The 144,179-nt window shown below is 33.9% G+C and overlaps 8 protein-coding genes and 1 long non-coding RNA gene across 20 annotated transcripts; 4 read left to right on the top strand and 5 right to left on the bottom strand.

Moving 5' to 3' along the window:
• The first annotated feature begins 27,005 nt into the window (after nt 1–27,005).
• Nucleotides 27,006–64,823, top strand: LOC120085169 (ARM repeat superfamily protein). 2 transcript variants are annotated; one of them, XM_039041056.2, is made up of 39 exons: nt 27,006–27,422; nt 27,701–27,914; nt 28,031–28,126; nt 28,211–28,328; nt 28,466–28,639; nt 30,210–30,380; nt 31,233–31,288; nt 31,426–31,515; nt 31,592–31,740; nt 32,675–32,757; nt 32,847–32,975; nt 33,166–33,240; nt 36,143–36,311; nt 38,172–38,311; nt 38,441–38,530; nt 40,626–40,806; nt 41,006–41,103; nt 41,214–41,366; nt 41,456–41,612; nt 44,463–44,596; nt 45,874–45,955; nt 46,034–46,196; nt 52,658–52,733; nt 52,900–53,073; nt 53,167–53,232; nt 53,364–53,468; nt 55,481–55,570; nt 56,519–56,727; nt 56,860–57,070; nt 57,180–57,362; nt 57,771–57,866; nt 57,956–58,023; nt 58,103–58,445; nt 59,819–60,034; nt 60,446–61,114; nt 61,203–61,612; nt 62,565–62,823; nt 62,987–63,157; nt 64,277–64,823. In XM_039041056.2, exons 1-39 carry the CDS (start codon nt 27,263–27,265, stop codon nt 64,505–64,507), a joined length of 6,459 nt encoding a protein of 2,152 aa, XP_038896984.1. In that variant the 5' UTR covers nt 27,006–27,262; the 3' UTR covers nt 64,508–64,823. The 2 variants fall into 2 exon arrangements, with proteins under 2 accessions (XP_038896984.1, XP_090172477.1); XM_090316351.1 differs by lacking the exons at nt 27,701–27,914; nt 28,031–28,126 and having other exon boundaries at nt 27,070–27,422.
• A 6,033-nt stretch (nt 64,824–70,856) lies between these two features.
• LOC120073246 (putative kinase-like protein TMKL1) lies at nt 70,857–72,910 on the top strand. Of its 2 annotated transcripts, none has more exons than XM_090316338.1 (2): nt 70,857–71,752; nt 71,927–72,910. In XM_090316338.1, exons 1-2 carry the CDS (start codon nt 71,257–71,259, stop codon nt 72,517–72,519), a joined length of 1,089 nt encoding a protein of 362 aa, XP_090172464.1. In that variant the 5' UTR covers nt 70,857–71,256; the 3' UTR covers nt 72,520–72,910. The 2 variants fall into 2 exon arrangements, with proteins under 2 accessions (XP_090172464.1, XP_038881903.1); XM_039025975.2 differs by having other exon boundaries at nt 70,943–71,737.
• Nucleotides 72,911–74,071: 1,161 nt separating this feature from the next.
• On the bottom strand, nt 74,072–77,367 carry LOC120081585 (derlin-1.1-like). The gene is made up of 7 exons (XM_039036645.2): nt 76,988–77,367; nt 76,681–76,816; nt 76,496–76,569; nt 76,280–76,373; nt 75,857–75,985; nt 75,247–75,407; nt 74,072–74,576 (listed from the first exon to the last, which is right to left on the bottom strand). The coding sequence occupies exons 1-7, from the start codon at nt 77,002–77,004 to the stop codon at nt 74,339–74,341; spliced, it is 849 nt and encodes a 282-aa protein (XP_038892573.1). The 5' UTR covers nt 77,005–77,367; the 3' UTR covers nt 74,072–74,338.
• Nucleotides 77,368–78,680: 1,313 nt separating this feature from the next.
• On the top strand, nt 78,681–80,552 carry LOC120078560 (uncharacterized). Its single transcript, XM_090314103.1, has 3 exons — nt 78,681–78,809; nt 78,891–79,822; nt 79,949–80,552. Exons 1-3 carry the CDS (start codon nt 78,681–78,683, stop codon nt 80,550–80,552), a joined length of 1,665 nt encoding a protein of 554 aa, XP_090170229.1.
• Nucleotides 80,553–81,606: 1,054 nt separating this feature from the next.
• On the bottom strand, nt 81,607–83,905 carry LOC120070288 (uncharacterized). The gene is made up of 4 exons (XR_005479845.2): nt 83,231–83,905; nt 82,830–83,146; nt 82,284–82,748; nt 81,607–82,212 (listed from the first exon to the last, which is right to left on the bottom strand). It is a non-coding gene; the product is annotated as an uncharacterized LOC120070288 (long non-coding RNA).
• Nucleotides 83,906–88,231: 4,326 nt separating this feature from the next.
• LOC120087512 (N-terminal nucleophile aminohydrolases (Ntn hydrolases) superfamily protein) lies at nt 88,232–92,512 on the bottom strand. Of its 4 annotated transcripts, none has more exons than XM_039044360.2 (7): nt 92,022–92,512; nt 91,495–91,650; nt 90,668–90,732; nt 90,179–90,582; nt 90,050–90,108; nt 89,188–89,292; nt 88,232–88,915 (listed from the first exon to the last, which is right to left on the bottom strand). In XM_039044360.2, exons 4-7 carry the CDS (start codon nt 90,563–90,565, stop codon nt 88,696–88,698), a joined length of 771 nt encoding a protein of 256 aa, XP_038900288.1. In that variant the 5' UTR covers nt 90,566–90,582; nt 90,668–90,732; nt 91,495–91,650; nt 92,022–92,512; the 3' UTR covers nt 88,232–88,695. The 4 variants fall into 4 exon arrangements, with proteins under 4 accessions (XP_038900288.1, XP_038900285.1, XP_038900286.1 ...); XM_039044357.2 differs by having other exon boundaries at nt 90,179–90,571; nt 91,495–91,666; nt 92,022–92,480; XM_039044358.2 differs by having other exon boundaries at nt 90,179–90,571; nt 92,022–92,282.
• An 18,560-nt stretch (nt 92,513–111,072) lies between these two features.
• LOC120068575 (uncharacterized) lies at nt 111,073–112,341 on the top strand. Its single transcript, XM_090310588.1, has 3 exons — nt 111,073–111,263; nt 111,431–111,668; nt 111,829–112,341. Exons 1-3 carry the CDS (start codon nt 111,073–111,075, stop codon nt 112,339–112,341), a joined length of 942 nt encoding a protein of 313 aa, XP_090166714.1.
• Nucleotides 111,629–118,160, bottom strand: LOC120068547 (small G protein family protein / RhoGAP family protein). 7 transcript variants are annotated; one of them, XR_016527510.1, is made up of 13 exons: nt 118,061–118,160; nt 117,150–117,260; nt 116,797–117,059; nt 116,640–116,702; nt 116,543–116,561; nt 116,313–116,411; nt 116,112–116,189; nt 115,778–116,022; nt 114,398–114,563; nt 113,395–113,655; nt 112,258–112,337; nt 111,963–112,173; nt 111,629–111,872 (listed from the first exon to the last, which is right to left on the bottom strand). XR_016527510.1 is itself a non-coding variant. In XM_039020374.2 (10 exons), exons 2-10 carry the CDS (start codon nt 117,208–117,210, stop codon nt 113,510–113,512), a joined length of 1,140 nt encoding a protein of 379 aa, XP_038876302.1. In that variant the 5' UTR covers nt 117,211–117,260; nt 118,051–118,160; the 3' UTR covers nt 113,144–113,509. The 7 variants fall into 7 exon arrangements, 4 of the variants coding, with proteins under 4 accessions (XP_038876302.1, XP_038876295.1, XP_090166701.1 ...); XR_016527511.1 differs by having other exon boundaries at nt 118,051–118,148; XR_016527506.1 differs by having other exon boundaries at nt 116,543–116,702.
• A 2,052-nt stretch (nt 118,161–120,212) lies between these two features.
• Nucleotides 120,213–129,069, bottom strand: LOC120068538 (Major facilitator superfamily protein). The gene is made up of 3 exons (XM_039020356.2): nt 128,646–129,069; nt 123,679–124,001; nt 120,213–121,466 (listed from the first exon to the last, which is right to left on the bottom strand). Exons 1-3 carry the CDS (start codon nt 128,770–128,772, stop codon nt 120,381–120,383), a joined length of 1,536 nt encoding a protein of 511 aa, XP_038876284.1. The 5' UTR covers nt 128,773–129,069; the 3' UTR covers nt 120,213–120,380.
• Nucleotides 129,070–144,179: the final 15,110 nt, after the last annotated feature.

The following is a 144,179-nucleotide window of genomic DNA, read 5'->3' as shown; positions in this document are numbered from 1 at the left end:
GAAGCCCAAAACGTCATTTCTAATGATAAGGTCGAGGATCCATTGTCTTTTAAGAAAGCAATAGAGGATGTTGAAAAGGATGAATGGATTAAAGCCATGAACCAGGAAATGGAGTCTATGTACTTCAATAATGTCTGGGAGCTTGCTGATCCGCCTGATGAGGTAAGACCGATTGGGTGTAAGTGGATCTATAAGCAAAAGAGAGGTGTAGATGGAAAGGTGCAAATCTTTAAGGCTAGACTTGTGGCAAAGGGTTATACCCAGGTCGAGGGAGTTGACTATGAGGAAACTTTCTCACATGTTGTCATGCTCAAGTCTATCAGGATACTCCTATCCATAGCCACATTTTATGATTATGAAATATGGCAAATGGACGTCAAGACTACCTTTCTTAATAGTAATCTTGAAGAGACCATCTATATGACTCAACTAGAGGAGTTCGTAGTTCTAGATCAAGAGCAAAGAGTTTGCAAGCTTAATAGGTCCATTTGTGGGCTGAAACAAGCGTCTTGATCATGGAACATTAGATTTGATATTATAGTCAAGTCGTTTCGCTTTGATCAGAACGTTGATGAGCCTTGTGTTCATAAGAAGATCATCAACAACTCAGTAGCTTTTCTGGTACTGTATGTAGATGATATCCTACTCATTGGGAATGATGTAGGGTATCTAACTAACAGGCTAGCTGCCTAGTTCCAAATGAAAGATTTGGGTGAGGCATATTATTCGGGATCGTAAGAATAAGAGGTTAGCCTTGTCTTAGACATCGTACATCGATCAAATGTTGATCAAGTATAGAGTGAAGGATTCTAAGAGGGGTTTGTTACCCTTCAGGCATGGAATCGTTTTGTCTAAGGATCAATATCCTAAGACACCTCAAGAGGTTGAGGAGATAAGACAGATTCCCTATGCTTCTGCTGTAAATAGTTTAATGTATGCAATGATGTGTACCAGACCCAATATTTGCTATGTAATAGGGATTGTCAGTCGATATCAGTCTAATCTAGGATTTGATCACTAGACCGCGGTCAAGATGATCCTCAAGTATCTTCAGAGAATAAGGGACTACATGCTCGTGTATAGAGATAAGGATTTAATCCTTATAGGATACATAGACTCTGACTTTTAGACCGATAGAGATTCTCGTAAATCAACGTTGGGGTCAGTGTTCACTCTAAATGGAAGGGATGTAATATGGCGTAACATCAAGCAAGAATGCATCGCAGACTCCACTATGGAAACCGAATACGTAGCCGCTTGTGAAGTAGCTAAAGAGGCTGTTTAGTTGAGGAAATTCCTTTCAGATTTGGAAGTTGTTCCAAATATAGATTTGCCTATCACTCTTTATTGTGATAATAGTGGGGTTGTGGCAAATTTGAAGGAGCCTTGAAGTCATCATCGGGACAAGCATATAGCGTGGAAATACCACTTGATCAGGAAGATTGTGAATCGTAGTGATGTGATAGTCACGAAGATCGCGTTGGAGCACAACGTTGTTGATCCCTTTACAAAGGCTCTCACGACTAATGTATTCGAGGGTCACATGGAGAGTCTGGGTCTACAGGACATGTGACATCTTGTCTAGAACAAGTGGGAGATGATATTGGGGTATGCCCTAGTTTATTGTATATTATACATATATTTTTTTTTGTATTATACATTAGTCTCCCGAGGCATTAGAACAAGTGGAAGATTGTTAGGATTGGTATCCTAATTCTTCCGGAGTCTCGTTGTTTATAATTATACACATTGTTTATGAATAAATTAAGTGTTATTTCATTCTGGCATGTACTCATATCCAATAAACAAAGATCTTTGGTTATTGTATGTAAACTTAAGCATGTATATGAGATATACAATTGGATCATACCTTAAGTGATAACCTAAATAGGTCTGTAGTATAAGTATTAAGGTGGGATACCTGATCCTGGTGACACTACGGATACGGCCCACTTTGTAGGAAGTTTGTAAGTGTTGTAAACTACTACAGATGGTAGATCCTTACCAGTCATGTGGAGACATGGGAGCGAGGATGTCCTATACAAAGAGTTTGTATAAGACCAAACCATGAGATGATTCTTCTCTGTATATAACGTCATTGATACTGGAGACTTACATCTCACCTAAACGACCATAGGTGGCATGACCTCAATCCTGAGTGTTTTGGAAACTCCTGCCTTTGAGGGCGGTCCTTTGATTAGTATGGGTGAAAGTGGCCAGATTGCCAACTCAATATGCCTACCTTTTTGGGGACTTGTCTGATTTGGGAGCTAGGAACTCAGTTACACAAGATGGAATTTACTCCTTTCTAGAAGCAGGGGTAAGTAAATAGATTGCTCCCTTAAGGTCTGATTCTGGGGCTTGAACATAGTGGCCATAGCTTCTCTTTAAAAGAGAGAACTCAGTCATAGTAGGACTATGACTTATGTTCATTAGAGGGATCAGTGGTACTTGAGGAGTTAGATGTAACTATAGGGGCATAATGGTTATTGGCCGAGCTGTGCTTATGAGCGATCTGTGAAGGGTTGTCGCACTGTTGATTGGTTAAGATGGACATATAATATATTTGTGGTAAAGAGAGTTCAACTATTGGTCTTTAATGGAGTGTCTGACAATTAACGGATGGTGGATCTCGTGACTAAAGAGTTTAGTCAATTATTCACGTACCATTGGAGTTTCGAGCTACAGGTTCATAAGGTCCCATTGATAGCTCAATGGATTCAGTTAAGGATAAATTCTTCGTATTGATATGAAATATTCAAATTAACAAGAGGTAATTCGATTATATATGATATGATCGGTATGATGTATGAGATACATCTAGTGGAGGATTAATGTAAATGAGATTTATATTAAGGACCATGGAATAGAAAAAGAGTTATGGTTTGAATGTTTCATGAGATGAAATATTAAAACTATAGGTTATAAATATAGTATGATAAGTTGGTTATCATTTATATTTATAATAATATTAGTTATTGGATAATTATCTCTTTTTCTCTAATAACCAATTGAGTGGGAGGTTATTGGTCATGGTAACCGTGAGATAAAAGGAAAAATGTTTTCCTAAATTTAGTAGTTGTTAATTTGAGAATTTCAATCTCGGAAAGTTCTCACGAAAAAGGTTGTCAAGTAAATTAGATTTACTAAACAACAGCTTGGAGAGACTAGATGATCGTGGAGTGTTCCTACACGATAAAAACTCAGTTGGACGATGAGCTAACCGATTGCATAGCTTTAGCTAGACGATCGCATAGGTTTTGATAAACGATTGGGCATCGACCTATACAATAGGCTTTATCTTCTCCCACTTGCTCAATCATTTACACGATTGTTCTCCTCCAGTCTCATCCTCTAACCAAGTCCACACAGAGCCCACACTCTGGATTCTCACATCGAGAATACCGAGGTAACCTTTTTGGTGGTGCCATACTCAACTCGACATAGTCGACATTCTGTGGAGGCTGCTCGTGGTGTTTGGGATCTTGGAGATCACAATGTTCGAGTTCATTGTGATCGTGCAATGTAGCGGTCGTGTTATTCGAACGTTCGTGTGTTACTGTGTTGTTGTGATCGAGCGTTCATGATTAAGGGATCTTGAAGATGAATCTTTAAAGGTATGTTAATTTCTTCCCTTGATCGTGTAGTAAAACATGCTGTAATTTCTGTTTTGTGCATAGCCTACTTTTTTTGTTTGTGACTAATTATAATGTTCATATATGAATGAAACTTGGAAAGATCCTTCCACTACTCATGGAAATCCTCATGTCCGATTTCTTTCAACTACGTATGTGAAAATATGTAATGTGAACCTCGAATCCTAATTTCTCTACTTGAGTATGTTCCCTACTAAGACTAGTATGATAAGTAGGTTGATGTGGAAACTAGTGTGGAAAAGTTTGGGATGTCACATTAGGAAAAGTTTCTACCAGAACCAAAAAACTCATAATGGGCGAAGAGCATATAGAGGCTTACCCATTTTACGAGAATTGGCAGGTAAATACTGAGTTAAAGGGTTCTTTATCACCCAGAAGAGTTTCTCACACTTACCCGCAACTGTGATGCTTAACCTTTGTAGCAATTGCACTACAAAGTATTTGACAAAAGGTCAATGAAAAGAATCATAAAAAGGAAAATTCCATTGTTCACAACACACCCAAGTAGCAAGATGTCTAGTCAAACTAAAACAACCAATTCCACTTACACATAACTCCATAAAATCGTTTCTACTTCCTTGGAAAATGAACATAAAGTTTAATTTCAATTAATAAACCTTTCTCAGTTTTCACATAAACAACTTTCAACCTCCCAGCCTTTGCAATTCAACTATCGAAAATCTCCAAAAAGAGCCGAATCATTTACATTTAATACCACTTCTAAAACCCAAATAAACAATTTTACTAGATCTATACTTCAATTGTGGGATAATTGGACATACTACAAAAGACTGCACTGAGATTTCCTCGAATGGTAAACCAAGAAGAAGTGGACAATTTTCAATATGGTCCTTAGATGAGATTTGCTCTGGTACTCCACGTCAAATAAAGAAAGATTCACCTAAAAAAAATCACAACAAAGAAAGTGATCCTTATTCAAAGAGGAACATACCAAGTCAAAATTAAAAGAAACACTGTAAAGAACTCCCAGAATGATATCAATTCAGAGAATCAAACTATCATTTTCAATGAACAAAATATTCTCACCTCTTCTTTAAATCTCAATAAGTTGGTGGAGGAAACACCTATTGTTCCTTCGTCTAATAACACAAATAAATCTGAAGCAATCAAAGCAGACCCCTCTAAAAAAGATCAGGAGGTAATGTTGTCAGAAAATGTTTTAACAGAAGATTACCTTTGAAATTCAGGGGTTGTGTCATCCCCTAAAAAGCTTAAAACTTGGAAAAGGAAAGGACATTCAAACAACTACTCAGATTCAACTCTCTCACTAAAAGAGAAGTACTTCTCATAAAACCACTCCTTGAACTTATCCCACGTGGCTTGGCCTCTACCAGCTTCTATCATTCTCTCAGTTGAGCGCCACCAGCGTTTGGCATTGTTAATGAGGACGAAAGCAGCACACTGCAGCTTCTGCTTCTCTAGACACCTCATGTACTGGAAGATCCCTTCAACAGTGGACAACCACAATTCTGCATTTGTGGGGTCTTTTAAGGATCCGTTAAACGTCGGGGGATCGTATTTCTTGAAATCTCGCAGGTATTCAGCTTCCAACAAAGGGCCTGCCACGATCCGACTCGTGGCTCTATCCTGATTCTGAACTGGTGGTAATAGGGCCGACGAGGATGGCGCCTGCTGTGATTGTACGTGATGGGTGATCTGCTCGGCCACCATGCCCCTTAGCTATCCCACCACGGCCTGCGTGACGACGTTCCCAATAGCCGCAGCCATAGTCGTATATTCTACTGGGATTTCTGTGGATGACAGTCCTGGTGGGGGTACAGTCGAAGTTCGAGGCCCGCTTCTTGGTCTAACCCTCTGCCAGGTTGACCAAGAGGGGTCACAAGGTGGCGGGTCCCACACTTCTTGGCTCTGCACCTCGGGTTCTGCAGGTCGAGGTCCCGCTCCCCAACTACTTTCCTGCCTCGACTGCCCCTTCCTCTAGTTCGTGGTGCCATACCTGGTGACCACACGCAATACTTTAATACACACTAGTAGGGTAAACCATCAAACGACAGCACACAAGTAGGATTCCATGTATATATAATTCCCTAAAGGTTTTTTTAAAAAAACATACCTGGCGATGACGAAAGATCCATTTATGGCCATAAGGAACATATTAGACTCACGATGTAAGTCAGTCTACAGAACCTAAAACTTATACTCTGATACCAACTGTAACGACTCTAGTTTCCTACAACATTCTAGGACGCTACTTCATGCATGCATAAACTCCATCGTACAATGTCTTTTAAATCATCAAATTAAAGAGCCAAGATTTTATTTAATAATGCTCAAATGAGAAACGATGGGAAAACATAATTAAATAATAATGAATAAAACTAAAGAAAAATAAAATAAAATAATTTACTAGGCGGGGTACCCCTAACTTCTACTAAAACAACTGTTTGAAATTAAATAATAAAATTGATATATTTTGCATAAAAGTGGAAGACACCTAACTCCTAAACTAGAATTCAGAACATAATACATATGCGGAAGCAGTGAAACGTCCTAATGGTCAGGTCACGGATCTCTCTTGTCATGCGCCACTCTGTCATTAATCTTACTTGAAAAATAGGGAGAGAAAAGGGTGAGTATAAAAATATATTCAGTAAGTGGTCCATTACTAGGCCCACTAAGTGACCTATTGGTCTATCCATTGGACCAAAAATGCACAAAGGCATCATGAACATAGGTATAGGCATAGGCATAAGGGGTGAACCCGAAGGCACGCTTTCATAAGTAGTGACTCAAAGGTCACAGCATAATTACAAGTGGTGATCCCAAAAGGGACACCATACATGAACATAAGGTGTGGCCCGAAGGCTCACACATGCGATGTGCAAGGCCCAATAGTATACTAATAGTCACTAAAATCTCATATGGACATAAGCTTACAAACGTCCAGTACATAATTAAACATAAGCATACAATCAAGGTCATGACTCAACATTAAACTTTAACACCATTCCCCATATTTCCATCAACTGTTTCAATCTACTCATAACTCATACATCAATACTTACCCATAACTCATACTCATAGCTCATACATCAATACTTACCCATAACTCATACTCATAACTCATACATTAGTACTCAACATCAAACCTTAACACATTATATAACTCATACATCAGTACTCAACATCAGGCCTTAACACATTATATTCATGCTTCAACCTTATCACAATATCCTTTAATCCTTACATCCAAATTCATCACAGCAAGAATACTTCAAATTCAACATATCGAATTCAGCATAAAACCCATAGCAGATTTCATCACAGTTTCACATATGAGATAAAAATATTTCACAGCAGACCTAACTACATCCTAGGGAAACCAGTAGTAAACCAGCTACCTCAGGATAACGCACTGTCTCAAAACAAGACCGTACTCCGCTCGAGAACTCCTTCCACCGACACACATTCCTGAAACCAATAATAAATTAGGCCCAAGAATCCCAAAAAATAGTGAGCTGCCAAAAGGGGACCGAAACATACCCCAAACAGTAGGATCAGGCGAAACCAACCGCGAATCGGCAACAACCGACACTGTTCTGGTGTGCAAAACGAACGGGGGGAGCTCTGACGCGTGTTGGGCTTCAACTATCGATGTGCGACGGACGGATAGCGATGCAGAAGAGAAGCTCAACTCGGCTGGGACTCGCGTAGACGAGTAGCACGACGCGGAACGGAAGCCTATGGTACGGCTAGGCCTCACGCGGAACGGGAGCAGACGGTGCGGAAAGGGCTCGCGTGGCTGGGACGGATCGGAAGAGGAGGCAAACGGCTTCGGTTATACACCCTGTCGACGCATGGAGAGAGGCCGACAAATGGCTGGCGCTGTCGACAACGGCGAAGGCGACTGTAACAGGGGGCAGCTGGAGGAAGAAGAAGAAGAAAGAAAAGGGAAAAAGAAAACCCTCTCTTTTTTTTGTCTTTTTGCATGCATCCTCATGCCTTTTTAAAAACCCTACTTCTCTTCCTAAAAATAACCATATTCCCCCCCCCCCCCCCCCTTTTTTTTAACAAAACAACTTTGGGACGTTACATATATAACAAAGGAAAAAAAATTGGGATGGAAGTATTATCTATAAGCTGAATTTTCAAAAACAAAAACTCAAAAACCAAATCGTTATCAAGTGGGGCTTATATTTTTTAGTTTTCAAACTTTGACTTGATTTTTTAAAATATGGATCAAAAGTAAATAACAAGGTGAGAAACTTAGAGGTGGTGGGTGTTTGTAAGCTTGATTTACAAAAACTAAAAATAAAAAACCAAAACCCTGTTAGATAACCATTTTGTTTTTTATTTTTGTTTTTGAAAATTAAGCCTATAAACAATACTATCACCTCCAAAATTCTTCCTTTGATATCTTTCTACCAATGGTTTAAAAACCAAGCCAAATTTTGAAAAGTAAAAACAATAGCTTTCAAAAGTTGTTTTTGTTTTTGGAATTTGGCTAAGAATTCAACCATTATACTAGAGAATGATGCAAATCATGATAAGAAATGTGGATGATATAGGCTTAATTTTAAAAAACGAAAACAAAAAACAAAATAGTTACCAAAGGGGACCTAAATGATTATCAAATAAAGCATAATTTTTTTGATGAAGTATATAAATACTACTTCCACGTATTAGTTTGTTTGTCATGTCATTTATTTTGTATTAATATTTTAAAAGAATTATGCAAAAAATTGAAAATAAATAAAAAAAAAGTCTAAAATTTGTTTTTTATATTTTAATTTCACTAAAAAATCAAGTATACGCTTTTTCTTTTTTGGAAAAAGAAATATAAAAATTATGGTAGAAAAATGGATATGTATTATAACTATTATAATAATAGTAGATGCCCATAAGTGTCAATGTCATGCTTAGTGTCCAATGCCAAGTGTCATTTTTTCATTACTACACGTGTTGGTTATGTGTCATTCAACCACCTATGTATTGAGTCCAAGTGTGACATTTCCTACTAAAATTTCCTACAAATAAGTGGTCATTTATGGATTTTGTAGATACACATACATTGGTTGAAATTCCATGAATTTTAGAGAAAGTAGAGATTTTAGGAAGAATTTTCTATTTTCTATAATTTTCTTTCCAAATTTAGTTATTTAGTTATTTGATTTTATTTATTTATATGTTATTTTAATATTATATTTTCTTGATATCTATGTTCCTGTTGTGCCCGTTTTTCTCTTCAAATTCACAATATATTATCAACACGAGCTTCTGTCGTTTTTCCTGCTAAAGGTATGTCATAAAGGTATGTTAGTTTTTTTCCTCTTCGTTATAATTAATAAATTTAATGTTATTTTGCATATTTAATATCTATTAAATTTCTAATAGAAATACAATATTTTATGATAGTGCTGTCATGACAAGTCTCACAAAATTAGAATTTGTTACCTTTGATATTAATGGCAATAATTATTTGTCATAAGTGCTTGATGCCAAAATTCACCTGGATGTTGTGAATCTTGGAGAGACTATTAAAGAAGAAAATACGACATCTAATCAGGACAAAACAAAAGCTATGATTTTTTTTCGTCATCATCTCCACGAGGGATTGAAAATTAAGTATCTTATAATAAAATATTCATGTATCTTGTGAAATTTTTGAAAGAGAGGTGTGATCACCAAAAATATTCTTCCTAAAGTTCGCCATGAGTGGATGCACTTGAGGCTATAAGATTTCAAATCAGTAAATGATTACAACTTCACATTATTTAAAATCAGTTTGAAATTGTTGTTATGTGGAGAGAAAATTACTGATATTGATATCTTAAAGAAGACATTTTCTACATTTCATATCTTGAATATGCTACTATAGCAACAATATCGAGAAAAGGGTTTTAAACAATATTCTAAACTAATTTCAAGTCTTCTCATGGCTAAACAAAATAACGAGTTATTAATGAAAAATCATGAATCTCGACCAACTGGAACGACACCATTCCCTGAAGTGAATGTTGTGAAATTTTAATAATAATTGTGGTCGAGGTCGTGGTTGTGGTTGAGGTCGTAATCGTGAACATGGAAAAGGAATAAATAATATTATTTTTCGGTGGTCATTCTAATTATTCAAATTTCAAAAGAACCACACAAAACGATGATCACAAAGAAAAACTCCACATGATAAGAGTATAAAAAGTGTTGAAAATAAATGCTTTCGATGCAGAATGAAGGGGCATTGGTTACGTACCTGTCATACGTCAAAACACTTAGTTAATCTCGATCAAGCCTCCCAGAAGGAAAAAGAGAAAATGTGGAAGCAAATTTTGCATACCAGGATAATGACATATTTGATCATCCCATATGACAAATTTGGATGTGGCAGACTTCTTTGAATCTCTTGAAGAGAAAAACAGCAGAATTGATAAAACATCAAGTGTTTCCTTTGACTTTAAAAATATCTAGATTTAGTGTTGTTGTTTTTTCATCTTCGTGTTTTTTTTCTTCTCTAAGTAGATGTTAACATTTGTAATTCCAAATGTTGTTTTTCTTGTTGTAATTTTTTTTTTAATGAAGAAACCTAAATCATTTTCATATGTTGCTTGACTAAAGAATGAGTAAAGAAAATTTATGTCTAGCAGAAAGTGCAACTACACATACAATGCTTACAAGTAGAAAATATCTTTCCAAACTGACAATGCTAAAAGAAAAAGTCGATACGACATTAGGTTCTGCAAACCTGATTGAAGGCTTTGGAAGAGTAAATATTATTTTGCCTAGAGGAACAAAATTTACAATTGACAATGCATTGTTCTCTAGTCAATCAAAGAGAACTCTACTTAGTTTTAAAGTTATACATTGCAATGGTTATCATGTTGAGACTGATAATAAGAATAATGTGAAATATCTATATATCATATCTACTATCTCAAATGAAAAACGTATACTGAAAGAATTGTCTGCTTTATCTCGTGGATTATATTATACTCATATACGAGTAATTGAAACATATGCAACAATGAACCTGAAGTTCATGAATCCAGACATATTTACAATTTGGCATGATCGATTGGGTCATCAAGAATCTATAATGACGAGGATAATTATTGAGAATTCAAATGGACATCCATTAAAGAGCCAGAAGATTCTTTAATCTAATGAATTATCATGTGATGCTCGCTCTCAAAGAAAATTGATAATTAGACCATCACCAACTAAAGTGAGAATTGAATCACCTGCATTTTTAGAATGAATTTGTGATAATATACGTGGACCTATTAACCCACAAAGTAGACTATTTAGATATTTTATAGTATTAATAGATGCATCCAGCAGATGACCACACGTGTGTTTGTCATCAAGTCGAAATCTTGCATTTGCAAGATTACTTGCTCAAATAATTAAGTTAAAAGCACGATTTTAGATTATACAATCAAGACCATTCGTCTTGATAATACTAGTGAATTTACATCCCAAGCTTCTAATAATTATTGTATGTTAATTGGAATAAGTGTTGAATATCCTGTAACCCATGTTCATATACAAAATGGTTTAGCATAATCATTCATAAAACGTTTGCACTTAATTGTTAGACCATTGCTTATGAGAGCTAAGCTTCCTACATCTGTATAGGAATATGCTATTTTTCATACAACATCACTTGTACGTATTAGGCCAGTATTTTATCATAAGTACTCACTATTACAAATAGCTTATGGCCACAAGCTAAATATTTCCCACCTGAGAATTTTTTGATGTGTAGTATATGTTCCAATTGCTCCACCACAACATATAAGATGAGTAATTAAATGAGGTTAGGAATATATATTGGATATGATTCCCTATCAATTATCAAATATCTTGAACCCCTGATAGGCGATGTATTTACTGCACGATTTGCTGATTTTCATTTTACTGATACAAATTTTCCAACATTAGATGGAGAAATTAAGAAGTTGGAAAAAGAAATTACATGGAATGCATCGTTATTGTCTCATTTAAATCTCCATGCAGATCAATGTGAACTTTAAGTTCATAGGATAATTCATTTGCAAAATATAGCAATCAGTTACATATGCATTTACAGATGCAAAGAAAGTAACTAAGTCACATATACCAACTGCAAATGTTCCATCAAAAATTTATATTTCAACACAGCAAGTTGTCATTAATGAGTTTAGAACACGGCATAAGCGTGGTAGACCAGTGAGTTCCAAAGATAAAAGTCCTTGAAAAAGAAATATAATTAATAATCGAGAAGACTTGGTTACAGATGTAAATATCCATGAAGAAATCCTCAACGTGACTAGTGAGGAAAGTGAAATACCTAAATATAATAATGAGATTTCAATAAACTATATCATGACAGGAAAAAGATGGAACAGAACTAATATAGTTATTGACGACATTATTGTGTATAATGTTGCTCTTGATATTATATCTGTAAATGAAGATTTTGAACCAAAATTTGTTGAAAAACGTTGATATAGAAAAAATTGGCTTTAATGGAAAGAAGCAATCAAGGTAGAATTAAACTCACTTTCAAAACGTCATGTTTTTTTACCATAGTCCGAACACCAGAAGGTGTCAACCCTGTGGGATATAAATGAGTATTTATGAGGAAAAGAAATGAAAATAATGAGGTCACAAGATATAAAACAAGACTAGTTGCACAAGGTTTTTCACAAATATCAGGTATTGATTATGAGGAGATGTATTCTCCGGTGGTGGATGCAATACATTGAGATATTTAATTGGTATGACTGTGTATGAAAATCTTGACATACATCTTATGTATGTAGTCACAACATATTTATATGGATTTTTTGATAATGATATTTATATGAGAATCCTATAAGGAAGGTACCTGATGTTAGGGTTGATGCCCTAAAGTCTTGTGTCCTGTAGTTTGTAAACAATTTGTACGAACGCTTGTGTTGTATAATTCACATCTTGATTTTGCTCAGTTGTATGTTTTATTTGCTTTACCACAAACCAATAAACATAAAATCTCTGGTTATCTATATGTAACTTAAGCATGTATGTGGTGACATACAAGTGGATCATGTCTTGAGTGATAACCAAAATGGTCTGTAGTATATGGATATAGGAGGGAAACCTTATCCTGGTAACGCTACGAATGCGGCCCGCTTTGTGGAATGGTTACAAGTGTTGTGACTTGTCACAGATGGTCTGATCCTGATCATTCATGTTGAGGATATGCGAGTGGGGGCACCCTATACAAAGAGTTTGTATAAGACCTGACCATGAAGTGTTAATGTCTCATTATATAACACCATTCATGTAGAGACTTCACTTTACTAGGATGACCATAGGTAACATGACCTCGATCCTGAGTGAGTTAGGAACTCCTGCCATTGAGGGCGGTCCTTTGATTTGTATGGGTGTAAGTGGCTAGGTCGTCGATTCAAACCTACCATTTTGGGGATTCGTCAGATTTGGGAGTTGGGAACTCAGTTACACAAGATAGAATTCGCTCATTCCCCGAAGCAGGGGCAAGTAGATAGATAGCTCTCTTAAGGGCTAATTCTAGAGCTTGAATGATGTGGTGCCACACACCTTCTCTTGGCCCGATAGATGTTTACACATAGTTGGACTATGTGGTATTGTTCATTAGAGGAATCAGTGGTACTTAAGAAGTGAGATGTAACTACAGGGGCAAAATGGTAAATTGGCCCAGGCGTACTTATGAGCATCCGTGAAGGGTCATCGTACACATTATTGGTTATATCCAATGGACACCGAAATATATAAGTGGTAAGAAGAGTTCAGTTGTTGGTCTTTAGTGGAATGTCTGGCAGTTAACGGATGGTGGATCTCGTGGCTAAAGAGTTTAGTGGGCTATTCATGTACCATTGGAGCTTTGAGCCATAAGTCCATAAGGTCCTTTAGGTAGCTTGGTTAAAGTCAAGAATAAGTGTTTGGGTCAGTTTGAAATGTTCAAATTGACAAGAGGGAGTTCGATTATATATGATATAATTGAACTAGTTAATTATATATGATATAATTGGCTAAATGTATGAGATGCATTATTTTTGGAGGAAATTAGATATAAATATGATTTATATCAAGTGGAGGAGAAATTACTATAGTAGATATCTGATATCAAACTATAGGGTAAGAATATAATATGATTATATTCATTTATTATTAAATTGGTTAATTATGAGATAATTGGCTGAAATATTCTCCTCAATCGTGTGTTAGTGGGAGAAACCGTATTTGGTTATGGTAACCGAAGAATAAAATGAAAATTTGTTTCATTTGGCAAAGAGTTCGAAAAAATTCGCAATTAGTGTGAAAAAGTATCGGTCGCCTAGCTGAGAGCCTATACGATAGAGTCTCATCGTTTAAACAATCGCACGTCTTTCTCTAAACGATCACTTAGCTTTCCAAAATGATCGCCTAGTGTTCCGCATTTGCTAAACAATCGTTTACCTATTACTGGACGATTGCTTAGTAAAACCTACATGATCGTGTAGCTCCGTCTAAACGATAAGCATCCGCTATTCGATAGCTTTCTCTCCCGTTTGCTTATCGTCTACACGATCAGCCTTATCTCCTACCTCTACCAAATTCACCAAAGACCACACTTTGGATTTTCACTCCGAGAATACCAAGGGCTCCAACTGGTGGTGTCATCCCCGCTTCTGCTTGCTCGTGCTTGTTTGTATTGTTGTCATTCATGTAGACAACAGTGCTGCCGTAGCCGACTGATTTGCTAGGCGATGGAGTTCGTAGAGGTTCTTCTGCTGCGTTGAGTTCGAGTTTGAAGAGAGTCTTCAACTGGTATGAGAACTCATTCCCTTGTATTTTATTTATCAAAGCATGCCATTAATTAGTGTTGAATTGCATAACTATCTGTTAGAATGTATGTGTTGTATTTCGGTCACAATGAAATCTAAAAGATCCGAACGCACTCATGGATACTCTTCATTAAGAGATCCTTCAATTGGTATCAGAGCCAAGTTCTGATATTCGAATTTCATTATTGCAATGAATTGTATATACATTCTTGGTGGGTGCATATCTGCTCTGTTTAATCATTAAATTGTTGTGGATGTGCAGTTTAATGGAGTTTTCTAGAATGTTAGCCTCATTTTGATTTAATTCTTTTACATTTTTCGATTGATTGTAAAGGCCCCTGCATTTTTTGACATTATTAATTGTTATTAAGTCTGTAATTCAAAGTCAGTTTGAGTCTTGAGTCGCTCGTGAAGAAGATCGAAGCAAGGGTTGCAGTTCTTCAAGGAAGGAGACGATCAAGAGTTGATCGAGTCATGTAGATGATGGGGTAAGCTATCACTGAGTATCGGATCGTGTAGATGATGAGATGCTTGCGTATCGTTTAACGCGCGTGCACACTAGACGATCGTTTAGCTCAGCAAGCTTCATCGCTTAGTAACTGACTAAACGATCGCTTAACAATGCACGGTAAATCATTTACCTTTCGCCGCATTAAGCGATCACCTAGACGATCAGGCTTCGCAGCCTCGTTGTCATCTAAGCGATCGTTTAGCTTTTGTGCTTATCGTCTAGTGCGCGTTGGGCGATCGTCTACCTTCAACGTTTACTAAAAGATGGAGTTCTTCTGTCGATTCAAGACCCGGTTCACCTGTGAACCGGTTTGCTCGATGGAAAATGTAATAGATAGGGTTATTTCATTCCGGATTTTTGTAAAGGCTTATCCCGATCCATTAATCCTTGGTTTATTACATGCGATGTATGTTTTTTATATGTCATATGGTATGCACATATAGTAAATCTCACATTAGGTTATGCATCGGTCATGCATCATCTCTTTGTTGTAAATGTTATAATTTAGAGAAGCATGATTTAATTAGGTAAGAGCATGCTCATGCATCATATAATATAAGAGTTATATTTATGCATGCATAAAAAGCATTGACATGCATCATCTTTATATTATAATTGTTATAGTATAAGAGTGAATGGAAAGCATGTTTTGCTTGGTTATTACGTGTATATAAAAGTTATGTATAGTAATGAGCAGACATTGCATGAAGCATGACACATAGGTTACTTTATAAGTATTATAAACACCTAGTTGTGCGTGATTTTTTTAGTTGTTTCTTTTTAAAAGTTAAAAATAAATTAGAACTAAAAGTAATAAGAAAGGCATGCATGCATACTTGGATTTAATTCATGTTTTAAAATATTTAAAACTTGGATCACATAGACCTAAGATCACAGTTCTAATATGATTAGCAATCTTAAGGCTTTAATCTTTTAATCAGTTTAATAGGATTAAATTGACTAATAAAAGGTTAAAGTGTAACAAATTTATCTATAAGTGACCTTTTGTCTAAGACAGGTTCTGTCTAGACTGGGGTATTTAAGTTGATGGAAACGTAACACCCTTACTTGGGAACTTACCTGGAAAGGTGAATTAGATAGATTTGATGCATGCATGCAAGTTAAGGACAATCCATTAAAGTGTTTAAATGTGACTACTTGAACTTGTTCATAATTCATAGACAAAATTTGTTTATGAGCGGGAATTAAAAAGATGACTTAGACTAAAATCAATAGCTGGATTGTCTAGGTTAATGAACCCCAAGGTAGAACATTCAGTGGGAGGTGTTTGGGGCATAAGATGTTTCACTTAAACCTTTCACGTTTCTCCTAAATAGTCCACACAATGAGATCTACCCTCAGCCTCGAGGCACCTTTGGCATATCCCCCTAATGGGTGGTGTTTAGGTAGGTCAATATCAAGGTGGATGGAGAGAGTTTTCATAGTAAGTGGGAGCGGGAAGTGCGACAACATATCCCTCGGTCTCCCTCGTTGGATTGAATAAAGTTGCTGCGCATCGCCTCGAGGCACCCTGGGAGTGTCCCCCTAAAGGATGGCAGTTTTACGCATTTCTTTATTTGATCTCTTGTAAGGGGATAAGGTAACTTAGTCTCTTGTCCTAATCTGCTTCTTCCCTATGGTGGGCTCATTAGTGTGGGACTCTGGCATCAAAAGCGAGGGGTCACACTTATGCGGAATTGTTAAAGGTTAACAGTTCTAGACCGAAAAATGGTGGTTGTTAGGTTCAGTTCCAAGAGTTGGTTCTGCCTTGAGAATGTCTCATCCCAGCAAAGGGGCATCTGATCACCCCACCGATGACGTTTGTCCTGCTTCACTGGGGCATCATTGCAAAATACAAGTCTTTCACTTAGGGTACTTGAAAATATTTTGCAAAACTAATTGGTTAAACGTAGTTTAGAAAAATCTAATAAAGTTTTGTTCGTATTTTTAGCAACAACGTTTCAAAATGGCCACAACCACGTTAGCTTTGCTTAATGTCAAAAATTAACTAGCGATAATTTTTCGACATGGAAACACATGATCACGAAGATTCTTATCATCGAGGATCTCATGTTCACTCTTATGGAGGTCTGTCCTCCTATTTCAACTCCATATGTCACTCAAAATGTTCGGAAGATATACGAGCGATGGACAGGGGAGAATGAGAAGGTCCGAGCCTACATCTTGGCAAGTTTTTCTGAAGTTTTGGCCAAGAAACATGAACCCATAGTCTTAGCACGTGAGATCATAGAGTCTCTGCAGGGGATGTTTGGATAACCGTCAGAACAGCTTATGCATGAGGCTCTTAAGTATATATTAACTCCAAAATGGAAGAAGACACCTCTATTTGTGAACATGTGCTTAACATGATGGTCCACTTCAATATGGCGGAGTTGAATGGGTCTAAAATCGATGAGGGCAACCAAGTTAGCATAATCCTGCATTCTTTGCCGGAGAGCTTTCTGCACTTTGTTAGTAATTTGATTCTTAAAAAAATGAATTATAACCTTACAACTCTCCTTAACGAGTTGCAAACCTACAAATCTTTACTAAAAAGTAAGGAGAGGAAGAAGGGTGAGGAAAATGTTGTTTCATCCTCTAGGACGTTCCACAGGGGTTCGACCTCAGGAACGAAGTCTGCACCTTCTACTTCTAACTCTGCAAAGGGGAAGAAGAAGAAAGGCGGTAAGGAAAAAGGGAAGGCACCTGCTAACCTGCCGCTTGTCGCCTCAAGAAGGCGTCCATCGGTTGGTATTTCCACTACAACCAAGATGGACACTGGAAGAGGAACTGTCCTCACTGGCTGAAAGAAATGAAGGCCACCAAGGCTAAAGCCAAGGCAGATAAAGGTAAATATGATTTACTTGTATTTGAAACTTGTTTAGTGGAGAATGATCATTCTATTTGGATAATTGATTCAGGCGCCACTAATCACATTTGTTCTTCTTTTCAGGGGATTAAATCCTGGTGATAGCTGGAGGCTGGTGAGATGACGATGTGAGCAGACACTGAGTACGTCGTCTCAACTGTGCCAGTGGGAGGCTTCAATTAGCTTTACAGAATAGGTTTCTAGTTTTGAATGATGTATATATTATTCCCGAACTTAAAAGGAACCTCATTTCTGTAAAGTGTTTGTTACAATGTAAATACACTGCTTCTTTCAATGTGGATAAAGCGTTTATTCATAAAGATGGTGTTACTATTTGTACAGCGTATATGGAAAGTAATTTATATGTGCTAAGGCCGTTAGCCATCAATTCCCTCCATAACATAGAATTGTTTAAAACTGTCGTAACTCAAACAAAACCAAAAGAAAATGCCCATCTTTGGCATCTTCGTTTAGGGCACATCAACCTCAATAGGATTGAGAGGTTGTTGAAGAATGGACTTCTAAATGAGTTAGAAGAAAATTCTTCACCGGTGTGCAAGTCTTGCCTTGAGGGTAAGATGACTAAACGACCTTTTACTAAAAAAGGGTATAGAGTCAAGGAGTCTCTTAAGTTAGTACATTCTGACCTTTGTGGTCCTATGAATGTGCGAGCCGAGGTGGCTATGAGTATTTTATCAGTTTTACTGATGATTACTCTAGGTATGGGTATGTTTATCTTATGCAATGGAAGTCTGAATCATTTGAAAAGTTCAAAGAGTTCAAGGCTAAAGTTGAAAATGCATTGGGTAGATGGATTAAAACACTTTGATCGGATCGAGGTGGAGAGTTGTTGGACTCGGAATTCTAGGACTATTTGCTAGAACATGGAATTGTTTTCCAACTCTCAGTGTCGGGTACACTTCAGCAGAATGGTGTAGCGGAGAGGAAAAATAGGACCTTGTTGGACATGGTTCGATCGATGATGAGTTACGCTTCCTTATCAAACTCATTTTGGGGTTTCACAGTGGAGACTGCGGTATACATACTCAATTGTGTTCCCTCTAAGAGTGTTGCAAGAACACCTCTGGAGTTGTAGAACAGGCGTAAAGCTAGTTTACGTCACTTCCACATTTGGGGTTGCCCTACACATGTGCTTGAGGCTAATCTCAAGAAGTTGGAACCACGGTCGAGGTTATGCCTCTTTGTAGGCTACCCCAAAGGTACACGAAGGGTTTATTTTTATGATCCATCGGAAAATAGGGTGTTTGTTTCAACGAACGCTACTTTACTGGAGAAGGATCATATAAGGGAGCACAGTCCAGAAGTAAAGTCATGTTACGTGAGTTTTCCAATGAAACTATTAAAACTTCAAAAGAGTTGTTGAAGAGCCTGCTACATCAACAAAAGTTGTTGATTGGAGTTCATCTAGTAGGTCAGTTCCACCTCAAGAGTTGAGTAAACCTCGACGTAGTGGGAGGGTTACGAACCCACCCGTTCGCTATATGAGTTTCACGGAAATCTTTGCTATGGTAGAAGATTGCGATGTTGAGGATCCGTTGTCTTATCATAAGGCAATGAAGGATGTTGACCGGGATGAATGGATCAAGGCCATGGATCTCGAGATGGAGTCGATGTACTTCAACTCAATATGGGATCTTGTAGATCAGCCTGATGGGGTAAGACCTATAGGTTGTAAATGGATCAACAAGCGCAAACGGGATGTTAATGGAAAGGTACAGACCTTCAAGGCTCGACTTGTGGCAAAGAGTTATACCCAGGTAGAGGGAGTCGACTATGAGGAGATTTTCTGGCATGTTGCCATGTTAAAGTTGATCTGCATCCTCCTGCCCATTGTAGCTTATTATAATTATGAAATCTGGCAAATGGACGTCAAGACGGCCTTTCTGAATGGCAATCTTAAGGAGATCATTTATATGGTTCAACCCGAGGGATTCATAGCCTAAGGTCAAGAGCAAAAGGTTTGCAAGCTGAATCAGTCCATTTACGGGCTGAAATAGGCGTCTAGACTTGGAACATACGATTTGATACTACGATCAAGTCGTATGGCTTTGACCAAAACGTTGATGAACCTTGTGTCTACAAGAAGATCATCAACACTTCAATAGTCTTCTTAGTGTTGTATGTAGACGATATACTACTCATTGGGAATGATGTAGGTCTACTAACTGCAGTTAAGAACTGGCTAGCAAGCCAATTCCAAATGAAAGATTTGAGAGAGGCTCAGTTTGTTCTAGGTATACAGATCTTTCGGGATCGTAAGAACAAGTGCTAGTACTGTTTCAGGCATCATACATTGACAAGATATTGTTTAAGTACTCGATGTAGGACTCCAAGAAGGATCTACTGCCGTTCAGGCATGGAGTCACTTTGTCTAAGGACATGTGTCCCAAGACACCTCAAGAGGTTGATGAAATGAGATCAGGTCCCATATGCATCGGTCGTTGGTAGTTTGATGTAGGCGATGCTTTATACTCGTCTAGACATCTGCTACGTTGTGGGCATAGTCAGTAGGTATCAGTCTAACCCAGGCTAGGGTCACTGGACCGAAGAACATCCTCAAGTATCTTCGGAGAATTAGGGACTACATGCTCATGTATGGATCTAAGAATTTGATCCTTACTAGATACACGAATTCTAACTTTCAGACTGATAAGGACTCTCGCAAGTCCACATCAGGGTTAGTCTTTACTCTTAACGGAGGAGCTGTAGTGTGGCAAAGCACTAAGTAAAGGTGCATTGCCGACTCCACTATGGAGGCGGAGTACGTAGCGGCTTGCGAAGCTGCTAAAAAGGCTGTCTGGCCCAAGAAGTTCTTGACAGAACTAGAAGTTGTTTCAGATATGTCTCGGCCTATTACCCTATATTGTGGTAATAGTGGGGCAATGGCGAACTCCAAGGAGCCTAGGAGTCATAGGCACGGTAAACACATAGAGCGGAAGTATCATCTGATCTGCGAGATAGTGCATCGAGGGCACATAATTGTCATGAAGATCGCTTCAGAGCACAATGTTGTTGAGCCATTTACGAAGGTTCTCATGGCTACAGTGTTTGAGGGTCACCTTCAGAGTATGGGTCTATAGGATCGCCAGCGACTGGACTAGGGCAAGTGGGAGATTTTCTTGTACTGGGCTTTTATGCCCTAGTTTATTGTTTTGTACTAGTTTCATGTACACCCCACTTTGCTTGAGGACAATTGGGAGATTGTTGGGGTTGATGCCCTAAAGTCTCGTGTTCTGTAGTTTGTACGAACGCTTGTGTTGTATAATATATGATATTTACTTCACATATCGATTTTGCTCAGTTATAAGACGATTTTGTTCAGTTGTATGTCTTATTTACTTTACCACAAACCAATAAACATAAAATCCCTGGTTATTTATATGTAACTTAAGCATGTATATGGTGACATACAAGTGGATCATGTCTTGAGTGATAACCAAAATGGTCTGTAGTATATGGATATAGGAGGTAAACCTTATCCTGGTAACGCTACGGATGCGGCCCGTTTTGTGGAATGGTTACAAGTGTTGTGAATTGTCATAGATGGTCTGATCTTGATCATTCGTGTTGGGGACATGCGAGTAGGGGCTCACTATACAAAGAGTTTGTATAAGACCTGACCACGAAGTGTTAACGTCTCGTTATATAACATCGTTCATGACAGAGATTTCACTTCACTAGGATGACCATAGGTAACATGACCTCAATCCTGAGTGAGTTGGGAACTCCTGCCATTGCGGGCAGTCCTTTGATTTGTATGAGTGCAAGTGGCTAGGTCGCCGATTTAAACCTACCATTTTGGGAAGTCGTCTGATTTGGCAGCTAGGAACTTAGTTACACAAGATGAAATTCGCTCATTCCCTGAAGCAAGGGTAAGTAGATAGATAGCTTTCTTAAGTGCTGATTCTAGGGCTTGAATGATGTGGCGCCACACACCTTCTCTTGGCCTGAGAGGTGTTTACACATAGTTGGACTATGTTTTATTGTTCATTAGAGGAATCTGTGGTACTTAAGAAGTGAGATGTAACTACAGGGGCAAAACGGTAAATTGGCCTAGTCGTACTTACGAGCATCCGTGAAGGGTCGTACTCATGATTGGTTATATCCGATGGACACAGAAATATATATGTAGTAAGAAAAGTTCAGTTGTTCGTCTTTAGTGGAATGCTTGGCAGTTAACGGATGGTGGATCTCGTGGCTAAAGAGTTTAGTGAGCTATTCATGTACCGTTAGAGCTTTGAGCGACAAGTCCATAAGGTCCCCTAGGTAGCTTGGATAAAGTTGATAATCAGTGTTTGGGTTAGTTTGAAATGTTCAAATTGACAATAGGGAGTTCGATTATATATGATTGAATTGGTTAATTATATATGATATAATTGGCTAAATGTATAAGATACATTATTTTTGGAGGAAATTAGATATAAATATGATTTATATCAAGTGAAGGAGAAATTATTATAGTAGATATGTGATATCAAACTATAGGGTAAGAATATAATATGATTATATTCATTTATTATTAAATTGGTTAATTATGAGATAATTGGCCGAAATATTCTCCTCAATCGTGCGTTAGTGGGAAAAGTCGTATTTGGTTATGGTAACTGAAGAATAAAATGAAAATTTATTTCATTTGGCAAAGAGTTCAAAAAAATTCGTAATTAGTGTGAAAAAATATCGGTTGCCTAGCTGAGAGCCTATACGATAGAGTTTCGTTGTCTAAACGATCGCACACCCACGTCTAAACGATCGCACGCCTTTCTCTAAACGATTGCTTAGCTTTCCTAAACGATCGCCTAGTGTGTCGCATTTTCTAAACGATCGTTTACCTATTACTAGACGATCACTTAGTAAAACCTACACGATCGTGTAGCTTTGTCTAAACGATAAGCATCCGCTATTCGATAGTTTTCTCCCACTTGCTTATCGTCTACACGATCAGCCTTACCTCATACCTCTACCAAATTCACCAAAGACCACACTTTGGATTCTCACTGTGAGAATACCAAGGGCTCCAACTGGTGGTGTCGTCCCCGCTTCTGCTTGCTCGTGCTTGTTCGTGTTGCTGCCATTCATGTAGACGATCGTGTTGTCGTAGCCAACTGATTTGCTAGGCGATAGAGTTCGTAAAGGTTCTTCCACTGCGTTAAGTTCGAATTTGAAGAGAGTCTTCAACTGGTATGAGAACTCATTCCCTTATATTTTATTTATCAAAGCATGTCATTAGTTGGTGTTGAATTGCATAACTATCTGTTAGAATGTATGTATTGTATTTCGGTCACAATGAAATCGAAAAGATCCGAACACGCTCATGGATGCTCTTCATTAAGAGATCCTTCATCTGAAACATATATATCATTTTCCCGAGAATTGTATTCAATAGAGTTACAGAGATCACTATATGGATTGAAACAATTAGGACGAATCTGGTAAATGATCCTTGCGAAGGGCCCTTGAGCGGAAGCAAGGGATCATCCTAAAATTTCCATTTTACAAAATATAAATTTTACAAAGAATATACAAAAACATGCATTTAATTCTAAATAATACAACATGTTTAACAGAAAAAGTAGAGAAATAAATTAGAGTTTCAGAAACCCTTACCTTTGAAGACGTTTCTTCTTCTCTGTGAAAAACTTGTACGAAGACCGAATGGCCAAATGGGCACGGCCAATTGATGACCTCGATATTCTCTAGTTAGAATCGAGGAGGTGTGGGTTCTGGTGAATTTGGATTTAGAGGGAAAGGAAATGAATTTAGAGAAGAGATGAGGTGCCAAGGTAGTTTTTCTCTGAGATTTTCTTCTAAGAACACTGATCTCTTTATGTTGCAGAAGGAAGAATAAGAAAAAAAACATCCTCTGTTAACCACCCACATCAAATGTGGGTGGAGAGAAAATTAGGGAAGGAAGTTAATTCCCTCCCAATAAATCAAATATTAAATAACTAATTATATCATATTAAATTTATTAATATATATGTAATTAATTTATTATACATATATGCATAACTATATGTTACATCACATTTAACATATAACCTATAGTTTTTATATTGTATCAAATACAATATAGCTTATAGTTTCAATTTTCTCTCACAAATAACTTTTAATATAAATCACATTTACATTAACTCGTATAATATGAACCCAATTCATATAATTAATATCTGAACTGTATTCAAATATTCATTTCCTTTTAAATAAACTTTATATTATAATGTATCAAATATATTATAACTATTATATCATATATAATTAATTAACTTAATAATATCATATATAATTAATTCCTTCAATTAATTTGAACAATTCAAATTAATACAAAAAAAAAATGATTCTCATTTAGTCATATTGAGCTACCGAGGGGACCTCGTAGACCTGTAGCTTGAAGCTCTAACGGTACGTGAATAATTAATTAAATTATTCTTCATCTGTTAACTATTAGACACTCCACTAAAGACCGACAGCTGCATTCTTCACACTACAGATATATTTCTGTGCCCATTGGACATAACCAATCAATAGTATGATAACCCTTCACAAATTACTCGTAAGTACAACTGGGCCAAAAATACCGTTTTTCCTCTATAGTTACATCTAACTCCTTAAGTACCACTGATCCTTTTAATGAACAAAAATCATAGTCCAACTATGGTCAAACCCCTATTCGGCCACAAGAGGGTGTGACACCACATTGTTCAAGCCCCAAAATCAGCCCTTAAGGGAGCAATTTATCTACTTACCCCGAGATTGGGGAATGAGTAAATTTCTTCTTGTGTAGCTGTGTTCCCAACTCCTCAATCAGATGAATCTCCAAAATGGTAGGCTTGTTGAGTCGGCGATTTGGCCACTCTCGCCCATACAAATCAAAGGATTGCCCTTATAGGCAGGAGTTCACAACTCACTCAGAATTTAGGTCATGTTGCCTATGGTCATCCTGGTGAAATGTAAGTTTCTATTATGACGACGTTATATAACGAGATTAAACATTTCATGGTCTGGTCTTATACAAACTCCTTTGTATAGAATATCCCTGCTCACATGTCTCCACATAAATGATCAAGATTATATCATTTGTAGCACTTTACAACAATTCTAACACCTACAAAACGGACTATACTCATAATGTCACCAGGATAAGATATCCAGTCTCATCTATCTACTACAGACATTCTAGGTTATCACTTAAACATGATCCACCCATATGTCTTTACATACATGCTTAAGTTACAAGATAACCCTGGATGTTAGTTTATTGGTTTGTGGTTAATGCAACTAATTTTGAAATAAAACATCAAATATTTTATTATGTAAATAAAATGTTTGTACAATACAATTACAAACTATAGACTTAGGGCATCAACCCAACATGTGGCCTGAGCGGATATTTGTTGAAATGTGGATATCAAAACAACTCAATATGTCCATGTGTTTTGATAAAGAAATCATAGTTATGATTTGCTATTATAACTGTGTATGTTAATGATTTAAATATAATCAGAACTCCTAAAGAGTTTTCAAAAGCAATAGAATATCTTAATAAAGAATTTGAGATAAAGATATAGGAAAAACAAAATTTTGCCTTGGCTTGCAAATTGGGCATTTAATATATGGGATATTTGTTAATTAGTCAACTTATATAGGAAAAGTTTTGAAAAGATTTTATATGGACAAAACACTTCCATTGAACATTCCAATGGAAGTTCATTAACTAGATTTGAAGAAAGATATATTTCGACCTCGAGATGATAATGAAGAACTTCTAGGTCCTGAAGTACCACATCTTAGTGCAATTGGTGCAATTATATATATTACTAATAATACAATACCAAATATTGCATTTTCACTAAATTTATTAGTAAGATATAGTTCTTCTCCAACTAAAAGACATTTGAACGAAATTAAGCATATACTTCGTTATCTCCGATGAACGATTGATATGGGTTCATTTTATTCAAATAAATCGATTTTTAATCTAGTTGGTTATGCAGATTATGGATATTTATCTGATTCACACAAGATTAAATCTCAAACAAGTTATCTGTTCACATGTGGAAGAACTGCTATATCATGACGATCGGTGAAATAGACTATAACGGCCACTTTCGCAAACCATGCTGAAATTCTTGCAATTCACGAGGTTAGTCGAGAATGTGCATGACTAAGATCAATGACTCAGAATATTTGTGAAACATGTGGTTTGTTTTCTAGTAAAAATCTTCCAACGATATTATACGAAGACAACATAACATGCATATCAATTATCACGAATCAAATGAGAATATATTAAAGGAGATAGAATAAAACATATTTCACCGAAGCTTTTCTACACTCATGATCTTGAAGAAAATGACATCACCTATTGCAACATATTTGTTCGAAAGATAACCTGACAGACTTATTTACAAAAACATTACCTATTGCAACCTTTGAAAAATTGGTGCACAACATTGGAATGCGGTGACTTAGATATCTTGAGTGATGTTTTCATGAGGAGGAACAAATATATTATTTTAAAAGTATAAATTACATGGAATATGAACTAGTTTTCCTTCACCATAATTTTTTCCCATGAGGTTTTTTTCCTAGTAAAGTTTTAACAAGGCATATTTCATATATATAATGGACATCTAGTAGGGAATATTATAAATATAATAATAATAATAATTGATGCCCATGCTGTGCTTAGTGTCAAATGCCATGTGTCATTTTTCATTACCACCTGTGTTGGCTACGTGTCATTCAACTACTTATGCATAATGTTCAAGTGTGTTACTTCCTACGTGCAAAAATTCTCTGTAAATAAGAGGTCATTTATAGATTTTGTAGATACATATACACGGGTTGAAATTTCATGAATTTTGGAGAAAGTGGAGATTTTTGGAGGAATTTTATATTTTCTATAATTTTCTTTATTTATTCAAATTTTAGTTATTTTATTTTATATATTATTTTAATATTATATTTTTTCGATATTCATGCTCCTATTGTGTCTCATTTTTCTCCTCAAATTTACGACAATATGTTATTTTTAAATTACGATTGTGGGATGTGAGATGGAGGTTAAAAAAAAATAAAATTAAATAACACATAAATATAATAAGAAAGAAAATGAAAGAAAACAGAGCTTAAGGGGGAAAAAAAAAGCGACTTTGGTTGAGAGTGACGGTCACATAATTGAATAGAATCGTATTTGTTCTCAGCGTGAAATTGCATAAACCCTAGTGCACAAATTGACCAACTGGCTTGCCTGGGTTTAAGCTTTAAAACCGCCAAAATTCAACCACCGCCGCACCGGCGGGCCTCCGGAAACGGAAAGCTCTCTTCACGACAGCGGATTTGAAACGCTCCTAGACTTTGGAGTTCCTCAGGGCGATCTTTTTCACTTCATTCACCAATGGCTTCATCCATCGCCTCGCAGTTGCAAGCTATCAAATCCTTTGTCCAGGCCGACTCGGAGCCGCTTAAGAGGCCTTTTACTCGACCTTCGATTCTGTTTGACCCCAAAGAAGCTGCCGACATTGATGTGGACACTATATTCAGCATTGCCTTACAAGGTCAGTCCGGAACGGGCTTCCATAACAAGCTTCTCCCATATTACACTCAGATGAATGTGAATTTGTTTGCTCAGATATCTCTCATTGTCTTTGGTTATCCAATTTACTTACTTGAACCTTTTCCCAAGGCTTGAGCTTTTCGAGTGATTTGCTTTCGTAACCACTAGGATTTTATCTTGTAGTGGAGGGTGTCGATATCTCATTCACTTATTTTTGTTTATTGGGCAGTCTCCGATGTCAATGATCTTAGTTAATTTGTTTGATTCTTTGATCTTCAGGGCTGGAGGTTCTTATAAGCTTGGATGAACGTTTCAGAAATTATAAGAATAATTTATTTAGTTATAAGAGTAGAGAGCAGGATAGAGAGTTGATGAGTGAAGAGGAGAATAAACGGATTAATGCGACAATTAGTTCGTTCCTGAGGCTGATTTCAGGGCACTTTCAACAACCTTCGTCGCTTAAGACTTTAGAGTACTTGATTCGCAGATACAAGTATGTACCTTTTCAATTAATCTCTCAAGGGACAAACTTAGTATACCATTTTGACACCTTACCTTTTCCTATCAGTCAATGTCTTCTTACTCTTTACGAGGGAATCACTTTTTCAGGATTCACGTGCATAATGTTGAAGACTTGGTTCTTTGCTCCTTGCCATTCCATGACACTCATGCATTTGTTCGAATTGTGCAGCTGCTTGTTTTGGGGTTTGAATTTCTCTTCTAGTTTGTTTAGCTAGCTACTGTCCACTTCATCAAGTTTTTGATGTTTATCCTATCTGTGTGTTGTAGGAATACTAAATGGAAATTTCTGGAAGGTGTGAAATTGTCGGGTGCCCCACCACCAAGGAAGGTTATAGTGCAACAATGTGTCCGTGATCGTGGCGTTTTGGAAGTTATATGCAATTATGTGAGTTATTATTTGTTTCCCTAAATCCATCTAATATTCTTAGCATTTATTCTACGAGATTTTTTTCCTTCTTGTTCTCTCTTTTTAACTTCACGTTGCAATGTCAGTAATAAATAACTATGCTATTTCTATTCTAGGCTATTCCATCAAAGAACCTCCATGTATCGAGGCCGGTTGTGAATTTCTGCACCGCAGTTGTTATAGAAGTTTTGGGTACTCTTACAAGCATTCAGCCAAATGTGTTAAACATTGTTCTTTTGTTTGTTAAAACTGGACTTCAGCCTGGCACCAAGGGAATTTCAGATCAGAAGGTGAATTAGGAAGCCATACTGTTTTCTATAAGTTATTTATTTACTTTTTCATTTCACTTAAAGGTACGAGAAGTGGAGAACCAGCCTCTAGGAACCACACTTAATGTATTAAAAATTACTCCCCAATATCCTGATTGCCCATGAAAATTGTACCTCTAATAATTAGTTACAAAATATTTATAATTACAAAATTCATTGCTAAGATTAACCCAGTAGAAGCCTAAAATCTTGCTAAGCTATGTCTCTTCCCAATGTTCAATTTTCTCTTAAAGAGAACTGATGTCGGTCTTGCTATTGGGTTTCCAGGTATCTTTACAGAGAATACTTAGAAATTTGAATTAGTAACCCGTTTTTCAATCAAGTTTGAAGGAGTGACAACAAATTAGGGGTTATGAACAATGTTTTAAAAGGCTAAAGACGACCTTGAGGTATTCTTATCGAAGATGCAAGGTGTAAGCCTTGAGGTGATATGCTTCAAATGTAACTAAAAACATTCAACGAATCCTAAATTAGTATGACCAAATATTGCTAAACATAATAGTCATATAAGAGTTTTTTTTTTTTTTTTTTTTTTTTAGAAAAAGAAAATCACCCATGTCGATTGCCACTGAAAACTAGTAATATTGTACATTTAATCATTACATGAGGCATAGAGACTTTAAGCCTTGGAGCGTTTTCACAAGGATGTAAGTCTCTTGTGCTTCAATGGAAGGCGTAAGTCTCAATGCTAAAAATTACAGCCTTGCATCGAGGCAAGCCTCAAGTGTGAGTAGTACATGATTATTGTTTTAAAAAGTCCTCCCAGGATCTGAGTAATACATGATTAATGTTTTAAAGTGTGAGTAGTACATGATTAAGGTTTTGTACAGTTTTAGTTAAAATCAAAGTGTGAGTAGTACATGATTAATGTTTTAAAAAGTCCTCCCAGGATCTAGCTCAGGATTGGCGTAAAGGTGAGCTCACAAATAAGACGCACGCCTTCTGGGCCTTGGGGCTTTTTCAACTCTTTTCTAAAAATGATAGTAATTAGGGTTTTTCCTTCTTTATTAACTAATCATTAACTAAAAAGAAAAGTTTACTAAGCCTAAATGTATTTGATTGCACATCAACTCTTTTATTTTTTTGCACAAAATATAGTCTGCTTCACAAAAAAAAAAACCTGCACTATTTTATTTATAGTCTGCTTCACAAAAAAACCTGCACTTTTTTTTGCACCTTGTGCTTAAGCTCCAGAAGACTATTGTATTTGATTGCACATTGAGATTTAAAAAGCATTGTACATGATGACAATACAAATCTTTTGACCAATATTTATGCGAAAAAGCGAGTAGTATCTCAATTAAAAAAAATCTCTTGTAACTCTTTTGGTTTGGGAACTTAATTATTTATTCTTTGATCCCATGGACTACATTCGAACCCTTTATTTATCATATCGAGTTTTGTTGGCATTTTGTATGATTTTTATAGCGTTCATGGTTGATTGATTGCACTTTTGTCATGTTCTTCCATGTTTTCATTATTAAATTGTTTGTATTTGTATAACTATATTTACCTGTTTGTTCAAATACAGGCTGGTGCTTTGATGATTGTTGGTTTGTTAGCCAACAAAGTCATATTGATACCTAAGCTTGTTAAGAGTTTGATACGATCTGTCTCTGAGATTGCCAAAGAGGATGCGGGGGAGTCAAATGACATGCAATCAGTTCGACTCTCTCTTATGGCTTTAATCACCCTTGTTCAGGTATTATTCTGGTGAAAACCCGATTGAAATTGTCTTATGATTTGCATCGTTCATTCTATGCCGTATTCTATATGGAAGAGACAGCTTTAAGGTTTTTCCTTATCATATCAGGTAAGGCCCAACCTGTATCAGATGTGAGAAAAATTGAATGCATTAGAAAAATGTATATGTGGTGTTTTAATAATTATTTTCTTTATCTTCTTGGTGCTCCCTATCCAAGAAATTTTCTGATTATTCTGTTCAAGATATTTGTCTTAATTGGAATGCTTTCATTCATTCTGTGTAATTATGTCTTCAAGACATATAGTTTTCTATTGTATTCGTTATATTTGTTTTGGGGTGTTATGAGGATGCTATGGATGTGTCAACCTAGTTGAGATAGCCAGGTGCATCTGCTGATTCCTAGTTCTTGATATTTCGTAGTTTCTTGTAATTCGAGCATGAGTCTCTTTTCATTTCATCAATGAAAAGTGTTATTTCCTTTTCAAAAGTGTATATACATACATACATACTGTTTTACAATTTTCAACAGTTGAAGCCTTTTTTTCCCTCTTGTGACCTCCCTATTGCTAGCACTTCCGATTTAATAATCCATTGAGGGTTTTATGCACATTGATTCAACTCGTTTTTGTCCAAAGTTGGTGCCAAACCATCCTATCGTTTGAGAATCATGAGAACTGATGCTAATTTTTCTCTCTCTCCAAGGAATCGCTGAGAGAGCCCAATGAACCAACAAAAAACTAACCCGGACCAGTTGTATCGACTAGAATTGACCAAACACGACTAAGTCTTAATTTGCATATATTTTGACTTCGGTTTGTTCTGATTTTATTCTTTACATATAATTTTCAGTTACAATCAGTTGACATATTTCCAAGAAAGGTATTGGATATCTTGATGGAGATCAGGTAATGTTTACTGCTTACTGAATTTCAATTCCCATTGCTTCTAGTTTCAATTCGTACTTGATCTTTGAATTTTGTTTGTCTCATCAATTTTTACGTGTATTTTACATTGACTTTTTTCTCTTTATTTTATTGTGAAGGGATTTAGCTGGTATTCTGTTGGATCTATCCCGAGAGTTCAACATCGATAAATTCCTTGCCATCTTTTTGGATTCCTTAGTTGAATATAGGTTGGATTGAGATTTTTCATTCGTTAGCATCTGCATATTATGGTTGATTTAACATCTAATTATTTGATGTCTGCAGTTTCTCTAGTGACTTGTGCCAACATGGTTTGATCTCACTGATTGAGACTGTTCCATTGAGGCATTTAATGCATAATATGGTGATCAAGGTTTTAGCGAGCTGCTCTAAAATTTCAGAGAAGAGTGACAATCCCATCTCTTCTAATCCAGGTATATGTTCAAACTAATTATTTGTTGCTCTTCTACTACTTTTTTCTATTTTTTAGTATGCAAGTTCTTGTTATTTGTTGCTTATTTGACCCTACATTGGTTTCTTAATTACGTATCTTTTGGGATAGAGAACAGTTAACAAATTACTTTGGGTTATGGTTGGTTACAGAATCTAGAGAGGAAACAGAAAAAGGAAAAAATAAAAAGAAAATCAAATTTCATTACGAAGAATGAAATGCTACATAGAAAAAAAGCAAGCAAATCCATTTACCCTGGCAAAAAAGAAGCGACCAACAAAGTGCAAGATCAAACTCCAACTATTGGGAATAGAATATTAAAAATGAAATAACAGGATCTACAACCGTGCCCTTGAGTTCTAAAAATGAAATAACAAGAAGAAAGCAAAACGTGAAAAACCACTTTAATATTCTTTCCATTTTATTTAATATTTTCAATAGTTTCAATAGTTGGAGTTTGTTCAATCTTGTAATTTGCTGGTAGCTTCTTTTGCTTGGGTAAATGGTTTTGCCTTTCCTTTTTCTTCTTTGTAATGTTCCATTCTTCATTGTGAAGGTTAGTTTTTCATTTAAAAGGAATTTACCTAATTGATATGGTGGGTTAAGATATTTTTTATGAGGCACCTGCTATCCTGCTTTTGCTAGTTATGATGTTTTCTTTGGTCAATCAAATAATGATTTATTTGTTGTCATAATAAATTTCTGCATAATCATCCTCTGTTAGCTACTAAAGAAAAAATGGAGTAAATAGTTAAGTTTCAGTAGTAGTTCCTACCAAACTCTTTCTTCAGCTAGGTTAACCAGAATCTTGCTTGCTGTTGTCCACTGCAAAACCTCGTTTGGTTAGTAATATTTAATCTTATATTTTGTAATTTGCTTCAACTTGTGCTGCCGCTGAGATTTGAATATCTTTTTAGGTACTTGGGCAAAGAAGCTTTTAATTGTTGTCAATAAAGTTTATCCTTCAGAACTTCGTTCTGCTGTTCAGAAGTTCTTTGAGGTATCTTCTGGAGCATTTATTTTCCATTTTGTAACCATATATTTTCTTTTTTTGTTTAATATGTCTTATTGTTTTGATCTGTTTATCAGGACGCCAAATTACAACATAAGATAGGGCGTTCCCTATATGAGGTTGTGTGTAATACTTTAGATGGGGGTTGTGATATGTCATTGCCTATTTCAGATTCGAAACTTTTGTTTTCTTTGCACCATCCTAAGGTATAATATTATAGCACTCTGTTTCCGTCTTGAAATTGCTTTCATTACAACTTTATGTGCACGTGCTTTGTTGTTCTTTGCAGTTTAAAGGTAACGCGTGCAATATCTGAAAAAAACCACATGAATACTCTACCAAGTACCACCTTATGTAACATATATTTTGTGTTTTGGTGCTGTCTTTGTATCATAGGCCGAGGTTCGTCGTGCTACTCTTTCGAGTTTGAGCAAGGCTGGAAATTTGAAATCTAAAACTGATCATTTAGAGGTAACAAGTTTCTTTTGTTTGTAATTGTGAGCTATAATTCCTCCCTATTAGTAATGGGTGAAAAGTGTGTTGCATGTATAGAATGGTATTGGTATACTTAGTGATTCTTATTGTTATTTGTTATATAATCACTGTTGTTTTCAGGATCTTTTTGATGTTGTGGTCTACAGCATCTACATGTTTGTTGCCGTCATAGTTTTAGTTCGTTCATTTTCAAGAATCAAGATTTTGTCCTGTTTTTTGTTTTTTATATTTTCCCCTTTGTGTATAGAAGCATTCAATAATACCGACAAATTCTTCTAACATTTAGTGGCTTTGGACTTGGTTTTCATTTTTCATTTTTTTTTCATTTTTTTTATAGGAAACAGAGATCATTTATTTATTTATTTTGAAAATTTGTATCTAACAAGGAACAGAGAATAATTTGCCAAGAGAACTACAAAATAATGGAAGATGATGTTTCCCTGCAAGGCCAAAGGGTTATATTTTGCGCTAGACTTGGTAAATTATTAGGGGAATTTGAAAAAGCTTGATTACTTGAAAATAAAACCAATTCTTTTCATCACTATAATATACATTGAGAGAAGTGTTTCTTATTAAAAAATAAAGAAAGCAACTAGAATTGAACTGTATGGTCTGTGTTTGTTGTGTTAATTGGAGATTTAGCAAGGATTATGGCTAGGTATGTAACATTCACAAAAAAACCTATCGTTTTCTTGTTGTCCCGAAATACCACTTGGTTTCTTCCCATTCATTTAGGTCAAAAGCAGGCCCACACTAAATGCATCCGTAAGAGTTTCTTTTTCCTTTTGAACTCAAATTGTTTCTGATCAAAATTAGAACATTTTGAGATTCAACAAGTTAGAACTTAAGTTCTTTACTTCTCCTGTAACTCCTTTGGCTTGGGCTATTGCCTTTCTTTTGTAAATTCCATACATCAATGAAACTTTTTTCTTATAAAAAAAAAGAAAACTGAAAAGTGAAAAAAAAGAAAGTGAAGCTTTTTGCCAGACAAGTTTTGCATTGAAGTGTCAACGTTCAAGATCGTCTCTCGAGATATTTTTCTCTCGTGTTGTACGTCTTGCGGTGCAATGCAGGCAATAGTCCTTGGCCATCTTTCATGGGATTGCCGGTTTGCTTTCTTCCTCTAGAGTCGACTTTTTAGGATTTTTGAGTTTGTTTTTACCTGCCGCAGAGGCGATTGTACTAATGATGGTGGTGAGCACCTAAACCACTCCTCAAAATAAAGGCAGAGTTTTTTGGGAGGTCTATTTTATTTTATTTTATTGCTGTTTTATGGTGTATTTGGCTTGAGGGTAGCAATATCATCTTTAGAGGGACTGGTAGATCTTCAGTGAGCTTTAGCCTTCAGTAGTTCGTCAGATTTAATTCTTTTGTTTGGACATCCGTTTATTGGGTTATTTGTAATGTGTTGGACTCCTTTTTGTGGGCTTGTTTTTTTAATTCCTTTTGTACATTTTTTTTTAACTCAATGAATGCTTTGTTTCCTATAAAAAAAAAAGGTTTATATATATGCGTGTGTGTTTATTTTTGTTTTTGTTTTTGCTTTTTGTTTTTATTATTTTTTTAAAGTTTAGTTAAATTTTTCATGCCTTTTCCCCCTTGACATTAGATTAGGGAAACAAAGGAGTTAGAGATTTTGGAGGTTGCCAGGTTTAATGCATCTTTATGGGTGTCTGATACTTAGATTTTAAGCTGGAGTCCGTTTTTGTAGATCAGAGATTGTTTTTGTAGGTAGGTCTGGACTCTTTGTGTACGCCAAACCTTTTTTTTTCCTTCTCTCACGTTTGTTCTTTTCTTTTGCTCAAGTAAAGCTTGATTTCTTTTGATCATTTTATGGACTTGGTGCTTTCTACTACTTTCTTTTGGTGTAAAGCTAAGATTTTTTTTTTTTTTGTTCACTATAGCCCATCTTTCTTGATTTCTTATGTCAATGAAATTTGTTGCTTCTATATAAAAAAAAAAAATCTTTCTTGATTTCAAATTGGAAATGTCTGTTGTAATTCACCTTTAGATGCTTGGATTTTTCTCCTCTATCAATGAAATTGTTTCTTATTAAAAAAAAAAAAATGAAAAAAAAAGAAAAAAAAAGAAAAAAAAAAAAAGAAAGCCCGATTTCTTATTCTTTCCAAAAGAATCTGTTTCTTTGCAAAAAAATCTCATCAAACAAGGAGCCAAAGTTGACTTGTGAAAAGGATAGGCACAGGTGCACTTCACCCTAGGAGAAAGGACGTGGAACAATGATTAGTTAGTTATGGGGGAGTGCATGTGTGTGACTCGTGAGCCCCATTCTGTAATCTACCTAACAACTAGTGGTCTGTTAAAGGGGAGAGTAAATTTTGCCCAGATAGTGCAATTTGTTAGTAGTGTCTTTGACCTATAATTTATTCTATAGGAAAGAGAAGTACTAGGCAAGCTCCTGTTTTTTGTTCGAGAGGCCATCTGGTCCTAGTAAATTATCAATTGTTATAGCGGAAGGATGAGGTTTGGACGGTTTAAAGGGCTTTTAGGCAGGTTTATCCCCGAATGTAATTTATAGGATAAAAGCTTCTAGATAATGGTTAGTGATCCATATTGTATATGTTTTGGTAGAAAGATGTGCTGTTGCTCATCATCGTTTGTATTTTACTTCAATGTTTCCAATTGAATGTAATTAGGCTTAGATAGTCGGTTGATAACTTGACCTGTTAATGTTAATGTCTATTACTTGCTTTCATTTCTTCACTTCAAAATTAAGATTTGCTAGATGCAGAAAGTTTCTGCTATCAAATAGTAAATGGTAGCTGATCTAAGAGCATTCAATATCTTCAATTTTTTCACTTCAAAATTATCTTGTATTAAAATCGCCAATTTCTCTTTTATCTTCTTATTCTTTGCTCAGAGTTTAGTGACTGTTCAAGATGCCATATTGAAACTACTTTGGGATGATGACCTTACTGTTGTTCAGAAAGCTATCAGTCTTGATGGAATCTCTGACATTTTGAGTTCTTCCGATCTTCTCAAAGCGTTTAAGGATGTGTTTTTTAGATGCATTTGCATTTTGGAATCTGGTATGATTGTTACTTTTTCTGAGAAGTTACTACCATTTCTCTCTGCATCATTGCGATGGAGAATTTCACATTTCTGTTTCTTCAGTCTATTATTAATTATGTTCTTAGATTTTAGATTAGATTACGAGTTCAGTTCTAATCTTTTAGAGTTGTATATAACATATTCAAGAACTTTAAAAATTGTCAAATATTTCCTCAACCTTATATATTGCACCTAATTTGTCATCTAACAGGTTTATGATTTTTTAATGATGAGTCTTATAGATTCCTAAAATTTGAAGAGTGTCGATCTTTGAACTTTCAATTTTTTGTTTTATAGATCATTGATTTTATATGTATATTTATGTCTGTGTGCGTGTGTGTGTGTATATATATATTTTTCCTTTTTCAACAAGAAACTTCTTATTGTTATAATTAAAAGGAATATAAATGTTCAAGGGACACAAACTCCTATAGGGAGTGAAAATAAAGAACAAAGAAAAACAAGAAATTAGAGATGATGGCAAGGAAATAGAGATCAACCATGAAAATATTTAAAGAACACTAGACTGTTCCAAAATCCTCGTTGTCTGAGAACCAAATTAACACAATGAGAGCTTGCAAACCAAGGTTGAAACCAAGCAGGGAGACTCCACAAACCACAAATTAAAGACATCAGTCCTGGCTGACTTCTCGTAAAACCAATATCATCTCATTGGTTTGTAAATTTTGCACTGATGACAGTTCTGGAACCCCAACAGAAGATGACCAATTTATCACGAATGCACATGCCGGCTAATGCCATGTTGTATATGACATCCCAAAACATACTAGTTCCCTTATTTATGTGATACTTTTTTAAAGTTCTAATGACCTACAAGACATTTTCTAATATTTGTAAAATTAATAGTTTAGAGACCAGATGGACATTTTCTTTAAGTTTAGGAACTTATTAGACACAATATTGAAAGTTTTGGTCATTTTTAACACAAATTTATTAAACATAACTTCAGGATCAAACTGTTAGGAACCAAGGTAGTATGGGATGCCTTTGTCCCACATTGGTTAGAATGGGATGACCAATGTGGTACTTAAGTGGCTTGGCTCTCCCATCCTAATAGCTAGCTTTTGGGGTGTGGTTCTCCAAAGTGCTTAAGTACCTAACAATGGTATCAGAGTCGGTTGTCGACGTTCCGGAGTGGAACCGGCGGAGGGTTCTAACCGGGTGTGGCCGAGTGAGGTACCGCTGGAGTAGCCGTCGGGACGTCGGCTTTCCGGGGATGGGGTATTGTAGGAACCAAGGTAGTATGGGATGTCTTTGTCCCACCTTGGTTAGAATGTGATGACCAATGTGATACTTAAGTGGCTTGGCTCTCCCACCCTAATAACTAACTTTTGGGGTGTGGTTCTCTAAGATGCTCAAGTACCTAACACAAACTTTGTAATTTAGCTTGGTTTTATGTTGTACCTTCTTCTTGGAGATCTTAAGTGAAGAATAAATAAAAAAAGAAAGAAAAATGGGGTTGGGCTTGACAACATTTCAGATTCTATGCTTTGTTTCTCAAGGTTCTGATGATGCATTAACAGCCTTCCATTTTATGCTCTAGCTTATAGGTTTTGTATGGTGTTAATATGTGTCATTTCTTGTTCTCCCTCACCTAGTAATCTACGGATGGATGCATGCTTAAGGTATGGTAATTTAATTCAGAATAAGTGTTGAGTAACTTGTCATGAGTTTGTAATAATTTATTTCAAAGGTCAGTAGGTTTTCTCTTTCAGCAACGATGGGTGAGTTTTATAAACCTTGTGACTCTGAATTTGCATTTGAATTTAAATTAAGTTGATTTTCTTATCATTTGGAATCATCTTGTGGCCTTGCAGATTCGTCAGCTAATAGTAATCTTGCTGCTGACATAGCTTTTGAGTGCTTAAAAAGTTTGAAAGAATATTTCTACGATCATGTTGACTATCTCCAGATGTGTTTTTCTCTTACATTTCCTTTACTTCTGGTTGCACCCAAGGTTTGTAATGTTTCTGCCAAGATATTGCTTATTTGAACTACTTTTAGCACATGGTGGGACTGATTTAGGTAACTGGTCAAGTAAACTACTTGGGCTCTTATACTTTTGTGTTTTCTGTGTTAACCACAGACTCAGAGATTGAATTTGAAGGCTTTGGAATTGGCCAAGGATATCAAATGGCCTTTTTACCAGAATCTTGCTGGTGTCGACACAGATGTGGTTAGTAGTGCTTTAGATTGAGCTTTGTTTTTATTTTACAGATTTTACAGATTTTAGAAGAGAATATTCTGGGTTGTTCTTCTGAACTAAGTGTTGCTTGTGGAAATCTTATTCCTGCGTGGTAGGAATTAGATTCTGGAGATTTATTCCATATGTAACCTGGAGTTCCATTATATTGAGTTTATATTTCCTAAAATGTCCGGGCATAGTGAAACTATGGCCTTTCCTTTTTTGCACGTTTGTGTATTCTTTTAGCCCTTTTTTCATCAAAGAAAAAAAAAGAAACTATGGCCTTTCCATCATGAGTTATTAATTTTTTTTCTTCTTCATCTTCTATTCTGAATGAGAAACCATGGTATTTTTCTTAGGTCAAATTGAAATGATTCAAATTTTATGGCACGGTAGGCTTAGAAACCAAATTTATGGTATCATTAATGGCTACTTGGCTTGAAGGCACATGGGTTTTATTTTGTATAGTTGGAGGCTCTTCTTATAATTGAGCTCTTGTTTTGTGGGATGGTTTTTTGTATGTCCGTGTATTCTTTCATTTTAATCTCAATGGAAGTTATTATTACTAAAAAAAAGGCTTGAAGGCATAAATAGCCAAAAGACATAGTGGAGATGATTAGAAGAAATGAAAAGATAGAGAAGATTCAGTAGCATTTTGATCAAGCTCAGGAATGCTTAAATCAGGAACAGATCATTCCTACATTTCTTTTGGTGTTGAAAAATGTCATGTTCAGTATTGACTTTATAATATTAAAATTTTGGAAAAAATACACTTTTGGTCTTTGAGGGATGGTTTAGGTTTCATTTGAGTCCTTGAGTTCCCAAACTCAACAATTTTACCTTTGAGGTTTACTTTTGGTATCACTCTTGGTCCCTCCGTCAAGTTTGTTGTTGGTTCATAACTGAAAAATATATTTTAACATTTTCTTAATTTTGTAATTATTAAACTCATAAAAACAATTTAATAATCTTATTTCAAACTTTTATCCCTCTCTTCTTATTCTTCTTTCTCCCTCCATCTCATGGATGCCACCATCACCAACCGCCAACCGATTCTCCTTCTTCTTCTTCTTTTCTTTCCCTTCCTTTCCTCTTCTTTTCTTTTCTGCCTCCTCCTCTCTTGCTTGTCATTTCACATTAAAGCAAAATGGAAGAGAAGCTCCTCCTCCCCCAATCTCATAGTAGCTTTTATGGCAACAATTTGTGGGAGCATGTTGCTGGACTATTTGGCTTGGACGAAATAGAACAACATTCCAAGTAAAGGAGCTTAACTATCCTAGATTTTAAATTTCGTTGTGACATGGTGCAAATGCTCTCCCGATTTTCATAACTATTTTTTTTTCCCTCCTCTCTAATTGGAGATGTCTTATGAGGGTCTTTCCTTTGCAATTTCATACTATCAATTAAATTGTTTATTATAGTTATAAAAAGGTTGTATCCTTTTTGAGGGAGTAACAAAAAACCTTACTTGTCTTTTGTTGTCGTGTGATTTTGTTCGATCGTATGAATGTGTTTACCTCTGGCATCCAGGTGGGTTAATGTATAGTTTGCCTTCCATGTTCGAGGATTGTTGCTTCATCCACCCTTTCGCATAAAAGGGGTAGTTTTTTTTTTAGCGTGTGAGGCATTTGTGCATTGTCATGCAGTCTTTGGGGTGGGAGGAACAATATATATAATGTTTAGAGGAGTGGATTGTTCTAGGGAGCAAGTTTTCCTTGTAAGGATCCGTGGGTTATCCATTAGGTATCATCATGCTTGATTGGAGCACTTTTCTTTAGTTTGACTCCTTTTGATTTTATTATTATTATTATTATTATTATTATTTATATTCTTCCTATGCTCCTTGTATTCCTTCATTTTTTCTCAATGAAAGCTTGGTTTTAAAATAATAAAGTGATGATTCCAGTATAATTTTTATTTTTGTACTTCTAAATTAAATGTTTTTAGCTTGAAACCATTCGTTCCATCAATGTTGATACCAACATTTTCATCCTTGTCCTAGTCATTAATCCACTGTACCAATCTTAAGTCAATCGCACATTTTGGTTTTACGTGCATGTATTTGTGATTTTTTTTTTAAACACAGGCTTTGCAGCGTGGCAACATTAGCTCAATAAATATGGAAGTTGTCAATAATTTGGCAAAGTCATTCTTGTTACACCCAGAGGAGTATGCACCTTGGCTGATTGAGAGTTGCAAAGCTTATGATTCTTCCAGAATACTTTTCCTCCTTATTGTGCTGCAATCGACTGTCATGCAAAAAGATAGTGGGATCTCTTTCTTTCTTCTTTTCTTAGATACAATATTTCCTTTTCTTTTCTTTAAGTACAGCTGCAGGTTTTACTTATGTCTATCTTTCTAGAGTTCCTGTTTTCATTTCTTCAGTTTGTATTGCATATGGTTTTGGATCAGTATAATGTTCTTTTTTCTAAATTTTGATTTTTTTAAAAATTTTTCCCACTGTAGGTAGCACCCAATTTATGGGCTTCTTTGAAGTTCTTTGCCCAGTTTTGAAGATTGAATGGGATGTATATGAATCTACTTATGGTGCTTCTATTGACAAGGTATTGCAATTTTTTTTGACTAATTGATTTAGAACTAACCTTTCCACTTTGAAATACAAAAAGTTGTTTCATTTGTTGGCTTATTTTATGCTTTGCTATGGCGTTGGCAGTTCAAAACAGAAATGTTAGGTTGGGACTGCAAAAGGTTCCTGGATCAGTTAGTCAAAGAGGACCACAATGAATTGAATGCCATTGCTCTAATTTGCATATTTTGGAGATTGTTAGAAGCATATGTTTTTTCAGTGAATGCAGATATGACGATGGTTAGTGGATCGGCAGTGAGTTGGTAGCTTCCTTTAATTTGATTTAGATGAGCATTTACAGCTGATATCGAGACTATTTCTCGCTGCAGGATAAGAAGGAAAAATGGATTTCCATGTTCAGTGATTTGTTTGTGTTCTTTGCAAACTCTCGATTTAAGCATGTCTTCAAGGAACATCTCCATTACCTTGTCAGAAGCTTCAAGATATCTCCTGTTCATTTACTGTCTAGGTTTTTTACTGATGAAGGTGCTCTTATTATTTTATTTGAACTTTTTTTTTTGTATTGAATGGTTGTCCTTGAAAATATTTTTTTTACATCCCATGCCTCTGAAAAGAAATTGAAATTTCTACGTGTCAGGATGTTGATATATATATATATATTCTTTAAGAAGGAACTTTTTGTTGAAAAAATGAAAAAAGGACTAATGATCAAAATTATAAACTCCACAAGGGAGTCGGATGAAAAAAAAAAGAGAGAGAGCATAATATGACTAATATTACAAAGTTGAGGTCCAACACAAAACAAAACAAAAGATTTCAGGTATCTTTTTTTATCAGGAGAAACTGAGGAGTTGGGCGAGTGCTATTGGTTGTGAAGTGGGATCCTCCTCTTCTTCTTACCTTGGTGTCCCCCTTGGGGAAATACGAGGACCATTTCTTTTTGGGATTCTCTGCTTGAAAAGATTAGGAAGGGGTTAGCTTCGTGGAAGAAAGAGCTTCTTTTCCAAAGCTGGTAGGCTTACTCTAGCCAAATCGGTGTTGAGTGGTATTTCTATTTATTATCTCTCCCCTTTTTCGTGCCCCTAGTTCGGTGTGTAAGAATATGAAAAAGCTCATGAGGGATAGGGATGGGGTGGACAAAGGGAGATGTTCTAATGGGATTAGGGTACGTTTTGGATTCTTTGGAGAGATATTTTGAGCTCCCTGTTTTCTCCCTTCACGTTCTTTGTGTCGTTGGGGATGGTAACGATACGTACTTTTGGGAACATCAGTGGGTGGGGAATAGACCCTTCTGCTTTGCATTCCCTTGTTTATATTATCTCTCTTCCTACAAAAATATCTTGTTTCTGATTTCTTGGTTTGGTTCTCCTTTGGTTTTTGTTGTCTTTTGTCCAATAGGGAAATGATGGAGGTTGTCTCTTTGTTGGTCTTGCTTGATGAGTTCAATTTTAGGTTGGGAAGAAAGAATGTTTGTGTTTGGAGTCCTAATCCTCTCTAGGTTTTTTCTTGTAAATCATTTTTCGGTTGTTGTTGAATCCCTCTCCCGCTAGAGAGTCGGTTTTTTTTCCGGTTGGAGGATTAAGATCCCTAAGAAGGTTAAGTTCTTTACCTGGTAAGTTTTGCTTGGTCGTGTGAACATTACCGATAGGCTTTTGAGGAAGTCTTCACTTATGGGGTCTTTTTGTTGTATTCTCTGTCGGGAGGTGGAGGAAGACCTGGATCACATTCTTTGGAGGTGTCAGTTTGCAAGATCCGCATGGAACTATTTCTTCTAAGAGTTTGGCTTCGAGTTAGCTCGCCAAAGAGATGTTTGAGAGTCGATCGGGGAGTTCCTTCTTCATCCGTCCTTCAAGGAGAAAGACCAATTTTTATGCTTAGTTGGAGTGTTTGCTATTTTGTGGGAGTCTGGGACATTGGGGGGAGAGGAATAACGGAGTTTTTAGAGGCATGGAGAGAGGCCATAGTGATGTGTGGTCTTTAGTGAGGTTTCATGTTTCTCTTTGGGCTTCGGTTTCAAATTTTTTTTGTAATTATTCTCTAGATCGCATCTTACTTAGTGGAACACTTTTTTTAAAGGGGCTTTGCGGGCTTTTTTTTGTGGCCTTTTATTCTTTCAGTCTCTCCATGCAGTTGTTTCAATTAAAAAAAAAAAAAAAACAGAAGATACAAGATAACCAAATTAGGACTAGAGGGCCAGAGGCAATTAATCAATAGTGGGCTTGACAACTACATCTCAGCATGTTTGATTGTTTATCAATGTCCCTTTTTTTGGGAAGAGACACCTTAAAAACTTTGAAATTAATGCTTCACTCATGCATATTTATACATCCTTGAACGAAGAAAATTTAATTAATAAACAAGGAGAATGAAGGCTTCTTCCTATTTCTATTTATCATAAATTTTTTGTATCATGAGTTTAGGTTGGGTGATAATTTAGCTTGTTATATGGCGGATGTTTTACTTTTGCTTGTAGTTTCACGAGTTGGTAATTGTATTTGTAAAGTTGTGAATAATAATAAGTATGCATATGGAAATTCTTGCCAGTTTGAGAGAAAATTATAGGTATGGCATAAAATTGTAAGTAGGAAGCTCCTGTTGTTGTGAGTAGTTTGTGAAGCTTTTGTTGCATAAAAGAAAAGTTATTGAACAACCAAGGTGGGTTAGTGGAGGTGTTTTCTGTAGTTGCTGCAAAACTACATGGTCTGATGCCCTTGTGCTGGACGAACAAATGATTTTCAGAAGGGGTGGAGAAATAGAAAAGTACCTTTCTTCTATCTCTAGATTACTGGGTTTCTAGTTGTGCCCTTAGAAAGATGATTACTCCTTTCAATCAATTCCAATTGCTGGATTTTATTGTAACTTCCCTGCTATCCTTAGAGAATCTCTCATCGTTACTTTCTGACAGGGGTGTAACATTTCAAGTTAATAGATTTTTTTTTTTTTCCATATAAAAAGGGTCAGTGCACACTGCACACTGCTGATAAAGCAGCTTACCATGTGCCAACAACCTGCCCAAAAAAGGGTTGTTGCATGTCAGTTGACATCCGCGGATGCCTTCTTTTTCTTCTTCTCCGTTCCCTTTATATATATATATATATATTATAGAATCAACTTCTTTCTTTGAGAAAGAAAAGAAAGAATACAAGGGCAAACAATCCGAAGGATACCATTTTAATTTTGTGGGGGCAAGGATACATGTATATTAATGACTAGAAGCAAACTTCTCATCGATATGATAAAAAAATTGGCAAGTTGATATATTACCATTCTTTTTTCTGGCTTCAAATAGTTTTAATGGTTGAATTACCTGAATTCGTTTGATGTCTGCAAATTTCCATCTGCATTTGATGATGATCTCACTGCTTAAACTTCCAGGTGTCCCTGCTTCGGTTCAAGTTGAGAGTCTACACTGTTTTTCTTATCTTTGTTCTCAGTCAGAAGAAGGTTTGCACGTTCAACTTGTTGCTGAATTTCCTTCAATACTAGTCCCACTGGCCAGTGATGACAAGGTAATTAATCCATTATTTTCTTTTCGCCGTATACCTTTATTTTTGGTAAGAAACAAAAGTTTCCATTAACAAGAAGGCAAATAGAATATGCACGTCTGAGCGGAAGAATGGTTACAGAGAACACTTCCGATCAGCATAAATCAGAAATATCGCAGAATGACATAAATATATGGCCATATAAAAGAGAAACTGGTGTAGCCTGAGAGGTAAAGAGGAAAAATCTCTTCAAGAATCTTTATTATGAAAGAAAATGTATGATTATATAAAAGAGAAATTGGTGTAGCCTGAGAGGATAGAAGGAAAATTCTCTTCAAGAATGTTGAAAAGTTAAAGAATACATGAGAGAGATTCTATATAAAGGCAAACTAAGAACTAAAATACAGAAAGGAAACTAAAAAGGATTAATTAGGGAATTACCCAAGGTTAACTATTATTCCTACTCCTACCGCATCAAGTATGTTCCTCCCAGAAAATTGCTTGAATGAGAACACATTTGAGTTTCATTCTTAGTAGGCAAAAAACATTGAACATTAAATTTCTGCCTAAAAGGAGAAGCAACAAATGGGCTATGATAATTACGATCGATAACTTTACAAAATGCAAGTCAAGTAAGTTTTCAAAAAAAAAAAAAAAAAAACTACGAACCAGGGCAACCAAAAAGGCTTTACCACCAATAAGATGTCTCACAAAATTGACAGCAGAAGATGACATCACGAACTGAATATAGATTTGAAATCCACGTTGTAGATCTGGAAACAATTCAACCTGGGTTGAGGAGTAGATTTGAGTATAGGCTATGTCGAATTTTGTAGAAAAATTGAGTGGGATTAGAATTGGGCCAGGACATGCAGTTCTTGGGGGCAAAAAACTCAAATTTCACTGGAAGGATGTTATGGGTCCAGTTGTGCAGGTCCTAGGTGGGTCGTGTCTGCTTCTTCATTGCACAAGCCTACACTTAGGGTTCTAAAAGGTGTCGGCATGGCACAAATTTTAGGTTAAACTCCTTGTCTTCATTGCATTTTATCAACTTTTAGAAGTGTACAACTTCCTGCTTCTTTGTAGTGGACATAGTCACAAGAATTTATTTTGTAATTACAACCTTTCTACCCTTTTTAACAACTCTGGAAGCATTCTATTAATGGGAGTTTAACTATTTTCTCTCATTTTGTTTTAATACAAGTCTCTTCTCATCTAAAAAAATAATACACTATGCCAAGTGCAACTTTTGTTTCATAACTTGTTTTTAAATCGTTGATGCCATCTGTGATCTACTCCAGGATACCAGGATTGTGGCCATGAACTGCATTGAGGGGCTGTTTTCATTACTGGATCATGCCAACTTTTCTTCCAAGAAAAATGGTTATTCTCTATATGAGATAAATTTACAAGCTTGTACTTTTAACTTGAATTTACTTAATTTGGTCATTTAACTGGCAGGAAACAATGCTACGTGGAATCACTTTCTAGATAAACTTCTGGGTCTCATTATTGAGCAAAAACGGCTCATATTGTCTGACAGAAAATTTCTCCCTTCCCTTCTAGCATCTTTGCTTGGTTCATCCTCACACAGCTTTTTAGTTCCTCAGAGTATTGAACAAAGGTGTGTATCTAAAACTTCACCTTTATTCGGACAAACTTTTCCTTTCAATAATATCTTTTTCTTTGAGAGTGACACATACACACATAAAGAAACTCTTTCATGTCAAGAAACTGCACTTTCATTTAGAGAAATGAAGAATATACAAAAGCATACAAAAAGCACCAGCCCCGACACAAAATGGGAGTCCAACCCAGCTACAAAAGAGGACTAATCCTAAATAACAAAACCAAGTTCATAATTTTTTTTTGAAAGAAAACAATAAACACTTTTCATTGATATAATGAAAAGAGACTAATGCTCAAAATTACTAGAAACCAAAATGGGAAACTAAAAAATTAAATAATAATGAAATATTAAGACAGAACAACACAATCTAATTCGACGATTCATTTCCAACCAAAGATTCCAAATCAACGTTCATGACTAATTATAATGATCATCATGGGTGCTGCTCATGGTTAATTGTAATGATTGCCAATTGAAATGGATGGTCGATCTTCAATCTTCTTGCTGTTGAAAACAAAATCTGCAATGTCATTATTGATAATGGTAGTAGCAAAAACATGGTGTCTAAGAAACTTGTTTAACACCTCAAACTGAAAGGGGACAACCATCAAGGCCTTAAACTGGGATGGATTAAAAAGGATGGGGAAATTTCAATCAATGAAATTTGTACCGTGTCATTATCCATTGGATGCTATTATAAAGATCAAATCATATGTGATGTCCTAGTTATGGACGCCTGCCATATTTAGCTTGGCTGACCATGGCAATATTATATTCGTACCTACCATCCATACGGGCAGTGCCAATACTTGTGAATTTGAATGGATGGGAAAGAAGGTGGTCCTTCTACCTATTGTCTCTAGTTGAGTTTAAACAAGATCACTGCCAAGGACCTAATAAGCATGACACTCCTCAAATGGTCAAGTGTCAGTGTCAGACACGTATCTAACCCTGACATGCCAGCTGGCGTGCCAATTATTTTATCATTAAATTTGTAATGTCCGACACGGTAGGACACGCCCCCGACATGACCAGACATGGTGGGGGACACCTTAGGACACGACAAGTTGCAATTTTAAAAGAAAATTAAAACGTTGCATTTATTATCTTGTTGAGCGACGACGAAGGGAGGGATGACATTGAGAACTTTGACAATGGTGGTGAAGGTTGAGAAGAATTGAGGAGGAAAGGGGAAAGGCAGAATTGGGGAGAAGGGATGAGGGGCTGTGCGTAGATGTCAACAAAAGAATAATGGAGGGATAGGGGAAACATCATTAGGGTTAGGGTTTTTACTCTTAAATGGGCTTTTGGGTTTTTTTACATCCCTTCCACGTTGGGTCCTTTTTAAATTGGTTTTTGGTTTTTCTCTTTTAAATTCCTTTCCTTCTTTATTACTATTATTTTTTATTTAATTTCTTCTTATTATTTATTATTTATTAAAAATCATTATTTTTAACCATTAATAAAAAAACTGAGGTATTTTAGGTTTGATCACATATATAAACACATATATACATATATATGTAATAAAAAATCTAAAAAAATAACGTGTCCTTGACGTGTCGTGTCCTACATTTTCAAAAATTGGCGTGTCGCCATGTTGTCGTATCTCGTGTCCCATGTCTGTGTCCTTGTGATGTAGTCGAAAGTGATAAAAGGAGAATTCTCTCCAAGAATCAAAACAGAGTCTTTATTATGAATCAAAAGTTATCAATACAAGAAGACAATTCTTCTATATAGAGAATTATAAAGCAAACTAATCCTAATCCTAATTAATCAAAGAAACTAATCCTAATCCTAATTAATCAAAGAAACTAATCCTAATCCTAACAAACCAAGGGAACTAATCATAATCCTAATCAATCAAGAAAACTAATTCCAATCATATCCTAATTTACTCTAATCCTACCACATCATTTTATCCCTAAAAAAAAAAAACGAAGAAACTCGTCCTGGAGTTTTAAAAAAATGAAGATTACAAAAAATAAAATAAAATAAAAATAAGCATCCTTGACTTCAAAATACGTTGAAAAATAAGAAATTCATCTTCCAAGCCGATTGGATACAAGAGTGTGGCTTGAGGAAAAAACTGACCAGTTGAACAATGTTGAAGATGAGTTGAGTTAATTCTGTAAAAAAATTTGGACTTGGTTGGTTTGTATTTGGACTTGATTGGTTTGAGGAAAAAATGAAGATACCCAAAGTTGGGCCAGTTTGTGTGGATTATGGGGCCAAAATGAAGGGAACTGGTTAGAGATTGGGTTGTGTGGGGTTTGGGCAAAAAGATTCATCACGCTGGTGAGATCAGAGGTTCCAATGTCTTCCTCTCGACTTCTTTGTCTTTGCACGCAACAAGACACGTTTCTTCGTTCTTCTCTTCCTTTGCAACGCTGATGAATTTGTATCGGAACCTTAAAATCTTTGGTTCGGGTCGTGTGAGTAATGGGTTGAAAATAATCACACGACTTTTCCCTACGAACATGTTTTCATCCTCTTCATTACATGCTATAACACAAAATGTTTGGTCGATTGATTCTTCTCCCTCCTTGACTACTGTAACTTTATTTAACAATAGGTTTGATTCACCTTTGTCTTCGATCATGTCACGTTCATCTTTATTTTCGTTTGAATCTGTTTTATTCGTCTCTTTTTCTTCTCCTTCTTCGTCACACGTTTTTCTTTTTCTTCTTCTTCGTGCAATTGGTCTTCCCTCCGAAGTTGGCTTGCTTGAATTTCACCTGTGAGCTTCAACTGTGATAGGATTAGAGTAAATTAGGATATCTTGGTTAAATCCTCAATTGATTAGGATTGAGATTAGTTTTCTTAAAAATGTTTCGACCTCCATGTTGAGATGATGCATGGGTGTTCTTTGATGTTGGTCATAATAATTTTTTTTCACACTCTAAATCGTCTTTTGAATTATCGAACTCCCAATTCTTATGTCAATTTCTTGAAAAACTGGTTTGATTGGATCATCGTGCTCTTTGTTGACAATGTCGCCTTGTGATTCTGTCCCAAACTACTTTGTAATCTTCATCGGAATTGCTACAATCAAATTTCCATTGTGGATAATGATAAGTTCTTTGAGAAAATTGGGCATGGGCGAAATCGTTGTGTTGGAAATTTTCTTCTTGATTTAGAATTCCAACATTGTTTTTGGGAGTAAATTTGATTTTCTTGCCTATACCAACTGCTGTATTTTCTCTTTGGCGGCGTCTTCTTGATCTAGTAGTCCATTCTTGCAAAATCTTTTAAAAAGACTCTGGTTTCTTCTTCTTTTTTTCTTGAATTTAAAGGGTTCCCCAAATTAAATGTGTGCTGTTTAACGACAAGCACAACTCATGAAGCTCCCTCTTGTGATCAGTGTTGCCAAGAATTTTCCAGTTTTTCTCTGACGGCAGTCAACATTGACCTAGATAGCTGCTCTGTTACCAAATTGATGTAGCCTAAAGTGATAAAAAGGAGAATTCTCTCCAAGAATCAAATCAAAGTCTTTATTATGAATTAAAAATTATCAATATGAGAAGACAATTCTTCTATTTATAGAGAATTGTAAAGCAAACTAATCCTAATCCTAATTAATCAAAGTAACCAATCCTAATCTTAAATAACCAAGGGAACTAATCATAATCCTAATCAATCAAGAAAGCTAATCCCAATCCTAATCAATTAAGGATTTAATCAAGATATCCTAGTTTGCTCTAATCCAAAGAGGCTTGGTGCCAAACCCCTGAATCTCAAAGCATATGACATGGTAGGCAGTCTGAGGGGGCGAAGAGCACACTCAGGGCTGACTTTAGGTTAGCCAAGACATGTGCCCAAAGTGTCGAGGCAAGCTTAGTTCGAGACGAATGCTTTGTTTGGCGTTAGGATTTAGACAGAAATGATTTCAAATGACAGGATTTTAAATGCAGGAAATGGTTTCAATTATTATGTGTGTTTGGAACCTAATTGATTTGAAAACATTTAAATTAAAATTTCTTGTTTGGATTCCCACGGGAAATGAAAAGAAAGTATGACATTTTACTTTTTTGCCCTTATATGTTGCAGGGAATTATATTAATTATTATAAATTACTTTTATAACAAATAACAATATTAATTGCATACAATTTGAAGAACATATTATTTAATCAAAATAAATTAACTTATTGAATAAAAAATTACAAATGTCATAATCATGGTCAAATGAAAAATCAACAAAAGAAAATAAGTAAAGGGAACAACAATTAACAAAGTAAAAAACCAAATATGAAAAAAACAAACTAGAAGCTAACATGGTGAAATAATGTAGAGAAACTGGAAGAAGAACTGAAACAAAAATGATGTAACGTAGGAAGGTTGGGAGGGTTTTTAGTTATCGTAGTATAAAAAAGATCTATGAAAAAGATCTTGAAGGGTTTTAATTATAGTAGTATAAAAAAGATCTTATGGGTTTTAGTTAATGTAATATAAAAAAGATTATGTGAGGTAAAATTGGAAAGAATTATTTTTTAGTTTAAAATCCACCTAAATTCGATGGTTTTGGGACGATTTTTTTTAGAGATCTTAATTGATCTCAAATCCTTTACTACTTTAAGCTATCCAAACACGATAGATGATTTCAAATTAGTTATGATTTGAAATCATCCCAAATCCTTGCATTTCAAACAAGGGGAAAGGGAAGTGATGTCCATCATTCTCTTAGCTACATAGCCTGTATGCATGACACGTGGAAGGTGTTTTGAGAGGCACTTAATAATAGATCATTGTCTAAGCTGAGAAGGATGATTGGAGGCTAGTTGAGACTAGCATGGAACATGAGAGTGGCTAGCGAGTTTGTAGGCAAGATTTGTGGACATTCATGATCATGGGTGGGCAACTAGATCATGGTGGTTGTTCCTAAAAACGTGAAAGTGTAGTAGTGGTGGTCGATTATGTAGGTCATGGTGAGAAAAATAAGCCCCAACATGTGGAAGGCTATTTGGTTGTGGACATGAACTAAGTAATTACCTTAAAATAAATGGGAAATTTATTAGTCATGGTGAGTGGCCCTATAATTAAGGGGAGTTCGCGGTTTGCACTCCCACTAAGGCCACTTCCCACAATTCTTTCCTACAATTACTCACTTCCACATCTATAAAAGGAGGACCTTGGGGATTGTCCAAGGCATTCATTCCTTTTGGAAGGGATCTCTTGTATTCCTTTGTGGGGAGAAATCCTTGATCCGTAGAGAGGATCATTCCTTGGGGGACATTCCTTGGGAGGAAGTGCTTTCCTTGCAAGCTCGAGGGAATCAAGTTGGGGCCATGTTGTAATCCATCAAAGTGGAGTTTTGATGGAGGGTTCCAACGCCGGTTTTGTAAAATTGGCATGTCATGAGTTTTATGGCACGTGCCACTAGGCTGTATATATTCCTTATTCATGTTGTAATGGAAAAGTTGGGAGTGAGTTTTCCAATAAGTTGACTAGTGTCCATTCTACTAATGTGCTTATTGTTTGTAGTGAATTGAGATGCACATTGGCGGCAATCCTTACTCATGCACACGGGGCACATGGATCTTGTGAGTGGCGTGGCGAGAGTCATGACTATGGTGACATCGTTAAGAGTGTTCAATTCCACAAATAACCTACATGAATGACCATTTTGGAAAAGGAGAAGGCTGGCTAAGGAGAGTATCCTTAGTCCGCTTGGGGTAAATGGGCAAAATATTATACCTTGGAATTGACCCTGTGACACTTACATATGTGAAAAAGTTTACCTTAGCTATACTTGTCCAAGACCAATCGGAAGCCCTTCTCCCACCACGGTAGACAGCAGAGTAAGTGAGTTGTTGAACAAATTTCCCTCAATAAGATTCGGGATGGTTACCGCCTTTTAGAGACATACAACATGACTTCGATCTCATTCCAACATCATCATTACCATATTTACCTCATTATAGAACGATCCCTGTAGAATACCAAGCTCTCTATGATATTACTCGAAACCTTTTGGAAAAACAGCACATACTACCCAGCTTAAGCCCTTGTGCTGTCCCGGCTCTTTTAGCTCCTACAAAGATGGGTCAAGGCGTCTTTGTATAATGTAGTAATGGATTTAGGTAATGTGATGTTTTTGGTTCTTAGAAAAGCTTTTTTGACTTGCAAAGTGAGGCTCAATATAGGAAAATATATTCTCTTATTCTTAGAGTGATTAAGAAAGGCTCAATATATACAAGAAGATTATCAATCAATGTGCTGAAATCAAGATATCAATCCAAAGCTATATGGAAAGAATAAATTCAAGATACAAGAAAATAGTCTTATTCTATAATTCATAGCTGCATAATTTAGCTTGACTTTCTACACACAGATTCATCCCTCGTGACTAGACAAATTGTTTGTTTTTTTAAGACTAGTGAATTTTTCTTCACTAAAATGTTCTCATGTTGATTTGTTGGTTGTCACTCAGCTAACTAATCGTAATATCTCCAGGTTTGATAAAGCTACAAAAGAGATGATTCTGGCTTTCATTTTGGGTTATGCTTTACAGCTTTCTGATTATGGGAAGGTTTGGCCTACTTGACCTCTTTTCTTTTCTCTCTGTTTTTTTTTTTTTTTTCCTCATTATATTTGGGTCTTCATAGACATGTAGGATGTTTGTAGTTTTACCTTATGTTTTCCCCCAGTTATTTTAATGTTTGGAATTTTAAGACTTGGATGCCATTATTTTCCAGCTGAGGATTCTTTCTCTATTCAAATCAATGGGAAATGCTATTCTAAATGTTAAGGAAGTTGAAGCTCTGTTATCTCTTCTTTTGGAAAGACGCAATAGATATCATCTTGCACTAGACAGATCCATTCATAACTTGTCATCCATTGAAGTTTCCATCTTATGTCTTCTGCTTGAGGTGCGTTGACCGGTGCCCTAAATACTTATATTGGCAATGTCTGCTACTTTCATATGACAATTGGATTAACGAGAAATTTCCTGGCCATTCTAGTGTTGTGCTACACCATCTTCTTTCGACTGGCACATTTCTGAAGATTATTTGTTGAAGGCACTGCAAGTAAGAAACCTTTTAGGACTTAAGATTCAGTTCTTTTTCTCTGTTTCCTTTTCCTTTCCTTTTTTTTTTTGGGGGGGGGGGGGAATTGAGATTTACATATTAAAGTGGTTGGTTGATCGTGTACTTCCCAGTTAAATGGTAGCACTCCAACTGAAGATGCAATTATACGTCCTCTTTTAGCTATCTTGCAAAAGTTGAATGATCAAATTTATGGCATGATGAAGAATGAAATGCAGGTTATCTTCATCTCTCAACTTGAGTTGATATTTAATTGTGTGAACTGTTTTATCTCTGGTTAATCTAAATGTTTTGGATTACCTTATGCAACTGACATGCTTTTATATGTTAGGAATCTAGTACTTGCAATTGATATGCATATGAGAGTTTATCCTTTGATTAAAAGAAATTGCACGTTCTTTTGGAACAATTGCAGGTTATATTTCTTTTTAACGTAGATTAAGGTACAAGCACCGTCAAACACTATCTTGGTGGGAAAATTTACACAAACTGGTGTAACAAGATGAGGGCAAAACTCAGTTATGGAAAATGCTTAAAAAATCTGTTGAATGAAGAGAAGAGTTTAGCTTAAAAACTAAAACTCTTGTAACAACCTATTCAAAACAGTTACCAACGGTAACTTTTCTTCTAAAGATTACAGCATGAAGAGTTTAAAGAACTTGGACAGTACAAGCTTAGAACTTAAAGAAATGGATACAAGGCTGTTTAAAAATAAAAGGAAAACTCTTGGAACCCTAGATTACATCAAATTCCTCCTGTGTAAGTGAAAGGAAACTCGTCCTCGAGTTTAGGCTGAAAGATTGAGCCGGTTCGATGGAAAATATTCTGTTAGATTAGCCACGTTGAAGATAGGACTGATATGAAGATCTTCTGGTAGCTCAACTTTGTAGGCGTTATCTCCATATTTCTTTAAGACTTGGAAAGGACCTAACTTCCTTGGTTGAAGCTTGTTGTAGGTGCCTACAGGGAATCAATTCTTGCGGAGATGGATCATCACTAAGTCGCCTTCTTTGAATTCTTTGTATCTCCTATGTTTGTCTGCATCTGTTTTGTATTTGTTCATCATCTTCTCCAAATGTTATTTTACTTCTTTGTGTAATTCAGCTATTCTTTTGGCCATAGATTCTATACCAATTTTGGTGTAACAAGATGAGAGAAAAACTCAATTCTGAAAAATGCTTCAAAAATCTATTGAATGAAGAGAAGACTTTAGCTTAAATACTAAGCTCTTGTAACAACCTATTTAAAACAGTACTTTTCTACTAAAGATTACAGCATGAAGAATTTAAAGAACGTGGACAGTACAAGCTTAGAACTTAAAGAATTGGATACAAGACTGTTTAAAAATAAAAGGATAACTCTTGGAACTCTAGATAACCTCACAAACTTTAGTAACTGAACATTTCATCACAAGATAGATATCTTATAATTAAAAAAGAGTTCATTTCGTGGTTAATGGTAAAATCATCAGACGCATAGTCTTTCTTGAAACCAAGACTATGGCCTTGTGAATACTTTTTAGTATAATAATCAAACTCTTTTTCAGCATAAAAATGAGAACGAAACAATTGAAAATAAAAAGAGTAGTGTCCCATGAGCAGGAGATATGACTAGAGTCGAGACATTTGTCCTTGCCTCTTGACCTTTGTCTTCCTTGATACCATTATCTATTCCTTTTAATGCATTTAATCTTTTAATTGTATATAATCATTTATAACGGAAGTCTTTGTTTGTTGAGAGAGAATTCTTTTGGGAGGATTTCAAAGATTATTAGCCTGGGTTTATCATTAATAGTAATAACCTGGTCCACAAGCTGATTGGACAGAGGGGATGTGATTATTGTGTTTTCTTAAAACCAGTCTTGTCCAAATGTTAGGCTAGTATGGTGCTCCGATGATGTATCTTTCTATATATTTTCAAACAAGCTTACGACTAGGTGGGTTCTTCTTTGTTTAATCACGGTTTGTCAAGATCCCTTGTGTTTTCACATTCTTCTTTCTGGGATATAGATGCATCCAAAAATTTTATATGAATAAGCATTTCTGCATCAAATCGTTGGGTTGACAGTAATAACTGATGAAAGTTATTTAGAATGGAATTGAGAGTTGTTTTCTTCTTCTTCTTCTTCTTCTTCTTCTTCTTCCTTTTTGTTTTTAATTGTAGAAACCAATGATTCTACTTTCCTTCAGCTGCTAACTAAGGTTTTTCTATATTTTTGCTTTTTATGCAGGAATTTCTATTTTCCAAATTAGTTTTGCTATTTCGAGATGCCAACAATAATGTGCAAACTGCCACCCGAGAAGCCCTTATGCGCATACGTGTTAGTTACTGTATATTTTAATTTGTTGTCTCTTTTGGTGATGGCATTCAGCATGATGCCATGACCTGTCCTTAAATTCCATTGTTGCATCTTAAATGATCATTTTCCCCTTCTAGATGATTTGCTCATTAGTCATTCTGCGTGGTTGATTTGAATTAAGACTACATGATAGAATAATTCGGTAACAGTTTGCTGATTAGAAAAGTTAAGTCACCTTTTATTTTTAATTTATTTTGTTATTTGTTGGAATATAAAACTTGCATCAGTTAGTGTTTTCAGTTGTCTTTTTCTTCCTGCATTTTATTATCATTTCATTGCTTAATCTCTTAAAAACAAAAATAGAGAGATAAAGTAAAGTACCTAGTTCCTATTAGTCGTATTTCTTTCACTTGAGTCCTTCATTGTAGTTTGGCTCCTTTTTGTGGCCTCATCTTTTTCTGTAAACCTGTGTATTTTTTCATTTTTACTCAATGAAAGTCAAGTTTTTTCATTAAAAAAAATGTCGATGTGACCTTCCAACATTTTGTTATAATTTGTACTGTTTACTCTTTTCATCTGTGGTGGTACTGAATCTTTGTTTTTATTCGTACTTCAATGTTAAGGAGTCAAGGTAAGACTAGATGTTTTTCTTTTCCTTTCTTTTTCCTGTTTTTTTTTTAACAATATGTGGGGCGGGAGAAGACTTCAAGGTTCATATCACAAGCACTATGCCTACCAGTTGAGCTGTGTTTATTTTAGTAAGACCAGATGAATTTGGCATGTACTTCAAAAAATTGCAATCTACAAGTTGTGCATCTAGGCAAACAGGATGAGAACCTAATTTATTTGTTCATCATTTTTTTTTCTGATTTATCAATCTTACAGTACTTTTTAGACACATATTTCAGATGCAACATTGTGGTACTACACTATAGAAAACCTAACATTGTTTCAAATCTAATACTGTAGATTACTTCCTCCACCATCAGCCAGATGCTGGGTTACATGTTGAAATGTGAAGGTTTTGTTGGCAGTGTGGTAGATAGGAAGAAAAAGAGGTCTATCGAGTACCATACATCCAGCTCGCCCTATGATACGATTTGGAGAAAAGAGAACTCACTCTCTTTATTAAGCTCTGTTCTTGATATTTTGCTCTTGAAGAAAGACATAGCTAACAGGTTTTTTCAAACTTTCTAAAGTCATGTTTTTTTTGTTGTAGTATCTCTGCTTACTGCCATCTTGAAGTAAAGAGGATGAATACTTATTAGATATTCCCTTACAATATTAATATTCATGATTATCTATTGTAGGCAATCCCTTATAGGGCAACTGTTTATGTTGCTTGGAAAAGTTTTTTCAGAGGATTGGGTTAATGCTACTCTTGCACTTGATGAGCACTCAAACCATGCAGTATCTGGCGTTTCTCAGGGCACGTCTGGTGTAATAGGCTACATAAGGCAGACAATCTTAATAATTCTTGAAGATATATGTTCATCAGCAGTGACTGCTACCTCAAAAAAGGTGCATATAAATTTTAGTAGTCTGTAGTTATATCTGCAAATTTGTTTACTCACTTTGTGTCACTGGTTTGTTATTGTTGTTGTTGTTGTTTTTTTAATTTTTATTGCAGGTTCAGTGGAGAAAAGAAATTGATATCAAATTGTTGGTTGATTGTGCTCATTTATCTAAGGATGGAGTTACCCGTAACCATGTGTACTCATTAATTTCCTTTGTGTCAAAAGTTATCCCGGAAAAACTTGTGGAGCATATGTTGGATATTCTTTCTCTCATTGGCGAATCTGCTGTCAGACAGGTGAAGAATCTGTAATCCTGAGGGTATTTCTTATTAAAAAGGTTTTTATTTTTGGTATTTCCTAAAATATGTTTATTTTTAGGATAACCATCTAGTCATCTACAGCCACTGTGGTCGGTGGTTGTGTATTAATGAGTTAGCTTTTGCTTTGGGTTTGAGGTTTGGATGATTTGTGATTGATTGGCCTTGGATGAAATCCTTTCAAGGATTAGTGAGGTAGACCATGAACATAATGCTGATATCCTCACTATAAAGAAAAAAAGAACTCTGATTATTTTTTATGGATCGTCTTTTTTAAATTTCTAAAAGTTCTTTTGACAAGTACACGCTTTATGTGGAGAAGAACATATGATTAGCTTTCTAGGTGATTTCCTGGTCAGACATTATATTTTTGTTATCTATCTGTAGGTTGATATCCATTCAGAGCGTGTACTTGAGGATCTAATTGCTGCTGTTGTTCCATGTTGGCTGTCAAAAACTGAGAACATGGATAAATTGCTTCAGGTAATTCTTGACCTTGCCATGCATGTCTATCTTTATGATTAGAGGTGTGCTTCCTTTTAGCTGTGTGCTGATGCCGGTTTGTATTTCAGACTTTCATTAGCATACTGCCTGAGATTGTCGAAGATAGAATGGTAAAAATATTCCAATACTTATTAAGGTACTCTTTTATTATTAGATTTTCCCATTAATTTGCTTTTAAATTTTTTACCACTCTATTTGACCAGCCTTTTGTGCAGGATTGTGGGGGAATGGGATGGCTTGGCTGCGGTGCTTTTGTGTCTTTTTCAGTCACTGGTTTCGAAATTACCTTCCTTTGAAGATTTGCACGGTCTGGATGGTTTCATGTCCATTGTACACAGGGAAAGGGAGTATGGGTTTGCATTGCATATTTGTGAGAAGTATTCATGTGCAACTTGGCTTCATGCTCTTGCTTCGATGTTTAAGCACATTGGTCTAGATAACTTTTGTGTGGAATCACTAAAGAAGTTACTTCTGGCAACAAAATTTTGTTTAGACAAATTACAAGGTCCAGAATTTGCTTTTGGATTAGCATCACCTGAAAACTCGGATGACATACAGGTTGAAAATTTTAGTAACCACATTCTTTTATCTTTCTCCTCATACACTCATGTCTACCACTAATCTTGTATACGCCTAGCTTCTGCATTCTAATATTAGCACTCTGCTTATCACATAATGAATCTAACATGTATAACATACTGTACTTTTCTTTGCCATCTCAATGATACAATTCACTTGACACTTTTCCTTCACTTAATTTGATCCTCCATCTAATTTTGATCTCTTACTTGTACAAAATAAGGTAGCCAATGATTGTTAGTTGGCAGGTACATCTCTTTAACTCACAAGCCAACTAACTTATTATAGAAGTAGCACCAAGTATGTTTAAGGGGTCTTTGACTCAGGCTAGACTTTAATAACTTGGGATCATCATGAGCCTTGTTTGGTGGGATTATTCTTTAGTTACTATTTGGTATAGTTGGAGTAACTTTCTTTAGTTGGATTTTCCTTTTTGTGGGCTGGGCTTTTTGTATGCTCTTGTATTCTTTCATTCTTTCTCAATAAAAAACCATTTTTTTCTATATAAAAAAAGAACTTGACTTTTTGAACTTGTCGTGTGAAAGTTTGCTTAACACTAGCTATAAGGTTGCTTATCCCATGGGCTACTAAACCATAGCTTGTGGAACCTACCACTTTGGGTTACAGAAACCCAAAAATCATGAAATATAGGATATAGAAGTAAGGGTATCTATAACTCCTTTTATTGAACAATCAATACACGAATTGCAACACTTTAGGTTTCATAAATACAGACTTGTTGGAATGCATCCCTCATGGTATATATTTCTTTGCATCATTGGACAGTAGGTGTAAAATATGAAGCAAGTTACCCAGTTGGTCTCTCCAACGAAATTTGTTGGTCATTCCTTTTAATCTCATAATACTGGTTTTTTGGTATCTTTTATATTGTATTGGAGGTCTAATAGGGTTGGATTTCCTTTTAAAGTATTGACGTCTTCAATTTGGCATTATATAAATTGTAGGCTAATTCATTTGTCTGAAATTCAGCATTGCCTCTCATCTGTGTCTCCAATCAGTCCAGATTAGTAGTTCATTTCAAGTTATTCCATTTGATTCATAGACATATAAAAGCACTGATATTAACTCATGTTCTGTAACTTTGGTGAATGATTCCTCACAATTCCAAGTGACCTTCTATCAAAATGGACAGAGCTAAAAAGTTGACAAATCTTTTGTTCAAGGAATTAGTGCGGAGAATTGTCGTAGAAAAAAACAAACATGAAGTTTGATGTTTGGGCTTGCTGTTTAGGCTATGTTTTTGGAGTTATGTTGTTTGAACTCACTAACAGTCTACTTTATGCGGGTATAATTTTTCTTTGTTTGTATGACTTGCAAATATTCTTTTGCAGAATATCCTTGGAGATCTACTGGAGGAGGTTGTTTTCCTAGTCCAACTTGTTGATACAAGAAGCCAGGAAATTGGTATACCTGTGGCTATCATGAAGCAAATAAAGGAGCATTTGAACGCTATTTTGAGAAATGCCACTAGGGTTATGAATCCTTCAGCCTTCTTTAGAAGCACCATTAATTTGCTTGGCCATAATAATAGAAATGTTGGGAAAAAGGTACATGAACTAATCCTGTTATGTTTTGTATTCTTTCATTGATCTTGATGAAATGTGTTTTCTTTTTCTCTTTTAAAAAACTTTTTTTTTTGAAGTAATCCGTCCATTTATTTTAGGATTCAGTGGCATTGGTGATAATCCAATTATAAGTAATCGAGTAGCTTGAATGTGTCAATTACATAGGAGCAATGTATGTGTCACCAAAGTACCCAAAACACAACGCGGTTCAACCCAGATAAATAATAAATTACTACAATCACTGATAATAAGTAGATTTGTACCAAGTGCATTTCATGACTTAGCTTTCCTTCGATCTGTTATGCCAACTTATTCGCTTGTTTTATTGTGTTAATATAACATTTCTTTATTGCGTAGCTCATAAATTTCACATATTATCTTAACCTCCTGCAGGCTCTCAGCCTTTTATGTGAAACAGTTAAAGGACACAGTAGGGTGAAGTCAAAGAAGGGGGCAAAGAAAGAGAAACTTTCGGGAAGTCCCTGGCTTCACCTGGATGATGATTTTCTCAAATTATTTGACAGTATATCTTTGAGAATTATTCACTTAATTGATGATTCTACTGATGCTTCTGATACTTCTCTTAAAGTAGCCGCAATTTCAGCTATAGAAATTCTTGCCAATGCATTTTCTTCTTACCATTCAGTTATCAGTGTTTGGCTAGCGTCAATTGTAAAATATATTACTTCAAACAACTTACCTCTGTCTTCTAGCTGCCTTCGAACATGCAGCACACTGATCTATGTACTAGGGCCAAGGTCATTGAGTGAGTTACCTAGTATAATGGGGAAGGTGATAAATGTGTCTCGTAGTTGTGTAGTTGAGAATACAAGATGCAGTTCTGAAATGTCAGTCCAGTCATCAGATTTGAAGGAATCTATTATGCTTTCTGTTGCTGTCACTTTGGAGGCTGTTGTGGAGAAGCTCGGTGGATTTCTAAATCCTTATCTTGGAGATATTTTAGAACTTTTGGTGCTTCATCCTAACTTAGTATGGGGATCAGATTTAAAGTTGAAGCTGAAAGCTGACTCAATACGGAAACTTCTGACAGAGAAAATTCCTGTAAGTGTTTTAGTTTGTCACATTGATTGGCATTCCTCTAATGATTGTTCTTGTTTCATTTATCTGATAATAACTGAATCTTTTCTAGGTTCGTCTCGTTTTGCCACCTTTGTTGAAATTTTTTACTCGTGCTGTTGAATCTGGAGATTCAAGTGTGATCATCACCTTCGACTTGCTAGCAAACATTGTTGGAAAAATGGATAGGCCATCTGTTGCTGCTTACCACACACAGATTTTTGACCTGTGCTTGCAGGCGCTTGATTTACGTCGCCAGCACCCTGTTTCTGTCACAAACGTTGATGCTGCAGAAAATAGTGTTATTGGTGCACTGAGTTTGCTGACACTTAAACTTACTGAAAGCATGTTTAAGCCTTTATTCATTAGAAGTGTTGAGTGGGCAGATTCGGATTTAGAAGATGGTGCAAGGGCTGGAAGCACAAGCATTGACAGGGCTATATCTTTCTATGGCCTAGTAAATAAACTTGCTGAGAAACATCGGTATGTGTTGACTCCTTTTAAAATTTTAGTTTAGTGTTGATGTATGGTTTTGTTTAATAAAGTAGTTTCTGTAGATCTACGTGATCTTCTGAATTATCTACTGTAGTAAATTTTTGTTTGAAGGTTTAAGTCTGTAGTTAACATTTTTTCATGTTTTACGAGCATTTATAAAAGATGTTAGAGATATTCATGGATAATTAATATCGATATTGAACCCTTCGATTTACGGATATATCGACTAATATATCAATATATCCATGAACATTTTTATCCGTGTTATAGCATGTCCCTAAATATTCAATTTTGTATATGATATGTCCTTGACAAATTTGAAAGTTAATGGAATTATTAGATTTGTTGAATATAAATTTGATTTTGTGTCTAATGTAACTCTAAACTTTTAATTGTGTTCAATAGACCTGTAAATTTAACAATTTTAAAAATTTAAAGCTATTTATAATTTTGAAAGCTTACAGATCAAATAGCCACAAATATCACATTTTCGTGTACTAATTTGAAATGTAACCTATACCTTCTTCATTCCTTAATTATTTCATATTCATTCTACTATTACATTATTCTTTTTGCTTGTGACTATTATCTAGAATCATTCTATTTTGTGTCCCACACCCAAATTAGCCCAATTGATAATTATGATTTCCATCTAATGGGAAAACTATTGATAAATTTAGGTCTCATTTACTATCTGAATGATTTTTTTTTCCCATTCTCATTTTAATTGATTACTGAAACACTCAAGGAAACAATACTAATTCTTATAGGAACTTTTTTTTACCATTATAGTTTGTGATTTTCGTTCTACATCATTCAAATTTTCTTTATTATTCGAGGTTATAGCTTTTATGTCTTTTACGGGAATGAGGGGTTGTGTTATATTCAAAATACCCTGGTAATTACTATTGATGCTGGTTGCTGTTTCCATTCAATTTAGGTCACTTTTCGTTCCCTACTTCAAGCACTTGCTAGATGGATGCGTCCGCCACCTTACAAATTCAGGAGATGCAAGATATACTGGTTCAATACAAAAAAGAAAGAAGGCTAAGGTGCACGTGAGTAGTGATAGCAAAGAAGAAACTGGAGTGGTATCACTTAAAAGCTGGCATTTAAGAGCGTTGATCCTATCATCATTGCACAAGTGCTTTCTCCATGATACTGGGAGTTCGAAATTCCTTGACTCTTCAAATTTCCAGGTTAATGGATCTCATCCCTCTCACTTGTGACGAACATAAGCAATGTTTACTAATCAGCAGTTGATATGGAAAATCTTAATGTAGCTGTCTAGATTGTCTCCTTGGTCTCTGGTTGTTATTAGTTTATACCTTGACTAATGATTTTTGGTTGTGTTCTTTACAGGTTCTGCTCAAACCCGTAGTTGCACAGTTGGTGTCTGAGCCACCAGAAATGCTTGACGCAGACACAAATGTTCCATCTGTAAACGAGGTTGATGATGTTCTGGTGATTTGCATTGGTCAAATGGCTGTGGCTGCTGGGAGTGACACGTTATGGAAACACTTGAATCATGAGGTAAAATCGTATTAAGTTGTAGTAGGTTGTTTGACATATCTTTTCGGAAAAAAAAAGTTCTTTTAAATGAATCACATAGCATATAAATATTTTGGAAAGAAAATTAGTTAAATGCTTTCTTTGCACTATTACTTTTTATCTGCTTTTGAAAATTTTTAAACAGTGACTTTGGTCGGTTAAGAAACTTAGTATATCTTACGCGCTTTAAAATTTTAACCAAATGTTTACCCATTTTTGTAAATGGTACTTTTAGTCATCCCAAAACACTTGAAAAAAGAGCATGTCAAACACAGTTCAAATATGAAAGTACTTTTCGACTAAATTGTTGTAAACTTATATGCAAGTAGCTTTTAACGACTTAAAAATTTTGGAATTTCTATCAAATGGTTTTAATTGGGAAGTATTACACAGTTCCTCCGAACAAAACGGTATATTTAGTCAACGCATTCAGTTTTTGATATGATGGAGTTGATTTGAATATATTTTTGTCTCCTTGGTTGCGTCGACCACAATTAGAAGCATGAACTTGTTCCTCGTTTTGGTGCTTTTTTTCAACCTTCACTGTTTCCTTTATCAAGCCCTAGCATGCAGAGACGGGACATTAATACTTGAACACTTTTTCTTACTTTGTGGGCTTGGAAATGTGTAGAAGTTCCAACAATCAAAAATTAAATGTAGAGTAAATGATATTATAGAGGTTCGAACATATGACCTCTCTGATACTATGTTAAATCACCAATCAATCTAAAAATACACTTTTTGCCCCAGAATACCCTACCCAAATTGGAAAAGGAACATGACGTGCTAATAAATTCCAAACTATGAAATCCATTGTGGAATAACATGAACTGAACTAGCTTCAAAAACCAAATCCTGAATAGCAAGGTTTAGTCGATGAAGACCTTAAAACTACTGGCAAAGTTTCCCCTAAATGTTTGGTATAAACATACTACCTGAGGAGAAAATGCATACACTCCCAAAACAATCAAATCCCAATATCACTACTACCAAGTGTGCGTCTTTGCACCCTATTCAAATTTTGTTTAGGTTTCTGCATGCTATAAGGTAATTGAGTTTTTGAAATTTACTGATTTTCATCTCTTTAATCTCTTGTTGTAGGTATTGATGCAAACCAGAAGCGATAAAGTTCGTACACGAATTTTGGGTCTAAGAATCGTCAAGTACCTTCTGGAGAATTTGAAGGAAGAATATTTAGTACTTCTACCCGAAACCATCCCCTTCCTCGGCGAGTTGCTTGAAGATGTGGAGCTCTCTGTTAAATCTCTTGCACAAGATATTCTCAAGGAAATGGAGTCTATGAGTGGTGAAAGCCTTCGGCAGTACCTATAAGACTTCGTATGGGAGTTCAATGCTTTTTTTTCTTTAATCATCAGAGTGAATTACCATTAAATGCTTCAACTGAAGACTATTTATTGAGGTAGTGTTTTTGTTAACTCTTAGCTTTTGCTTGTGTTTAAACGGTTTAGAATATAGGAAAAGCAGTTAGTTGTGAGGTCAAATTTTGTATAATTGCCTAGAATGGAGTAGTATATTCTTTCTCAAGTAATTGTGTAACATATCTGGTGTATATCCATACATCACGTATAATGTAAGTGATTATTACGAAGGAAATTCTGAAAATGAAATTTTGGGCTTTTAACTTGCAGTGAATGCTTGTTTTTTGTTTTTGATATTGTCAATTATGAAGAAATTTTGCGGAAATTTTTATAGATTGAACAAATGTCAAACTATTTACAGAAATAGTTGAAAAAAAATACTGATAAACTTCTATCCGTCTCTATCAGTTTCTATCGAAAAATATTAAATTTTGCTATTTTGTGTAAATAGTTTCTTTATTTTTTTATTTTTAAAAATCACTCAAAAAATAATGTAAGGTGTTTATTAAATTAAAGAACGATGAACAAGTTTTTTCGTTAAAGAAAATGTTGTGATTATAATTTTTTTAGTAAAGGAATATCACACTTGAAATTACTCTTAAAAAATGTTATATTCTTAATATTTTTTTTAATTAAAACGATATATTTATGCTTTTATATATCTAATTATAATTATAATTATAAAAATTCAAATGTCAAGAAATAATGAGGAAGGGTTTCATATAATGTCATCATCAAATGGCAGGGACTTTTAGCCCTATATTTATTGTTTTGTTTGAAATTTAATTATTTCTTCAATTTGTCAAGTAAATCATCATTAATAATAGCATATAAGCTTCTAATTTAAGGCATTGATAATTACAATTAGTCTTTTTTTTTTTTTTTCCTGAAGTTCCATTTTCACTTTAGTGTGCATTCTTTTGATAGGAAAAATGAAAATCTTTCGTTTTTTAACTGTTTGAGAGCTACATCTGATCTGACCAAACCACCACTCTAGTTCATATTTTAATTGTGAAAAATATTTTTGGAGGCTATTAAAATTATGGCAATATTGTATATATATACAAGTAAATTGATTTTCTATTTCCACGCAAATATATAAATAATAGACCCTTTCTTTTAAATGTTTTTGATGCATACTTATCAACAATGCAAATTAATCATTTTAAAGAGAGTCGGTTTTGTTATATTTAATTGTTAAAAACAAAAGATATTATAATAATTTACCAAGTAGGAATTTAAAAACATGATAGCCTATAATTGCCTACATCTAACATCGTCGAGAATAATTACATTTATTAGTTTGGAAAGTTATATTTATTCAAACCACTGGCACTTCACTTATATTTGTTGTGATTGGTATTTTTTTCCTTTTAAAAATCTAAGAACCAATTAAATTTGGTAATTTATAATACAATAGATTTAATAATTGTTGAAATAAAAAATTGAGTGCAAAGAAAGTCATATCTTCCTATGTGAGTTTGAGATATAGATATGGAGTTAATAGTTTAGGGGTTGGTGGGTGGTTGAGGATTAAAGTATCAAATGTTATTATTGTCATTTGTGGTTGAATTTTTGAATTACTAATAAGAAAATTTAGTTTATACGACTAAATGAAAATAGTATTTATAAGTTTAATTTTTAAAAATAAAAAATTAAATAGTTTTTAAACCGACTTACTTGTAATATTTCTCTAAGTCACTTTCGAAATGGTAAAAAATTTTAATATAATTTTTTTTTTAAAAAAAAAAAGAAATTTCAATGTGTAGTGTATTAAAATATTAACAAATGAAAGTGATTAAGTCCTATATATTCGTTGGAATTCAAAAGAACATTCTTTGAAATCTAATCCCTTCTTACACCATTAATTTAGAATGGCAATTGTTTTATTTCATTTTATTTTTTGTTGTTTTTATTAGTTAAGAAAAAAGAGGAGCAATCATTTCTGGAAGGGTTTGATTTTGCACCAAATTAGTAGGGTACCCTACAATTATTCTCTGTAATAAAGAATGAGATTAAAGGTAATTTTTCTAAGACTTCAAAATGGAGAAATGCATCAAATTTCATGTTGTTTCCTATTAAAAGTTGACTAAATAGGATGAATTGCCACCAAAAATGTCTTCACATCACATCAAAGTCTTTCACTTCTTTTTATCATTAGACCACTTAATCCTCCTAAATTTGTGGACATTATCTTGGTGCTAGTTTTTAAAATTTTAATAAATCACACTATTTTTTACCTTTTGATAAGAAATATATTGAGAGTATAATATCGGAGTCACTTAAACATAATTCAATTGAATAAGATTTAGCTAGAAATTTGATTCCTCCATCCTACGTATTGTCAAAAAAAAAAAAAAAATGGCAAGATTTACGTCTCCCCAAATTCTAAAAGTACGATCTATCCCATTTGCTCTACCAAAATTAATAAATAAAAAATAAAAAAGATATTTTTTTAAATATTAGGGACGGGGATTCCAACTCGAACTTTTGATATTTTAGTTGAAAATATATATTATAATTAGTTGAACTAAATTAAGATGGATGTTTTTATTCCTATTGAAGAAATAAAAATGAAGAAATGAAACTTGTCTAGGTTATTAAGTAGTCTAAAAATCTTTAACCCATCACTAATTAATTTACTGCTTTTGAAAAATTAATTTGTAAGAACAATAATATATTGTTATATATATTTCTTCAAAGGAAAAACAAAAGAGGTTATAATTCATCTGGGAAGGAATAAATTTTCATTCACCAATTTCTTAAGTATTTGCCTTTTGCATTTCAAATTCGTAAAGCACATATTCGTATTATTCTTTTTCCAAATATAAAACTACAATAAGTATAAACAACTTAATATATTTTTTAAGAAAAATTTTCACAGATAAAAAAAAAATCAAATTATTTACGGAAACAACGAAAAAGAATATTGATAGACACTAATAGACTTTATTAGCGATAGACTTCTATCTGTTTTAGACATGGATAGATTTTTATCAACCTCTATAAAAAATTAAAATTTTACTATTTTGTATAAATAATTTTTCTTATTTTTCTATTTTTGAAAATCCCATATTTATGTAAATTATGAAAGTAAAAGGTTTAAAAATGAAAAAATCAATAATTATTTATTTTATTACATTCGGATAGTTTTGGTCATCGTAAGTGATAGGAAGAAATTGAGCCTTTGATATCTATTCAAAATAGATAGTACAAACTTTAAGTCTTCTAAATATTTTTAAATGAAAATTTTGACATACAAAAAATATTTTTCATTACTAACAATTAAATGAAACTTTTTTGTTTAATAAATTGCTTAGTAAATGAAAATTTAAACAAAAAAAAAATAGTAATATAAAAAAAGATATTTAGTGGGTAATTATTGTTTCGTAAGGAAATGAAAGTGTGATTTTGTTGGGATGGTGACCAATGAATATGTATTTTGTTTGTTGTTAATATAATTATGTATTGACAAAAGTTGGTTTTGTGGGTCACTAACCAAAATTAAAAGAATTAAGATCCTTCTCAATAATATTTTCCAAAATTAGATGACAAAGAAAATTTCTAAACGTCCACTTTTCAAAAGCTACCAATTTTCATATAAAATTAAAATAAGTAAAAAAATGAATATTTTTTTTTTAAAAAAAATATTGGACGAACAGAGGAGGTAGATTAAATAATGTTTGTGTAGTTTATTGTAGGTACATTTTGAAAAAATAAAAAAAGTATATATCTGGTAAACAATTCAGATTTTATTTTATGTTTTTAGATTCATTGAGTTTAACGAATACGCGCTGGGTAGACAATTCGTATGTTTTTAGATTCTTTGATCTAAACCGTACAAATTTTGAAAATAACATTTTTACGTTTTCTATGTATCCAAATTTTGAATTTAAAATTTTAAAATGAAGGATTATATTAGAAAAAATAAAATAAATATAGTATTTCAGGTTATAAATTCAATTGTTTTTATAAAATTAAAATATGTATTATATGATATTGCAAAATAAATATTATACATTTTTTTTTTGCATAAAATACGTTCATAAATTAATTATTGATAATTATATTCAATCCGATATTTAATAAATTTTTATGATTTATAAATATAATATAAAATACATTTTGAATTTAATTTCTAAATCTGCTACCAGTCATATATTTGGAAACATGAAATACAATTTTGTTTTCTTTGAATTTCTTGTTTTCAAAAATCTATTTTTAGGTTGCCTACCAAACAAACTATCTTGGTTTGAGAAGAATATGTATTTTTAAATAATTTGTTTTCTCATTTGTAATTAAAATTAATAAAAAGGAAAGAAGAAAAAGACATTAGATCCATGTGTGTATGAGAGAAATCACATGACTAATAATATTAAAATTTGAAATTTTGGATTTTAGAATAGATATCATATGATTAGTAATATTTAATTTTATCTTTTTTTAAAAAAAAATTGAAACTGAACTTCATGTTTTTTCTTGGATAGATTACCAAGGTATCTTTACACTATAACCCCTCATTCAAAATATTCTCTCAAATATGGAGTAATGTAATTTAAGAAAACTCTACATTTGATCGTTACAGTTATATCTCTTTTTATTTTTTTTAAAAAAATTATGGTACGTCGTTTACGGCTAAGATTATTGGGGTACTCAGACTAGGACACGAGTAGAGACTAATTTTTTTCTTACTAAAATTTTGAATTAAGTATTTAATTTAAAATGAAAAAATCATCTAAAAAATCGAATTGTTTGCAACCACTTAAGATAGTTTTTGAAATGTAATTTAAATAGTTTTGACCAAAAGATATTTACATAAAAACGAATTTTTTGAAAAATATTTTTTCTAAGTCAATCCAAACCTACCCTTAATACGATAGAAACAGAAAAAATTCAAAATTACAAATATGTGTTACTATTTTTCATCTAGATTAAGTTTATTTAAGAGGAAAATATACAATTTTCTAAAATATAAAGATTTTTACCATTAATTCCATTAACACAAAATTTATTTTTTAAAAAGGAAAAAAAAAAAAAAAAACTCTTTTAAGACACATAAAAAACACACAGATTCGAATATTGAATAAAAAATTTAAAGGTAACACCTAACATTGGTAACAGAAAAAATCAATCTTTTTTACATTTGAATTATATAATTAAAAAAGAAAAAAGGGAAGAAAAGAAGAAAAAGAAAAAAAGAAAAAGAAAAAGGGGAAAATGCTCTATCTCTTTAGCTGTCATCTAAGCATGCAAGTACACTTCTGGCTTGACATGTCTAAAGCAAATTAAAGTGCATATGATCATAAAAGGCTCAAATTTTGGATTAAAAAGAAGAAAAAAACAACTCTTTAAAAAGTATTTAAATTTTACATATGGATAAAACCTTTCCTTTTCTTTAAGGAAAAAACAATAACAAATGAAGATTAAACTATAAACACAGTCCATGAAGTTTTATGTTTGTATTAAATAGTGTCTTAACATATTTCTGAATTTTCATATTTTTGTCTAATAAACTCTTAAACTTTAAAAAATGTTTAATAATTACTTTAATTTTTTATTTCGTAACTAATAAGTTATTGAGTTTTCTACTTATTAGTTACATATGGACACAAAATTAAAAATTAAATGTCTTATTATATACAATTCAATTTTATGTTTAATAAATTTGTTAATTTTAAAAGATGTTAAATATGTAAAGGATCTATTTGACTCATCATTGAAAATTCTTGAACTTATTAGATAGAAACATGAAAGTTCAGAGATTAAGCTTGTACTTTAATCGTAAATAAATTTACACTTCATGAAAAAGAATGAATTAAGTTATAAATTTATTTGAAATTTGTATATAAACTTTGAGAGTTATAAAATTTAGTCCTAAACTTTTAAAATCTTTTAAATTCGTGAAACTACCCAACATAAAATTGAAATTTTAAAATAAGTTCAAGTTTATATCTAATAAACCAACTAATTTTTAAAAGAACTCAAACTTGGTAGTAACTTGTAACATACAAAATTAAAAATTTAGAGACTTTACAGATCAAATAGATACAAATTTCAAAGGTTTAAAGACAAACCTTGTAATTAAATCAAAAGAATATTTTGATTGTAAACATTTTTTTTGCCTCTGATCTCGAAACAGAAAACACATACTTTATGGATATTGAGCTACGTTCGCTTTGACTTTTAAACGAGTAAGTTAGGTTGTGACCAAACTTTCATTTTATTGCCCAAGGAGTATACAGGAAGGGAAAAACATACTATATTGTATAAAATGTAGTAATGAGTATGTTTGTTTTGAATCTAAGAAAACTCATCATTGTCCTTAGACATAATTGAGCAAAGAGACATTCTCGCTTGTTGAAATGGAATTAAAATTCAAAGTTTCTGCACAAACATAGCCGTCAATCAGCCATGGCCATCACATGGCTCAGATCTGTCTTTTATGCAATTTCTCTCTCTGCCTTCTGAAATGACCCATAATGCAATAACAATAATAATAATAATAATAACCTTATTCTTCTCTTGATCCAATGCTCATTCTAAAGCAACAGTTCCTCTTCTTCTCTTTTCCACTTCATTTCTTTTGTAAACACTGCAAAGAAGAAATGAAGCCATGAAACTCTTTGAGTTTTGAAGGTTCTTCTTCTCTTAGTTAACCCTTTTTTTTTCTGTTCAAAGAAGCAAACTTTCCATCAAAAGAAGATGACCCAGTTGCTGAATCTAGCTCTTGGAGTGGTTTTAGTTGCAGTTTTGGTGATTCTCTTTCTCATCTTCTTGAACAGAAGGGGAAAAGGGAAGGATATTGATGAATACAATGACATAGAGAGAAAACAGGATAGGGATAAAGAGGAGGAAGAAAGAGAAGAATTGGTGTGTTTTCAAGGTGGACAGGACCTTACCATTGTAGATATATTGGAAGCTCCTGGGGAAGTGATTGGGAAAGCCAACCATGGAACTTTGTATAAGGCTTATTTGCAAGGAAGCAACACAGTAAGGCTGCTGAGGTTTCTGAGGCCAGTTTGTACTGCTGGACTTGAAGATTTTGTCAGTGAAATTGAGTTTTTGGGTTCTATAAGACACCAAAATTTGGTGCCTCTTTTGGGATTCTATTCAGGTCCAAGAGCAGAGAAGCTTCTCATTCATCCATTTTACAGGAGAGGAAATCTAGCTCAGTTCATTAGAGGTAAACAAATCCAAGGTCTCTATGTTTTTCTCTGTTTCTACATAAACAATGGATCTTTTTTTTTTTTCCTACTTGCTTATCTGTTATTTTCCCGGATAATGCTCTTTCTCTTGATCCAATCAACAGGATCAGAAGTTCTTTGTCTATAATATGTTTGTTAAACTAATGTACTTCGATTCAATTTGGCAGATGGGAATGGCGACTCGCACAGATGGGGAGTTATAAATAAGATATCGGTTGGTATTGCGAAAGGGTTGGATCATCTTCATACTGGCTTGCAAAAGCCAACAATCCATGGGAACCTTCAATCCAAAAATGTTCTTTTGGATAGGAATTATGAACCGTATGTCTCCGATTTTGGCCTTCATCTACTGTTGAATTCCCCATCTGCCCAAGAGATACTTGAAGCCTCAGCAGCCAATGGATACAAAGCTCCTGAGCTGATCAAGATGAAGGATGCAACTGAGGAGACTGACATTTATAGCTATGGAGTGATATTACTCGAGTTACTTTCGGGGAAGGAACCGTTCAACGAAAAGCCAACTGTTCCTGATGAGGATTTTTACTTGCCTAACTTTATGAGAAATGCTGTTCTTGGACACAGAATTGCAGATTTATTCCATCCAGAAATACTTCTATACAGCAGCATTGATGGAAATCATGTTACTGAAGAAAAGATTCTCAAATTCTTTCAGCTTGCTATGGCTTGTTGTTCTCCTTCTCCTGCTCTTAGACCTAGTATGAAGCAAGTACTACGGAAGCTCAACGAAATCGGAACGTAGTCGGGATTCTGGAGCATGTTACACCACATGGCAGTCAGTCAAAGGGACAAGATTTAAAACAAATTGGTATCAGTATAATTCTTGAGAACTAACTTCTCCATGTCCAACATGATTGAGAGGGTATTGATTCTGCTGTACATATATGGAATACCACTGGAACTGAGGGGCTAAAATTTTGGCATCTAAGGGCTAAAGAAGCTGTAACAGTTTGGTATTTTGAAGAAAATTTTGTTAAATGATCCATGATTGAAGCCAAGTAGTTGTTTACAAAGTGTTTTGCAAAATAGGTTACTGCATTTTAGAACAAAGATTCAATAAAATGTGTCAGATAATTAGTGTATGGAAAATTCTCTCTTCTGATATAGTTTTACAGGAAACATGTTTTTGATAATGGTTTAAGCTATTCTTCCTTCCAAGATCTTGGATTTATGAAAAGTTTCCCCAAGTACACAATAACCTTAATCATGCACAAGATACAGAAAACCTATCCTTAAAAGCATTTTTTAAAAAAAACAAAAGCAAAAGGCTGTCTTTCAGAACAACTCACAAAACAAGTCCTAAAATTGACATTCTACCCTTCTGACAGCTATTCCTTAAGAGCAATTAAAGAAAAGAAAAAAGAAAAAGAATTATCAGAAACAACTTCTAAACAGAAAGAGCAGTCGGATGAACATGAATCCATTCTTAGTTTCAGTAGCTTCAGATTGAAAAGGGTAATGTTTTGCAGTTCAAATTCACTAAGTTCTCTAGACTAGTATTCCAAAAAAGAATTGCTACAAATGGATAACAGATCTATCTTTAGTTGGTATTGGTTCATTTTCAATTTTCCTTATTTGCAACAGTAATATACTAAATAATTTCCCTTTTGGTCAAATAAAAGATGGGAAATCAGATACCCACAAAAAAGTATTCCCCTCACTCTACTTTTTTCTATACTGATCTGATTCTTTCTATACAAAAATGGTTATTAAATTTGCCACTTTGGTCAGAAAGCCATGTGCTTTCTTCATCTTTTACAACTAAGGGCCCTCAAGCTAAATCACTTCTGCACAATAGAAGAGGAATGTGGCACATGCTTCTTTCACAACTCCTATCCATCCAACATTGATATATTAGATGCTTTAGATACCCTTCTTGACCATTGTTATTTGACATTTTCTTTCCTTCATTCCTCTAAGACTTGACTTACTAATCATCTCAGTTCATTGGATAACAATTTTGTTCTTCAGTTTCTGATTTCTAAAAGAAGGGTTTTTTATAAATAGTTTCGGTTTCACAATCTTCTTTTTGAAAATGTTTTCGGAAGAGTAAATTTTGTTTCAAAGTGATTTTGTTTTTAGTTCTCTCTTTTATAAATAATACAAAAACAAAAAGTAGTTTTTTTTTCTTTCCAAATTTGGATAAGTCTTAATATCTGCTTTTACAAAACTGAACCAGAAAAAGGATCCAAAAACGAGAGTTTTTCAAATTTTGAATTCTGTTTTATTAAAGTTTGGTTGAGATTTCAATAGCGATGGTAAAGGGTAAAAATTATTATCAGATGGAATGTAAATTACAAGCAACACATAAATATTATTTTCACATACTGACTCATGGATCCTTGTCAATAGAAACTGCAAGTAGGTACAAGTTTAAATTCTTCCCACTTATGCATATCCAATATACATGTTTCCTTACAAAATATGGATTCTAAACTTCTCCAGAAGAAATAATTTTGATGGAACCAACTTGTGGTTCACTAGACAATTAGCTTTGGAAGGTTTTCAGATAATAATATCATACATAATATGATCATACAAGTAACACAAACTAGAAAGACTTAGCTACCGAGACGATAACTTCGACCACGGAAAGCAGCTCCTTCATCCTGATTAGAGCCTCGCTGTGGTGGTGGAGAGGGAGAAGAGCGTCTTTGTGTTTGTGTTCGCTCCCGAGTGCTCGTTCGAGTAGCATTGAGGCGGTAGCTTCTTCCACGAAAAGCAGTACCAGCAGAAGGGTCACGTTGTACAGGAGAGTTAAATTGAATCCCTTCACCCCAGTATGCTACTAGCTTGTGACTGTAAGGCTATTAAGGTTTGTACAGAACAATTAATGCAGCTCAAACCAAAAGGAAGCTTTTACTAATAATTGGTTGCTTTCCAGTTTCCATTCCCAAGCTTAGAAAGTTATGAGCTTCATTTCATTTTCATATACTAGCGACACAAAAGGTGACGAGGACATATAACTCATTTTTTTCCGTCGTCGAGAAAAACCTTACCGAAACTATGGAAGAATGAGGTTTCAAGGCTAGTATTTATCAGTTTAAATATTTGGTTCTTTTTTGGTTATAACTTTGGAAATTTTGATGTCTTCCTACTCAATTCAAAAGTTTTGGTCATGATAACATTTGGTTATTTATTTACTTATTTATTTATTTTTAAGTTAAGCTTATAAACATTACTTTCATCCATAAGATTCTAAGCTTGTTATTCACTTTTTACAAACATTTTCAAAAACTAAATCAAGTTTTGAAAACTAAAGAAAGGTAGTTTTGTTTTCGGAATTTGACTAGAAAGTCAAGAATTCCTTTTAGAAAAGTGAAAACTAAAAACGAAAGTGTTATCAAATGGAGCTTTTAAGCTTTGGACTCAGGTAATCTAATATTTCAGTATATATAAACATGTATGTTTGTATGTATATACATGCATGCATGTATATGAATGTAACGAATGGAAGTATGAAGGATACATCCAGAAAGGGGTTTTGAGGATGAATTTCCCACCGGCAAGAGGATGTAGAACAGTCAAAAAGTAATAAAGATGGCCTGCCACCATTCCCAAAATGTCTGGCTTCAAGGGATCGCCAAAGATTAGATCTAGAGCCAGCATTGCCCAAGGAAGATAGAATCCCTGTGGAATACTAATAACCCGATAAAAAAAGTAAAGAAATTCCAGATTCGAAATCATCGATCAACTGCATAAGTTGGCAAACTTAGAGCCTATTTGAAATGATTTTTCAAGTGCTTTAAAAAGTGTTTTTATGTTTTTTTAAGCACTTGAAAAATCATTCCAAAAGAAGCCTTTAAAGAGGCAGAAAACCTATTAAAATATTTGTATAATGAACTACTGATATTTTCATGAAAAATCATGGTTTGGCCTAGAGATAAGCTCATAAAATGAAGCATGTTCTGACTTTAGTAACCACAATTAAATCCTTTTTTGTTTTCTAATATAGGAAATTAAACGAGACCATCAAATCCTATTTCACATTGCCAAAACTGTCTTTTCAAGCAGTTGACAGAGATTTACGAGGGAAATTTCATGCTTTTGAATTGCGAAACAAAAAGTGTGTTACTAACCTTCAACGAAACGACACCATAGATGTTGATTCGTGCATTTGGGAACTCGCGGCCCCAGATGTAGACAATCATGAAAACCAAGGAACTTCCCATGAATGGAGTCCAACAATATGGAACGGCAGCCATCACCTGAAGAGTAAAAGAAATTATAACCAATTAGTAATAGCAGATATCATCAGTAGAAGCCTTATCAAAGTGCCAAATAATAGCTTTTTTTTTAGCTTAGCAATCAAAATCCTAGAGCCTGAAAGAAGACAAAATCGTAGCGAATTTTCTCATTGTTCTTGTTAATGAAATTTAAGCTTTGCAGCCCTTGAAATTCCCAATATCAAAATAACATCAACATTCCATGATACAGACAACCATATCCAGATCAGTCAAATATCATGAAGAAAATTTGCACAAAATTCAAATCAGACTCACCAGAAGTGAAAGAGCTCCAAAAAACAACATCCACACATAGTCAGCAGTTCTTTTATCAAAGGGTCCTCTCTCCAATGATACACCATATTTTGCTCTGTGAAGTTCAAAATGCATAACGATTATGTAAATATCATAACGATTCTATTACTATCTTACTTTTAGGCTTCTAGCTCAAAAAACAAAGATGAACACTTGAATGTGTGGTACGGTTTTTACATGATTATCAGACGAAAAGCAAATTGAAACGAAAACGGGCCGAGGAAGAAGAAGTTGGTAATGAGCCTCCAAACCTGTTCGAGAATGAAGAAGTTATGGCAAAACAAATTGCAGAAAAGAAAATTTGGCAACTATAAAACCATCTTTTACACATTAGTATGAGCCAAAATGTGAAGTTATATTACCTGAAACTTTTTAATTACAAGACTGTAGAACAGAGCTATGTTCTCGTCGTCATAAAGCTGAAGATAGTAAGCAGCAGTGGTCATCAAACAGCTCACTCCATACAGTTTGCTCACAGGTGGGAGTGAGCGATAATACCTAAAAAAAGCTCAAAAAGACAATAATAAAAACTCATTACAAAACGTACTACTAATATACCTTCAATTTAACCAAAAACACAAAATGGGGATTCATCAAATCCTCAAAATTCTCTGGAAATCAAAGGAAATCAAAATTCAAGAAAAGGGAAAGAGAGATTTGAGAGATTACTCTAAAGGAGTAGACATTTGGAAGAAATATGGAACTGTGGAGCAGGAGTGGAAAGTTGAAGCTATTGATGAACATGGATATGAGTTTGTGGAGCATTGAAGAATTTGGAGAGGAGACTTTGGAAGTCGTCGCAAATGGAATCACCCGTTCAACCATCTTGACTTTGAAAGCTTCTGAATGGCGAGTCTTCCATTCAATACGCTTAAAATTTAATCTAACCAACTCTTTGAAGGATTAAAGGAGTTGGAAAATTTCATCATGAGTAGAAATTCCAGCCAATGAAATTGACCTGCCCAGTTCATTTTTCTTCCACTTCCATATACAAAAATGAATTTGTTCTTGAATATCTAGTGGTCTATTCATAGCATATCATTAATTGCTATGAGTCATCGTGGGGACATTAATTTATCCAATTAGACTAATTGGAAACTTTATTTCTACATGGAATGAGCAAAAGATTATTAGAAAATTTGTACAGATGACCCAATTTTTTAGCCCAAAACCTCAAATGACCAATTTTTAAAAAATAATGTCAATTGACCCTTTACTGACATAATCGTCATATCAAATTACGTAAATTGCCCTTACACCAGCTACACAAGGTAAATCTCGCTCTCGTCTGATTAAACGCTCTCGCTCTCGCTTGAAATTCCCGATTTGATGTGATTGCTTGTCAGTGTACGAATGATTTGACAATTTTCACGACGAAAGCCTCAAATCAAATCAATAATACCTAAACACAATACAATAATGATTTCTTTAAACTCTAAACTCCATTTCAAAGGTGATTACTTCTCTGGTTTTTTATGGTGTTTTGTTGAACGAAGATTTTTCGAACGGGGATTTCCAAGATGAGGCTTTTTCAGAACGGAATAGATTTTTCAGAAAGGTGTTTCATTATTTTGAGTCTGTTTAATTATTTTTGCTGTGTTATTTCTGGAAAGGTAGCATTACGAAATTTTGTATTGGGAGAGAGTAAGAAAGAGAAAGAGTAAGAGAGAGAGCAAGAGTAAGAGAGAGAGCGAGATTACGAGAGAGAGCGAGATTTTGAGAGGGAGCGAGATTTTGAGAGAGAGCGAGATTAAGAGAGAGAGTGAGATTAAGAGAGAGAGCGAGATTAAGAGAGAGAGCGAGAATACACTTCAATTGCTTGTACAACTTAATGACAGATGTTCTCTTACTTTGTACGATGATAGAAAAGTGTCTACTTATTTGATATGGAGGTGATTGGGATGAGAATGAAAGTTCATATATTGGGGGACAGTTGACAGGAATCATTGTGCCTCATACATTGAAGTATGAAGAACTTAAATCTCACATTTATAAGGTTACAAATGTCAGTTCTTCAGAGTTTGATCTTATACTGAAAGTTAAATATAAGCTTGAATTTAAAGCCCATCCACAATGTATAAGGAATGATGATGATGTTCGTTTTTTTCTTTTGCGAGAAGAGCTTAGTAGACTTCAAATAGCTGTAACGTTGAAATCTAATCATGACGAAAATATTGGAATGAGGTTTGGAAATGTGAGTTATGATGATACAACTATGGTCAAACAATATGAGGAATCATATCAGTTTCGTCGAGAAGAGGATGATATTCCATTGTTTACCAACACTGTACCATCAACATTCGATTATATGGATTGTGGTCCTTCAGTGGATGTGAATGAGTAACCAGCAGGATTGAATGAAATGGATCGTGTTCATGGAGATGTGCGTCGTTCTACAACAGCTTCAGTGGTTCCACCATCTGTGTCTTCAAGTCATAGGATAGAGTTGATTATGCCTGACACCTCTTCATCTAAGACAGAGGACGTTGAAGTTGGTCAACTATTTTTTAGCAAAAAGGACTTGAAAATGAGATTATCTATTCTATCCATCAACAAAAATTTTGAATTTAAGGTCAGGAATTCAACCAAATCTCTGTTCACTGTCAAATGTATTGGGGATACATGTAAGTGGAGCCTTCGTGTAGTCAAAATGGAAGGGTCTGATATATTCAAGATCACAAAGTACTACAGTTTGCATACATGTTCCATTGGAATTCTGAATCACGACTATAGACAAGCAATTGCTACGGTTGTTGGTCAGCTCATTAAAGATAAGTTCACGAGAATAGGATGTATTTATAAACCTTGTCATATCGTTGAGGATATGAGAAGAGATTATGACATGAACATAAGTTATAAAGCGTGGTGTGCAAGGGAAGCCGCGTATGATCTCACTAGAGTTATTCCAGAATACTCATACTCCATACTATATGCTTATGGAGATGCGTTAAAAATAAAGAATCTGGGTATAGTCTTTGAGATCAAACTTGAAGATGAGATGCATTTCAAGTATATGTTTATGGCATTAGGGCCTTATATTAGAGGTTTCGCAAGTTGTTGGCCTTGTATTATTGTTGATGGGTCGCACTTGAAAGGAAAATACAAAGGCGCCATGTTGGTTGTGGTTTCTATGGATGGGAACAATCAATTATATCCACTAGCATATGCAATAGTGGACAATGAAACTGATCAATCATGGAAATGGTTTATGTCAAACTTGAAATGCAGTATCGGAGAACCCGATAATCTGGTATTTGTGTCTGATCGGATAGTATCTATCGACAATGCTATTCGTGCATTTTTTTCCACGACATTTCATGGATTGTGCACATGGCATATAGAACAAAATCTAGTTACAAACTTTAAGGATAGCACGGTTGTTGGGATATTTAGAGATGCAGCAAGGACATTTCACATGAAAGAGTTCCAGAAAAAATGGGACGAACTCCGTAGTTTTCGAGACGGTGTTGTCACGAAATATTTGGAAGACATCGGTCTTCAAAGGTGGGCACGGGTTTACCAAATAGAACGAAGATATGATAACATGACATCCAATAGTGCAGAGTGTTTCGATTCGTTAACTAAAGAGTATCGACTATTGCCCATAGTATGCTTGATTGAACATGTTAGAGGAATGCTCCAATCGTGGTTCTACGAATGGAGGAATTACTGGGCATCTCGAATGACATTGCACTCTGACTATTGTAAAACCCGATTGACAAGTGAGGCCAATAAGGGCAGACGATATCGGGTAGAGCATATTGATTGTTATCGAGTACACGTGCGAGATAATCGATTGGACGGTATTGTCAATCTTCACACGAAGAAATGCGCGTATAAGGAATTCGACTCACTTGGTATCCTGTGTTCGCATGCAATAGTTGCTGCCAAGGAACGAAATATACTTATCCACAGTCTTTGCAGTCAATTTTATACAGTGGACTCTCTAATGACTGCGTATGCGGAGCCTATAAATCCACTTGGCCACATATCTGAATGGAAGAGACCTTCTGGATATGTAGAAAAGATTTTCCTTCCTCCGAAGTTTGTGCCACAAGCCGGACGACGGAGAGTGAGAAGAATACCATCCAAAGGAGAATTTTGCAGACAAATGAAATGTGGTTGGTGTGGGAATTATGGGCATAACCACCAAAATTGTACAGAACTACTTACAACTGTGCGACGTGTTGAAAATGCCAGAGACCGTGACACAAACACCTCTCATCTAGTTTAGTTTGTAACTAACTTGTAACATTTCATTTGTTATAAATACCATTGATCAGTTTTTCATACGTCATACTTGTAACATACTTGTAACATACTTCATACTTTTTCATACTTGTAACATACTTTATACTTTTTCATACTTCATACTTGTAACACTTCATATTTCATACTTTCATCTTGTAAACAAAAAACAATAATAAGCTGGAGTATTTTTATAATAGCAATCTTCATACTCTCTCAATCTTCATACTCTCTCCATCTTCATACTTGTAACAAAAAACAATAACTTCATACTCTCTCAATGCTCATACTTGTAACAAAAAACAATAACTTCATACTCTCTCAATCTTTATACTTGTAACAAAAAACAATAACTTCATATTCTCTCAATATTCATACTTGTAACAAAAAACAATAACTTCATACTCTCTCAATCTTCATACTTGTAACAAAAAACAATAACTTCATACTCTCTCAATGTTCATACTTGTAACAAAAAACAATAACTTCATACTCTCTCAGTATTCATACTTGTAACAAAAAATAATAACTTCATACTCTCTCAATGTTCATACTTGTAACAAAAAACAATAACTTCATACTCTCTCAATGTTCATACTTGTAACAAAAAACAATAACTTCATACTCTCTCAATCTTCATACTTAACTTCATACTTTCTCAATCTCACTCTCTCAATCTCGTTCTCTCTCAAAATCTCGCGCTCTCTCAAAACCTCACTCTCTCAATCTCGCTCTCTCTTAAAATCTCACTCTCTCTTAAAACCTCGCTCTCTCTCAAAATCTCGCTCTCTCAATGTTTGAACTTTGGACCTTGAACCATATAATGTTCTACATACCATTTATACAATGAAAAGAGCAGTAGCTCAATTATGCATGTTCTAATAAAATTATGATATTGGACTTTGAACTTTGAACTTACATAAAAAATACATGTTTGACTATACAATGAAAAGAGCAGTAGCTTCATTATGCATGTTCTGATAAAATTATGATATTGAACTTTGAACTTTGATCTTACATAAAAAATACATGTTCGACTATACAATGAAAAGAGCAGTAGCTCCATTATACATAAAAAATAAATGTTTTTACATACATAAAAAATACAATAAAAAATACATGTTCTATACACATAAAAAATATGGAGTGTTTGCCCATAGTTGATACGCTAACTACATCCTATATTCACTCATATTCTCCTAAGTGATTACAGACGAATCTAATTTGATTGCGAAGATGCCACAATCAAGTGACTCGTGTTGTATGTCAACGTTCATAGGTCGCGAGATTTTCCAACGGGCTGTGGATAGGTCCGGCTTTGAACGATCCACGTCACAGTAGTGAAGTAGGGATGGTACTGTGACTGTCAATGGCTCTAGCCAATTCACCAGCTTTGTCATTGGTGTGTATGACAGAAATGAATCGAACACGAATATGTGGCCTCTGTTAATGTTCATTGCAAGGACCATCTAGTGGTCATTGATATTGATCGCCGTATAACCAAAATCCGCATCTGCCCATTTGACATCGAATTTATCGGTGACGTAGTTCTTATACGTGTCTTCATCTTCCCATGCTAGGGCAGCCTCCAAAAGTGTCTTATTCTTTATTCATTTAAATACCCCGCCACGAGCATTAAGGTAACTCTGTCAAATAAAATGAGAAGTTTAGTAACGAAATATAATGAGAAGTTAAGAAACAAAATATCAAAATTTACCGTAACACCAATTGACAAGATGGTGAACTTGTGCATGCACATGTCAGGCCGGGTATAAAATTTTTCTTTCATAAAATAAAATAAAGTATTTATGGTCTGCATGAAAAATTACTATGTCAGTAAAAGTACAAGATAGCCAACATGTAAAAAAGTCAAGACTAGGAAACTTACATCGCATTCGACCAACGAATTCAGGGTAATCAATTCCTTGAAGAATTGTTTGGCAAGTGGTTTAAAGAAGTTCTCTCGAACCTCATTGTCCATATTGTTGTCCAAGATCCAGCTCATCATTTCTGTAAGGATATTGTGTGGAACATCATGTGCTACGTTATATGTGACAATCACTCTGGATAGTGACGTAGCTACACCTGGGAGAGGATGCTTAACCACATTTTTCTTCTTTACTTGAGCTGGAGGTGTATATTTATCAATAGGTTTCCTCTTACGACTAATTCTTCAAGATTCCTACATAAACAGATAATAAAATATTACTCATCAAGAAATATAAAAATATAAATAAAGATTACTGATCAATAAATTACTCACCAGTGTAACTCTTTCTGTGGTCATAACAATCCCAGAAGTGTCGGCCTCTAGGATGCCAGACATGTCAGCCTCTGTATGTGGCATGGTGAGTAAGGCAGACATGTCGGGCTCTATTTGTGGGACGTCGGCCTCTATAGATTCAACGTCAATTGGTGATGTCATGGTGGTATCAGGCTGTAAAGGGGGGTGGAAGTAGGTGAAGTGGTGGTATCGGGCTGTAGAGGGGGGATGGGAGTGTCAGAGGCAGTCGCATTATTGGTATCAGGATCTCGAGATGGGATGGATGACCTGGTCGTCTCCTCATTCACCATGGAATCCTTCAATTAGTAAAGTAAAATGATGAGTTCACGAACACGTAAAAACTAAGCACATAAAGACATAAAATGATAGTAAATGCAAACCTTGCACATAGACTGCAACAGTGACAGGATGGCTGACAATTTCCCTTTCATGTCCGTCATGTTTTCCTCCATACTAGATACACGACTATCTAAACCCGATATATGGCCATCCAACCTCGATAGTGAACTGCAAATGGTCTGCAGGTACGAATAAATAGAATCGTCGGGATTGGCTCCCTCCCTACGGTGGGCAGCACACTCAGGACACTCCTCATCCACAGGTCACTCTCTATGGGAGTCCACAAGATAGACATCAAGTTGGTTCAACTCGTCCTCATCGCGTACGTTCCCCATCACATCATGGAACATATCATCACTAGGTGTATATGTCCCTCTTTCCACCTTTCCATATTCAGAATCCTCGTGCTTAGAATGCTCAAGATCATCCCCTCCCTCCACCCTGACAACTTCATCATTGTCATCTCTACGATGATCATCACCATCACTTTCACTTTCAGGACTACCCCCATCACTAGTCGACCAATTGCCACTTTCAGAACTATCATCATCCGCATCTAGATTAAATATAGGTCATCTATCCACTGGGGTATCCCGAAACTCCCTCTCAGCATCTAACATGACAGTACCCTATTTAACATTTATCTGCATTAACAACCCAGTAAATTGGTTAGTGTCAATTTAACAACCAGATAAACATATTATGCATAAAGTAAATGTACATTGTTAGACTTGAATATCTCTCTCTCGAGTACTTTGAAGGATACTGAGTGGGAGCATGACCATCGTAATATGCGGGGCAAAACCACCTTGTTCTTTCGCTCCGCAATGTTCCCAGCTATCGATGAAGCTAGGATCTCGTACGTCCATACTTAAATAAAATTTAAAATATATTAAGAACAATAGTAATGTTAAATCAAAAAACACGATTATTATGTTAAGCAAATTCACCTGGAATGCTTGTGGAAATCCACGTAAAAAGTACTTCACAATATAATTTTTATTTCCTTTGACCTTCGTCTTGTATAGACTGCTCTTATCATTCAACATAGTCTTTAGTGCATCCAATGTCCTCTCCCAAATAATGGTACCCCAATCAAGACTGTTGTAGTACTCTAAGTTTTGAACGTCCTTAAAATGTTTGAGATCCACTGCATTTTTTTGTTTGTTTTTCCCCATCATTGCGACCTCAGTATAGTAGACTACTATGATTTTCACAGCATCATCATCATTTTCAAACTCTAACTCCTTTTATTTTCTTCAAGTTGACGGAGATGTAAGGTGTCCTTCGTCACTCAATTATCAAAATACTTGATAACAAGTACATACGAGGACTGTTGGTTCTGATCAACTCGTGTTGGGGATTGCCACAAACCAATCATCAACAAAAAGTCATCCTTCAAAAAAGTGACAACCTTTCCACAAACAGGGAATGACATTGAGTCTGATCTTGTCCTCGTCACTTCTCTCAGCAACATGTGATGGATAATTGAGCTGTTAAACACCATGTCAATGTCTATAAATCGCCCAAAAACTATTCTTTTGAACATGTCCAACTGCCTTGGCGTAAGCTTCTCCTTCACAATCTTGTTTGCATTAGCAATGTGGTCCAAACTTGTTACTTGACCAGGAAATCGATCGACTTCAAGTATTTTGAAACGTGTTGCCATCTTAAATCACTCCTGCATGAAATAAAGATTCAATCAGTAAACTCCTTCAGAAAAAAAATTGTAAAACAACATTGTGTTTAAATCTCGTTGGATTCGCTCTCGCTAGATTCGCTCTCACCGGTATCTCTCTTTCTGGTGTCTCTCTCTCTGGTATCGCTCTCTCCGATATCGCTCTTTCCAATATCGTTCTCTTTGGTGTCGCTCTCTCTGGTATCGCTCTCTCCGATGTCGCTCTTTCTGGTATCGCTCTCTCCGGTGTCACTCTCTCTAGTAACTCTCACTTATCTCGCTCACATTCTCTCTTTTTACTCGTCTTCAACCACATAACACATTGAAAACCAGAAAAAAAAAAAAAACCATAGGTTCACAGTATTTCTAAACCCCAGAACGACCCACCCTTTCTTGTGTCGCTCTCTCTAGTATCGATCTACCAATTTCACTCTCACTTATCTCACTCACAAACTCTTTCTACTCATCTTCAACCACATAACACATTGGAAAAAAAAAAAAAACCATATCAATGTATTTCTAAACCCAGAACGACCCACAAAGCCCCATTACCGATCAGTGTAAGATATTTTCAAGCATAGATTGAAAGATTTACCGATTAGATTCGATTTTTCGGAGACAGTAGAATCGTTTGCAAGCTGAAATGATGAATTATAAAGAGTTTTTTTAGTTTATGAGCGATACGAAGCCGTTAGCCTTGGAAAATTTGAATGAAGAGTTTTTAGTTTTGGTGGGTTCTTAATAAAAAGGTAAGAAAACGAAGAAGTGAGGGCAATTTACGTAATTTGGTATGGTGATGATGTCAGCAGAGGGTCAATTGACATTATTTTTTAAAAATTGGTTATTTGACATTTTGGACCCAAAAATTGGGTCATCCATACAAATTTTCCAAGATAATTGTCCAAAGGACCCAGTCTAAAATGCAAATGATGCTATTTTTAAGAAAATGTCAAATGTTCCTTTGTTGATGTCATGACCATGTGAAGTTACGGTATTGTCCTTTTTTTTTTCTTTTTTCTCTTCTCTGGTGCAAGAAATCTTCCTCTCCATGTTGTCTTCTTCTTCTTCTCCGGCTTCTTTCCTCTATACGTTTTCTTCTTCTTCTCCAGCATGACGAGTCCATGCGTGCAGCTCCGATGCGACCAACTCCAGTGAGCAAGAGCGAGAGAGAGGAGTGATTTTGTGAGTGAGAAAATGAAGAGAGAGCGAGACGAGCAAGAGTGACAGAGATGAGTGATTTTGTGAGTGAGAAAACGAAGAGAGTGCGAGATGAGCAAGAGCGAGAGCGAGACTGCTTTTCCGCGTGCACGCGAGTATATTTTGTTAATTTTACTCGAGTTTGAAGTCAATAAAGAGTCATTCGGTATTTTTTTATAAAAAAAAAAAAAAAAAAAAAAACGGATCATTTCACATTTTTTACCTAATTTTTGGGTCATCCATCCGACGGACTCAAATGAACAAAGTGTTGAATGAGTTTGATGATGCAACGTTGGTGAGTTTTGAAAAAATATATAACTTAAATTTGAGCAAAATTTGATATTATTGAAATGAGAGAGTTTACAAAAAAAAAAAAAAAAAAAAAATCATGAGAATGAGTGGCTGAATTAGTAGAGATTAAATAGAGGATAGAAACTATGACATTTAACTAAATTTAATGTTCAATTTAATGAAATCGAAAGTTTACGGAGAAAACTGATATAAGATGACAAGTTTAGAATTAAAAACTGAAATTTTCCTCAATTCTTACCTTCAAATTGAATTTTAGTAAATGTTGCCATCTTTACCTTCAAGTTTAACTGAGTACTACAAAAAATTGTTCTTTTATAGTACAACAAAGATGAGCTATGAATATTATTTAAGAAAAATGAGGTATAGTTTGACCCTCTAACCTCAAAGAAAATACGTATTAATAATCACAAGGGGACAAGTTAAAACAAATTTACATGCATTTAATAAATGATCAAATATGTATCAACAACGAAATTGATGAAACTAGAAAAATAATAACAATGAAGTTAAAGTGAAACTTTTCTTCATTGTGTATAATAATCGAGCTTAATAAAATGCAAGAAAAGGCCAGATTTTTGTTGAAATTGTCAAGTTCCAAAATTTGTAACTTTTTATTAAAATTGGTGAGTTTGTTTTTTTTAAAAAAGAAAAAAAACTTGAACAGATGAAAAAAATGGAAGCACATGTTTAAATTTTGAGTTCATTAATTCGATAAAAGAAAATTTTTAAATAACAAAAACCACTGAAAATTTTGAATCTATCATGCTAGATTGTGATCTTTTGTTATTATTTGTAAATATCTTGATTCATTTTCCTGTATTTGAAAACAATCATTCGATGAAATTGAACATTTAAGATAAAAATGGAGGAAAAGTACATATTTTATCCTAAATTTTGGATCTATTTTCTATTTGGTTCATAAGTTTCAAAATGTAACATATTTAGTTCTTAAATTTTGAGTTTGATTTCAATTTAGTCCTTTAAGTTTTAGATTGTTACAATTTTGTCATTGACATTTGAGCTTTATTTCAATTTGGCTCTTAGAGTTCAAGATTTATCCTTTTAATCTTGATTTTTTTACTAAATATTCATTTTCCTGTCTTTAGTGTTAATATTTGTTAATTAATTTAAAATAATTAAAATTAATTAAATTTCACTATTTTTCATCATTATTATTTTAAATTAATAGACATTGACATCAATGACTAAAAGTGAGTATTTAATGAAAAATCAAGACTAAAAATGTAAAATCTTGAAACTTAAACCAAATTAAAACAAAACTCAAATCTCAAAAATAAAATTGTAACATTTTGAAACTTAAGAATTAAATTGAACAAACTCAAAACTTAAGGACTAAAGGTGCGTTTTGACACGCATAGTTGGTAATAATTGTTTGTGTTTGGGAAGTGCAAAGTAAAGTTTAATCAAGTCATGGACATCTAGTGTAGTTTTTCATAACCTAAAAAACCATACATTTTTATGAGTTTTTTTAATTGTTTTTTTGTTCTTAACTTTTTGTTCCACCATTCAACGACACACCTACTTTCCAAATTCTTACTCGTTTGAGATGTGAACTCAATAAATAAAAATAAAATTTACATTTTCCTACATGTAACTAGTGCACTTAATATAGATAAAATACTATTATTGATACAATCAACCACCCTATAACATATTTTACGATCGTGGAACATATAAGTTGAACACAAAGCTACCTCTTCCTAAAGTGTGGTGTGGTGGGACAATTAAGAAGTAATTGGTCTTCTAATGCCTATCACAAGAGGTCTATAATATAAGGATGACTTGATCATCCTCAAACAATCCTTCAATGTTAAATTATTATAAAAGACGACTATTATAAATTAATAATTTCAATTTTGTATTTAAAAACACTTTCGCTATTCGAGTTTCTAAAGTTGATGGGACAAACATTGAATCCATAATTTTTACTAACTCAATTCAACTCATGTGGGTGAGCTAAACACTTGCTAAATGTGTAACATTTTGAAACTTAAAGTACCAAATAAAAACTAGACCCAAAACCAAAGTTGTTTTGGCCAAACTCCTACAAGTCAATGTTTTCCATACCTTAATTTGAGTGTTTTGGAAATAACAAGAAGCTTTTGTTCTGCAATTCTGCTCAACTTCCCATCAAGCTTTCACATACACTACTCAGCAGTCATCACAGCAAAGTAATGTCTGTGTATCAACTTCAACTCCAATGCTTATGAGCCAATGCCATATTTTTCAGTGTACATGTGTTTCATTCATGCACTAATCACAGGCACCACAATATCAAAAGTGAAGAGATTTGCAGCATCAGGGATGTACGGTGAAAATCTCGGTGCGATACATTTCTGGGCTTCGAACTGAGTATTGGAATGTCCATCCATGGCAAGCACCGGCATGAGTACCATTTTTGTTTACAGCAAATATAGCTCCAACAAAGTCGGGGAATTTCCTTGCAATCCTTGATATTGCATCTTTAGCAGCGTCCTTTGGCTTCATCCCCAGTCGCATACTCTCAACAACTTGATAGCTGTAATCAAGCAGAAGTGTTTTTGAGACCGAAACGGGACAATTCGACATATAAGAAATTCAGTTAAATATAGGAAAACTGAGGATGATATTGAAGAATTATTGAACAAGCAAATAGACCTGGATCAGTTTGTTCATCATATAAAAGTAAAACATCTCAAAGCTAGTTTCAGTGAGAGCGGAGTTGCATATATAATGCGTAGAAATGGTTTGTTTATAAGCATAGCTTCAGAATTCAAATATTTTGTTAGATGGAAAATTCTCGGTTTTTACCATGGGAGGAAACGCATCATGATGTCACCATCCCCGGTTGCTCCACATGCACCGATATCACTATCGGCATATGCTGAAGATCCTGCTATAGGACCATCACCCACCCTGCAGCAAAGAAAGATAATTCAGAGAGGCGTGATTCCAAAAGCTTCAATGACATCTAGTTAATTGCGCAAATAAAAAATGAAAATGACTTTGATTTCATCATCTCATTCAGTGCAGCTGAATAAAAAAAACGCCAGAGACAAGAAATACCAGCAAGTCTTTTCAGTTAAAATGGGAAAGCAAATCCTTCCCTGGAGAATACACAAAAACTCGAGTTCATCGTTACAAAATGAGTTTTGACATGCCCTTGGCACTTATGCCCTTTATTATGTGGTACTTACTCAAACCTGCAGATATTTCTGTGTATTACCTAAATCATAATAGCAGCCATATCAAAATTTACAGCTTTTAAGCTCATATTTACATTGCCAATTGAAATTTTCCACTATTCAAAAGCTCCGAGAATCAAGCTTTTAGTGACAAAAGAGGCTGATATTTAGCCTTTTGATACTTGAAAGCCTAAAATATAGTATTCAGAGATGATAACTAAGTAAATCAGCGTTGTTGGTCTCAGCTGAGGCATTCTCATCAAGCATTAAACCCAAAAATTGGAAGAATTTATTATAAGAGCAAGCACACACAAACGCACAACAAAGTAATTTTGAAACTCATGCCGGGGAGAAATTTGATGAAAAAAGATTAAATTAATCAAAAATAGAAATTCCATTTTGTGGATTTACCTAGACGAGATTAATTTGCGTAAAATAAGACCACAGCTTTATCAATGAAGTGAAGAGTAGACAGTTAATAGAATTACCTGCCTGGTATCTTGAAGGTGGCTCCATTGGTGGATGTTCCAACAGCAATGTACCCAAACTATTCCAAGAAACAAATCCTTAATATGAATTTAATGTCAAAGGAGAATGAATTTCACTTATCCACTTACCTTATCGATTACTGCCATCGATATGGTATCGTGACTGTGAAGACCAAAATGATTTGACCTTAATTCAACAGCTCTCCTTGGATCATCTCCTGGACATGTCGTTTCAGCAACTAGCAGAAGGCCATTAGAGTGGTAAGGGCCACAGCTATTGACAGGCACAACATTTTTCCAAAAATTAGGTTGGCAATTGTTCTCTTTCCATTTATTCCACTTTTCTATCGACTCCGGCGAGCTAAGATCTGTGGGTCCGGGAAGACCCATTGAAATGGAGAAAGCAGATGCCTTCTCTCCAACAAGTAAAGTGTGTTTGGTATGTCTCATCACTAATCTTGCAGCTTTTATACCATCCTTAATATACCTCATGGCGGCTACAGCTCCAACTTCCATCGTCACCTAGGCATATCCTTAGTAAAATATAAAACCCTTATTCTGATGCACAAAAATGAGTAACAGCAAATGAATATTATAGAAAACAAGAGAGAAGGTTACCCCATCCATAACCATGGCATCGATTGTTGTTTCTCCATTTTCATCCGGACTTCCACCCGGTCCAACTATCCATAACAAATTACATTAAACACGGGACTTCATATGCACAGATTAATTTATGTATATTAAAGCAACAAACCGTGAATAGCACAATGTGTTTCTATGGAGAAAATTTTGAAGCACGGCAATAACTAAAAGATGGATCGATTCTTCAGGATCCTTCCTTGCTTCAAACAGAAGAAACAGAGATAGAATCAACCGATTCCCTGAATCCTTTTTTGGATATTCCTCAATGCCCCAACTATCCACGAAACGTGTGAAGCAAATGAATAATCATCCACTTCCAAAAGAAATCCAAGAATTTCTCAGATCCTACGAGATCCATATGTTATTTTTTTTCTTTGATAGATGGTGAGAACTTCATATGGGTTCGAATCCCATTGAGAGGTCCACTAGAGAAAATAAAGTGGACCAATAAAATAAAGTTGAGTTTTTATGAAAACAATCTTGAGGTGAAATGGGTGATTTAAAATGCATAAAGCATCCATACTTTTTTCCTGCAGAAGGGAAAACTACCATCAACAGCAGAAAGCAACCTCAACTTCAAAACCCTCATTGCATCATTGTCAAAAAATTGTTGGTAAATCCATTATATTTTTTCATGTAAAGAGAACACCCAATGAACTGCTCAACAAATTTATTCAAAGAAGAGAGAACCAGACACCATAGCTAAGCCACAGAAATGAATGAACCAATAAACTACATATTGAGCACAAATATCTATATTTAGACCTACATCAATTTCTTTATCAAATTAAAATGCCCACCTGTACCATCACATCTCAGTTCTTCACAAGCAGAACATCCTTCTACAACAGAATCAACTGCTGAATAGCCATTATTAACAGCACTCCATGCCCTTTCAACAGCTTCCAAAAAGGGCCATGTGCTTACGACCAAAGGGTACAAGCCTGACTCTCCAGCTACACGTCCAGTCATCTAATAACTCAATAATTGATGAAATATTCACCAAGATAATGGAAATGTAACATTTCAATGAAGAAAATAAGCAGGCGAAACCCTGTAAACATGGATTTAGGGAGGGGGGAGAAATTAAAAGAACATTGGAGATGGGAAAGCTCCCCAATCAGTGATATAGATGACTCATCTGCAGAAAACCCAAAAACCCATAGCCAGCTAGAAAGGAAAATTGAAGAATCGTCGTTCAAAATTTTGGTAGGCGAAGAATTGGGTGTTTCACAAATTCTCTTTCAAAATTCTCAGCTGTTTCAAACACCAAACTGATAAAATCGAAAATGGCATTGAATACAGAAAGATGGTGATGGGTTCTTACCTGGAAGAACAATAGAAGTAGCAAGGCGGAAGCTCGAAGCCGATTATCGGAATCAAGGGCAAAAAGTTCCATATAGTGGAGAATGGAGATGTTCAAATCTGGGGATTCGCTTAAAGGAAGAGTACAATTTGATTAACGATGAACTCGATCAAAGTTCAGTGCCAATTTGATTAAGGTTGAATCTCCTTTCTACTTTTGTGAACTCAGCAATTTTAGCCTCTTTGATAACCATTCAATTTAGTTATGAATCTCCCTGTCTTTGTTTTATTATTGAATTTGAGTAAGATCTCAATATGTCATGATTCTTTTTTTCATTTTTAAAATAATTGGGACCAACAAATCAAATTGCTTCAAAGTTAACCGTATATATTTTATATCGGTTGAATTATAGAATTGAACTCATCACCTCCTCTCGATTACTTTCTCCAAGTATGAAGATATCACTATTCTATCTAATTTGACGACTATTGCAACATTCACTTTGAAAGCATACATCAAGAATAGACCCACTATTAGAGTACACCTCAAAATTTCATCCAATTGTAAATGAATGACTATTATAAAAGAATATTTATTCTCTTACGAAATGACTGAACTTACTTTATTGCATATTTAAATTAAAATAATAGTACATAACTTAGAACTAGAGTACCTTTACGTTTACGTTTTACATTAGGTTACACTAGAGACCGGAACCAATTAGAAATTGGAATTTATGTCTTTGATGTAAATCAGAGGAGCTTTATGCAACTAATCTCTATTTTGACAAAATATCATGAAATGACCATAAAAAAAATTGTGAGGAAACAACATAAATTTGAAAAATAGAAAATTAATAAATAAAATAGTCATGATCAAAAGATTTGTAGTTCGAATCTCTCCCTTCTTACTTGTACTAAAAAAATTTCTTATCAAATTAACCAATAACAACAATAGAATAGAACTTTGATCATTCATCATTAACATTTGAATGTTTGGAGGGAAATTTTTGTTTATTTTGTATGGTGTAGGAAAATGGTTAATAAAATCAAATTAGTGGACTTGTTAAACCACTACAAATAATCCAGAGTGAAAAATTAAAGTAATGATTCATAATGAGATTTGGTAATAAAATTGTTATAATCGTAATGAGTTTATATTCATATATAATCGTAATAGACATCAATCTATAGAGAATGAGTTTTTTTTTATAATTGTGTTTACTACAAACTGATACAATCCTAATAAAGAATCCACTAGTGTTGTTTACTTCCATAGGAAAATGTAATGAAATATAAATGATTACCAGAATTTCTTTGTTATATTTCTAATTAATTTAAACATGGTAACTAAATAAATAAGGGTAAATCGTGAAAAGTAAGTAAAAAGATAATGTGGATCCCACGTAATAATCAAAAGATGTGAATTTCACGTGATAATTAAACATAATTGGATTAATGACCTTCTCCTCCGCAATAAAACTATGTTTGTTGATTACAAATTTTGAGAAAAATGAATTATAACTAGTGATCTTCAAAATATCTATTCCTGTGGGAATTAAAAAAAAAATTATCATTCAAGTTTTATTCATTTGAGATGTGATTCTCAAGTAATTGTAATGGGATTGTTTGAATCCCTATTAGGGTTTCTTGTTGGGCTTCCTTATTTTGTTTTCAGGACCAAAGAAGAACAAGTAGATGAAGGCTCAAGAAGCAAAGGTTGGTGAAGAGCTTGGTTGGGAGCAAACCACGTAAACAATTTGATCTTCACACACGTGTTGGGTAAGAAAATTATTTTCTTCTGATCAAATTTGGATGAGTGAATCCATTTTGGTAAAGTTACTCTTTCTCTCTACCTCGAATGTTGTCTCTTATTTCTCTCTTGTTCTTGCTTTCTGAAACTAACAGATTAATGGTGATTTCTTGTTGTTTGCAAGGATGAAAAGAACACATACAGAAATAAAGATGAAGGGAAGAGGAAAGAAAAGCACAGATATACGTGGTTCAGCTAAAATAGAGCCTACATCCACGGGAAGAAATCCTTTTTGAAGAATCATAGATAAGGGTTTACAACTTTTACAATTTCGGATCTGATCTAATATTTAAATCTCATATCAGTTAGTTTCATGAGATGTAAAACTAGCCGTTGTAAATTTGAGTCGTTGGATTCATCTTCTTTCAATTCTCCACTTTGAAACCAATGCATGCATTCTTAAAAAATAACTCTTCCAAGCTCTAACACTTTATTCTGTCTCTGGTAGGTTGAAGCCGATAAGCTTAAGGCATTTATGAAGCTTGAGCTTTGGAACCGACTTCGTCAGCATATCAATGGCGTTCTCTGAGATATGTACCTTTAAAATTTCTATTTCCCCTACTTCAATTTTATCTCTAACAAAGTGGTATTTTATATCGATGTGCTTGGTTCTTGTATGACATTGTGGGTTTTTGGATAAATGGATAGCACTTTGGTTGTCAAAGTAGATTTTAACTACCATTTGATCTAAACCAAAGTCTTTCATTAATTCTTTAAGTCACAATGCTTCTTTTATTGCTTATGTAAGAGTCATATGTTTAGTCTCTGTTGTAGATAGGATCACTATAGGTTGTAATGTAGCTTTCCAACTGATTAAATTAGGACCAAAAAGAAAAAGGTAACCTGTTAGGGATCTTCTCTTGTCCAAATCCACATAGTCAACATCTACATACCCATATAATTCTAACTTTGATTGATTTGACTTCTGATAGATTAGGTTAGAGTTTTTGGACCATGTTAGATATCTTAAGATCCATTTAGCGGCCTCCCAGTGTCTTTTACTATTGGGGTTGATACCCTAAATCTCGTAAGGTCCTGTAGTTTGTAAACCCATGTATGAATAAACATTTGTGATGTAATAATATGAGATATTTTCTTCACTATTGTCTATGAAATATGAGATATTTTAGTTGCATTAACCACAAACCAAAAAACTAAGATAACTGGTTATCGTTGTAATTTAAGCATGTATGTGGAGACATACAAGTGGATCATGCCTTAAGTGATAACCTAAATGGTCCATAGTATATGGATAAATGAGGAAAACCTTATCCTGGTGGCACTATGGATATGACCCACTTTGTGGATGTTAAAGTGTTATAAAGTGCTACAAATGGTTTGATCCTAATCATTCATGTGAAGACATGTGAGCGGGTGTATCTTATACAAAGGAGTTTGTATAAGACCGAACCACGAAATGTTTAGTCTCGTTATATAACGTCGTTCATGATAGAGACTTTCATTTTACTAGGATGACCATAGGTAATATAACCTTAATCCTAGGTGAGTTGAGAACTCCTGCCTATGAGGGCGGTCATTTGATTTATATGGGTGCGAGTGGCCAGATCGCCGACTCAAATCTACCATCTTGGGGATTTGTCTGATTAAGGAGCTGGGAACTCAGCTACACAAGACGAAATTCATTCCTTCCCCGAAGTAGGGGTAAGTAGATAGATTGCTCCCTTAAGGGCTGATTCTGGGGCTTGAACAATGTGGCGCCACACTTTCTCTTGGCTCGAGAAGTGTTTACTCATAGTAGGACTATGATGTATTGTTTATTAAAGGATTTAGTGGTACTTAAGAAGTTAGATGTACTACAGGTGCAAAACGGTAAATTGGCCAAGCTGTACTTACAAGCAATTTGTGAAGGGTTATCGTACTGTTGATTGGTTATATCCAATGGACACAGAAATATGCCTATAGTGTGAAGAGTGCAGCTGTTGGTTTTTAATGGAGTGCCCAACAATTAACGGATGGTGGATATCGTGATTAAAGAGTTTAGTCAGTTATTCACGTACCGTTGGAGCTTCAAGCTACAGGTCCATAAGGTCCCCTTGGTAGCTCAATGGATTCAAGTTGAGAATCAGCTTTTGGGTTAGGTTCAAGTGTTCAAATTAACAAGAGGGAATTTGATTATATATGATATAATTAAATTAATTCAATTATATGTGATATAATTGATTTGATGTATTAGATACATTAATTGGAGGAATCGATATAAATATGATTTATATTAAATAAAGAAGAAAAGAACTATGGTTTATATATTACATATGAGGTGATATTAAAACTATAGGTTATAAATATAATATGATAAATTAGTTATTATATTTATTTATAATAAAAACAATTATGAGATAATTGTTTGGTTGGTTATTTGTTTCTCCTTTAACTGTGAAGTGGGAAGTTATTATTAGTTTTAATAACTGAAGAATAAAAGTGAAAATTGTTTTCATTTTTCAAAATCGGTTAACATTTGATCGAGTGAAAGAAAGAGCTATACGATAGCCCTTTGAGAGAGTGGGCGATGAGCGAGTTTACTAAACGACAGCTTCTCGTTTACTAAACGATCGAGTACCCAGTCTATATGATAGACTTGAAGGAAATCAGACATGAGGATTTCCATGAGCAACGAAAGGATCGTTCCAAATTCCATTCGAAATTAAACACTAATAATTACAGTCAAAACGGAAACTAACAGGTCATGCAACAACTAGAAATTACAGTATGCTGACAAGATGATAATAAAGGGATAAAGTATGTGTACCTTTGAAGACTCGTTCTTCAAACTCCCTCGATCAATTTCCAATCGTCTAAGAACAGCAATGCTCGAACACAACGATCGGAACAACAACACAATCACAACGAACACGAACCCAACGAATGGCCTTCAGAACCTCGATATAAATCGAGTTGAGTGTGGACACCACCACAAGGGTTACCTTGGTATTCTCGATATGAGAATCCAGGAGTTGTGGGCTCTGTATGAACTTGGTTAGAGGAAAAGACTGAAGGATAACAATTGTGTAGACAATTGAGTAAGTGGGAGATGACGCAGTCTATCGTATAGAAGATGTGCTCAATCGTGTAGAAGATGGCAACCTATCATATAGACAATTCCACGCAATCATTAAGCTACGATCAGCTGATGAACTATCATATAGATAATGTCCACGATCGTTTAGTCTCTCTATACTATCGCTTAGTGAAACATTTTCACTTATAGCCTTGTCGTGAGTTACTTTCCGAAAGTAGCAATTCTTATAAATTTAGGAAAACATTTTTCCTTTTATCTCACGGTTACCATAAAACCACCAATAACCTCCTACTCAATTGGTTATTAGAGAAAAAGAGATAATTATCAAATAAATAATATTATTACAAATATATATGATAACCAATTTATCATATTAGATTTATAATCTATAGTTTTAATATTTCATCTCATGAAACATATAAACCATAATTCTTTTCTATTTTATGGTACTTAATGTAAATCATATTTATATTAATCCTCCACTTGATGTATCTCATACATCACACAAACTATATCACATATAATTGAATTTACTCTTGTCAATTTGAACATTTCAAATCAACCCCAAGAACTGATTCTCAACTTGAATCCATTGAGCTACCGAGGGGATCTTATGAACCTGTAGCTTGAAGCTCGTACATGAATAATTGACTAAACTCTTTAGTCACGGGATCCACCATCCGTTAACTATTGGGCACTCCACTAAAGATCGACAACTGCACTTTCCTTGCTACAGATATATTTTGTGTCCATCAACCAATCAACAATACGATAACCCTTCACAGATCGCTTGTAAGTACAGCTAGACCAATATACCGTTTTTCCTCTGTAGTTACATCTAACTTCTTAAGTACCACTGATCCCTCTAATAAACATAAGTCATAGTCCTACTATGACTGAGTCTTCTCTTCCAAAGAGAATCTGTGACCACTATGTTCAAGACCCGAAATTAGCCCTTAAGAAGCAATCTATCTACTTACTCCTACTTCGGGAAATGAGTGAATTTCATCTCGTGTAACTGAGTTCCTAGCTCCCTCATCAGACAAATCCCAAAAAAGGTAGGCTTCTCTTCTTCCCTATTTTTAGTCTCAATGCTTTTTTTTTCTCCTCCCCAACTTCTTTATCTTAATGATAGGTAAAGGATGGTAAAACCCTAGGAGACTACAAAAACCAAAAGGGATCCACACTCCACCTTGTTCTAAGTCTCAAGGGAGTCACCAAGAAGCATAAGAAGAAGACTTACACCAAGCCTAAGAAGATCAAACACAAGCACAAGATGGTGAAGCTCGTTGTCCTCCAGTTCTACAAGGTCGATGGCTCTGCAAAGGTGTAAAGGCTCAAGAAAGGGTGCTCTAATACTGAATGCAGCACTTGAACTTTCATGGCTAACCACTTTGGCTGATACAACTGCAAAAAAAATATTGTTCAACCAAAGTTTACAACAAAGTTGATGGTGATTAGATTTTATCTTTTGTTTTAGTTATGTTTTTGTTTTATCTAATAGATAGGAAGAGGATTTCGTTTTCAATTTTAGAGGGTTGCAACATCGTGAATTTCAAAGAAGGAGTATTACGGCAACAACTTCAATTTTCAGAGGCGTAAGGTTGCGACTTCGATTTCTAGAAGACAACTGGGGAATTTGTTTTGATTTTTAGAAGAGGTTTGTGACTTCAGTTTTTAGATGTTGGCTGCGATGTTGGTTCTAATTTGCAGAGGTAAGAGGAATTTAATTTTGATTTTTAGATGGAAAACAAGTTTTGGGTTTCAGTTGTTAGAATGAGGCATGAGAAACTTTTCATGGGCTTTTAATGTGGTAACTATTTAATTTCAAGTGCTCTGTTAAATGTTTGTTAATCTGATTCTCTGAATACTTTAATTTTTATGTTTCATGAAGCTCTGGTTTTTGAAATGTAATTTGGTTTTAAATTTGGAAGATGATACAAACTGACTGACTAGATATGTTTTGCAGTAGCTTTTAATGAAAGTTTATAAATTCTAATTGATTTTTTTGGGGTTTGTGTTTGTTAAGCGTAACAACAATGTAACTGGTCGAACAGTGAAGAAGGCAAGGGTTCAATCTTCTCCAAACCAAACAACTTTAAAGGTAATTTTTTCTTTTTCTTTTTCTTTTTTTTTTTTAAAAAAAAATATTGAAACAAAACCTAGAAAACCAACCCATATAGAAATAAAGACCGAACCTTACGTACACATCTCTTATTTGAATGGAAGATTATGTGAGCCCTATTAAAATAATGTGATTGATTACATATGTTGCCTTGTGTCGTTGTAGAATTTAGATTCTTGATTTGATCATCATTTTCTATTTTTACTTGATTTAAGTTGCTTTTTATAGTTCAACATGGTGGCAAATAAATGAGTCTTAATTTTGAAAGAGGGAGCTAAGTGATTTCTTTTGACGTATACAAGTTTATTGTGTGGTTCTGAAATTTAAATGCTTAAGTTCATAATATAACTAGTTCAACATATGAAATGTTAGGTACACTATTAGTTTCTTAAATTTATTTGTCTAGTTTCTTCTTTTAATGTTTGTTACTAACTTACTAATGAGAGCTTAGAACATGTAGATTTTAAGCCAACTTTAGGCAACATGTTAGAAATTAGAACATATTCTCATTCTCTATTTCTATAGATTATTATTCAAGCTATTTGTTCTAGATATGATCTAGTTATTGGCACAACGACGGCTCCATCTTATAAGCATAATAACTTTTGCACATCCTAGAATCAAAGTGTCTAGTTAAAGAGACTCACCCAAGTGAATTAAAGAGATTTTATAGATTATTTACAACACGCTGCTAGTAAGTAAAAAGAGTCTTAGTTGTTATTTGTTATAACATTGCTCTGTACTAAGTTTTTGTGATGAGAAGAAAATGAAAGGAATTTCTACGATTGCTTTGCCTTTTTCTTCGCATCTCAAATTTTGAAGGGAGTGTTACTTAATACCTAGACAATATATATCCTTGAATTTCAATCTAAAAAAGCTTTCATGGTTTGTAAATTGATAGGTTACTTAATATGTTATTGTCTACTAGCTAGCTTTGATTTTGGATGAATTTCAATCTGGAGAAGCTTTGATGGTTTCTAAATTGATAGGTAGCCGATATCTAACGAATAAGTTAGTATTTTCTTTTGTTTTGTTTTGTGTGTTTTAAAGGAGTTTTTACTCATGGAAAGGAGTATGATATTCTTGTTACATGTCAAATCACACTTGTGGAGGAATTTAGAAGTATGCAAATAGAAGGAAGATATCGATCATGAGGTATGGGCCTTGATCGAGTGAAAGTAAAACAGGCCTTGTTCTTCCCTTGTTTTTTTTTCCCATGCATGTCCCTCTGCCAACACCCCATAATTAGACAATGTCAATCGCAACAATCCTCTCTACTACACTCTTTTCCACAACTTCATCTATGGCTAGGTGATTCAACTTCTTGTTGCAATTTTTAGGGCCTTTTTTTATTCTCTTTACTTTGGTCGTGATTTGAAATTATTGTTCGGTTCAAGGTTTCGTGCAAGTTGGATAGGTAGATTGAGTTCTGTGTGCAGGAGATGTTATAGTGTAGTACTTGAATCAACAATGTGATATTGATTATAACTTGGAATCCAAAAAGTCATTCAATGCTCTGCATTTGATTTGGTTATTGCCAACCAGTTAATTTTTTCCGACTCTAGTGTACTTTTTGCTTTGAACTAACACCCAGTCCTTTCTCTTTTTCAGCCTGCAAAGTTTGTGGCTCGAACCTCAAAGTCCACTTTAAGGTTGTTTTATTCGACTTTGTAGTATTTGAATGTTGCATTTTTTATTTAAGATAAAAATCTTCTCTTAAAGAGTGATATAAATGAGAACACGTGTTGCTACACATGTAATTTTTTGTTTACTTTAATGTTTTGTTTACTGATCTTATTGAATGTCCTTGTAATAGTTTTTCTACTTCTATCTAATGTATAAAATGAAGGGAACTCGACATGAGGAGATCCTTGAGCGAAAGCGGAACGTCCAAATTCCATTAATTATTGAATATAAAATTTACAATAAACAAATAAATAGGCATGCATTCAAGATTAAATTATAGCATGCTTTTACAAAGAAAATAGGTTTCAAGAAATCTCACCTTTGAAGAAACTTTCTTTAAGTAATTCTTCGTACTATTCACGAATTGAACTCCTTTTTTGTGGATCTCCTTCACGCACGGACACTACCAGTCGAGAACCCTTTGTATTCTCTTTTAGGATTCAATGATTCAAGCAGGAGTTGTGGGCTTTGCTTGAGTCCTAGGAAGAGGGAAGGAGATGGAGAGGATGAGAGGGAAGTTTTTTTTTTTTTTTATTTATTCGGGGAACCTTTCTCTTAGATTGTGAAAATAAATTAATAAAATAGAATATATAATAACTACTTTATTATATATATACTATATGTTATATCAAATATAACTATATAACTTATAGTTTTATATTACATCAAATACAACATAAACTATAGATTTTATTCTCTCTTAACTATACATGGCATTTAATATAAATCATATTTATATTAAATCCACTTATATGAATCTCATTCATATAAATGATATTTGGATCATATCCAAATATTTTAATTTCTCTCAATATAAATCATATTTATATTTAATTACATGAATCTCATTCATATAATTGTATTTGAATCATATTCAAATTTCTCTCATAATGTATCAAATACATTATAATTAATTATACCATATATAATTAATTCCTTCAATTAATTTGAACACTTCAAATTAATCCAAAGATTAAACCCTTGTTGAGCTACTGTGGGGACCTTATGGGCCTGTAGATTGAAGCTCCAACGATACTCAGATAATTAATTAAACTCTTTAATTAAATTATCTAACATCCGTTAACTACCGATCACTCCACTAAAGACTAACAGCTACACTCTTCGCACTACAGATAAATTTTTGTGTCCATTGGATATAACCAATCAACAGTGTGATGACCCTTCACAATGTAAGTCTCTATTATTAACGGTATTATATAAAGAGACTAACAATTTCGTGGTCCGGTCTTAACAAACTCTTTGTATAGGATACCTCCATTCGCATATCTCCACATGAATGATCAGGATCAGATCATTTGTAGCACTTTACAATACTTGTAACACCTACAAAGCGGGTCGTATTCGTAGTGTCATCGGGATAAGATATCCAACCTTATCCATATACTACAGACCGTTTAGGTTATTTTTAAACAAGTTCCACTTGTATGTCTCTACTTTTTTCCCATCGGAATACGGATGAGATCAAAAAGGCCATCATTGGAGCAAACAATGCAATATACTTGTTTACATTACATGAAATAACCTCGGATCTTAGTTTATTGGATTGAGTATATGCTTATAAAATAACACTTATTTTATTAACAACAATATGTTTATACAGAGTTTACAAACTACGAGATTACAATGAGATTTAATACATCATTCCCAACATAAAATTGTTTGATTGAAAGCCATATTTCTTGATTGGTGAAAGAAATTCATTAGATTGTTAACAATATTATCGTAAAAGGTTTGTTTCTCGATCGAGGTTTTGTAATTTTTTGTTTACTTTAAAATCTCTCTTACTATTAACCTCTAGGCTTCATTGTCGAAGAGTTATGTATCAGTTATGAGTCTTATGATTTGGGATTCTATACGAAATTTTGGATAACTTCCTATTTCAAATAAGTTTCTTAGATTTGGATATGGCGTTTGTTTTTTGTTCATCAGTTAAGGATGATTCGTTCTTTTCAAGCTTTATTTTGAGTTTATATTTCCCTTGTTTTCAAGAGATGTATTTTTTAATTTTAATTCAATTTTGGTTAATGTGTGTGGTATTGGTGTGTGGCTAGTGGGACCATGAGTAGAGATTTGTGTAGGAGTTTGTTATGAAGGAGGTATGAATTTTTTCTTTACTTATCCGTTCTCTAGATTTCAATAATATTTATTTGAATGAGCTTGATTATTTGATCTCAATAGCGAGGCATGGGAGGCTTAAAACTTATTCCAGGTATGCCAAAATTTATTTCCATTTTTTATTCGGTTTCTTGCTAGCTTTTGTTCATATATGGTAGATTTTATTGACATATTCTCAAATCTCGAAAAGGCATCTAAAGTTATGAGACGTGAGTGGATGTGCCTTTTCTTTTATCTCTATATATGATTTGTATTATTTTAAAAACATCCCTACACGTAATTGATGTATTTGTTGTGGTTTTTTTTTTCCATATATGCTCATGATTACCCCTATGTATGATTTATATTCTCTAATGGTTGCTTTCATTCTATTTATTTTAATTTTGTCAAACGACTTAATGGCTTTGATTTGTCCTATAAACTAAATTATCTCAAATACAGCCAGTTTTGGCGGCTTTACTTGCCCCTTGGATGCCTATATATCTCCTTAGTGGTCCAGGTATTTTAGATAGTAGTTATTTTATGGCCAAGGAGGACCTACGATGATTCCTTCCCAAATAGGCTCATTCTATTTGCTTTAGAGACTTTGATGGTTGTGTTAATTTAATGCTTTTTCATCTGCATTTTTTTATGTGTTAGGATGTTCTTTGTTCAAAATTTGTGTATAGTATCTTCAATTACTAGTAGTCACTCGGTGGTGTTGAAGTGTTTTTGTTTTCCAATCTCGATGAATGGGTTCTTTCTTCATTTGGAAATTTATTTGAGTTATTAAAATAGTCGTGTTTAGGTTAGGTTTTGTCTTGCATTCAAGGTAATAGTTTTAACGTTTCTTAAAATTTTCTTTATTTAATTAATTTTCTATTGTTGGTATTCACATAATTATATAGTTATATATTTATTATAGGGAATTTATTTCAAATGGTAAAACTATTGAAAATATTTACAAAATATAGCAAAATTTTAGAACTATCAATGATAAACGTTGATAGAAACTAATAGACTTCTATCAGTGTTTATCAATGTCACTGAGAAATACTGATAGAAGTCTATCAGTGTCTATCAGCGTCTATCATTGATAATTATAAAATTTTGCTATATTTTGTAAATATTTTGGTTCATTTTTCTATATTTGAAAACAACTCTTTATTATATATATTTATGTAGGTGAATGGAATGCTATCTTACTCGAGTAAAGGAATCAAAGATGATAACTCAACTACACGATAATGAAAATTTGAATATTTGATGAATTTTTATTTTGTGAACAAATTTATGCCAGTGATTACATTTAGTAAATACTTTATTTTGTATCGTTTGGATAACTTCTTTTTTCTAGATAATTATTGACTACTTTATTTTGTAATGTTAATAGATTATGAATAAAAGTTCGTGTTATTTAATGTCTTATGAAGTATTTATTGTTTGTGGATTTAACTAAAAATGAGTACCTGGAGTAAAATTTATTAAAATTTAATTAATTTAAATGATATTTAAAAATAAAATGATTTTATTTTTAACATCAAAAATAAATTATAAATAAAATAATAATTGTTGAGAAAAAAATTAGACCTTTTATAGCCACGAGTAAAAGGTATAACAAAATTTATACAGCAAAAAAAAACTACTAAAAGGTTATTATAATAATTGTAGTAATTAGAAAAGAATAAAAAAAAAACTTATTATAACATAATATTAAAGCTCTAAATACAATATTATAGCGTTAAGAAAATTTTATTATAAGTCAACGATAGCATAGTATTTTAGCTATATAAACATACTATAGCTTTAATAAAAAAAAACTCTTTTAGATGTTTTTATAGCAATGTAAATAAGCTATACCTTTATACTCTATTATAGCACCCATTATAGCTTTACAAAAATGCTATAAAAAAGTTCTAGACTTTTAATAACATAAGCTGTTAGGACCTTCGAAAAAGATAAGAAAGTCCACCTCAATTCCCGTGGTGGAGAAGTCAGCTTTATCCTTTAGTTTCTCTTCCTTTTGCATAAACATCTCTTCCTCTCTGAAAGTGATATATCTACTGATAATGAATCTTTTCTCAGTTGGATGTCACATCTTAAATCCTCTGACTCCTTCAGTGAAGCCAACAAACATGCACTTAACAACCCTAGCCTTTAAGCTTTCCCTTGTTTTGGTGCACAAACCCCACACACCCAAATACATTAAGGTTATCTAGGTTAGGATGATGGTTAGACCACTTCTCTTCAGGGGTAAATAACTTTAGAGAAGTATGGGGGCACCTATTTAAGGTGTAGATTGTGTAAGCTGCAGCTTCTACCCAAAATTTTTCCCTTAAAATTGCATCACACAACAAACACCTCACTCTTTCTATTATTGTTCTATTTAACCTCTCGACAACCCCATTCTATTGAGGTGTGTACCTCACAGTCTTATGCCTTGTAATGTCATTCTCACTATAAAGCCTATTAAACTCCTTATTGTAGAATTCAAGCCTGTTATCTGTCTTAAAGTACTTTAGTTTCTTAGATGTTTGGGTCTCTATTAGCATCTTCCAATCTTTAAACTTTCCAACACCCGATCCTTGGTTTTTAGAAAGTATATCCAGTTTTTTTTTAGAAAAATCATCAATAAGAGTTAGAAAGTACCTTGAGCCACTTAGGCTTGGAGTGGTCAGAATGAACATAATCAAGTATGCCTTTGGTAGTATGTTGAGCTTTTGTGAAGCTTTGCTTAGTAACCTTTCCTATTATGCAGTGTTTACAAAAGGAAAGGTACTCATTGATTCCTTGGAGTAAAACTCCTTGCTTTGATAGAGCTTGCATTCCTTTAGCACTAATATGTGACTACCTTTTGTGTCACAAGTCTGCTTCTGTCAAGGCTGAAATAGCATAGGCTCCATTCAACATTTCTTGGAATCCTTTAAAACTTCTAGGACCTCATTCTTTCCTTTGCATTCACACGCTATGAAGTTTAATATACCCAAAGATATCAAATTTCTCGAGTAAAGATAAATATGTCTGACATTCCTAAGAAATTTGATTGATCCAACCTTCAACTTTAGAAATATTGAGCTAATTCCCTTGATCTTACAAGCTTCATTGTTGCCCATGTACACCAATTTTTCATCTAATTCTTTGTAAGTGTTGAACTAAGATCTAAAAGGTGGCATATGATAGGTACAACTAGAGTCTAGTACCCAATCAAGTTTCCCTAAAGGGTTAACTTGGTTGGATTTGTTACTTGTAGAGGTTAGAGCATCTAAGTAGAAGAATGAGCCTTCAACCACAGAAGCTTCAAATTGTTTTCCTTTCTATTTTTTCTCCTTTTCTTGATTCTTCCTCTTCAAACTATAGCAGTCTCTCATAAGATGTCCTTTCTTCTTACAGTAATTGCACCTCAGCCTAGTTTTAGGTTTACGTTCTTCACCAGGCTGCTACCACCTTTATAATGGTTTTGCTTGTTCTTGTTTTTCACAAACAACCCTTCTGCACTAGGTTGTTCTTTCTTGATGACTTGGAGCTTTGATTCTCTATTCCTTAATGTTGAAATAATAGCATCAATAGTTATTGACTATTTGCCATATTTCAAGGCATTTTCACCTCCTTATAGGCTTCGGGTAGTGAATTCAACAGGACATAGGCCTCATTTTCATCACTTATCTTCTCACCAAGGCTCTTGAACTTAGAAACTATCTTCTTAAACTCATCCAGATTGTCAGATAGTGCTTTAGCAGAATCTATTTTTAATGTGAAAAATTTTTCCTTAAAAACATTTTGTTAGGTAGATCTTATAAGTTGTGTATTGGTCAATTGTTTGTTTTAAGATACTATCACTGAGGTTGAGAACCAATGTTCCATAAGCTTCTAGTTCCATGTCTTCCTTTTCTTGAGCTGTAATCATAGTAGGTAGAGTGGATGGATCCAAGAGGGCCTTGTGGGTTTTCTGTTGTCCGAGAATTGCCCTGATTTTGGCTTTCCATAAGCCAAAATCACTCTTTCCATCAAATTTCTCTATCTCAGACTTTGTTATTGCCATTTGTAATATGAAACTTACTTGATCTTACAAAGATTTGTCTTCTTGATTATCTTGATGCTCTAAGAAAGCTTGCCAAATGATCTTTAACGCTCTGATACCAGTTTTGTTGGGCTTTCTTAATTTGTTTTCAGACCCAAAAAAGAATAAGTAGATGGAGGCCCAAGAAGGTTGGTGAAGAACTTGGTTGTGCAAACCACGTAAATAATCTGATCTTCACACACGTGTTGGGTAAGAAAATTATTTTCTTCTGATCAGATTTGAATAAGAGAATTCATTTTGGTAAAGTTACTCTCTCTCTCTACCCCCGAATGTTGTCTCTTATTTTTCTCTTGTTCTTGCTTTCTAAAACTAACAAATTAATGGTTATTTCTTGTTGTTTGAAGGGATGAAAGGAACATATATAGAAGTAAATATGAAGGGAAGGGGAAAGAAAAGTACAAATATATGTGGTTCAACTAAAACAGTGCCTACATCCACGAGAAGAAATCCTTTTTGAAGAATCACAGATAAGGGTTTACAACTTTTACAATTTTGTTTGACATATATAATAAAAATTGATTTGATATGATATTTATATCTTATATCAGTTGGAACAAACTCAGAATCCAAGAGGTACCTAAAGAAAAAGGAAACTCACCACTCACTGGTGAAAGAGGAGAAAAGATAATTGAAGGATATAAAGAAAAGAAGAGTCCTTGTTCTACCGATCAGGGCGGTTAGCTACGACGAGCCTGTTCCTCGTGTTGCTGTTCACCTTGTAGACGGAGGAGATATAGAAAGTGTGTCGTGCTTGATTCATAAGATTCTATAGTCAGTTACCTAAGTTTTGAAGAATAGATTTAAAAGATCCTCTAACTAATAAATCAATTAAAAATAAACATAAAATTAAGTAAATAGATGATGTGGCAAATGACTTGGAAAAACATATATTATTTTAATATTTATCACATCTCTCTTCTTCCTCTCCTATTTACTCCCTCTCTCTCCTCTTGTTCTCCCTCATCTCCCCGATCTCTTCTCTTCTCTCTAATTCTGACGAAGAAGATGCAAGTCGAATAAAACTTGAGTAGAATAAACAAAATTGTTCAAGTTTGATGTAGCCTCTACCTCAGATTGCCCACCTGATAGAAATTGTTCCACCACAAAAAAAAAAAAAAAAAAAAAAAAACTCAGATTCAGTTCATCAAGGTAATTAACCCCAATGGGTCGTTTGTTTCATGGGCATCTGGATTACCGCGTTTATTTTGCAGTATTGTAAGGTACCCCATCATTTGAAGATTTCCCGAGCATCCTAGAATGCGCAGATGGTGGGCATCTAGAGAGTTTTAGATCTCTCCTGAAAGATGAGTTTTCTAGATTCTTGAGTTGAAAGCATCCCCATTTTCCATTTTTGTCATTCTTTTTTATTTTATTATATATATATATATATATCTTCATTTGCATTATATAATTAAAATAAATACTGTCAACCATATATATCATATATTTTTTATTATATCGTAATTATTATTATTTTTTGGTAATATATTTAATTTTAAATTTAAATAAATATTTATTTTATAAAAAATCTTAAATTATGATATATTATTTTGTTGAGGAAAATAACATATAAAAATAATATAAATTATACTAATTTTAAAAGAAATTCAAATTGATAAAAACAAATATGTTATATAAGTTCAAATTATATCAAATTGATTATAAATTACTAAATAGTCGTAAGGGCATTCTTGAAACATTATGTAAATTTAAGATATTTTCAAGTAGAAATCTTACGAAACAAATACAATTATCAAAATATTTTTAGATATCTGCAAAAATATTCTTACAAAACAAACATAGTAATCTAAAAAGTTCGGACATCTATAATTTCTAATATCTATAATTCTGGTTATCTACATTTCCAAAAGGTTTCCCTTAGGTAAAAAATCTTTAAGCTATGTTTTTAATGACTTGCCATAACTCCATTGTCCTGCAAATTGCAAAATTCCAATCCAAAATCAAAATCAAGAGACTTTACATTAGATGGGATTTCCCTTTTAAAGGGGTTTGATTTGTTGCTGCAAGATTGCAGCAAGAAAGGCCCTAGGAGCTTCCTTAATGGTGAGGGCTGATGGGCCATTGGGATGCTCACAACTGTGTACCAAAAAATTGCCATCGTTAGCGTTTTCAAGTTTTAAAATTTCAAAACAAAAGAATTTGATGAAGTAAAAGTAGGGTTGGCAACGGGGCCGGGGTGAGGTGGGGGGCGTCCCCCGTCCCCGGCCCCGTAGGGAAAATTCTCCCTCATCCCCGCCCCCGACCCCACCATTGGGGCGCATTCCTCATTTCCCCGTGGGGAATCCCCTACTAGTTCCCTGCGGATTCTCCATTTTTTTTTAATTAAAATTTGATTTCCCATTTTTTTGTAATTAAAATTTGATTTTATTTAAGTTTTTTAAGTTGACTGGCGGATCTCCACGAGAAATTTTACCTACCCTAAGTAAAAAATGAATTGTTAGTGTTTTCAATTGTGTGTTTGTGTAATGTTTACCCCTAATTTTGTTGATATGATCTATACTTATCATGAGGTATCATCTTTTCTTCTTATAATTGAGAGTAAAATCCATTTTAGAGAGAACTGGAGAAGAGAATAGAGATGGAGGGGCATGAGAGAGAATTGATTTATTAGTTGGCAGACTTTTTAAATCTATTCTTAAAAATTCAGGACTAAAATTATCCATTTTACCAAACACACCTATTCTTGAAAATCCAAGGACCAAAAAGGTATTTTTCACTAAAATTTTTAGAGGCTCAAAATTACGGATGTCTAACATTTTTAGATAACCATCTTTGTTCTACAGAAATATTTTTGTAAATATATAAAAATATTTAGATAATCACATTTGTTTATTATTATTTCTACTTGAAAATATCTTAAATTTACATAGAGTTTCAAAACTGCTCTGTGTGGTTATTTGTTATAAATTGAACTTATATAATACATTTGTTTTTATTAATTAGACTTTCTTTTCAAATTAATATAACTTTATAATTTTTACAGGTTCTTTTTCTCAACAAAATAATATATATTAATTTAAGATTCTTTATAAAATACATAATTTGAATTTGAATTTCTTTCTTAAAAAATAACCAAAAACGGTGAAATATATGGTTGATAACATTGACCTTAATTATATATTTATAATAATACTCTCAACATAAAAACCTGAAAAATCCATGTTTCAAAATGACATAAAAAACATAGAAGATGCATAAAAATCTCCAAATGTTAGAGCATTTAAAATTACAAATCCGATATTTACGTAAAAATCAAAATATATGATCTCCTATTGTAATTTAAATATTATTTGATAATATTTTCGCCACCAAAATTTCAATTTTATTTTCGAAGAAAGTTTACTCTACCTCTATTCTTATTATTATTATTATTATTTACTCTGTTCCAGATGTAAATCTTTCTTTGCTCTCCATTTTTGTCTGCCACTCTGATTTTTTGCTCTTTCAGATCAAATGTTATGCTATTCAATAATTTGATGATTAAATTCTAAAACAAGTATGTAATCATCTTTTTAAATATAATAAAATGAATCAAAATATTTACAATATCACTGTCTATCAATGATAGATACTAATAGACACCGATAGGCCAATGATAGATACTGATAGACACCGATAAGCCACTATCATCTAAGTATCTGTAGACTATGACATTTTACTATAACCTTGTAGATATTTTTAGTAGTTTTGTCATTTAAAACAATTTTCTCAAAAAAAAAATCTAATAATATCAAAATTTGATTTTTAAAGTTTTGAAAATGTAAATCCAAACATGAAACATGAAAGTTGAGGTTGAAGAAAAAAAAACTGTGATTAGAATGTAATATTCAGCCCAGAAGAAGGGTAGTAGAGTAATTTCGCAAATTTCAAAACCAATAACTCAAGCGGGCGGGCTTGTGGATCTTACCACTAACCGTCAAAACCGCTACTCATGTAAAGTGGGAAGAGGCAAATTCCAATGTTCGCTAGCGCACAGAAAGAGAAACTCATCAACTATTTGACTTCCAAAGTAACTAAGAAATGAAACACAATAACATCTCATCCACTCATCCAAAATCTAATGGCCAACCTTCTCAGACTTTCATGGAGCCAACCACAGATAAGCAGAAGCAAAAATAAAAGAAAGTTTCTTATTTGACGCCTGTTGAAGAAGAAAGTAAAAACAGAGTTGCAGAAAAAAGAGGGACCGTGTTTGAAAATGGAAAGACAAAGAGGAATTGTCATGAAGAAAGGGCCATGGACGGCTGAAGAAGATGAGATTCTGATTAACTATGTCAATAAGTTCGGTCCAAGAGACTGGAGCTCCCTTCGATCCAAAGGACTTCTTCCCAGGACCGGAAAATCGTGCCGCCTCCGTTGGGTTAATAGACTTCAACCTAATTTGAAGACGTAAGTAATGGGATTTGAATTTCAGTTGTTTCCTCAGTTTTCTGTTTCTGTATTGATTGTAATAAGTTGGGTACGATCATATTTCTTGGCTATGGCTTTTGGTGTTTTCTGAATTTTGGTTCTCTATCTAAGAAGTTGTGATGTAAAGAACATGCATATTTGTGCAGAGGATGCAAGTTTACAGCAGATGAAGAGAGGGTAGTGATTGAATTACAGGCACAATTCGGGAACAAATGGGCGAAAATTGCAACGTATTTGGAGGGAAGGACAGATAATGATGTGAAGAATTTCTGGAGTACAAGAAGGAAGAGATTGGAAAGGATTTTGCAAACCCCACCACAGAAATCTCAGAAAAACAAACGGAGTTTGGAACCTCAAAGACTCCATGAATTTCCTGCTTTAGAGGTAAATAAAACAGTTTTCTATTCAATGGAACATAATTGCTTTCTTAAGTTAATAGTTACCAATTTACAACTCAATCCTGTAGATGTCCAACCTTGGTCTGTAATGAAGATTGGACTGTCACTTTTGGTAATGTTTGGTAGTATGGATGATGTATTTGCAGGTTCCTAGCTCCAGCTCGTCTCGGCAGGATGAACAATCATCAACCTGGAAGGATCATTTCGAGAATGCTTTCCAATTAGGTAACTCAGAGATGCATAAAATGGCGTCACTATCAGTACAGTCAAATATGCTTACTATGGAAACTGAAAATCAAATATTTGGAACCCCAACCATACACATGCTAGCGCCCTTTGACCCTTTTTCTCATTGTTGTATCTCCCAATTTGCCCAATCCCCACAAGAGATCGGAATGTCTCCAGACTGCCACAGACTGGCACCAAATAACATTCCTTCCCATTTGCAAGATATGTTTGAGCCAGGCGAGACTTCAGAAACAAACAGTTCCCTGCAGTTCATGAACAGTTCAATACCTAAAGAACAAGAGATCAAAGCAGAAAGTAGTTTAGAAGTTCAGAATGAAAACCCTTACTATGCAACCGCAGATGATTGCTTTGATGATTTCACAGCTGATTTATTCGACTTCTTTGATGAATCTCCTCCTTCATTGAACTAGACATTTAATCATGACAAAACAAAACATTGTAACTGGAAACATTGATATCTTAACTCCACTAGCTCAAGAGGCAATACATCCATGTCTTAGATTATCAGTTTGCTATATTCCTGTGGTGGGCTTTGCTGATTTGTTTTGCTTATTTCCTGCACACTATTATTGGGGTATCTGGACTAAGGGTTCTACTAAATCAGCATAACTCAAGCATGGTAACTTATTCATATAAAACAAAGTCAACCTAGGAAATACTTTGAAACAATAGTTACAGGAGCCGACACCATATTTAGAAGGATCCATTGATGATAGTTGATGCACAACCACACCCAAAATCACTTCATCATCTCACATCAATATGGATTCTTGACTTGAAAGATAGTAGTCCAAACTCGGCCATAGAACATCAGAACTGGAAAAGAAGGAAATCACTCCCATTTGGTGCTATCTTCTAAACGTCTATATTATGCTAATATGCCTATCATCCTTATCAACGGTCTTCAAAAAGGACAATGTTGTTATATAATATGGTGGGTTAAATATGATTTTGAGATAAGAATACAGATGGTTAGATAAGACCAGTATTTTATTTAACTTCTAAGAATAACTAAATTCAGCTGAGGATCTAGTTACATTTTCTTCGGCATCTCAAAGAATTATTATGTTGACCATTAGGAAATTTCTATACCAAAAGCTTTCAGTAAGAATATTCTATACAAGTATGAACAGTTCAACGTAGTCAAGGGCCTCCCCCATTGGTCAATTACATAGATCCGATAGTGTGAAGAAGAGTAAAGTTATGTCAATCTTCAGTCGTAAATAGAATTATTATTCACACAATTAATATAATAGCAGTTTTAGTTGTATGTACAACTGAAATATCCATCTTCAGATCAATAAATTGAAACCCACGCAAATCCCGGTAGGTTATTACAAAAGAAAACTTGAAAACATTGACTAAAGCATCCTAAATGTGCTCCATTCTGTGCATCACAGTGTAGTTTCTCTCACTGTGCTAATTGTTCACATGCGAATAAATTTCGAGTTTAATTTACCTACCTGGTCAATCGAACTAAGAAAACAACTCTCAGATCTAAATCTTCCTCTAAGAGATAAACTTGTATCAGAATTCATCCAAGAATAATTGGTGCCTGAGGAAATAGGTGCTGCTGATTTATCTCCAAATTGTTTCATTAGCATCAGTAAAAATTTCATTATGATGTTCTATGAGGCACTGAATGACCTCGACGGCACTGAAGTCAACTGGTATGGCATCATCCAAAGGAATGTGAGAGGAAGCATCTGTATCATCACTCTCTTCTGCAGCCCAAAAAACAAAAATAGTGAGAACTGTCCTAGAGGACCATCATTCAATTCCGGCAGGCAACTTTGTTTGCTAATTATACTCAAACAAATTCAACTAACTAAAACTATTTTCCTTGTTAAAATTGTAAGTGTTGAGTGCTCAATTTTACAACATGAATAAGGCATAACGAACAGAAGGGCTAAGAGATTCAAAATGTCCTGACTCACTTCGTAAACTGATGAAGCCTAAAGATTCGCTGCAAGAATGCTCAAAGAGACCTTTATTCTATATATGAAAAGAGCTGGTTACAAAAAGAGAGCCATATTCTTTATAAGAAGTTCTAATTAACCACAAAGTACTAAAACAGTGCACTAACTAACGAATTAGCAGCAAACCCATGCAAAGTAACTACTCAAAACTCCTAAAATGCCGGGTCAAGATTGAAATTTGCCCAACCCTCACTATGTAATACACCCTTCACATTTTCTCAGTTGAAATATAAGACAATAATCATAATAAGTTTTTATTTACTAGGTTAAATCATTTGCATACAGAGGTGATAGGTCCTTTGCTACACTTCAGATTGTCTATCAAAGAGTAAATGGAAAATATAATTGATCACTATAGTTCTTGTTCCAAAGATAGTAATTGAAATTTCCATTCCAGAAAAGGAAAATTTGAGATCCATTTCCAGTTATGTGGTACTAAATTAAAGTACATTTCAAGAAATCAAACAGAAAGGATAGGCCTAGTTACCTGAAAGCATGTCCCATGCACTGTAAGTAGGTGGTGTATTATTTAAGGACTTTGCAGAAGAGCTTTTAGAATGATAATCCCAATATTCCCGATAAAACTCTGGCCGCTTGTCGTTTTGCCACATTATTATAGGAGTCATCTCCATAGAAAGGCTACGAGCATCCATCTATTGAAAGAACATAAAGATTAGCAACACAATTAAGAATGTGTTTAAGAACATTAGAAGATTAATGACTTTAAAAGTTGTGCAAAGAAATGCGTCAGATTTTCGGGGCAGAAAATTAGCAATTACACATCAGAAAGAAGTTAGCAATAGCTAAAAGCATACATATATCTAAATGGAAGTATAATGTGGATAATAATAGCCAAAACTCCCCAAACATCAAAGCCATACATCAATGGGTATGCATGACATTATGTCATCTTCATCACAAGAGAGGTTATGGATCTTGGCTACTGGCTAGCACCAAAATTTTATATTCCTGAAGGTTGCTTCTTACGATGTGAAATAGAGGCACATGACGTCATCAGCTTCCATAACTATAGAGGTTGCATTGTTGCAATAACAATGCATTTATTAGGTATCCAAACACCGAAAATACAAGTCAACACTAAAAAAAAAAAAAAAAAAAAAAACTACATTTCAATATCAATGAAGAAATTACAATATTGCCTTCCAAGAGGGCTACTCTCCCAAAGTCCTACAGTGGGAACTCTCACCAAAATGATCCCCCTCCCTTAAGGTTCTCAACTCCTCTTATTTATAACCAAGACATCACTTATTAACTACTCACAATACCCCTTACTGGTATCCTAGTAATCTATACCACTAACAGTACTCTCGCATCATTTTTGTGAAATATATGAAATTTGCAGCCTTACATAAAAGCTTTTCTATCTAAAATCTACATAGTGCTTAGATGCTGAGTATCATTAGCAAACAGTCTTTTTATGATGATAGTTAATTCTAGACAACCTCTGATAAAGCAGATATCATATCTGAGATCATCAAGTGACTTTTTCTAGGTTTGAAGTTCATAATAAAGCAGAGATCATCATATCAACTTCGTTCAAAAACTGCATGTTCTTTCATGCGTACTTAAAATCGTAAATTGACCTACATAAACATGAAGGCTCACATAGGTATGCATCCATATGAGAGAGAGCCTCTGCCTTGCTGAGGAACAGTAAACATAATATGTTCTTACATGCCAACACGAACTCAAAAACACTCCTAAATAAACAAGAGTGCACACAGGAACGCACACGAACATGTGTATGTGTATGTGAGAGAGAGAGAGAGAGATGCACTACTAAAAACTCATACATGGACCAATATAAACAAGAGTGCACAAACAGAGAGAGAGAGAGAGTCCCTGCCTTATTCAGCAGTGCTTTTTGGCTAATGCGGAGAAGTAGGGCAGTAGTAAACTCCAAGGTCATGTAGTTCACGTTTGGAAGTTTCTTAAAAACGTTTCGTAGGGCATTTATGCTTGTACGAGCACCCCTGATCTCATTATAAAGCTCAAACGTGACCAGTGGCTCAGGAAGACTGGCCAGGTAACATTTAGCTAGAGCTGCTACATCAACTGGATTTGTACCCTCAGGTAAGGGGGCATTGGGATCTGAAAAATGTACATCCAACACACATTTTGAAGTTATTCAAAGTAAATCATTAAAGACCGAATTTAATCATATAAACTAATTCCTTTACCTTGATTATACATTGACACCAACTGCTGAAGAACCCTTTTATCTCCGTCAGATTTGAACAAGCATGGTGAGTTTAACCCTAAAAGTGAAAATAAAGGGGAAGCAAAAAGGCAGACGTTAAATGGAAGCTTAGTTGCACGCAAAAAGTTGCATGTATAAACATGTACAGGTAGGGATATAATGTAATTGTGAAATTCAGTACCTGACAAGACGAGATAATCGGCACACCTAACCAAAATATGTGGAATGACCCTGCTTGACTGTTGTCTTTGTACAGTTACCTCAATTGAAACTCCAAACACTACAGTTCATAATAAAATAATAATAATAATTCAGAGTAGAACCAAGCAAGAAGATTTTGCAGAGAGCTCAAACGTGTAGAATACTCAATAAACATTAAATAAACCAAATGGACAAAATTCAGGAACTTACCATCAGTACTGGCTACCCCCTGCATAATTGTAAACAAATAGAAGTTAAAAATCGGGTATAATATATAAAGAGATGAACTGTATAGAAAGACTATTACCTTCTGCCATCGTTCAATATCTGTCAAAATTGTCTTGCTCTTTTGTGCAGTCTTTTTTGCAACCTAAAAACATACACAAGTTGGAAATGTAAGGTAATTATCTGCGAAGTAATATACAAAAAAAGAAAAAAAAATAGAGAAGTTTCACCAGAATTACCTCTTCAACTTTAACTTTCCCCACGACGACTTTGTCCTTCGTCTCTGACACGCCTTTTCTGAAGAATGTGCCAGTAGTAGCAGCAGCAGATATTAGACGTTCTTGCACAGCATGTCTTGTAGCTGGCTGCTGGAGGAGTGCCCAACGACTCTTGAACAAAGAACCAACCCGTTCAGCCACATCAGCAGCATTTCCTTTTGCATCCTTTGCAACTCCCTCAACAAAAGTTCCAGCTGATTGTCCAGCTTCTTTCAGCTTTACTCCTGGAATCGTATTGGATGGAAAACAGGACAGTTAGAACTGTAGGAGCGTGAACAGCAAAGACATGCTCATTTATATACTGAAAAGAGTACCTGATGAAGAAAAAAAACCACTAGCCTTCTCCTGCCACTGAGAAGAGTTAACAGAAGGCATTGAACCAATTATGAAACCAGAATCGTTTTAAAGATATGTATTGATTAAGCCTGTTACAGAACAATGCGCATCAAAGTTAAAAATAATTGCAGCTAGCAAGTAATATTATCAAATGATGTACTAAGTCAAAGATAAGCCAGTAAAAGCTCAACCAGACTTCGAATCAACCCATACTATCCCTTGCAACTATTCAATTCCATTCAACAGAAACTCCGATTGAGAAGAAATCCGGAATCCATCGGCTAAAATTTAATTACTGTAATTCAACCCATTTTCAGTTATACACAATCATCAATTATCTCGATAATCTCAGTCATGTTTCATTTGATATCCTTTATGCAAAAAATTAGAGGGAAATCTAATTTAGCCATCCGCCAAAACTGTTGATACATTTCACTTATATGTTCATCTCAGTAAAATTGATATTACAAACAACCTAGTCATATCCGCGACAGAAATCAAGGAACAATCCACTTTAAGTGGAAAACACAACTCAACCATAGCTATAAGAACTGACTACCCCACAAGATCATCCAATTATCATCACAAATTTAACAAGAAGTCTAATTCTCTGCTAAATTCCCTCACAGCAGAATACAAAAGAAAAGAATCATAGAGTAGCAGAATAACTAGAGATAACATCAAGACAATCTCACGAGCTCTGGAAAAGAAAACTAACGATAATCAATCACAGTTGTTTATATTGGTAAAACATGATGAAATTTCTAGCTGTATAGAATTATGACTGGCAGTCGTGATCGAATACGAAGAAAGCAGAAAAATCCCTAGAATTGCACAAGAATTTTATCGAGAAACACGAAGAAGAGAAGAGAATCGTACAAGAACCCACCGATTCCGAAAATCCAAAAACGCGCTCACCCTGCAGAAGCTGAAGAACAAACACAGAATGTTTCTCAAAGGCCAAAACTCTTTTAAATATAATTTTTAATAAAAAAAAAATTCAAAGTCAAGTGCTTAGAAAACTTAAAAAATTAATCGGACGGCTCTGATGTGATTGTTGTGGCAAACAAAAAGTCGGAGTTTAAACAAATAGAATCTTGCCACGTGGACAACTTAACTATTTCTAGAGCGTTCCAAAAAACAGTTGCCGAGTTGGGATTTCTAATTTCGCCCTTCCGAAATAATAAATTACCCTAAATAAATAGTTATTTGTAATTTTGTAAGATATTTTTTGGGTTTATTCTTTTAAATTTATTTTAAAAATTAATTCGCTAATTAAGTTTTATAATCTATAAATGCTTGCAAAAGTATTCTTATAATTTTATTTTCTATTTTTTTATTATTAATTAAAAAAATATTACACATTTCAATAAATTAAGCGTTGTATCATTAACTATATTCTTAAAAAAATACCATTAACTTAGAAAGAACGAGTCAAGGTAACCATAATAGTAATTGAAATACACTTTTTTTCATTCAAGTTGGAGATTTAGAGTGGATTTTGAATACATTTTTAAATGTTTAATTTAAAAAATAAGTCATTTTGAAAAAAAAAATTAGTACTTGACAATCGTTCAAAATAGTTTTGAAGTATATTTTAAGCCTTTTTATAAAAAATGTTTAAATAAAAATGGTTTTTTAAAAAAATATATTTTTTTTCAAGTTAATTCAAAATCACGATTAAAGTTTTGTTCCCTACCTTTGTTAAAATTTTGAAAGGTATAAAAGAAAAAGATAACAATTTTATCCAAATAAACTGCCGTACATAAAAATCTTTAAAAAAATGTACTTAATTTAGGAATTGAAATCCAAATAAACATTTTTTTTTCCGAAAATAAGTCCAATTAGACATTTTAACTATATGAAATTCATGTTAATTTTAAAGCTTATAAAATGAAATATTTTAAAACATTAATGCCCTATACTTCCATAACCTATTCTTGTACTTTAAATTTATTATTTTAAATATCATCCATCTCTTTTCTTATTTCGTTATATAATATAATTTTCATACATGTCATGCAAATGCTCTTCAAATGACTAGAGAAATATTTTGATTGTCAAGAATCACGTTGTTGATGACAAAGTTTAGAAAGGGAAGCATAATTGACGTTTACGTGGATCAATGATGAATTTGTAGTTTAAGAGGGTGAAATGACCTACAAAAGAAGAAGATTTATCCATCAATATGGTGTTTGTTACACACACTTCGATGCTTTAGTGAAAGAGTATAACAAATTTATGGTTTTGATAGTTTAGAATAGACTCACTTTCTTTTAGTCATAATAATGTATTTGTATGTAAATTGACCTATGGTTCTCGTTTCCTCTCGAACCTAGGTTAGATAATCAAATAGTACTGACCTTGAGATTCTCCAGACTAAAACATTCATTTTGCATGCCACAACTACTATTGTGCAATCCGAAGGCGAGACTATTGATTTGGGTCCAAACCTTTCTTTCCTAAAGTTTTCATCAAGGCAAGGGTATGCATTTGACATGCTGCATTTAGCACAGGGCTAGCCATGACCTTGAGTTTCATCCTCCATGCCCAGTTGGATCTTAAAAAGTAGTTCAAGCTCGATTTTCGTTCAATTTCTAGTCCAGTGTTCTTTGAATTGATTGAATCTTACTATTTTTCCTTAAGTCCAAAAGCACTACACACAGTAATTTGATTATATATGTAAAACAATGTCTTGTTTTTCAACAAATAAAACAATATCATTAACCATGATGTTCTTTTGTTAACGAATCACAAATATTTTTTAAAACATTAATATAAATAAAGGAGAGAAACATCAAACTTGCAATTGAAAAGGCACAAATTGACTATTTTAATTACACTATTAACTGTGAAAAAGGTACCTCGTATTTTAGAACTTTGTGAGTCTATTTACAATAATAAGATATCAAGACATCTTACTACTTTTCAATTCAAGTGGTATTAAAATGTGTTATATTAACGCGAGATTTGTGATTCAAATCTCCTATCCCTATAGTTTTGAATAGAGTGTATATATATTCAACCTGACTAAAATCATATAATCGTTCAATAGTAAAATCACAAATTTTAATTTATATCTCAGGCATCTTACTGTATAAAATCATTCTACATCATTCCACCATCTAATATAATGTTTGAACTCCTAGACTACCTTAGCTTTAAACGAAAACCCAATGGCAACCATGTGTGTGTGTGAAATTGAATCCTCAAAGTGAAGAATGAAAATCCCCCACCTTCCTCTCCTCCTCATCTTCCCCAACGATTCTCTTCCAAAACCAATGCTCTCTCCACACCCTCTCCACCTTCTCAATGGGCAAATTCTTAGTCTCAGGCAAAAAATAGTATACAAACACAGTCATCACCACCACCCACCCTCCAAAGAAGAAGAAAATACCTGCTTTTAAGTGGCACAACATTGTTAAAAAAGTCTGAGCAATAATAAATGTGAACACAAAACTAGTTGCGACTGTAATACTCTGCCCCGCCGACCTGATCTCCAATGGAAATATCTCACTCGGTACAAGCCACCCCAATGGCCCCCAAGACCACCCAAATCCAGCCACATACACACAAATCAACACCAAAAGCAAATAGCCATACCCTTTACTCACAGCCCCATGATCGCCCAACAGCGCTGCAAGCAGCCCACCAACAATGACCTGTGACACAAACATTTGCAAACCACCAGCTATGAACAGAACCCTCCGCCCCAGTTTGTCCACCACCAGCATTGATATGAAGGTAGTGACAAGCCCAACAGCACCCGTCATGATTGCGGAGAATAAAGACGCGCTTTCCCCCAATCCAATTGTCCTGAACAGGACTGGGGCATAGAAAGCGATTACGTTGATCCCAGTGACTTGTTGGAAGAAGGGTATGGCAATGGCCATCACTAATTGGGGTCTGTATTTTCTTCTCATGATGTTCTTGAATGGATTGTCGATGGATTTAGCAATTTCGCTGGCTTTGATGAGGTCAGCGAGCTCGGATTGGACATTGGGGGTGCCTCGGATTCGTTGGAGCATTTCATCGACCAGTTGGTGTGTATTGCCGCGCTGAATGAGGCTGTTGGGGGTTTCGGGAAGGAAAAGGGCACCAAGGGTTAAGATTGAAGCGGGGAAGGCGGCCAAGGCGAGGGAGATTCGCCAGCCATTGCCGGATTTAATCTTTTGGGTGCCGAAGTTGATTAAGTTGGCGGCTAGAGCTCCGATTCCGACGCTGAATTGGAAGCCATTGTTTATAGCTCCTCTGTAGTTTGATGGTGCCATTTCAGAGAGGTACAATGGCACAGCCTGCCAGTGTATGGATTGGAAAGGATTTGAGAATGGAAAAAAAAATTGTACTACACCCATCTACTAAAAAATTGTCACATGATAATTCCATTTTTTTAAAGAAATTATTTAAAAAATCTTTTTGTTTTATCGCACGCGAACGTTTGATAGATAAAGGATTAGCATGAAACTTAGACACAACTTAGAGAATTAGAACATTCAAAATATTTTCTCACCACAGACTTCGACAATCTAACCAAGATTCAAAATACTGATGTCAACGAAAATATCGAGTTAATTTTATAAAGATATTGATAAAATATCATTCATGATAGGTATTTTTGTAAAAATTATTAAAACAATAAATTCAAAACAAATACTTGAATATAAACATTTTTATGATTGTTAAACAAGCTAACATGTTTATCACTTATATTATATTTATATTAGTGACATTATGTTACTTATTTTTTATGTTTCGTGGATTTCTAAGATATAATGAAAATATTGATTCTACCTCATGTTGACGTCCAACTCAAGTAAATGTAAAATTTTTGATAAAAATATCGACATTTCGACAAAAAATTAACACCATGCATCTAACATATCATTGTTAGAGATAAATTCATAATTGTGGAGGGAATAAGTATACATATGATAGTGAAAAGATTTATAATAATAGAATTATGATTTCCATGGGTTACCCATCAATACAAAAGAGAAATCAACATTTTCATTATTTTATAAAAATAATCATAAAACATAAATAAATAAATAATAAAATATCATTAACGTGAATATAATATTTTATTCGTGGATAGTAAAGAATAAAAAACATAAAACAAAACAAAATTGTGATGACACCAAAATCATAACGATATTTACCTAATAATAAAAATATATTTTTTATTGATGTGGAAATTTTGAGTTATATATATATATAGATGTTTTTTTTTTCACTTATGTCATACTCTATTGTATGAATAAGCTATGTGATGACTCTATTTTATTTAATAATATAAACTCACATGGTTGGTCAAGACAAGAAAATCATTTTTCAAGAAAAAAAAATTGCAAAGCTAATGTGTACGATAAAAATAATAAAAAGATATTAATTATATATTTATAAATCAGTATCAATTTCAATCCTATAAATAAATCAGTATCAATTTCAAATCACAAGAAATGTCAACAAAGCAAAAAAGATATGACGATATGTTTCCTAATTTTTAAATAATTGAGTGTTGTGATTCATGCTTAGAAACTAATTTTTAATTAAAGCAGAAAATTTTATGGTAAATTTTTACCGATAAAAAAAGTCAAATTATTATAAAAATAGCAAAAAAAAAACATTCATAAATATTGATAGACTTGATAAGTTTCTATCACGGATAGATACTGACAGACTTCTATCAACTTTTATCAACCTGTATCAAAGAGATTAAATTTTGTTATTACGTGTAAATAATTTTTCTTATTTTTTTATTTTTAAATATAATTAAATTTTGTTATTCTCTGTAAATAATTTTTCTTATTTTTCTATTTTTGAAAATAACCAAATTTTATATTATTAGATTTTTAAAAGATAAATTTATCCAATAAGTACATGTGTTGAAAATCAAAAGTGTTGTTTGACTACTTCATGCATAAAAATGCGTGCTGTCTATGAAATCACTTCACTAATTTCAAAAGAATTTCATCTTATCTGAAAAAGAAAATCTTTTGTGAAAAGAAACCAAAGAATGAACCATCAAGTCAAATTTATTTCTTGAACATTCACAAACTACAATTTAACGTTGTCTCTTTTGTAGATTCCTACCACGTAAGATACTTGTTTAGATTCACGAATCAACTTGAATAGTCAAAAATTTATTCGATCTATAATCGAAAGTCCAAAAAACCAGTTAAATACTAAAAGCTTAGAAATCTATTAAATGCAACCCTTAATTTTATGGTGTATTTGGTCCAAGGAGTTTAAAAATAAGAGTTGTGAACTTCACTTCTTGTTTTTGTTTGGCTTAAAAACCTTGTGGATCCCACCACTAAAAGAAATTATATAGATCTCTAAGAGTTCACAACTCCCTATGTTTCATAACTCCTTAGAGTTCACTTATTCCACTCATAGACAAATGATTTTGAAATTTTGTGAACTAAATAGCTAATTCGAGAGTAAAATATATCTAATTAAACTTAATTAGGGCAAGTGAGATTCAAAATAAGAAAACAATTGTACCTGATTTGCGAAACCAACTCCGACTCCCAACAATACACGACCAAGTATGAGCATGTAAACATTCATAGCGGCACCGCCGAGCGCAGCCCCAGCGATAAAAACGACGCCGGAGAAGAGAATGGAAGGTCTACGTCCTAAAGATTTGGTCATAGACGAAGCAAAGAAGGAAGCTACAAGGCCTGCTAGGTACAAAGAAGATGTGAAGGATGTTAAAAGTTGGCTGTCAAATTTGCAATAGTTGCTTATATCTTTGTCTTCCTTCATTTTTCTATCCACTTCTGGAAAGAATTTCTTCAAAAATGATTCCATTGAAGTCACTCCACCTATATATAAATTATAATCATCATCAGTCGATTATTATGATTTTGTGATAACAAAATTTTGTACCTAAAATATTATTGTGTTCACTTTTCAAATGTGATTATAAAACAAACTAATATTGCTAGTAGCGAATATATTAATTAAATGTGACCAACATAGGTATGATATCATAACAAAAGGTTCAAAAGTTCAAATTCTAATTAATGGGAGTTGCAAAAAAAGGTATTAATTTACTTTGTTTATAAAAATAAGATACAATTATCGGTTTTTTTATGGGCTCACTTAAGTTTTTTAAGTCACATTCACATGACTTTTCCTCGTGCAAAAATCCAAAAAAAAAAAAAAAACAGCCAAGAACTATACATCATTTTTATAATAAGGGGTTTCTACTCATATAGCTTTAATTCTTGACCAATATTACATTTTTGTCTTTAATATTTAATTTATTTAAAAAATAGGCCAATAGAATACAAATTTTCACTAAAGTTAGTATGTATTTACCATTTAGGTCTCATCCATGTTTTTTTATAAAATAAAAAAATTTTAAAAAATATTTGATTCTCTCTCTCCATGCATAATTTAAGGCTTCACGTCCGTTGATGTTGTTTTTTAAAAAAGAAAAATAAGTTGGAATCTTTTTCCACTTCCCTCATCCCTATTCTTTCTTCCTCCTTCTCCCTCCAACCTATTTTTCTTCTTCCTCCTTCCTCTCTCTTTGTCCTTCCTAACAATGTGGTTGTAGATGGATGCTCTGCATGGCCTCGCACAAGGCGAAACTTCCCGCGTCAGCCACAAGCAAATTCGATGCGGGCTTGAGTAGACGACGACGCGGTTGTAGATGGACAGTGTGAGACGATGTGGTGTGGGGTGAAGCTTCCGGCACCGAGTACAAGCAAATTCGATGCGAACTCGAGCAGATCCAGTCAAGAGTGGCGCAGACTCGAGCAAACGGACGACGTGAGATGATGTGGCGAAGCTTCTGGCACCAGATGTGAGTAGCTCCATGCGCAGACTCGGGCAAGATGGTTTTTTATTTAGATTTCTTGTTTTGTGATGTATACGCTTATATATATATATTAAATGTTGAACCTCAAGTCCATCTATGATTTATATACTACGGTGATATTTTTATTAGTTTTTGACTACTTTGAATTTATGATATATGATATATACACATTTGTATATATGTTCTGAAATTTATGTTCTAAGGTATATTTAAAAATCACCATAAATATTTGAGTAAATATCAAATATATTTATCAATATATTTTATATATTTTTTAAAATGTTTCCAAATAAACAATTGAATATATTATATGAAGTGAACAAATAATGGAACGTTTCACATAATATCAAAAATCAACATGAAAAAAGAAATGGTGATTTATGTCCAGAATTGAATCAATCTTTAATTTATATAAAGTGGTATATTTCATATGTTTGTTAGAATATTTTCAAATACCTAACAAAATGTTCTGGAGTATATTTTAAATAACCATGAATTCGAAGAAAAAATAAATACGTGGAACCAACCAAAATAGAAAATAAAATTTCATTAAATGCATTTTCTCCCTCCAATTAAACTAAATAAAGAGAACAATCTCAATAAATAAATGCATGAGGATGAGTATAGGGATGCATATTTATTTAGTATAGTTATCTTATGGTATGTTGTTGTTATTATTATATAAATATTATATTTAAATTTCAAATTTGATTATTTATTGGAAAAGATAATGAGTATGTTTAAATTGAATATTTAAATTTAGATTATATAATGTGAATAGTTTGATTTATATTTATTTCTTTCTACTAAAAAAATTAATTAGCTTTTTTAGGTCAAAATTTGAGTAATTTATCTTCAAATTCAAATTGTCATAATAAACAATTTAGTGATAAAGTTAATTATTTAATTAAAATTTAGCCAGGTTAGTGATTTAAATTAATTAGTTTTTTTTACAAGAAAAAAAAATAATGGGAAAAATTTCCTATAAAGAATTTTACGGGATAAGGAATGAAATGGGAAGCAGAGACGGTGATGAAGAATGACATCTCCGACCCTGCCCCGTGGGCATTTCTATTAATCCAAATGTGTGATGGAGTCCTTTGCCCACTATTATAGCCTCAACCATCCAACCAACTACCTTCACAATAATTATTTCTTCAATTTTTCATGATGAGAAAAAAATCATATCATGTGTGTGTGTTTTTAAAATAAAATAAAAAAAAAAACTAAAAACAAAATTGATTTATGAAAGAAAAAATTATTAAAAACATGTTTTGAAGTAGCCTATTTTCTTTTAGTTTGTTTTCATGTAAGGCAGGTTGAAATATAAATCGAACTTTTCCAAGCCAACAAGGCTAATTAACAATCAATAATATCATCAAAAAATATTCGACCCACAACGGTGGAAGAAGGAGAATTTTTCTAATAGTACCATACTCCCTTTGTAGTTTATTCATACTATAAAAATTAAATTTGTCTTATAAATATTAATAAACTCTACAATAATATTGTTGGATATATATATAGTAAAAGAAAGTGAAAAAATTGAATATTGAAACATAAAATTAGATTTAATTGTGTAGATTAAATTCATTGTTAAAAACTTTCAAATTGGATTGAAACTTTCAATTAATATGATGTTTTGTGTACAAATTCAATATGTATAAAAGTTAAATTTGTAGTTTCTTCAATTTGAGTAAGTTATGTTCGGTTTTTGTCAAGTAACAACTCAATTGAGTTAAAATTGATAAATGCTTCGATTTTTGTATTTATTTGATTTTATTTTGTATTTTGGAGAGTTATTAAGTCGCTAGCCTATAAATAATAACTCGGTTTTTTATTTGTAGTATCTCATTCCAAAGTGAAAAGTTCTCTCATTTCTTTCTTTCTTTATTTTGTTTTTGAGTTGAGTTGAGAGCAAGTATCCAAGAGTTCTACTAGATCCGAGTAGTTCGAGGTTGTAATTTTACCAGAGTTAGTCGTTCTATCCTGCTGAAATGATCGTTGTAGTCTGCTTGCAACCCGTGCAGAGCGAATAAATTGTCTTCAAGACAACGTTTATCAGAAGCGTGTCTCGACTATGTTTTGGAGTCTCCAAAGGTTTTGAGGTTATTTAACTCTTTGGTTATTTTCATATCCAAGCCTTGTTACATCATCTAACTTAAGTTTGAGTTTGAATACTATACAATTGTTTCTAGTTGTGGTATAAACAGCTTATTAGTGTATTCAGTTCATATATATTCCATTTCCCCCAACAAATGTCAGCAGGTCTCATCCTATTTCTAAAAGCATGTTAATGTGATACACAATAAATGAAAGGAATATGAAAACTTTTTCTTACTATCGTAGTATAAGAAATTTTCTCGTGGAGAAAAGTACGTAATCCAACAATAAAAGCATGGGAGAGAAAGAACCTAACTACAACTACAAGAGTTACAAAATTAAATAACTACTTTTCCAACATGATAAAGATAAAGAAAGATGTTTCAACTTTTCAAAAGAAAAAAAATCAAACTCTTTTTTCCTTTTCTAACTTTATGAGCTCTCAAAATAAACTATGATACGCAAATCAAAATAGTATTTAAACTTATAAAAGCGTAACTATCCTAGCAAGTCTTAATACCATAAATAAGTTTAGGGAAACAAGAAAAAGCTAGAAAACCAAAAGTAGTTTGATTTGGAAGATAAAAAGATGATTAATGGAAAGAGATACATATATATGGATAATGAATGGAACTAGAAAATTGGTTAGATTAGAAGTTTAATGAAAATTAATTTTGTATCTCTAGATACTTATAGGTCTACCGGATGGATGACCTAAAAATTAGGTTAAAAAAAAAGTGAAATGACCCGATTTTTTCAAAAAAAATGTCGAATGACCCTTTGCTAACGTCAAATTCAAGTGAAATTACCAAAATATATTCACGCACGCGGAAAAGCAGTCTTGTTCTCACTCTCGCTCGCCTTACTCTCTTTTCTTTTTTCATTCACAAATCACTATGTCTCTCGTTCTCACTCATCTCGCTCTCTTCTTTTTTTCACTCACAAATCACTATGTCTTGCATTCACTCTTTTCATTTTTCCACTTACAAAATCACTCCTCTCTCTCGTCTTTTGCTCACCGAAGTTGGTCGTGTCGAAGCTGCTCGCGTGGATTTTTCGTGTCAGAGAAGAAGAAGAAAACGTACAGAAGAGAAGAAGTCGGAGAAAAGAAAACGACGTACAAAGGAAGATTTCTCGCACCGAAGAAGAAGAGGAAAAACAAAAAAGATTGGCAATACCGTAATTTCATGTAGTCATGAAATCAGCAAAAGGACATTTGACATTTTTTTCAAAAACTGAATCATATACTATTTTAGAGCTTTAAAATTGGTCTTTTGGGTAATTATCTCCTGAAAATATCATTCCTAACTTTTATGTATTGAAAGATTAGACACAGTTGAAAAATCTAAAAAGATTATTATTAAACACAAAATTAAAAATTTTTTAGAAATCTAGACAATACTTTCTAAAGTTAAGAAGTATATTGACAGCGAGTACTTCAACCTATAACTAGAGATGGCAAGATTAAATTTATAATTTAACCGAGAAAATTATAAGGGTAAAAATAACCATAAATGAGATAGAGAGAGAGGGGAACCTGAAATTCCAATGTCATAGCCAAAAAGAACACCTCCCATGGCAGCCATCATGCAAGAAAACACCACAAATGGAGTCATCTTTCCATTGTATTGCCCTCCATTTTCTATTCCAATTCCCACTGCCATAACTCTTTAAATTTCTCTCTTTCTTCTTCTTCCTTCCTCCTTCCTCCTTAAACCTCTGGTTATTAAAATCTCTCCCTAATTATAACATAGCTGTATATATATTTATAAAGAAAGAAAAGAGAGAAAGAGAGAGTTTCTTCAAGCTCTCACAACTTTGATAATTTTACTTGAAAAAAAACAAACACAAGAAGAGAAGAGAGAGAATATAAAATTAAAGGAGCAGACTTGGTTGACTCTAAAAGGGAGTGGGGAGTGGAAAATCTTGTACAAGAGAATTGTGAAGATTATGGGCCATTCATTCATTCATTCATTTCAATTTTTTTTTTTAAAAAAAAAAATCAAAACTATTATTCCTTTTTCGACTTGTATTATTATGGTAATTTCCTTTTCTTTTTGCTTATTTTCCTTTTTTTTTTTTTTTATTCTTATCAATTCATGAGTTTATTTTGGGAAATTAATGAGGTAGTATTAGTGAATAGATATCCAAACAAATCTTTCATTTTTATCCTTTGAATTAATTGCTAGGATTTATCTGAAGGAGAAACAATTAGTTTTACATTTTTATATATTAAATTTGAAAAAGAAATAAATATACAAGCTTTTAATATGATAGGCCACTTCATTATTTTTTTTTCTAAATTATATCTAGTGACCTTGAACTTTCTCATTTATTTTAAAATTACTCATATACTTTTAAAAATTGTAATATTACATCTAAACTATTTTCATAAATATTTCAAATCTACCCTTCAGATACAAATCCTTGAAAAATTGTATAGAAATCGAGGCTTAAACTGTGTGACGATGTCCTATAAAACTATATAATGATCCAAGTTTTCATTCTATGTCACTACTACATCATTTCATGTCTCAATATCCATCCAAAATTTTAAAAAATTTATACTCAAAAAATACTTTGAAACATTTGTAAAATTTTAGGGGAATGTTGCAACCTTTTAAACAAATTACAATATTCAAGGTATTTTTTAAAATAAAATAAAAGAGAACAGGTTTTAAAAATGCAAATGGGCAGCAAATTATTAAATCCAATACATTTTATTTTAAGAGATAAAATAACATTTTTTTTTTACAAAGTTTACGATTTCTTGAAACGAAAATATTAATTTTCATTTTATTACCATTATTATTTTGTGTTGTCAATATTTCTTCAAAAAAAAAAAAAAAGCCTAAAAAAGGAAAAAGAAAATAGACACGTGGCACATTTAATTCGTAGAAGAGTGTAATGTAAATATGTAATTAAATACTTGATTTGGAATTGAAAAATAAACGGAAATTTTGTTTTTTTTAGTACAATATTAAACACAAATCATTAGTAATAAAAATAATAATAAATCATTAGTTTTCCGTATAATAAAAAGTCTAAAAATTATTTTTTAAAAAAAGGAGCAAACAAAGAGTAATGATAATTTATTATATGACCATCTGTAATGCAAAATAATTAAATATATAAATAATGGTACCCGTGAGACCTGGGATGTGGGATCCATTAAATAGTCACAATTACAAGTATCTTATCCATTGAGGACAAAAACATGATGTTGAAAATCAAGATGGTGTCCCCATTTTGTTTATTTATACTTCTCTAAAAAGAAAAGTATTTTGTTTATTTATATTTTATTGTTTAAGTTTAACACGTAAATTTTGACTTTTTTTCTTCTTTTGAGTACCGTAAAATTTGAAAATTTGATTTCTGATGCGTGTGCAACAGACTTTTCCTCTGATCTTCCATCCAATAATATATATGTTCACTTGCTCCGGAGTTTTTTTTTTTTTTTTTTAATATTGTGAATATGAAAACAATTTAAGAAATATAGTGGTTCTGAAACTATTTAGAAATCTATAATTGTTTTGGAGTTTTCGAGGCGGGATTTTGTGTAAAATATTTTATCGAGGGTTCAACCCTCAACCTGTCGAAAATTAAAAAGAGATCGAGGGTTTGACCCTCGACGTAAAAAAAATTGAAGAGGACGAGGGTTCAACCTTCAACCTGTTGAAAATTAAAGAAGAGTCGACCTAAAGGAAATTAAGGGAAGAGGACAAAAAATTTGAAAAAGAGGTCGAGGGTTGGAAAATTAAAGAAGAAACCCTCGACCTAAAGAAAAATAAAGAAGAAACCCTCGACCTAAAGAAAATTAAAGAATTGTTTAGTAATTATACACGATCGCACACAATCGTTTAGTAAATTACAATGCGATCGTTTAGTAATTATACACGATCGCACATAATCTTTTAGTAAAATTACTATGCGATCGTTTAGTAATTCTTTATTAATGTAACAATAGGTGCAAACTTCTAGAAAGAATAAGTGAACGATGAACAACTTCTTTATTAGACGATAGGAATCAATCAAGATTAATCGATCGCTTATGAGACGCTAAACAATCGTTTACAATCTCTCCACGATCACTCAGTATGACTAAACGATTGCTTACTAAATCCTCTGCAATCGACCATAAACTCCTAGACGATCGCTTAACTATTATTATTACATGATCGCCTTCTCAGAACCTATACGATCACATACCTTTTACTATACGATCGTATACCAAATGGTACACGATCGTTGAGCTTTACTACACAATCACCTAGTGGAAGTAGACGATGAGCGGCATGCTACGATGGCCTCTCCACGACAGCGTCTTCCGAACTCCCACTCTCGAGAGTTCTCTTTCCTCACTACACGATCGCCCAAAAACTCCTACACGATCGCTTAGCTATTACAATTAGACGATTGCCTTCTCAAAACTTATACAATCGCCTACCTTTTACTATATGATCATCTACCAAGTGCTACACAATCGCTGAGCTTTACTACACGATCGCCTAGTGGAAGTAGACGATGAGCGGCACGCTGCGATGGCCTCTCCACGACAGCGTCTTCCAAACTCCCACTCTCGAGAGCTCTCTTTCCTCACTATACAATTGCCCACAAACTCCTACATGATCGCTTAGCTATTACAACTAGATGATCGCCTTCTCAAATCCTATACGATCGCCTACCTTTTACTATACGATCGTCTACTAAGTGCTAAACGATTGCTAAGCTTTATTACACGATCATTGAGCTTTACTACACGATCACCTAGTGGAAGTACACGATGAGCGACACGTTGCGATGGCCTCTCGAGAGCTCTCTTTTCTCATTACACGATCGCCCAAAACTCCTACACGATCGCTTAGCTATTACAATTAGACGACCGCCTTCTCAAAACCTATACGATCGTCTACCAAGTGCTACATGATCGTTAAGCTTTACTACACGATCGCTGAGCTTTACTACACAATCGCCTAGCGGAAGTACATGATGAGCGGCACGCTGTGATGGCCTCTCGAGAGCTCTCTTTCTTCACTACACGATCACCCACAAACTCCTACACGATCGCTTAGCTATTACAATTAGACGATCGACTTCTCAAAACCTATACGATCGCCTACCTTTTACTATACGATCGTCTACCAAGTGCTACACGATCGCTAAGCTTTACTACACGATCACTGAGCTTTACTACATGATCGCCTAGTGGAAGTACACGATGAGCGACACGCTGCGATGGCCTCTCGAGAGCTCTCTTTCCTCATTACACGATCACCCACAAATTCCTAAGCAATCGCTTAGCTATTATAATTAGACGCTGCGATTTCTTTAAAAACGAATCCGAATCTCTACAGCGCACGTCAAAGTGATTTGAACCATCGATCTCTTTTAAAACGAATCTGAATCTCTGCAATCTGTCAGCGTCTCGTCGTCCCATCCATATTATTTTTCCAACACTGAACTCGTGGGTCAAGTTTTGAAAACTCAACCTTTAAGCTTATAACCCCCTCCTCTCCTCTCATTTTCTCACTGCCTTCACCCTCTCATTTTTTTCACATTTTCTCACTGGCCTTGTTCTCTCATTCTCACTGCCTTCAGCCTTTGTTCTCTCATTCTTACTGTCTTCAGCCTTTATTCTCTCATTCTCACTACCTTTAACAAATCTTCTTCTTCTCCCACATTCTTCCATTAAATTGTGAGGTTTGTACCTCTACTATACAAAATTTCATTTTTTTAAAGAACTATACATTTTGTTCCTATTCTCATACTATTATATTTTTTTTAATAGTTTTTGTTGCTGTTTGGGAAACAAAGAACTAAAAAGGTAAGTTAAATTTGTGAGTTTACTATTTATTTATTACTAGTTTTATTATATTTAGTAGATCTATCCGGTTGAATTCAATAATATTTACATATTGATGTTAGTAGTTCTTTCTCTATTAGTGTTAATCTTAGTAGTTGTTATTAGTATTAATCTTATGGTTGGGATGTTATACTAACATGTTAATCTTATTTATATTTTGTTTGTTTTTATTTATATTTAAGTATAGTTTATTGTTATGTTTAAAAAGTTGATGTTTATGCTTTAATATTTTTAGTTTAATACAAAATTATTATGATTTTTTGAAATATATTTCTTATGATATTTGATTTTTCTAGTATTAACTTTGAAAATATAGTTTAAAATAGTTTGAAAAAGTTCAATTTGTTGTTATGTTTAAAAATGGTTATAAAAAGTTCAATTTATTGTTATGTTTAAAAATTTGATGTTCATAAACCTTAAAAAGTTGATGTTTATAAATTAAAAAATTTAATATTTTTAGTTTAACACAAAATTATTGTGATTTTTTTTAATATACTTCTTATAATATATATTTTTTTTGTATTAAACTTGAAAAAATAGTTTTAAAAAGTTTACCTCATTGTAATGTTTAAAAAGTTGATGTTTATAGTTTAAAATTTTTAATTTTTTTAGTTTAATACAAAATTATTGTGATTTTTTTGTATAAATTTCTTATGATATTTAAAAAGTTTAATTTGTTGTTATGTTTAAAAATAGTTATAAAAAGTTTAATTTATTGTTATGTTTAAAAAGTTGATGTTCATAAACCTTAAAAAGTTAATGTTTATAAATTAAAAAGTTTAATATTTTTAGTTTAACACAAAATTATTGTGATTTTTTAATATACTTCTTATAATATTTTATTTTATTTTATTTTTGTATTAAATTTGAAAAAATAGTTTTAAAAAGTTTACCTCATTGTAGTGTTTAAAAAATTGATGTTGTAGTTTAAAAACTTTAATATTTTTAGTTTAATACAAAATTATTATGATTTTTTTGTATAAATTTCTTATGATATTTGTTTACCCACAAACTTCTTATATTTCTTATACATATTTCTTATTATGATTTTTATTGTGGTTTGTTTTTGTTTAAGTTTGATAATTAGTAGAACAATTAGTAATGTATTGTTTGTTTGTTTGTTTGTTTTTTTTTTTTTTTTTAGAAAATTGCAGACAAATGCTTGGGAAGTTTTAGCATAAATGTGAACAGTAGAATTGTATTTGAACAATTTATTGAAATGGTTGGGATGTCACTTAGTGTAGATATGAGAACAAATCAGTTAGAAATAAAATATAGACATCCCAACCTAGAACCATCATGATCAATAAGGTTTATATCATTCCCTATTTCGAATGCACAAGCTATGAACTTGATGTTCTCAATCGCAACGCTACTGCCGAATTTAGTGCATTTGTATGTAAATGTAAATAGGATAGGGGTGGATATAAACTTGAATACACCATTTAGTTTGTTGGAGAGTGCACTATTACTCTACAAGACATAGAAGTGTTGTTGAGGTTACCTGTTGACGATGAGCTGGTCACTAGAGTAATGTACGATGAATGATCACAAGTTTGTCAACTTACTTCAGTGTGACCCCACCTACCGAAAAAATTAAATGATCGAGGTTAAGTTTGATATGGTTAGGAACACAATTCCGTGAGCTCGCAGATGATGCAGACGAGGAAACCGTCATAAGATATGCGCGAGAATATATACTACAAATGATGGGTGGAAGTCTGTTTTCTGACAAATCAAGTCATTTTGTTTACTTGATATTCCTACCACTATTAGCTAACCTCTATGATGCGAGGTGGTATTCGTGGGGTGGAGCATGTTTGGCATGGTTGTATTGACAACTATGCAAAGCAACAAGACCTGAGGTTCATGAAATAGCCGGGCCTCTCATACTTTTGTAACTATGGGCTTGGGAGTGATTTCCAACAATGACTCCACAGCTACAACATGTCAATGACGCTCAGTTAGTTGGACGAGCCTACAGTTCTTGGTATGTTATTTTAATTCAATTTAATTTTTATATTACTGGTCTAGTTAATTTAGAATCTATATTATCAATTTAAAAATTTAGGTGGAGAGACAAATTTTGTATGACTAGGATAGCCACACATGTAGTCAGCCAGTACAGATACATGTTTGATCTGCTTAACCTGATCAGGTACATTATACTGTACCAAATTGATTATTTTATATACATTTTTATTGTATTTGTCTTTAATGTTCTCCAATATAATATTTTGTGTTTCGGGTTATTTGAGAGTCGTACATGCATACTTTGCCCAATTTTTGTATGAATGGTCAAAACATATGGCGGATGATGAGTCCTCTCTTATGTTTTCACATTGGTGAGTGGCATCTTCCTGATAGGGTGATGAGACAATTCGGTTTTCAGCAGGAAGTCCCATCGCCTTGCAATACTAAACCCCTACTGCATGATATCGACTTAAGGACTGTAAATTGGTTAAAAAAAGTTGCACATTTGGTAGTGCGATGACACTATAGTGCAAGGTTTATTGTAGTGGGGGTGTTTCTTTTGACAGAGATGTCACTCAAGACTACATTCATTGGTATAATAATATCACAAGACGCTACGTCACTCGTCCAGGAGCAGTTGTGGGCCATCTGGTAAATGAATGAATATTATCTAATTATTTTAAATTTAAATTTATTTTAAATATTATCTAATTGTTTTATAATTCACAGAGATCGAACAACAGTAGACTCCGTGATGTTGCAAATGATCCGAACCAGGTTCTTGTTATATATAGTGACAACCAAAGCTATATGGTGGAGATACATTATATGTACGATATACCTATTGTTCTTCCACCAGCTCCTAGACGTAGAGGACCTGTTCGGGAAGAGGATGAGTTTGATGAGGTTGTCCATAATGTGGAAGAGTTGCCCTATGATGCAGACGCAGAATCAAACTGATTATGTTAGTTCGATAATGATGATGTCAACATTTGGTTCAAATTGGTCCTTCGTCTTTATATGTGCATGGACATGGTTGAGGTCGTGGAGAGCATAATGAATATTTATATTATGAAGCGCCTGCAGAGGTACCAGAGCAATATCAAGAAGAACCAGAGCAACATCAAGAAGAACTAGAGCAATCTCAAGTTTGAAGTCGACGACGACCAGCTCGAAATCGACGACGTCCGCCTTGTGGGACAAATTGATTTTTGTAATTATTTTTATATAAATGAGATATTTTAATTTACACTTTTTTATTTTTATGAGATATTATTTTTTTAATTTGTTCTTTTTAGAGTTAAGTTAAATAAAATAATAAAATAATAAAATTATTTTAGAATTTTTTTTTTAATAAAATGGAAACTTAAAAAAAAAAGCAAAGATTGAATGTTGTCGAATTTTCAACCCTCGACATATTAAAATATATATATATATATATATTTGTAAATAGTTTCAATATTTTTATAAATTGTTTTGAAAACTACAATATTATTTTAATTTTTCCCGCTTGCTCCATCTTCCATAGGTTTTTTTAATTGTATTTTCTTTGGTTTCAGCTTCGGCAAAAATATTGGATGGAAAGTCTGTTGATACAGATGTTCGTGTTCAAGATGAAGCTTTACATCCATCATGTTCCTGGACTAATCAAATTGGATGTGTTTTTAATTTAGTTTTGTCACTTCTGAAAATTATTGAAAATTTTGAATTGTTTGATTTGATGACTTTTTTCCCTGAAATTGTTATTTGAAACTTCATGTTTTGTTTTAAATATTTTTGAATGATTTGATTGAAGCTATTCGGATATGCCAATTTCTGTATTTTGATGATTGTATGTTATTTTGTTGTAGTCAAATTTGGACTTTACGGTATATGATCTAATTGAAGCTTTTTTTTTTGTGAGAAGATACATTTTTGTGGTTTGACATTATTTGGAATGAAGATTTATGTGTGTTGCAATCACATGGTCTCATACTTTAGTAATTTGACTGTTGTTTTGGTCAATTGTTAATAGACATCTCTAACAGAATGAATGACGGGTTTAAGACGGATAACCATATATGTTGAACTACTTCAACTATGCATCTTTCCTACTTTGAAACAAAAAAGGTGTGACTAAAAGACTGTTTTAGTGGGAGTTTGACTTTTGTCCAACGTTGGATAAAGAGAAAGCAAATGTTTTGCTTATTTGCGACATGTTTTTGTTTTGAAGAGAATGTATTATGAATTTGTTGCGGAAATTTCTTGTTGAATATTTTTGTACTCATCTTTGTTTTTTAAAATGTTTTCAGAAAAAGTGCTAGCGATAGCTTTGACAATGATCGAAGGGTTAGCATTCTGACTTAACATAAGGAATTTTATTATGACCTCAAGAATTTAAACTTCTGCTGAACTTTTGTTGGATTTGGTTGTTCTTAGTCCATCAGGATATGGTTGTTCATGTTTTCGAGATGAAGCTTTGCATCCACCATGTTCGTAGACTAATCATGGTATCTATTGCAGACAATAATCTAATTGTCTACCTTTAGAAAGAATTTATTCAAGAATGGCTCCATCAAAGTTACACCGCCTGAACAATGATGAATTGTTGAAGAAAGCTAATGAAACATCAAACTAAAATCAATGGCTTCAGATATGACTTGTATATTCTGATTACAGAGAGTTCAAGTTTTCTGCACAATCGTCATAACTTTCTTGAAGGAATAAGAGAAACTATATTTGCAATATAATCATAAGACGCCATGTTCCATAATTTTGGTCGACAATACCTGAATTTCCGATGTCATAGTCGAAGATAACACCTCCCATGGTGCCATCATGCAAGATAGAACGACAAAATGGGTCATTCTGCCATTGTATTCTCAAACAAACCACGGTAAATTTGTATGGATGACTCAATTTTTGTGTCCAAAATGTCAAATGACCAATTTTTAAAAAATAATGTCAATTGACCCTTTGCTGACATCATCGCCATACCAAATTACGTAAATTGCCCTTATACCAACCTCACGAGGTAAATCTCGCTCTTTTCTGATTAAATGCTCTCGCTCTCGCTTGAAATTCCCTGGTTTGATGTGATTGCTCGTTAGTGTACGAATGATTTGACAATATTCACGACAGAGGCCACAAATCAAATCAATAATACCTAAACACAATATTATAATGGTGATTTCACCTCTAAACTCCATTTCAAAGGTGATTACTTCTCTGGTTTTCGACGGTGTTTTGTTGAACGGAGATTTTTCGAACGGGGATTTTCAAGACGAGGCTTTTTCAGAACAGAACAAGTTTTTCAAAAAAGTGTTTCATTATTTTGAGTCTGTTTAATTATTTTTGTTGTGTTATTTTTGGAAAGGTAGCATTACGAAAATTTGTATTGGGAGAGAGTAAGAAAGAGCAAGAGTAAGAGAGAGAGCAAGAGTGAGAGAGAGCGAGATTACGAGAGAGAACCAGATTTTGAGAGAGAGCGAGATTATGAGAAAAAGCGAGATTTTGAGAGAAAGCGAGTTTACTGGGTTGTTAATGCAGATAAAGGTTAAAGAGGGTACTACTCTTTTCATTGTATCACTGTATCAATGGTATACATGTATCGGTCTTTAGGCCATCCAGTGTCCTCCCCCTATAAAGAAGTAAGGGCGAGATTGAGAGAGCAAGATTAAGAGAGGGAGCGAGATTGAGAGCGAGAGTACACTTCAATTGCTTGTACAATTTAATGACAAGTGTTCTCTTGCTTTGTAGGATGATAGAAAAGTGTCTACTTATTCAATATGAAGGTGATTGGGATGAGAATGAAAAAGTTCGTATATTTGGGGACAATTGACAGGAATCATTGTTCCTCATATATTGAAGTATGAAGAACTTAAATCTCACATTTACAGGGTTACAAATGTCAATTCTTCAGAGTTTGATCTTATATTGAAAATTAAATATAAGCTTGAATTTGAAGCCCCTCCACAGTATATAAGGAATTATGATGATGTTCGCTTCCTTCTTTTGTGAGAAAGCTTAGTAGACTTCAGTTAGCTGTAACGTTGAAATCGAAACAGGATGAAAATATTGGAATGGGGTTTGGAAATGTGAGTTATGATGATATGATTGTGGACAGATAATACGAGGAATCATATCAGTTTCGTCGGGAAGAGGATGATATTCCATTGTCTACCAACACTGTACCATCAACATTATCTAGATAATGATCGCACTTAACCAGCAAGATTGAATTCAGAATTGGGCGGTACTTCAGTTGTTGGTAATGAGAGACCATCTACATTTGATTATATGGATTGTGGTTCTTCAATGGATGTGAATGAGCAATCAACAGGATTGAATGAAATGGATCATGATCATGGAGATGTGCGTCGTTCTACAGCAGCTTCAGTGGTTCCACCATCTGTGTCTTCAAGTCATAGGACAGAGTTGATTATGTCTGGCATCTCTCCATCTGACGTTGAAGTTGATCAACTATTTTTTGAGCAAAAAGGACTTGAAAATGAGATTATCTATTCTGTCCATCAACAAAAATTTTGAATTTAAGGCCAGAAAGTCAACCAAATTTTGTTCACTGTCAAATGTATTGGGGAGACATGTAAGTGGAGCCTTCTTGCAATCAAAATGGAAGGGTCTAATACATTCAAGATCACAAAGTATTGCAGTTCGCACACATGTTCCATTGGAATTCTGAATCACGACCATAAACATACAACTGCTACGATTGTTGGTTAGCTCATTAAAGATAAGTTCACAGGAATAGGACGTATTTATAAACCTTGTCATATCGTTGAGGATATGAGGAGAGATTATGACGTGAACATAAGTTATGATAAAGCATGGCATGCAAGGGAAGCTGCGTATGATCTCACTAGAAGTACTCTAGAATACTCATACTCCATACTACATGCTTATGGAGAAGCGTTAAAAATAGAGAATCCAGGTACAGTCTTTGAGATCGAACTTGAAGATGAGGTGCATTTTAAGTATATGTTTATGGCATTAAGGCCTTGTATTAGAGGTTTCGCAAGCTGTCGGCCTTGTATTATTATTGATGGGTCGCACTTGAAAGAAAAATACAAAGGCACCATGTTGGTTGCGATTTCTATGGACGGGAACAATCAATTATACCCATTAGCATATGCATTAGTGGACAATGAAACTGATCGATCATGGAAATGGTTTATGTCAAACCTGAAATGTAGTATCCGAGAACCCGATCGACAATGCTATTCGTGCATTTTTTTTCCATCGCATTTCATGGATTGTGCACATGGCATATAGAACAAAATCTTGTTACAAACTTTAAGGATAGCATGGTTGTGATATTTAGAGATGCATCAAGACATTTCGCATGACAGAGTTTCAGATAAAATGGGACGAACTTCGTAGTTTTTGAGACGGTGCTGTCATGAAATATCGGGAAGACATCAGGTTTAGTTAGAGTTTTTTTCCCCTTAATCAATGAAACCAAAATGTTGGGGAGATAAAAGGAAGAGAAATGATAATCTGAAAGATGAAGAGATATAGATTAAAGATTTGAGTAAACTATGCAAAAAAAAATACATATGAAGAAAGAAGTTGAAACTATAATCTTCCTAATTTTAGATTATATTGTATTCATTGTCCCTTTATTTTTAAAGGAAATTTGTTTGAAAAGTTTTAAAATATAATTAAATCAGTTTTATGAAAATAAAATGGTATTTACTAAAGGGCTGTTTTTAAATATAGGAAAATTAACTAAATTCTTTACAAATCAAAATATCACATTCTATATGTGATAGACATATAATAGTTTTGTTGGATAAATTGTGATGTTTTACCATTAGTTGTAAATATTTTTAGCATTTTTGTCATTTAAAATAATTTTTCTTCATTAAAAACATAATAATAAGAATAACGATAATGTTTTTATTTCAAACAAAAGATACAATAAAATTATAAAAATAGGAATTCATGTAATATGTGAAGCAAAAAAAATTACTGTATTTTTTGTTAAATAACTTATACATGAAAATTATATTTCATAATTTTAAATATAAGACATAATATCCTTTTATGGAAACAAGGAATAATATTTATTTATAACATAAATAAACTTTAAACAATAACTAAACATTTCTAAGTTACTTGAATCAAAATCACAAGATTTCATATGTTTTTTTTTAAACATAACTTTCGAGAAAAGTAGTTATTTTTCTAATTTTTGAAGATCGATGTCTTCCAGATATTTCGTGACAGCACCGTCTCGAAAACTACGAAGTTCGTCCTATTTTGTCTGGAACCCTGTCATGCAAAATGCCCTTGCTGCATCTCTAAATATTCCAACAACTGTGCTATCCTTAGAGTTTGTAACAAGATTTTATTCTATATGCCATGTGCACAATACATGAAATGTCGTGGAAAAAAATGCACGAATAGCATTGGCGATAGATACCGTCCGATCAGACACAAATACCAGATTATCGGGTTCTCCAATACTACATTTCAAGTTTGACATAAACCATTTCCATGATCGATCGATTTCATTGTCCACTATTGCATATGCTAGTGGGTATAATTGATTGTTCCTGTCTATAGAAATCGCAACCAACATGGTGCCTTTGTATTTTCCTTTCAAGTGCGATCCACCAACAATAATACAAGGTCGACAGCTTGCAAAACATCTAATACAAGGCTCTAATGTCATAAACATATAGTTGAAATGCACCCCATCTTTAAGTCGATCTCAAAGACTGTACCCGGATTATCTATTTTTAACGCTTCTCCATAAGCATGTAGTATGGAGTATGAGTATTCTGAAGTACCTCTAGTGAGATCATACGCGGCTTCCCTTCTACGCCACGCTTTATCATAACTTATGTTCACGCCACAATCTCTCCTCATATCTTCAACGATATGACAAGGTTTATAAATACGTCCTATTCCCGTGAACTTATCTCTAATGAACTGACCAACAACCGTAGCAGTTTCTTGTTTATGGTCGTGATTCACAATTCCAATTGAACATGTGTGCGAACTACAGTATTTTGTGATCTTGAATATATTAGACCCTTCCATTTTGACTGCACAAAGGCTCCACTTACATGTCTCCTCAATGTTAGATTTTATGTCCTAAAACTCGTGGTTTGTAAATATTAGAACTTATTCTGAGAATTCAATAAAGTTGTTGTTGAATATATTGTTTTTTTTAGAAATCCAATAAACCTAAGTCCCTTGACTATTATATGTGTAACTTGAACTTTATGTGGAGACATACAAGTGGATCAGATTCGAGTAAATAGTCAAAATGATCTATAGTAACACTATTGGATATGGCCTACTCTGCAGTTGTTACAAAGAGTTGTAAAGTGCTACATATGAAGTGATCCTAATTCGTGCATGTTGAGACATGAGGAGTGAGGGTGTCCTGTGCAAATGAGTTTTGTGCAAGATCGGACCACGAAACTAGTCACTCTTACTTTATAACGATGTTTACTGTTTAAGACTGACTATTTCAAAGCGATGACCTAGGTAACTTAACCTTAATCCTGAGCTAAGTATGAAATATTATTTGTTCGGGATTATACTTTGATCTGCAAACGACGAGAGTAGACTAATTGCCTCTACTCAATAAGCTTACCATTTTGGGATAAGACCAAATGAATAGCTGGGAACATAGGGTGCAAGAGGGAATTCACTCCTACCCGATTAGGGTTAGTAGAGAGGTTGTTCCTTTCAAGTGTTGATTATAGGTCTTGAACAAAAGGCCTCACCCTCTCATTGGTCTGAGAGGGATTTGATTTGATGATAGGATTACAAATCAATTGTTCATTAGAGGATCGGTGGAACTTAAGAAACAAGAGGTAATTTCGGGGGTAAAACAAAGATTCGACCCAACCGTTATTACAAGCAATCTGTGAAAGGTTAACTTACTAATTATGGTTATATCGAGTGGATATAATATATCTACAGTGAGATGAGTTCAGCTATGAGCTTTAGTGAAATCACCCGTTAGTTAACGAATGTGGGTTAGATCGATCTAATGAGTTTAGCCGATTAATCTTGGATCGTTGGAGCCCATGATCTGTGGGTTTGCAAGGTACCCCTACTAGCTCGTATATGGATAAGCTTTAGAAATAGCGTGATAAGTTAATTTGAAGTGTTCAAATTAGAATTAAATGAATTTGGAGAAATAATATTTAAATATGATTTAAATATTTGAAGATGGAATTGTGTTAAAAATTAATTTAATATTTGATATTAAATTAATTAGAATTATTTAAATTGTTTAAATAATTATTTATTAATTTTATTAAAGAAAATTAATTTATGAAATTAATTTTTTAAAATTAATAATATTTTCAGTTTTATTAAATAAAATTGAAAAAGAAAACAAAAACACAAAGTTGGAAAAATTGATTCTCCATTTACTTCATGAACTAGCTCACCAACAACCCACTTTAACTCTTCATTAACTCTAAGCATGAGCTGCATCTCATGCAACAAACTTCTTTGCATGAATGTCTGCAATATATAGAAGAATTTGGAGTATTTTGAAGTGATTGCAACTGAACAAAATTTTGGAGAAAAATTTGAGAGAAGAAGGGTGTTTTTCTACTTGGTTGCTGTTGTGAGCTTATCTAAATTCTCTTAATTCCAGCCTTTTTTGAGTCTCACTACTCAATCTTGAGCTCCAAGAGGATAGTAGGGAAGATTTTGGGGTGGTCTACAACAAGATTTTGTGGAGATTTGCAGCTGAATCAAAACTTAGAGGAAGTTCTTCAAAGGTATGTTATGAAACATTTATTTCTGTTGAAGCATGTTTTCTTTTCTACCAAAATTAATGAATTAAAGTGCTTATAGATCCTGTTTTCTTCCATTGCACATTGGTACCTTCCAACACCGAATACATTTGATAGTGAACAGAGATTTGGTTGACTTCCTGACCTTAAATTCAAAATTTTTGTTGATGGGTAGAATAGATAATCTCATTTTCAAGTCCTTTTTGCTCAAAAATAGTTGACAAACTTCAACGTCCTCTGTCCCAGATGAAGAGGTGCCAGACATAATCAGCTCTGTCCTATAACTTGAAGACACACATGGTGGAACCACTGAAGCTGCTGTAGAACGACACACATCTCCATGATCATAATCTATTTCATTCAATCCTGTTGGTTGCTCATTCACATCCACTGAAGGACCACAATCCATATAATCGAATCTAGATGGTCTCTCATTACCAATAACTAAAGTACCACCCAATTC

Source organism: Benincasa hispida, chromosome 1, assembly GCF_027475165.1.
Source record: "Benincasa hispida cultivar pf3 chromosome 1, pf3_genome.v1.1, whole genome shotgun sequence".
Classification (NCBI taxonomy): domain Eukaryota; kingdom Viridiplantae; phylum Streptophyta; class Magnoliopsida; order Cucurbitales; family Cucurbitaceae; genus Benincasa; species Benincasa hispida.
Note: the sequence above shows the minus strand (reverse complement) of the source record. Positions and strands in the feature narration are given on the sequence as shown.

What these genes read in the sequence shown, in the direction of transcription:
- LOC120085169 (XM_039041056.2), top strand. Translation starts at nt 27,263, where the DNA reads ATGGCTTCATCCATCGCCTCGCAGTTGCAAGCTATCAAATCCTTTGTC. An exon ending in CATTTGCATTTTGGAATCTG is followed by an intron (nt 36,312 to 38,171) that starts GTATGATTGTTA and finishes GTGGCCTTGCAG; the next exon opens with ATTCGTCAGCTAATAGTAAT. An exon ending in TGACTGCTACCTCAAAAAAG is followed by an intron (nt 57,071 to 57,179) that starts GTGCATATAAAT and finishes TTTTTATTGCAG; the next exon opens with GTTCAGTGGAGAAAAGAAAT.
- LOC120073246 (XM_090316338.1), top strand. Translation starts at nt 71,257, where the DNA reads ATGACCCAGTTGCTGAATCTAGCTCTTGGAGTGGTTTTAGTTGCAGTT. An exon ending in TAGAGGTAAACAAATCCAAG is followed by an intron (nt 71,753 to 71,926) that starts GTCTCTATGTTT and finishes TCAATTTGGCAG; the next exon opens with ATGGGAATGGCGACTCGCAC.
- LOC120081585 (XM_039036645.2), bottom strand. An exon ending in TTGGAGCTCTTTCACTTCTG is followed by an intron (nt 75,986 to 76,279) that starts GTGAGTCTGATT and finishes TTTACTCTTCAG; the next exon opens with GTGATGGCTGCCGTTCCATA. An exon ending in ATGGTGTCGTTTCGTTGAAG is followed by an intron (nt 75,408 to 75,856) that starts GTTAGTAACACA and finishes AGTATTCCACAG; the next exon opens with GGATTCTATCTTCCTTGGGC.
- LOC120078560 (XM_090314103.1), top strand. Translation starts at nt 78,681, where the DNA reads ATGGATCGTGTTCATGGAGATGTGCGTCGTTCTACAACAGCTTCAGTG. An exon ending in CTAAGACAGAGGACGTTGAA is followed by an intron (nt 78,810 to 78,890) that starts GTTGGTCAACTA and finishes TTTGAATTTAAG; the next exon opens with GTCAGGAATTCAACCAAATC. An exon ending in GAAGACATCGGTCTTCAAAG is followed by an intron (nt 79,823 to 79,948) that starts GTGGGCACGGGT and finishes TGAACATGTTAG; the next exon opens with AGGAATGCTCCAATCGTGGT.
- LOC120087512 (XM_039044357.2), bottom strand. Translation starts at nt 92,093, where the DNA reads ATGGAACTTTTTGCCCTTGATTCCGATAATCGGCTTCGAGCTTCCGCC. An exon ending in TACTTCTATTGTTCTTCCAG is followed by an intron (nt 91,667 to 92,021) that starts GTAAGAACCCAT and finishes TTGAGTTATTAG; the next exon opens with ATGACTGGACGTGTAGCTGG. An exon ending in ACTGAGATGTGATGGTACAG is followed by an intron (nt 90,733 to 91,494) that starts GTGGGCATTTTA and finishes TGTTATGGATAG; the next exon opens with TTGGACCGGGTGGAAGTCCG.
- LOC120068575 (XM_090310588.1), top strand. Translation starts at nt 111,073, where the DNA reads ATGGAAAGACAAAGAGGAATTGTCATGAAGAAAGGGCCATGGACGGCT. An exon ending in CTTCAACCTAATTTGAAGAC is followed by an intron (nt 111,264 to 111,430) that starts GTAAGTAATGGG and finishes ATATTTGTGCAG; the next exon opens with AGGATGCAAGTTTACAGCAG. An exon ending in ATGAATTTCCTGCTTTAGAG is followed by an intron (nt 111,669 to 111,828) that starts GTAAATAAAACA and finishes ATGTATTTGCAG; the next exon opens with GTTCCTAGCTCCAGCTCGTC.
- LOC120068547 (XM_090310575.1), bottom strand. Translation starts at nt 117,210, where the DNA reads ATGCCTTCTGTTAACTCTTCTCAGTGGCAGGAGAAGGCTAGTGGTTTT. An exon ending in GGGGGTAGCCAGTACTGATG is followed by an intron (nt 116,412 to 116,542) that starts GTAAGTTCCTGA and finishes TATGAACTGTAG; the next exon opens with TGTTTGGAGTTTCAATTGAG. An exon ending in TGCATGGGACATGCTTTCAG is followed by an intron (nt 113,656 to 114,397) that starts GTAACTAGGCCT and finishes TTTGGGCTGCAG; the next exon opens with AAGAGAGTGATGATACAGAT.
- LOC120068538 (XM_039020356.2), bottom strand. Translation starts at nt 128,772, where the DNA reads ATGGCAGTGGGAATTGGAATAGAAAATGGAGGGCAATACAATGGAAAG. An exon ending in CTATGACATTGGAATTTCAG is followed by an intron (nt 124,002 to 128,645) that starts GTTCCCCTCTCT and finishes ATTTATATATAG; the next exon opens with GTGGAGTGACTTCAATGGAA. An exon ending in GAGTTGGTTTCGCAAATCAG is followed by an intron (nt 121,467 to 123,678) that starts GTACAATTGTTT and finishes ATACACTGGCAG; the next exon opens with GCTGTGCCATTGTACCTCTC.